The sequence below is a fragment of the Natator depressus genome, chromosome 27 (assembly GCF_965152275.1).
Source record: "Natator depressus isolate rNatDep1 chromosome 27, rNatDep2.hap1, whole genome shotgun sequence".
Classification (NCBI taxonomy): domain Eukaryota; kingdom Metazoa; phylum Chordata; order Testudines; family Cheloniidae; genus Natator; species Natator depressus.
The window spans coordinates 6,346,544-6,471,101 of record NC_134260.1 but is presented as its reverse complement, the minus strand read 5'-3'; the positions used below and the strand labels follow the sequence as shown (position 1 = coordinate 6,471,101).

At 51.2% G+C, this 124,558-nt stretch overlaps 1 protein-coding gene across 1 annotated transcript; it reads right to left on the bottom strand.

Moving 5' to 3' along the window:
• Nucleotides 1–3,564: 3,564 nt before the first annotated feature.
• On the bottom strand, nucleotides 3,565–100,047 carry MRC2 (mannose receptor C-type 2). The gene is made up of 31 exons (XM_074940687.1): nucleotides 99,945–100,047; nucleotides 62,858–63,265; nucleotides 61,198–61,371; nucleotides 60,047–60,211; nucleotides 58,062–58,175; nucleotides 56,364–56,507; nucleotides 50,187–50,375; nucleotides 47,994–48,148; nucleotides 46,918–47,028; nucleotides 34,030–34,145; nucleotides 32,311–32,459; nucleotides 31,282–31,499; nucleotides 29,407–29,549; nucleotides 28,116–28,218; nucleotides 26,576–26,714; nucleotides 22,451–22,486; nucleotides 20,216–20,376; nucleotides 19,503–19,570; nucleotides 17,964–18,064; nucleotides 17,188–17,333; nucleotides 16,433–16,547; nucleotides 16,032–16,195; nucleotides 14,735–14,843; nucleotides 13,117–13,355; nucleotides 12,852–13,020; nucleotides 12,029–12,178; nucleotides 11,240–11,359; nucleotides 10,050–10,229; nucleotides 8,724–8,750; nucleotides 7,752–7,975; nucleotides 3,565–3,575 (listed from the first exon to the last, which is right to left on the bottom strand). The coding sequence occupies exons 1-30, from the start codon at nucleotides 100,045–100,047 to the stop codon at nucleotides 7,755–7,757; spliced, it is 4,437 nt and encodes a 1,478-aa protein (XP_074796788.1). The 3' UTR covers nucleotides 3,565–3,575; nucleotides 7,752–7,754.
• Nucleotides 100,048–124,558: the final 24,511 nt, after the last annotated feature.

Here is a 124,558-nt window from a genome sequence, read left to right as displayed (position 1 = left end):
CCACCATTTCTTATGTTCCTTTTGCTACCACAAGCAGCTTCTGCCTCTGAAAGTTTTAATTTAAAAACACTTCTCATTCTGGACTTTATCGTTTAAAACCAGCATTGTAATTGCTACTGAGATCCCTCCATAACATAAACCATCTACCTGAGATCAGGTCAAGTCACCCTGAAAGCTTTAAAATTCCAGAGTGAGGGTAACTAACATGTCCTTTCCCCACTATGCAATGTAGTGTTTCTCAGAAAGATTTCCATTGCTGTTTGCCATTAAACATCATGGCCCATTGTGACTTTCCTGTCAACCCATCAGCTTCTCTTTCCCCATTCTCGTGAGGAGTGCACTGGGGGAAAAAAGTCAATTCCTGCTACTCTTAGCTTTTCTGCTTTCAATTTCCAGCTCTGTTTTTTTCTTAATCAACAAGCAAAAGCAGAAAGCTTCAGTAGGACACATAGCACCAAATTCTGCTCTGATATGCAGTCTCATTGAGATCGGTTGGATTGTGCTGGGTATAAACCAAGGCAAAATTTGATCCAGGCCATCCAATGTTAATCAAAATTAATGGTCAGTATGATCCACACATGACATTTTGATTAAAAAACTAGAAAGATATAACATTAACATAGCACACATCAAATGGATTAAAAGCTGGCTAATGGATAGATCTCAAAATGTAATTGTAAATAGGGAATCATCACTGAATCGTTGTGTTTCTGGTATGGCCCCACGGTGACTGGTTCTTGGCCTTGTGCAATTTAACATTTTTATGAAGAATCCGGAAGAAAACACAAAATCATCACTGATAAAGTTTGTAGATGACACAAAATGTGGGGGAGTAGTAAATAATGAAAAGGATATGTCACGGATACAGAGCAATTTGTATTGGTTAGTAAGCTGGGCACTAGCAAACAATAGGTTTTAATATGGCTAAATATAATTGCATACATCTAGGAACAAAGAATGGAGGCCATACTTACACAATGGGAGACTCTATCCTGGGAAGCAGCGGCTCTGAAAAAGATTTGGGTGTCATAGTGGATAATCAGCTGAACAGGAGCTCTCAGGGTGATGCTGTGGCCAAAAGGGCTAATGCAATCCTTGGATGTATAAACAGGGGAATCTAGAGTAGGAAGAGAGTTTATTTTACCTCTGTATTTGGCATTGGTGCAATTGCTGCTGGAATACTGTGTCCAGTTCTGGTGTCCACAATTCCAGAAGGATGTTGATAAATTGGAGAAGGTGCAGAGAAAAGAGCCACAAGAATGATTAAAGGATTAGAAAACCTGCCTTATAGAGACATACTTAAGGAGCTCAACCTATTTAACTTAACAAAGAGAAGGTTAATGCGTGACTTGATTACCGTCTGTAAATACCTGCTTGGGGAACAAATATTAAATAATGGGCTCTTCAGTCTAGCAGAGAGTTATAACATGATCCAACGGCTGGAAGTTAAGCTAGACAAATTCATACTGGAAATAAGGCATACATTTTTTTTTTTAACAGTGAGAATAATTAACCATTGGAACAACTTACTAGGGGTCATGGTGGATTCTCTATCACTAACAATTTTAAAATCAAGTTTAGATGTTTTTCTAAAATATTTGTTCTAGGAATTATTTTGGGGCAGTTCTATGGTCTCTGTTATTCAGGTCAGACTAGATGACCACAATGGTTCCTTCTGGCCTTGGAATCTATGAAGCTCATTTTTACATATAAGCAATATTTAAGCTTGGTCCTGAAAACGGCTGCTTTCCTGAATCAGGGCCAGAAAACCAAGTTATAAAATTGATAAATAAATATTCTTGGCTCAGCTGACCAAATTCAACCATCCCAAATTCCAGCCCCCAAATCTTCCAACTCTTATTGAGGAAACCCCAGAACGCTGGCTCCAAGTCTGACATACCTCATAAACTGGTGGAACTGGCTGTCAAAATATAAATACCCCCTTTGAAAAATGTGCACTGCTCATTGACTGAGATTTAAAGAGAAAAACAAACAAACAGCCGCCTCACTCTAGGGGCAGCAAAAATCAACCTGTAAGGTCCCTTGACTATCTGCAGAGCAGCCATTAACAAACACTCACAACTCCATCAACTGGGTGATAGCAGAGACGGGACACACACAAGCAGAGAGGAAGGCTAAATCTGAGTCCAGCTCCTCAGGACCATTAGGGACCCAAGGTAAAAAAAACCTTGCATTTGCCAAAGGAAAAAAAAAGAAAAACATTGATGGGGAAAGGATTTTTATTTCCAAGTTTCTAGAAGGATCTTACAAAACATGGAGAGTTAAAAAAAAAAACACACATATAATTGATAGGGTCAGGGTCCTTTTAAGCATTTCTTCACATTATTTTAACGGTGATAGGAAATACCATTTAACTGTGTATGAATTTTTTCGGTAATCCCAATCACTGTCAACTGATTACATGAATCTTTCCACGCAGAATTTCCCCTAGATTGTGCAGTTCTGAGTTTGTTATTTCGCCTTGAAAGAAAAAGAATTGATCAGAAACCTAAAAAAACCCTTAAAAAAAAAAGTGCTGTAATCCCCTGCTATTTCAGTACAGGGACCCCCCTGAGCTCTGCAGCCCCAACCAGCAGCACCACCTTCCTTTTCCAGCCCGGGGCCCCCCCACAGCTATGCCAGCAGACCTCTATTCAGACTAAGCAACCCTCCTGCTATTTGAGTTCGGAAGATCCCTAGGGAAGAGGCTGCCAATGCTAACAGTGTTGTTTTGTGTGTGTGATGTACCTAAATGCCCACTGGGGATTAGGATGAGATCAGCACATTCATCTTCATCCTCATCAGGTTTTTCCATACAGATCTTCAAAGCTGAAAGGCTAGTGCATTCGTCCGCTGAGCCACACAGCCACCCCCCCCCCCCGCGTCTGCGTACAAACAAACAGCTCTGAATTGGACAAATCCTCAGGAAATAAGCACAGAGAAAGCCACAACAAAGAAATGGAAGTGGGGCAGTTCCATTATCTGTAAATTGCCCCTCACTGTGGACTATTGTGGCAGATTTTAGACACCACCCAAAATAAACAAAAACCAACCAAAAAGACAAAAACTAAAAAAAACCCCAAGAAAACAGTTTTACAAACACTTAATTTCCAGCTTAAGTGAAATCAACAAATTTTAAACTTCATACAGGTGCCATAATAATTAGAGTAATGAAAATTAGCTATTTCCCATTGTCTTTAGAACAACAAAAATTCAAGCCTCGGAGGCAGAGGGCTAAAATCAAATGTCTCTTACAGGGGCATGCTGTCTCGCTTCAGAGATGTTGACGGCCTCCTTTATGTCCCATTCCTATCAGAGATCACCCCTCAAGGGCTGAATGTCTCTCGCTGTCTCCAGTCATCTGGTATCCCAACTCTGGCAAAGCGTTTGTCGCTGAAGCCAGATGGTGGAGTGGAAAAGCTGAGCTCCATTCCTGGCTTCTTCCCCAGGAAACCCAGGCTTCTCTTATTGCACAGCTCAAAAGCATGAAAGAAGGGTATTGGCCATGCATTGCCTTCCTCCTTCCTAGCTACACTTAACACATGAAACAGGCAACCACAAACTCCCCGGCCATCTGTGTGAAGAAAGGCATGTATTCAGCACGCATTCAATACAGTATGGCAAGACGTTGTCATTTCCCTTTAAAAGACCCAAACATCCAAAATCAAGCCCACCCCACTTTTATCCCAGTCCAAATGAGACAACCAATTCCAAACACAACAGAAAACAAACTAAAAGCTCTGGGTTGTTTCTCCCAAAAAACATGATTGGTCTGAAAGTCAGCAGAGATTAACAGCAGAATGGCTGGTATGGAATGGTCCATGCTGGGGATGGAGGGGAACAGAGAGAGAGAGAGAGAGACTGAGGCTATCAGTTTGGCAGCTCTGCGGCTGGGTACTGGAAGAGGGAGAGCAGTGAGTGTACGGGAATGCTAAACTGTATTATACAGGTTTCAGAGTAGCAGCCGTGTTAGTCTGTATCCGCAAAAAGAAAAGGAGTACTTGTGGCACCTTAGAGACTAACAAATTTATTTGAGCATAAGCTTTTGTGAGCTACAGCTCACGTCATCGGATGCATTCCAGCCACTAGGTGGCGCTATGTGTAAAATACCTTATTTAAATGAACCTCAGTCATATCTGGCAGAGCATTAAAGGATCTTCTGATGAACACATCTGGTATGTATAAGCACACTCTGGTACAGAAGAACATGACCTGGTGACAGGAGTAAAATAAGAACAGAAACAGAAAGAAAACAGCAACAAAGGTTTCAAATAGAAGGAACAAAGCAACAAAGGTTGCAGGATCTCAATGCCCCAGAGAACTTCAGCTTTGACCAACCTTCACAATGGACAGACTAAAAACAATATTTTGCAAGTTTCACATTGCTACCAAGCTCTGCAAGGAAACTGATGATATACAGGTATCTTCTTTAATTTATGCTATGGGGAAACAAGCAGAACATATCTTTAAATCCTTTGACTTTATTGAAGACAAAGATGACCATGAAAGGGTTCTGGCTATGTTTGATGCATACTTTATACCTCAGAGAAATGTGGCTTACAAAAGAGCATTGTTTTCACCAGAGAATTCAAGAACCAGGGGGAAATGTTGAATGCTTTATAAGAGCTCTGCATACAATGGCTGAAAACTGTGATTTTGGAAATGCAAAATATGAAAATATCAGAGACAGGCTAGCTACTGGGTTAACAGATTAAAAACCTTTCACTGCAGCTACAATTGAAGAGAGATTTAACCCTAGCCACAGCTATATAGAGAGCAAAGCATTCTGAGCTGGTGAGACAGCAAAACCCAGAACAAGTTGACAAACTTGAAAAACCTACTGGCTTAGAAACTGTAAAAAGACACTTGAGTGCTAAAAGTCATCATCACAAAACCCCCGAGGCAGGGAGAAAGAACTTCCAGGCTAAGAGGGACAAATTCCAGCCTACATGCACACGGTGTGGACAAAGTCATATCCCAAGAGATGATGCACATCCAACCAGAGGCACACAGTGTAATAAATGTAGGAAATATGGACATTTTCCAGCTATTTGCTGCATCAAAGCAATCAGGGAGGTGACTCATATTACAGACAATCAAGAGCCATGGTTTCTGGGATCTACCACTTGTGATGACACAGAACCTGCTTGGAGAGTGAAACTGAATATTTATAGTAAGACTATTGACTTTAAAATTGATGCAGGAGCTGATGTCACAGTCATCGCACAAGAGACATACAATCACCTTCCACACCTCCCAGAGCTCAGGTCACCTGACACAGCTATGACTAGCCCTGGCAGTATTCTGAACTGCATGAACCAGTTCACCACAGAAACAACATGGCAGCCATGATAGGCCTAGTGAGAAAGGTAAAAGAACTCAATGGAGGATTTGACGATATTGGACTTTTGAGAGGCGATCCAGTATAAATCAACTTAAGAAACAATGCCGAACCATACAGTGTACAAACATCTCGACCAGACAGACCTGGCAAGAGACTAGCTGCAGATTTATGTGAATTCAGAGGACAACATTACCTGGTCATTGTGGACTATTTTTCCAGATATAAAGAAATAATGTACTTGAAAAACAGAACATGTAGCAGGGTTATCGAGGAACTGAAGTGCACTTTTGCTCACTTCAGTATTTCAGGACAACTAGTGATGGACAATGGACCACAATCCACTGCAGCAGAATTTACGTCATTCCAAACAAAATATGATTTTGATCATATTACTAGCATCCCACTTTACCCACAAGTGAATGGAGAGATGAGAGAGCTTTACAGGCAGACAGGAAAGTCCTACAGCAGGAAGATCTATTCACTGCTTTTCTGAGTTACAAATCAGCAACAGCAGCTACTGGACACAGTCCAGCACAATTGCTGATGGGAAGACAACTCACAACTTCTGTTCCAACTTTGGAAAAGAACATATTCCCGAAGTGGCCACACATGAAGAGAGTAGCCAAAGTGGATAAAAAGGCTAAAAGAGCTTATGAACACTTTTACAACAAAGGTCACCCAGAGAGCTGCCAGGTCGAGAACCTGGCAACTGTTCACATCAAATTGGATGGAGAAAAAGGGTGGGCAAGTCCGGCTGCCGTAAAAAAAAAAAAAGAGTTCAGCGCCCAGATCATGTGTGACCGAGACCGACAGTGGAGAGTTCAACAGAAATCGTTGACATCTACGGTTTGTTCCTCAGAAAGAACAATCAACAGAGCAAACTCTGCACATGGCAGATGCAGGAGGACTCCTCAAAGACTCCAAACCTACCATTGCCAGTTGCTGCAACTAACAGCCAGCCAGCTGACCAAGTGTTACGTGTTTGGGTTGTATAATTAGAAGAACAGTATGATTCGGAGGCACTTAGACTGATTTGTACTGAACTTCAAAGACAAAGGGATAGTTTAAATATTGTAAATGTAGGAATGTAGAACTTAATGGGGGTGAAGTCATGGGAATGATCAACTGTTACACTGCTCAGCCACCACACGGCAGTGTGTGTAAAATACCTGATTTAAACGCATGTCAACCATCACTGGCAGAGCATTAAAGGAACGTATAATGAACACATCTGCTGTGTGTAAGGAAGCTCTGTAGCCAGTCCATATCTGGCACAGGAACATTTTTATAGAGTCAGGGGCCTTTCATTCCTTACTCTGAGCTTCCTGTCAGAAATCTGCAATCAGACCAACACTGACCGGGCTGCTTGGTGGCTCAAGTTTCATTGTAGCCTAGCAGCTTTGGGCATAAGCCACTTATTGGCACATGAGACAAAGCGGGTGAGCTCATCTTCCAGTTCTCTAAATCATTCAGGCAAGGTAGAAGTGGCTTTGTTTGAGTCCATGGGAGAGGAGAGATGGGGATGGGGATGGGCAAAGGATTCCGTCTCTGACACCCTAATGGAATAAATATAATTGCACCGTGACATGATGAGAAGTCGCAGGAAAAACGGCAGGCTGGGAATGAAGGCTAAGTGGAAAACCATTCCCTTGCAGCCTCCCCCCCACGCCCCAATCAGACACAGTGCTAGAAGAGAAGGGAGTGCTCACACCTTTGTATCTGGTGGGGGGGATGGGAAAGGAGGGCCTCTGATCTGATCCCAGGGGAGTTAGTGGGATGCCCATGCTGCCGTTGCTGGAGGGAACGTGGGCCGTGGCCATGCTCTGCTAACTGAGAGGGATGCAGTAACCCAGGGAGGTGTGATGGAGATAGCTCAGACCCAGACGCTTGGGGAGGGGTGGGGAACCCTCCCACCTGGATAAGTGGAGGGGGAAGAGTTGGGTTTAGAGACTGCTCACCTGGGAGGAAGTTCTCTCTGGCCACCATCCTGTCTCCTATGTGGCCTCAGGGGAGCCAGTCCAGAGAGCCACATAATGGCCCTAAATGCTCATGGCTATTAGTACCTCAGGGTCGCAGGTGCCTTGGCTCCTGTGTAGGTCTCTGAAACGCTCTAACTGGGTGATGCTCTGCCCTCCCGCTGCAGCCTAGAGACCGCCTTCCCCTGAACTCCCATGGGTGCTGCAAACCCTGCTGACCTCCCAGGGGATGTGAGAGGGAGATGCGGCTGGCCCCCCTGTGTTTGATTTCCTGGTGACAAAAGCCCTCGTTCCACCCCAAACCCTTTTTGGCTCTTCTTCCCTGTCCCAGCCGCAGTGATTCTGCTGTTGTCCTTTGCTGACCTTGTGTATTTGGCGTGGAGATAGTGTGCCTGGTGCTCTCAGCCCCTCCCCCTTCCCCCCAACTCCCCCCATTAGTCTTGCTGTTCGTTCATCTCCATGTCAGACACCAGAATGTTCTTCTCGGCAGATTCACTGGGGCTGGAGGTGGTGCGGCTGTATCGGGCGCTCTCAAAGGCCCCCCGCTCGGAGCTCCGCCGGCGCTTGTACAGGTAGACGGCGAGGGCGATCAAAGCGCACAGCGCTAGTGCGGAGAGGACAACCACAGCAATGGCGGTCGTGTTGTCTGGGAGAGCTGAGGGAGAGGGGAAAAGCACATGAAACCCACACCACTAGGCCCAATCCTGGTCACCGTCTCCACTGAACTGAGGGGAAGCTAAGCACAGCATGGGGAGCGGGCTTGCCCAAGGTCACCACAGCCAGGTCAGTGGCAGAGCAGGGCACAGGACCCAGGTGTCCTGTCTCCGAGTCCTGTGCATCAGCTCCTGCAAACTTTCCCAGACATGTGGGTTAGGCTTCTCTAGCTCATAAGAGGGGTAGGCCAGGGCACTGCAACAGAGACAGCTCCCACGGCTCAGAGGTTGGGAGGTAGGCCCCCAAGGCAGAGGTGGTTCCTGGGAGGGCTGCAGGGGCGTCCTTTTCCATGGTTGTAGTGCCTGGTTCCACTCAACGTGCCGTACCCCTCTCTGCCAACCCGCAGCGCCTGGACGCCCTGGATCCCAACCGCGGATGGAAGCCTTTCCTCTCTGTCTAGGAGAGGCATGACAGGTGCAAGGGAGCAGTGTGCACACACAGTCTCCAGCCACAGAAATCAAGTGTGGCCACTTCACAGGGAAAGCTCTTAACCCAAAGGCGACCCTGGCTAGCCTGCCAAGATATGGGCGCAGCGGCAGATGGCAAACACGGTCACTCCTGCTGGTATTAATAGGAACCAGGCTGCCGGGCCCTGGTACTCCCTTTGTCCCATACAACTCCAGGAGCTGGGGCTGGACAGAACAAGACCTTATGCCCATGTTGATCTGTGACCCTGCTGTGCCACTCACCTGATCGGGAGAAGCTGCTCTCCTCAACTGCAAGGGGAATGAAGAGAGAGACAGATCAGTAACCTGCCAGAGTGTCCTTCCTTCCAGACCCATTACTGCCAGCGGGGAAGGGTGTGTTCCTCCCCTGCCGCCCAACCCTGCCTGCTACAGCTGGGGCAAATGGCTGCTGCAATACAGAATACGTGCCCAATCTACGCATTGCCTCATCTCTCTTCCTGGACTGGCACTCAACCTGGATCCCCCGAGCCCACCCCACACCCACAGAGTCCCTGGCGCCCCCCGAGCCTGCCCCGCACTCGCCGAGACCCTGGCACCCCATGTGCCTGCTCTTCACCCGCCGAGTCCCTGGCTCCCCCTGTGCCTGGGGTGACAGTCCTGTAGGGAGGTAGGTGCTTTCACCTGAAACCCACAATGTGAAGACTCCTTGGCCCAGTGCCAGCGCTGGGTGTAAGCAGACTCCCCAAGCAGCTCAAAGGGGCCCCCATTTGAGTTTTTAGTATGTATTATGGGGTGCCCAAAGTATTCCTATTAGGGATCCCAATGGGCTAGCATTGCCTCTGCCTGGGCCTGATGTTATTTATGTTGCTTCTGAGCCCAGGAAGATCTGCCAGGCCTTTTGGATGCACCAGAGCCCGGCGCAAACGGCCATTTTCACAGGCTAAGAAGCCCGCTGGACCCTGGGGACTCGAAAACTCCAGAATGAGCTGGCTGTCAGAAGGGTACAGACAGGACAAGAGTATGTATCCTAACCCTGAGCTCCGTGCATTGCTCTGCCGATACCAGTCAATCCTCCTCCACGGCCCCGGCTATTCCAACACTGAGTCCTCACCCAGCTCTGCCAATGCCCCTCAATCCTCCTCCACGGCCCCGGCTATTCCAACCCTGGGTCCCCGCCCAGCTCCACCAACGCCCCTCAATCCTTCTCCATGGCCCTGGCTATTCTGACCCTGGGCTCCCACCCAGCTCTGCTGATGCACCTCAGTCCCTATCTGCTATTCCCCACCCACGGCTCTACTATTACAATTCAATCTGACCTGCCGCAGCTCTTACCATGTTAATCCTGCACTTCTCCAGCGCAAAGGCTGGCAATTGCACTGAGCTGCACTCTGGGTGCGGAGGACAAGGTGCTATGAAGTACTATGCCCCCGCCCAAACTCCTCTAACCAGGCTCTGAGGCCAGGTCCCCAGAGACAGAAAATCAATCGGCACCTGAGCCCCAGAGCGATTTACTCTGCCCCGGCAGGCGGTTCTCTTGATCTCAAACTCTTTCTCTGTTTGAAGTGAAAGCCACCAAGCCAAGTCAGCCGGCTCCCTGGGGCCTCTTACCTCGGGGGATCTTACAAATGACCCCCATGGTGACATTAGAGCAGGAGCCCAGGTGCCACACCCCGTTACTGCTCTGGATCCAGTAGCAGCTGTTCTGGCTGAGCATGCTGGGTCCAGTGTCATGCTGGCCCCAGTTGGAATAGTTCATGGCTGTGTTGTCGTGCCAAACCAAGGTGCCTCCTAGGAGAAGGGAAGAAACCATTACAAAGGGCTACAAGGGCAGCCAGAACCTGGCCCAGCTGAGAGCCGCGGGGCTAGTGCCTTGTCAGGACACCTATCTAGTGTCACACGGGAGCAGGCCGCTGCTGCCTTCGTTTTCGATATGACGGAGCAGACTGTTGATTCTACAGTTCCCAGCATCCAATGCTCTATTCTAATGTGAGCAGCAGCTGGCAGAGTCTATAGGTTCCAGCAGGATGAGCTGAGTGGCCTGGCCATGTTGAACATGGGGACTGGTCATCTCCAAAGAGCTATAAGCTGCATTGCAGAGCAATATGGGCTGCCCTTGGCCCATGAGCTGCCCTTTGACAGTGTTGAATCCCAGCACCATATCCAGTGTGGCCTGGAGGTCCTCTTAGATCAGCCCTGAAGGTGATCCAGGCAGGTCAGAGACACTGTCCCAGGCCAAGCTCTCCCTTGGGAGACTGGACTGGGGTTGCAAATGTCCAGCCACTCCTTTGTCTCACTTCCCCTGGGACTGACACAGCAAACCCCTCTACCCCAAAGTGCCTAGAGCTACGCAGGCTACTGCATGCAAAAGACACATCTTCCCCCAGAGAAATGGGTAACAGGATTGGGGCAGGCCTACAAGAGTGCCTGGCTTCCACATGCATGGGCTCTTTGATACGTGCAATTCCCTAGGCACTCATTCGCTGCAGTGCATCGTTGATGACAGTAACACTGAGCCCAGATCTAGCAATTCCCCTCTGTAGATCTCCAAGCACTTCAGCCCAGGAGGGACAGTGCCATTATCCCCATTCGTGCAGACAGAAAAATGGAGGCAAATAATGGAAGAGCTGGGAACAGTGCCGAGATGTCCTGACTCCCAGTCCAGTGCTCCACCCATGGGGCCATGCCGCCTCCTGACACCAGTGATCTGCCGTGAAGTCAGAAGCGCTGCTCCAACCTCTCCAGTTTCTAAAAACGCTGGAGCCAGACAAATCATTCCCCTTGTAACCTGTTTCTTTTACCTTTCGGGTTAAACGTCATCCCCAACCAGGCGCCCTTGGATTGGCTCTCGTAGGCTTGGAGATGCTCCCAAACGAACACGTTCTCTGTCTCATCCTGGATGGACAGCACCGTGCCACCAGCTGCGAAGGAAAAGGCACATCAGAGGAACATTATGGGGCCAGCTGCTCAGAGGAAGGGAAGCGTAGCCTGCGGGTGCTGGATCTTGCTCCAGTGGCACACCTGCTCGCTTTGCTGAGACCTAACAGGAAGGGGCCTTTGTTTAAGTAGATCCAATGCCCAGCAATGGTTCCACAGACAATCAGCAGGGGCGTGCAGAGCCTCAGCTGGTGCAAAATGCCTGGAACGTTCCACGGAGGTCAGAGCTCTGACAATTTACATCTGCTGAGGATCTGCCCCATAGCCCTGTGAGAAGAAGTGATTATTGAAAGGATTGGTTGATCACACACTGAACATATGGAGATTCGGCCTGAGAGTGACTGAAGTGGGGAAGCACCCAGGAGAGAGATACACAAGGGCATTGGGCCAGGAGAAAGGGGGGTGAAGGTTAATTTATACTGACCATGAGGGGCCGCAAGCGCTGGAGTCCGTGGAACTGGCTCTGCATGGGAAGGGGTGGAAGCTGCACTGCTTGAGGTATTTGAAATGAACTGGACAATTCACTGGCAGGCACGTTACAGGGAACAAGTCTGCCTGGGCAGTGGGTGGAGCCCATGATCTAATGGGTCTTAACCATCTTGTATTCCTAGGCTCGCATGGTCGGGCTCGCTGCACTCGAACCTCATTCGTACCTTTCTGGCATCTCTTTATGGCGTCCTTCTGTCCCAGAGTGACCTCCATGTGGAAAGTGTAGCAGTGATTCCTAAAGGGGATCCAGGAGGAATCCTCCACTGACTTGGGACAGCTCCCACTGTAACTCCACTTGTGTGACCGGGGGGACCCTGCAAAGGAGCCGAAGCATAGGTAAGGAGTTTTTCTTTTCCCTGGAGGTCCCCTCTGTGCCCCACCACCACTCCGCGTCTTCCCACCTCTGCTCCCCCACCTCCCTGAGGCCGCTGCCTGCTCGGTGCTCTCTGCCCTCCACCCAATCAGCTAATCGGGGGTGCCACCAAACAGCTGATCAGTGGCACCGCCAAACAGCTGTGGCTGGATCAGAGAGAGCACCCCAAGGGGGAGGGAGGAGGAAGAGACAAAACACCTGTGTCCAGGCAAACATTGCAAGCAGGAGCATTGCTGATGACCCACCAACGCTAGAGTTTAGGTCTTGTCTGTGCCCTGCCTTGCATGGATGGGCAAGGCGGGGGGGCAGGGGGAACGAGCAAGAGAAGACACAGGCCATGTCTGGAACACCTTCCTGCCAGGCCAGCTCCTCTAGGTCCCACAGGGCATCCCATCCCCGTGCAGAGCGGCTGCCACACCATGCGCTCCCTGGATGGATTCCTGCTGCTCAGCCTGCAACCCGCCCAGCCAGGAGCTCAGAAGCCACAGCTTGGCCTGCAAGCAGCATCCCACGGTCTGCAGCTGCCCAGCGGAGCGGCACCCGGGGTGCCCGATGTGTTTCTTCCCCCTGCTCCCCCTGCGTCTCCTCTGTTCCCAGGTGGTCGGCGCACACACCTGTGTTGACCTTGCAGATAGCCCCTTGCAATTTGGTGTCACAACCAGCTGTCCGCCACGTCCCATCCATGTCCATGTAGGAGCAGCCCATGACCTGCTGAGGCTCCCCGTCCTGCCAGTTGACATAGGACAGGCTCTCTTCTGTGAACCACGAATAGCTCCGGCCTCCCTGAAAACCACCAAAAAGGGGGAAGGCTCAGGGGCAGCTCAGAGCACAACCCCTCCCCTCCGCCAGCCCTCGAGGGGACAAGCCCCCCTCTCCTACCTCCTCATTGGCCAGACCGATCCAAAGAGGGGCCCGCAAGCTGCTGATGGCCTGGGTGAGGTAGGCCTGGGTGTAGGGATCTAGTACGCTGGCCAGCGTGGCGTTGCGGGTCTCGCACAGCAGCAGGGCCTCCTGCCACTTCAGGGGTTTCTGCAGGATGCGGTAGGTGCTGTTGAGGTAGGAGAGTGGGGAGCTGGGGGAGGGGGGATAGCTGGTCCGGGATGAGCTCAGAGTTGGGTCTGGGGAAGGAAAGAGACACGGTCAGATCTCTGTCCAGAGTCCCTCTTTGCACTAGTGCGATGCCCCTCGGCACTGCCACAGGGCATCCCATCCCAGTACGGAAGTGGGCCCTGGGGAGCGGTCAGGAACGAGACCATGTGAAAATGCCCCCGTGGGTAACTGTCGCACCAGCTCAGGGCAAAACACGCTGCTGAACGGACAGCAAAATGTCCCACCCCCGGCAGGTGACATCCAGGTCCAGGAGAGAAGGCAGCCACCAGCTGCAGGTTTTTGTTCAAAGCAGGAGCCAGGCTGAGGAGTGTGCATGTGAGCATGGCTTGGGGAATCCCAGCCCGGGGGCACATGCAGAGTCTCACAGTTGTGACTGTTTGGCACATGAGGATCCGGGCCCCAGGGTTGCTGCCCACACGCAGAGCGAGATGTGGGGCAGCTCATGGACTCCGGTGGAGCTGAGTGAGTTGCAAACGCAGCCCAAGTGGGACAGAATGTATTTTGCATCGTGTTAAGGAGACAGGCAGGCACGTGGGAGCTAAGAGGCAGGTTGCTGAGACATGTGGGGAGGGCTGTGGGGCGTTTTGATGCTGAGCGGTCCAGCACCGTGTCAGAGATGGATTTAGCTGGACCTGGCACAGTATTAGAGCTGGGCCCAAAGCCACGGGCTTGGGTCAGGATCTGAAAGCAAGCCTGTCCTACGTTCCAGGGGGTGCATGTTTGGTGCCTGTATTTGGGCTCCAACTAGGGTGACCAGACAGCAAATGTGAAAAATCGGGGCAGGGGTTGGGGGGTAATAGGAGCCTATATAAGAAAAAGACCCAAAAATTGGGACTGTCCCTATAAAATCGGGACATCTGGTCACCCTAGCTCCAACCCAGCCCTGCACAGAGCAACTCAGTGCTCTGGTGTGGCACGCTGAGATACCCCGGGGAGGGGTGTTCTCGAAACGGTGGCTGAGTTTCTTTGCAGCGTATTGTGGGACACGCTCAGCCTGACAGACGTGCCAGCACACGGACAGCCTGGCGCCTGGGTGGCACAGAGGCATCTGCACCGATCCTTTCCCCAGCATCTTGGCTCGCATTACAAGAGAATTGGGACCGTCAGCCCCACAAGTGTGGCTGGCACCAGAGAACCCAGGCAAAGCGCACGCTGCCCAGAGAAGCTGGATGCCGACAGCCGGGCGCAGAGCTGATCTGGCAGCAGGGAAGCCCAGCTGCAGCCAGTGACCCAATAGAGGCAGCACGTAGGGGGCCGTGATGCCAGGTCACCAGGGGCTACGGTTACACAGCTTGTTTCTGACCTGAACCCGCCCCGCCTTCTCTGCAGTAGGTGCCATGGGCAGGGCACCTGCACATGCCCGGTGCTGTCGGCCCCTCTCCCCTACCTATGCTACGCTGGCAGATGTAGCCATGCTTCTCCTCCAGGCAGTTCCTGTCGTCCCAGCGGCCAGTGAAGTGGGGAGGGGAGCCGTGCCAAACCATCGCGCAGTTAGTCTACAAACAGAAGCCAGAGAGGTCAGCGCTGCCTCTGCAAGCCCTGCTCTGCTCGGAGGAGCGGGGGCGGCTGGCCGAGTGGCAAAGGCAGCTGGGCTGTGTGTCCAGGGGTGGGTTTGTTATCATTACGAGTAGTGGTATCCCGAGCCCAGCCCCTGAAACCGTCCCTGGGAGCGGAAAGGATCCTGGCGCCACATTCTGGCTGCTGGCACTGTTACGGCAGCCAAAGCAGGTGGAGAGAGCTGGCTGGCTGGGGAGGGCAGCTCCATGGTGCCCCTCCCAGCATGGCCAGAACATCGCAAAGTCTCTGCTCCCTTCCTGGTGCAGCAGCCACCCGAAGATGCACTAAGCGGTGCCGGGAGCCAAACCAGGCTGCTGCCAGCCTCTGGACTGGGGTGGGGAGAGGAGACGGGAGATAAACCCCAACCCCGCCCCTAGGGCACTAAATGCAGCCAGGGATCCAGCTTGTAGAGTGCTCTTGGGCACACCACTCCTACCTCCAGGACCTTCAGACCCCATTTAACTGCCCTGGCGGCAGCACGGTGAGAGAGACAGGGTAGCTAGAGAGGGACACTGCCCCACCCCACCACCAATGCAGGCTGATCCCTAAGGCGTATTCTCCCCCACTCTGTCCAGTCCCCTTTTTAACCTCCCAAGACGCAGGGCTCCCTCCCCAGACCTGTGGGAGATGGTTCCACAGCCCGACAGCCTCCGCCATCAGGACCCATTTCCCAGGGTCCCATCCATGTTTCCCTTTGCTCATTGTTCATCCCAGATGCCTAGGTACCCACCCTTGCCAGGCTGCTGTCAATGCTCCTCTCCCGGCCTGGGGGTTCGCATCCTTCACAGACTTGCCGATGCTCACCTCTCCATTTTTAGCCATTGTATAGCCAAGTAGAGCTGCCAGGACTGAGTCATCCTATTGGCCAGTGCCCGGAAGATAAAACTTCAGGGCTTCTGCAAACCTCTAACTATTAGGGATCAGGAGGAGACCTCCCTGAGATTATCTATGGGGTTCTTGCTCCTCCCTCTGAAGCTGGCCAGTGTTGGGGATGGGTTACGGGGCTAGCTGGCCCCATGCTGGGCTCCGATCTGGGAATTCCTACGTTCCACCCACACCCCGGCAGCCAGGCTGAAAGCAACAGGCTGGGATAGTCCAGAGAGAAAGGGGCCCAGGGAGTCGCTCACCGGTTTGTCGTTCACTGTGGAGGTGCCGTACCCGGAGGGCTCCCCTGGGGCCCAGTTGACGTATCGGAGAGGTTCCGATTCCACCCACTGGAACTCCTGCTTGGCATCGTGGAGGCCGAGCCAAAGGTTAAAGGTCACATTGGGAAGGATGGATGTTATAAAAGCTGAAAGATGAAAATACAGGGGAAGGAGGGAACCAGCTGATCAGCGGCGGAGTCACGGGGCACTGCCGAAAGCACATGCTCCTGACCCCTCTGTCTTTAGGTTCTGCACCTGGCTGGTCTCAGGGCCACAGGCCGGCTGTTAGACCAAGCTCCTCACAGGCAGCCCTTGGGGTCCTGTGATGCCCTGAAACTGCCCAGCCCTGGCAGAAGAAGAGAGGCCCCAGGGGGAGACCCTACCTTGCTCTAGGTGGTTGGAGATGGTGGCCAGCACAGAGCCCTGGCTCTCACATGCTCGCTTCGCTTCCTGCCACTTCACCTGCTCGGCCTTGTCGTGGCCCTTGATGCTGAAACACTGGGCAAGGCCCGAGGGCAGACAAGAGAGACGTTCAGGAGGCGTTTCCCAGCCCAGCAAGCAATGCACCCACCCGCCTCCCCTTCGCCGCTACACTCACTCCCCTTCCTTGTGCTCCTGGGAACCCATCTGAATTACTAGTTGTCCAGGAGCCCAGTTACAGATCAGAACCCCGATGTGCTGGGTGCTGTACAAACAGAACAAAAATGACCTCCGCCAGTATACCCCCTTACAAACCCGCACACAGAGGCACCTATTCCCCACCTTAACCCCCACCCACATACTGCCCTTCCCCAACTGGCCACAGACATACCTTGTATCCTCCCCACTTACCTACACACACACACACACACACACACACACACACTCACTCCTCTCTCCTACACACACACGCGCGCGCACACACGCACACAAAACTCCCTCTCCTGTCCACGTACCCAATGTAGTATTTCACTTTCCTCAGTCCCACAGCCAGGTCGTGGAAAGCCCCAGCAATGCTGCCCCTAGAGGGTCCTAAACCATCCCTGGGAGATCCTGGGCCCTTTGCACAAGCGCAGGAATATGCAGAAATGTAAGCAGACGCACATGGGGGGGACAGACAAGACAGACGGACATTGCACCTGCAGGCCTCCTGGAATACCTTGTTGATGAACGGGATCCAACCCCATGCGCAGCCACCAGGAACGGGAGTAGGCAGTGGTGGCAGAGAGGGCTTCACAGCAGTGATGTTACTCCGTTTGCAGATATACGGCAGAGCAGTTAGACACTTCTGGTCCCCCCAGTCCTCTTCAGAGAAAAGGAGAGAGCATGCGACTTTCCTCTACGTGGTCCAGGCAGCCAATGGAATGTAACTCCCTTGACTGGAAGGGGCTTTGCTATTGCAATGGCCTTGGTGCCTCCAGCATACCAGCTACCTCGAATATAAACCTCAATTTGGTACATCTGTACCGGATGTGTGCAGAGGGGACGGGTGTGTAGGGGGTGTCTGTCATGTAGGACTCACATGTACAGTCTATGGTGGTTACATGGGACTTGGAGTCAGGACTTGATTTCCAGCTCTGCCAATGACTTACTGGGCAAGACCCAGTCTCCCTGCCCCCAGGGCTGACTCTCAGAGGCACCTAGCACCCGCAGCTCCCATTGACTTCACTGGTGGGTGCTTAGCACCTCTGAGAATCAGGCCCAAGGTATCTCCAGGCTGGGCTCCCAAACAATAGGAGGCCACTTATGAAAATGTTGGTTCCCCCCACCCCCCCATCTCTGTGCCTTAGCTCCCCCATCAGTGAATCGGGGATCATGGTACTGAGCCACCTGGCCGGAGGGGCTGCCAGAGGGGTCACTGACGAGTGCCCGCGGTGCTTTGAGATAGCTGCGCTGATAGTGCGGCCATTCGCCTAACACGTACAAACCTCTCACCTCTGCTGGCTGTCATGTACACGCACTTCTTCTCCTTGCTGATCGGCCGCGGCTTGCCCGGCGCCCAGAAGATGAAGTTCAGGAGGGAGCCGTCGGACCACCTGGGGAAGGCAAGGGCGGGAAGGGTCAGCAGCTGCATGTGGAAGAGGGTGGAAGGCAAAGCGAGTGGGAGACGAGGCTACCAAGCAGGCAGGCTCTCACGCACTCAGAGGAGGGGTCTGAGAAGCAGAATGCCCAGAGCCAGGGGACGGCAGGATTCCTGCAGCGCAGGCTCCTTGCTGGGCAGCTCCCCCTGTGCCCCCTGCTGCTGCCCATTCAGCTGGGTGCACGCACCTGGCGTGTGCCGCTTATAATCAAGAGGGTGGGCTTCAAAGCAGCCAGTGCTGTGGAACAGCTGAGGAATAATTCTGCTCCCATCCAAGCCCAGGGGAGCCTGGTCACTGACTGCCATGGAGATGGGACCAGGAGCGAGGGTTGTGCAGGTACCGCTACTGCCCCCTGCTGGTGGCACAGGCAGACCTGCTCAAGCATGTGGCTGGAGCATCCATTCCACTCCCAGGTCAGGCACCACCCAGTGCAGACCCCCTGCCCAGGGGAGCTCCCAGACTAATGTTAGACAAGACGTGTCCAGTGAGAGCAGAGCGGGGAAGGGGAGTAGGGGTGGAGACTCTGTGTTTACACCGTGAAGGCTCATGCATAGCACCACAGACCACCTGGGCGAATTCTGACTCCTGGGGCAGAAGGTTTAATACCCCATCAACTGAGTGCAGCCCACACCTGCTCAGCATGGCACACGGGCCCTCTTCTAACAGTGGTTTAATTTCCTGCAGAGCTCGATGAGCCTGCCATAGGCTTAGCCAACGGAGGCTGGCTGTTTAGCTCAGCAGCAGAGGCTCCTGCTTCAAGACACAGGTGTGATGCCCAGGGCCGATGGCCCACCCGGGGCGCGGCACTGCTCTTGCTGTAAAGAAACTCGCAGCAGCAGCTGCTCGAAGGCGTGTTGCAGCCTGCCTGGGGGTGCTGATGGGAGCACAGCAACGGCGCTCTGACCAAGCAGGGTTGGTGTGGACGAAGGCGGGGGGCGAGAAAGATCTGAATACAAGCAGAGGAGGAGGTAGCCAGGCTTGCTTTCCTCATGACTGGAGCTGGCTTTTCAGCGTTGGCCACTTTGCTCTCTGGGCTGGAGAGGCTCCGCGCTCAGTCTCCAGGGGGGAGGCAGCTTTTCTAGACTACTCTTCAGGGAGTGAGCCAGGAGCCGCCTTTCTGCTCTCCCAGACTCACATGCAATTCTCGCTGAAGTCAGCAGGGGGGGCAGGTGTCTACCTGAGGGCAGAATGTTGACACACCCGCCCCCCTCCTCCTCCAGCTAAGGCATTTCCAGCTGGGATGAGCTGAGGAGTCCCAAGCCCTGCCCCAGTGTCCTCACCACAGCTGGAATTTAACGTGGGCTTGCTGGTTGGATTTGCACTGAAACACAATCCTTTTTACAGGAGAGAAGGAGAGCAGGATGCATGGGGAAAGAGGGGGGGAGAGACTCACTTGAATCGCCCGTCGTTTTCGTAGGTGTGCAGCCCGATCCACCAGTGCTGCTCCTGGCCCCTGGAGAACTGGGGAATCCAAACATGGGGCACGTCAGCATCACAGACAGAGCCGAGAGAAGAGCAAATCCAGCAGGGCCCCATTCACTTATTGCCTTCTCCGCTGGGGCCTACAGGAGCTGCCTGAGCCCAGCCCGCAGTGTGGGCTGCGGCCAACAGTTTCCCCAGGCTTAGAACCTAGCACAGGTGCCCCATGGCTATTGCAGGCTAGCTGGGTGATGAGCTGTGTCCGGCCTCCCCTTCCCTCCCAGACCCTGCAGTGCCTTCCTCAAAAGGGGAAGATGCTCAGTACCCACCCACCCTCCTCCTCCTTCTTCCTTCTCTTCATACAGCAGCTTGGGAGGACCAATAAGATGCTTTTGCTGGGGCCAGTCAGTGGCTTCATGCACTAGCCCGTGCAATGCACCACAGCCCTAAGACCAAGCCAGAATCAAACTCTGCTCTCAGTTACACAGGTAAATCCAGTAACTCTGCTGGCGTCAGCTGATGCCCTGTGAAATTACACCATTGAAACCCTGCTCTGGCTTTAATGATGGGAAGGGAACATTTTCCACAACTGTGCAGACCTGCTTCCCGCTGAACAACAGGGCTCAGTGGCACGCAGTTGTCCGACAATGACCCAAGGATGCCCCATGCTTGGCTACATTCTCCTACCTTCTTCAGGCTCTGGCCCAAAAAATCCAGCTCGGCTTGGTTATGAACAGACACCAGTTCAGCTTGAAACCAGGTGCAGATCCGCTGAGCCTGCACCCAGGTCGAGTGATGCTCAAAGAATTTGTATTCTGCGTCCTGATATTTCACCCACTCTTTGCTGCCTGTGGACACAGAAGCACAGACAAGATGAGGCTGTGCATAGTGATGCTGGCTCAGCTGGCGGGCAGGCAGCCGGGCAAAACAGTGACAGAGAGAGGAGAGAATCTGCTCTTACAGTAACAGGCCTATCAGCAGCCCTCTGTGCAGCTTCCTTTGCATCTGTCACCCTTGCCACAGGTTCTGGAATGCAACCAGCAAGGGGGTCTCCCTTTGGCAAGCTGGAGACATTTTAGTGCTGGGAGAACCTGACCGCAGCAATGAACAGTGGAGCATATGCTGTGCGAGCTCCCCCGATGCAGCTCTACCAGTGCCCCTCACACCTGATCTGCCGTCCCTCCTGCTGTTCCAGCTCTGGGATCTTCCACAGCACTGTTCAGGCCCCTCAATCCTGATCTCCAGCATCCTGCGTTAGTCCACTCCTGGCCCTTCTCCCCCAGCTCGGCTGTTGGCCCTCCAGCCGGAGCTACTGTCCTATTGCAGTCTTGCCTTCACCACTCCCTTCTCAGTTCTGCCAATTTCCCTTATTTCTGACCGGCAGTGGTCTCTGCTGCTCTAGACTCAGGCCCCCCAGCAGCATGGCTCTGCCGATGCACTTCAGTCCCGCCCCGCGGCGTGCCCTGCTATTCCAGCCCTCCCCCTTGCCGCCCTGCTCCGCTGATTCTGCGCTGCTCTTCCGCCCCCTCTGCACCGCTGGGGTTCTGGGGCAGAGCGCTCTAAGCAAGTCTTGCTGCATGGTGATCGGGTCATGCTGACAAAGGCATGTTCGGGGCGAGGGGGAGGGCAAATGCCTCACACTTTGGCTCCTCCCTTGCACTTCAATCTGGGGCTCACAGGGTGGGTGGTTAGCCCACGGCTCCCATGTTCCTGGGCACAGAACAAGCCCGAGGGTGCCCTGGGTTGCTCTCCAATGGGATCAATGCATGTTTGTGGCTGAGGGCATTTATCCACCAGCACCATCCCTGGTTCTGGCACTGCGCGGCTGCTGGCCCTTACTGAACGGCAGTGACATCCAGGCCAAGGCTGAGCAAACCCTTAGGGGCGGGTCAAAATCTGCGGGGGGGGAGCAGCGCACTCCTCTGACAGACAAAGCTCTCCGTGCATTCCACGGGAGTTCGCCTGCAGAAGGAAGGCCGGGCTCTGTGTTGTCCTTGTTACACCATCAGCACAGCTGTGCCCATGTGGTGCCTGGCCAGTTTGGGAAGGACGACAACACCCCTTGCTCTGGGCACCTCAGGATTGTACAATGGCCCCTCCAGAGACACACCCAAATATTTAGCCTCTTTCCAAATTCTGCATTCTAGCTTTCCAGCCCAGTAACCCTTGGGGACAACTGTACCCCGTGCCTTGAGAAGAGCTGCCTGCTTGGCTTAGTAATTCTGTCACTTTGGGTTATGGCCAAGAGCCCTCCCTCTCTGCCACTGATGAGACTGTGGTGCCCAGCAGACCAAATTCACTCCTGGTACAAGTGGGAGAATTCTAGTGACTTCCCTAGGGTTGCGCCTGCTTACACGATGGGTGAATTTTGTCCATCGGACATCCAGCTCTCTTTGCTGAGACATCCGTCCATTTCACCCACAACCTGCTTGTTTCATTAATGGCATTTGCAAAACTTTACATACAGTTTGGAGAAAGACTAGTCTTGTGGCTGGAATGCAGGTCTGGGAGCCAGGACTCCTAGGTCCTTGTGTGATGCTGAGCACGTCACACTGCTGCTGTGTGCCTCGGTTTCCCCCTCTGTAAAACGGGGCCAGCAATACTGACTGAGCTCCGATGGGGTTTCTGAGGCTTTGCTCATTAATGTTGTTGGGTGGGAGGCACCATGGAAGGACAGACACGTCCACACAGTGGAGACAGATGCTTCACTGGACAGGCACTCAGTCATACAAGGTGGATGCAAACAGGGGAGATGCGCACAAGAGGCAGACTCTCCCCAGACACACGCACACGCCACAAGATGCACACACACAACACATGCTCTCAGGATGCGGGTATGCTCATCGGGGGAGGCAGACAGCAGCGGATGTGCAGGGACTCCAGTGCATAGGAAAACCTCCAGGAGATGATTCAATAACACACCTTGGGTGGGGATCTCTGGCTCCTTCACATCAGCACCTGTTCAAACACAGAGAAGAAGGGGGATGAGGGAGGGATGAGCAATGCTCCTGAATTCAGCTCAGCTCCTGCCTGTGGGCCTCAGACGCTTTCTCCCTTTATGTTCAGGGCTGCGCCACGTCTGAAGAATCCACTCAGACTGATTTCAATTAAATAAAAGTGACTTCCCAAGCCAAGTGGTTTTGGCTGGCAGCAGCTTCCTCTGGCTTTCATACCAGTTCTGAATTATGGATCACCTGCTTCTGGAGCCTGCTGACATTCTCGCGCTCTGCTGTCCAGGACCAGAGGGGGGGATGCATATGGATAATGACTTCTAATCCCGGGGATATCAGAGCACTGCAGCAGCTGTTGGCACACGCAGGGAGTCTGCGGTGATGGGAGGGAGAAGGGGAATCTTTATTTCATGAAGTTGGAGCTGGTGAAAGGTGCGGGAGGGACGCCCCCCTGTGAATCCACAGGGCAAGCATTGCATGGACAACAGCAGCAGCAGCTTCACACAGCCACTGCCTGCAACCCTGACTGGGAGTCACGCCGGCCAGAATTCAAAAGCAATCAGCACTCCCAGCTGTGGCTAGTTTTTCCCAATTGCTCGGCACCCAGCATGCTGAGACCTTATGAAAAATCTGGCCATAAACCACACCATGGGCGGGGGGCTGAAGGGCGGTGCTGGGGGTTGAGGACTTGGGGGGAAATCTACCCCTCATTTGGGTGCCTAAAAGTGAACTGAGCTCTTTGGAAAATTTGTCCCTTGGTGTCTATTGGAGATTTGAGCAATTTAGCAAGTAGACAGAGGCTCACGACACTTTTTGAAGACAGGCCACTGAGGAGCTCTCAGATTGCTGGTAATGACTTTGGGCCAGTGCCAACCTGCCCTGGAGTGCAAGCCAGACTCCAAACACGAAAGACTCCAAGTGCCAGACTCAGTCCCCTCAGCCAGCCAGCTCCCTGCGAATCGACCAAGGGTTTCAGTTTTTGCTCTGGCAACAGTGTCCTCAGAAGCCCCCAGATTTGCTATTCTGTCTGAAGGGGCATGAAGCACTGGGAAGATGGAAGTGATAGAAGTGCATCAAGCAAGACCGTCCCCTCTGCTCTCTAAGGGTTTTGCGGATGTGTATAAATAAACCACTCAAGCACCGCTCTAGTGGTTTACAACAGCATCAGGAACCTTCAGGAACAATTCAGCCTTAAAGGCAGAGGGCAGAGAAGTTGTGTGCCTGTGCACATGTGTATTTAGAACATCGATCTACACATGCACGCCCCCCGACACACACAATGCATCTGCTATAAACAGCACTAAAAAATAATAATAATTAAGCTTAGAAATGTTTTGTAATCGCTTAAATCTCATTTATCTGTAAGCTTCCGTCCGCCCCAAACGCCCCAACAAGCTCAGACATTAGCCCTTCAGGGCAACTAAGCTCACAGTAAATTTCAAGCTTCAGTTACCTTTGCTAGAGGGGTCTCAAAAAATAGGGCTCAGATTCTTCCATTAGCAATGGGAGAAATGGATTATTTTCCATCTTGCTGCAGCTCCAACAGTGGAAGGGATTTGGCTCAAAAAAGAAAAATCATCTTTATGCCGAAGCCAAATCTGACCCATGCCAGCCCCAGAGGTGAACATTTCAGAGCGATACAAGCATGTGAGCACTGAGAGGAGGGGGTAGGTGGGGGGGTTTACAATGGAAATAGTTTTACAGCCTTACTGTAATGACGCTGACCACATCCCAACTCCTGTAATTATATGCATGCCTGCTGCAACTGGCCTCAATATCTCTGTGCCCCTCAGGACCCCATCAGGAAAATGGGGATAGCACCACCTTTCCTCCCAGGGGCGTTGTGACATTTGTGAATCACTCAGACATGGTGCTGCTGCGTGTCACAGAAAAGCCCAGGAGGAAATTAACAATTCTGTATTCAGAGCAGAGTTTGGATGGTGTGCAACAAATGATGGGAGGCGGTGTAGCCTAGTGGATGGGACTGGGACTCAGGAGACTGGGTTCAATTCCTGGCTCTGCCACTACTTTGCTGGGTGACCTTGGGCAAGTTACCACCCTGCCCTGTGCCTCAGTTTCCCCATCTGAAAAATGGGGATAACAATTCTGACCTCCTTTGTAAAGCGCTCTGCGATCAGTGGGTGAAAAGCACTAGATAAGAGATACAGTGTTTATTACTGTTATTAAATAAGGCTTGAGGCCACACACTGAACGATCAGGTTAAAAATTAATACTGAAGAGCTGCTCATGCAGTGAGCACTATCCTGTACACTGAATGCAGCAGGGCCCCGTGGAAAACGAAGCACACGACCACGTAATTAAAGACTGTTTCATAATGCATATACATAATGGGGCTGAATTAAGATTATACAGGAAACCTTAACTCTAGAATTTCCTAACTTGGGAACGCTTTTTTTTTTTTTGCAGTGCAATGTATATTTCAGAAAACTTAACCTCTCCTCACTGGTTGTGTGCTGCGAGTTTCAGGAGGCTACACTATATTCTTCATACAAACCACCAGACTGAATCCCTGCTTTAAGCAAGAAACTCAATGGAACCTTAAACGACTGAGTCATAACCAATTCCTCCGTATTTCAAAGCCTACCCAATGATTTGGTCCAAAACTCCTTCACAGCTTTGAAAATTTCAGCCATCGTATACAAATGGACAAAGGATCTGTCTTCACTTCCTGTCCCAAACTGTCATGTGGGCTCACTATGATTAAAAACGGTTACAGCGATGGACAGCCAACATTTTAACAAAGGACTCCCACAAAATGACGCCGCGCCTGTCAGCAACCCTGCCTCTGAGCATGGTCATGCGCACATCAGAGGAATGAATTCATTGGTTTTCCCATTTAAACAAAATTACCTTCTCATAAAAAATAACCCGAACCACTTGGCAAACAAACTTAAGTGTATTTGCTGAAAATATTTAGATTCCGCTCCTTAAGCCCGTCAGTGTGTTGATAGTACTGTGGGGGGGAGGGGGGCGGGTCAGCGTGTGTAATTTGAAGAGTGTGCACATCTGTGTGTGTAGAGCTTTCAGGGGAGCCTTGGTGGGTGGAGATTTCCTCCCCCAGGAATTTTTCAAAAACATCTGCAGTTTGGTGCTATTCCATTCTACCCAGGTTCCTGTCCCACCCCTTCACCGTAGTTTCTGAGTGACTCCTGGTCAGGCTTCGAGCGACGTGACTGACATCTGTCACGTGTGTTCCATCTTCTCGCTCATCCTCTCTCTCACTGTGTGGGGCAGTGCAGTGTTTTGGGCGGGTTGTTTGGGGGGTTTCCCTTCTCTCCTCAACCTGGTGCATTGCGAAGGCAGAACATTTCCTCCTCAAATGTAGCTACTCAGTGATTCTCTAACTCTTGTACTGGTGACCCCTTTCCCACAGCAAGCCTCTGAATGCGACCCCCCCTTATCAATTAAAAACACTTTTTTTTATAGATTTAACACCATTTTAAATGCTGGAGGCAAAGTAGGGTTTGGGGTGGAGGCTGACGGCTTGCGACCCCCCTCCATAATAACCTCACGACCCCCTAGGGGTCCCAACTCCAGTGTGAGAACCCTGGTATAGATGCTCCCCAGCAAGACGTCAGCTCTGGCCAGGAAGACTTAGGGTATGTCTACACTGCAAAAAAAAAAAAAAAAAAAAAAAAAGGCGGGGGGTTGACTCTGGTTAACTGACTCCGGTTAAACCCGCAGTGAAGACACAGCAAGGTGGGTTAGCTGGGTGAGTTCGGCCCCAGGCTCCTGTCCAGGCTTTAAGTTGAGCTGCTAAGTCACCCTTTCTTCACTGCTACTTTAATGCAAGAACACCCTTATTTTTGCAGTGCTGACAAAGCCTTGGTTACATCCAGAAAGAGGCGGCTCCATCTCAGGCAGGGAAAACTCCCTGCACTGCCTTGGTGGCAGACTCCAAACGATCAGCCCGAGAGCCCCCAGCAGTGATCCCTTCAGATCCCTTCCCTATCACACCGGAGCACTGGGAGGCTGAATTAGCCCACGTCTGTGCAGTGCTCCGAGAGCAGTGGACGGAATGCATTGCACTCTCCCTGTTTGCACTGCCTCCGCCCTGTGCCCTTCTCCCAGTTACCTTTGGGCAGTTTGCAGATCCAGTCCAGCTGTGAGTCACACTGCATGGGCATCCACTGCAAGGACGCCAGGTCCAGCACTGCACAGTTACGGATGTCGTCATCATCATGGTTGCTGCGGTCAAAGTTGTGGTAGAAAAACTGGGAGCCAGGAAAGATGGGCAGAGTTAGAGCCTGCAAACCTGTGGAACTGGAGTCACCACACTGGGCTGGACAATTAGCCCTTGTCATCCGGTCTCCTGGTGCAACGGATCTGAGTGTTGATCCATCTACAGCACTATGGCATTCTGACTCAGAGTACAGCCCGATGCTTCAGATGTAAGCAAACCCCTCCCATAATGCACCCAGCCAGCTGTGCAGTGCTGTACCCCCACAGTGCCCAGCTAATCCCAGCAGCAGCACAAGAACTGTTTGCCCCATTTCAGCCTCATTCCCTCTGCCCTACACCTTGGGAAGTCATTTGCATCTGTGCAAAAGTGGGTGTGAAAAGTTCCCGGTCAGGACAGTTGTGCTTTCCATCCATTTTGCACACACGGTGCAGGGCACAGAGGAATGGGATCTCAAGCACTAATATGGGTCAAAAAATTATCCAGCCCTTTTTCTAAGATGTGGCCACAGTAGCTGTCCTATGGTGGAATCAGTCAGCTGGGAGCAGGGACTCCTGTGTGTTTATCTCTTTCAAAGCCCAGTGCTCCAGTCACTGCGCTGTAGACATGAAGGATTAGGCCAGTGGTTTTTAACCTGGGATCCACAGATTATGCCAAAGATTTCCAAAAGGGTCCGCACCTCCGTTCAACATTTTTTAGGGGTCCACAAAAGGTTGAAAACCACTGGATTAGGTAAAAAGAAAGTCAAACCACTATGGTCTCTCCATGATGCCTTTCAGACATTGCACCAGTCTGCCTCTGATGGCTATCCAGCCAGCCAGTCAGTCAGGAGGAAGGGAAGAGTCCCAGGGACTTTGCCAAAGAGACAACGGGACAACCCTGAAGCCTTACCAGTATTATCCTCTCTCAATAAAACAGCTTTCAGTGCCCAGGGGGATGTCTGAGCGATCATCCCAGGGAGACATGGACGAGGTGCTGGCCACTTGTGGTTAGTAAAAAGCTCACAGCTCATTTTGCAAGTCGGAGGATCAGATCCTCAGCAGGTGCAAATCGGCAAACCTCATTAACGTCAATAGAGTAACACCTGCTTGCACCAGTTCTGGATCTGTTATGTGGTGCCCTGACCAAATTCCAAATGGGTAATTGTCACCTTCTGCCTCCCTAAAATTCCCCCTGCAGACACCGCTTCCTGTCCTGAACTACTGCACAGCACTGCTGAACAGTACTGTTGTCCACCCCAAAGGTGGCTGCATTTCAGCAACAGGTCAGGTGGCTCCTCTCTATCTATGTCAATAGTTTGCAGCCAGTGTGCACAGCACTTTGAGGTCTCTGGATGCCAGTTTGCCACCCCCGCAGAGCACGTGGCAGCCCTGCTTGCCTCTCAGCTCATGGCATTGCTGGCACCTGTTCCTGTGCAAAGCACATCTGCACTCACCCCGAGGCCATCACTCCACCTCCAGCTCCTCTCTGCTCCAGGATCCCGCCGGTTCAAGCCGATCCAGAACCAGTGCTGCTCATGGATCTCCGGTTCCGATTCGCTGGAAGAAACCACATGGAGCTGGTGAACTGGGGGAAGGGGAAACACACGTGCTATCTCCTTCCTTTAGCATGGAGCTGGACGGGGGAGCTATTAGGAAGAACACCCAGGGCCAGTTCTAATGCCCCCTGGATGCACAGCAGCGAGAATGGGCAAAACGCAGGGGGTACATCCCACAATGCATCTGCAAACATGATTTTATCCCCTTCTCCAGGAATACCAATGAGAAAATCACATGCACTTCAGGCACTCATGTGTGCATGCTTTGCCTACAGCGTACACCCTGCCTATGCACCAGCACCGGCAAAACATACATGTATGCACACATGCACGGCTACACAGACACAGGACATAAAAAATGCCACACAGGACCAGACCAGTGGCCCAGCTAGTCCAAGTACCCTGTCCGAGATGCTTCAGCGGAAGGCACAGAAACCTCCTAGTAGAGAATTATGGAATAACCTGCTCGTGGGGAGCGGGGGAGGTCCTCGGGTAGTTATTTAGAGATGCAGTTTCTGATTGGCTTACGCCCTGTAGCAGAAAGCTTTACACTCCTTGGTTTCAATCTTTACTGTGTACCTCTGGGTGTTCTCATTATCCATATAAATGCCTGGAGTCCTGCTAAGGTCTTGGCCTCAGAGAGGTATTGTGGCAATGAGTTCCACAAGCCAATCATTCCTTATGTAAAAAAAAGTGTTTCCTCATTTTACAGCTTGCTCCCTATAATTTCACTGAGCAGCTCCTTGTTCTGACAAGGAAGGGTAAATAGCTACACGTTTCTCACCTATCTACTTGCCAATTTCTATTATTACAGGGATATCCATCACCATGGGCTCTGGGCACCTTCTCGAGCCTATTCAGTATTTCATACATCTGTGTCATGTCCTTGTTGCCTCCCCAAAGTAAACCGTTCCTGTCTTTTCCGTCTCTTGTACTATGTACATACATTTACACACACTGTATGTACCTGCTCACGCTCAGGTAAGCGTACACGCTTTGCCTACAAAACCGCATGTATACACGGACAATCATGCATGTGAGCACACAGACACATACACATGCATCTATGCATACAAATACATGCATACTCTTGTACACACAGCCACATGGCTGCAAGAGCGTACGTGCACTTGCATAGGCACCTACATCCATGTACACGCACATGCTCCCTTTACAACTGACTCCTCACCCAAAGATCTTGTTCAGGGTGTTGGCCACGAAATGCTCCTCCTCGTAGCTGCCCAGGCTGAGCAGCTGCGCCCCCAGCTCACGGCAGAACAGCTGGGCCAGAATCCAGGTCTTCTTGTCCTGCAGCTTGTCGTAGTTAAACACCTGGGGCGGGGAAGAGGGGCAGACTCACTGCTCTGCTCCATGCCCAGAGCACACCCACAATTCCCTTCTGCAACTTCCAAGCTGCCGCCCCTCTCGCCAGGGACATTTTAAGCATGAGGAGATGCTGAGTCCACTCCAGCCCGACCTCTGGTTCACCTGGCTGGGCGGCCGAGGCCTGTCCAGTCACAGTGGATTCTCAGCAGCACAGACCACCCTCTGCAGACCAGGCACCTGCCACTGCATCTCACCCCATGGCCAAGTTTCCCAAAGTTGGGAAAGATCCATGGGCAGTTGGGGCCAGCTCCCCCAGGGGGGTCTCCACACTGTGTTTTAAAGAGCCTCAAATGCCCGCAGGTGCCATTCACAGCCCGGTGACACACAGGGCCTGTCCCACAGCACCAGCTGGCCTGTGCAACATGTACCAAGAGCAGCAGAATTTAGCAATGAGTGCAGTGAGCAAGGGACAGGGGTGGAGGCTCTCCAGAGCTCGCAGGACCTCATCTGCCATCCCAAAAACTTATAGTTAGGAAAGCCTCTCGGCCAGCAGCTCTGCCTCCCAGCCTGCCACATCCAGTCCTGGGGATAACGAACTGGCTTGGACAGGCAGCCTGCTTTCCATCCTCCACAATGACAGCAGCAGAGAGAGAGAGAGACCCAGAGTGGTGTAATTACCCCCTGCCTCCGGCCCCTCACTGCTATGCAGCTTCCCACACACTGAGGCCAAGGCCCAAGGAGCCTTCTCCACCACTCCCTGCCCAGGAGCCAGCTACACTGCTGGTTCTTGGGCTCTGGACGCCCATGGACTGGGGGAGTCCAGCACCTCCGGCAGCACTGGCTCCCTGAGGTGTTTGGGGAGAGCAGCCCATAACTCTGTCCCACCCTCTCGCCAGCCAGAAGGGCTGGATGGGCGCCGGGGGGGGTGGAGGAAGGCTCACCTTGGAACTGGGCCAAACAGCAGGAGATACATTGTCTGCCTCATCCATGCAAACCTCCAGGAGCTTCTGCCAGGCCTCCACACCCCACCTCCAGGGCAGGGCTGTGGCTTAACGGCATCCTGCCTGGGGAGGGCATGTGTGTGACAGACTCAGTCTGGCCTGTCTTGCTTCCCTGGGTGCACACTCACTCCCTTCCCTCGCTCTTTACACCCACTGCTGTCTCACCTGCCTCGCAAGGGCACCGGTGAGGGCTCTGCAGGTCGCCTGGTTACCCTGCAGTGGCCTCTGTGTCCATGGCTGGCACAGGGTTGCCAGGTGTCCAGTTTTTGACGGAAAGTCCAGTCGCAAGGGGGACCTGACAATGTCTGGTCAGATGTACTGACCGGACACCAAAAGTCCCGTTACCACGGGCGTGGGGGAGGATGAGGGAAGGTGGAGAGGATCTAGCTACGAGGAAGGGGGAGGGGAGAGAGGAGCAAACAGGGGGCAGGGCCTTGGGGGAAGAGGGAGAACAGGGGCAGGGACTCGGAGGGGGAAGAGACAGACCTGGGGGCAGGGAGGGTGTTCTGGTTGGACCCGGGGTCTCACAGCTGTGCTATCGTGTCCGCACCGCACTACACAGAGTTTCTGACTCAGATCTGCAGCCTGAGCTGCATCCACACTGCAAAATGATGGGGCTTGGATCTGAGCCTCAGAGGGGCTTGGACTCAAACCCGAACCAGGACCTGGATTTAGCGTGCAGGATGGACAAACCCAGAGAACCCTGCTGTCTTCCTTGGGACATGCTTGCTTCTTACCTTGTAGCAGTGTCGGAGCTTGGGGTCCGAGCTCCATCCCTGGGGGCATGAGCCAGTGAGGCTGGGCGTCGGGTATGGGGCTGGTAACTCGGGGTTCACTGGGGTGCCCAGGTTCTGCCTGCAGATGTATTTGGCCTTGAACGTGCTGCAGTTCTTCACTTCCCATAGCCCCATGGAGCTCCCCGTGGCCAGGGCGACGCAGCCACCCTTGTTGTAACCTGGAACGTTCATGGAAAGGGGGCAGAGAGGGGGACAAGGTTTGAGCCTAGATAGCTGACAGTGGAACCCGGCCACCTACCCCGGTGTAACAGGCCCCTGCCTAGGGATATCATTGCTGACCCATCCCCCTACCACCAGGTGGGCACCAAGCAGACAGCATGAGTACAGACCCCACTGCTGCCCTGGGGCATCCAGAAGACCAGGAGCAGGGGAGGCAGGGCTGGCGGTGCCACCCTCCGGGGGGGGTGTAGAATGGGTGGGGAATGGAGAAGTTATGCTACGGGGATGGGGGGCGGTGGGGCTAAAACAGCACAGAGACAAGTGGGACCGATCCCCTCCCTATCAGGGCCCCAGGGCCCATAGGAAGGAGAAATGGATGAGAGCCACCAGGTGCACCCCCTACAGGATGCGCCCCAGTGTCCCCTGCTGACTGGTTCCCGTGCTGGGGCTGCTGTGGGAGATCGCCCCACAGCCCAAGAGATTGGACGGTGGTGGCGTTTTCCTTTGTCCGGTTCCCTCCCACGGATCTTCGTTATCCCCCCTTGTGCTTCTCCAGATGGTTCCCCTCCCTGCTTGGGGTCTACTCCTTCACACCCAGGAAGATAGGGAGGTAGAGAGAGCTGCTGTCATTAGCTGGCTACTGCTCCTTCTGCCATCGGCATCTGGCCCTGAGCTCTTTGCCACAGCTCTGTTTTCCTGGAGAATGCTCAGGGAACAGAAGCTACCATGCGTCTCGCTGTGGAGGAGAACGATGGGAAATTGGGGGAGGGAGCGAACACCCCCCCTCCCAGCTGGCTTCTGTGCCATTACCGGGCTGGTCGCGGTTCCAGTGGGTGTACATGACTTCATCGCCGCTCAGCCAGCGGAAAGCACCCGTCTCGTTGATGTCCTGCAGCGCCGTCCAGAAATACTCACTGTCCCAGCCATAGATGAGGCTGCTGACGTACGCCTGCTCAAACCTGACACGGGAGAGCAGTGGGATGCCCTGCGGTTAATCTTCCTCCTCTGTGGCTCTGGCCCTGAGACATGGGTCTGTTCCTGCCCCCAGCCCTAGTGCTTTGACTCAAGCTGTAGAGACTCAGGCTTTTAGCTCTGGAGATCCCCAGTTCAATCCCCAGTGGCTGTCACACAAGGAGTACAGTCTCAGACACTTCCTGCTGTTTGCCCCGCTAATTAACTCTGCCTCCTGTTACTCCTTGGGGGAATTCTGCACCTAAAAATTCTGCGCTCAATATTTTAAAATTCTGCAAAATTCTGCATATTTTATTTGTCAAAATAATACCCTATAATCACATCAGTTTCAATTATTTTTGGTCATTTCTTTCAAAATACCTGTCAGCAAGTATGTCTGTAACAATACAGACAACAAAAAAGATTCAGGAAATATTTTTTGACAAATAGATTCCTTACTAGGCATATTAATACAGAACTCGGAGTAATAATTCATTTAAACTACAATACAGAACAGTATGTCCCAGACTCAGAAGCAGTGCAAAGGCTTGGGGGAGTCAGGGTAATGGAGGAGCTGAGGGAGAGGGAAGTAAATTGCTGGGAAGGAGGCTGGGTGTGAACTTGGAAGGTTGTTGGGTATGGGTGGGAAAAGTATAGAACAGGTTTTCTTGGGGGGTGGGAAGGGATTGTTAGGGTGCTTCCCCCATGCAGACCCTGGCTGACCCTTAGCCTCTCCCATTCAGTCAGGCACATCTGCCCCTGTCCCCATGTGTCTCTGTGCCCTCACCCAGCCATTCCCCTGTCCCTATGTCTCCCTGTCCCCCTTCCCCATCCCCATGTGTCTCTGTGCCTCCACTCAGCCACTCCCATGTGTCTCTGTACCTCCTGTGCCCTGTGCTGCCATTCCCATTTAGCCCCTGCCCCAGTCTGTCCTCCCCCACTAGCCCTTATGAGCCCGTCTGACCCCCCCACTCCTGCAGCATGCCATGCTGTCTGTCTCCCCATAGCCCCTGTCTCCTGACCTGGCCTGACAAGGTCTGAGAAGAAGGCAGCTCTCCCTCTTCCCTTGCTGGCTGCAAGCTGCAGCTTTGGTCTATCGCCACAGCGCTCTCTGCTGGCCAAAAGGCAGAACTGCAGAAGTTATTTTCTGCTGTGAGCTGCTGCGCTCGTGCCACAGCGCCCTCTCGTGGGCAAAAGGTGGAACTGCATCAACATGTCTGCAGAAGCTTTTTTTGTGCAAAAAATTAATTATGCACACAAGCAGTAGCACAGAATTCCCCCAGGAGTATCCTGTGGGAAGTACCATTATCCCCATTACATAGATGGGGGAAAATGGGACATGACTTGCTTCAAGGCTGCACAGCCAGCCACTCAGTGGCAGAGCTGGAAATAGAAACCAGGGGTCCTCCCTCCCCTTCCCTTCTTCAGACCACAGGCCACCTCTGTTAATGGAGTATTCAGCACCGAGCCGGGGGGGGATGGGACTCCAGTGACTTCAGCTAGGGTTATGGGCATGTCCCGGAGGGAATGGAAGCCGAACACCCATGACAGCAGAGCTAATCCCCAGAGCACACCCACCTGTTGGTGATGGTGACAAGGGTGGCCCCATAGTCAATGCACATCTTCCGTGCATCACTGTAGGTCACACGGTCTTCTCCTAGCCAATAGCAGGAGGGGCTGTGCCATTTCCAGCCCTGGGGCAAGAGAAGACAATGATGGTAAGACATCTTGCAGACTTCAGTACCATCTGAGCAGATGTGCTTTCCAAGTGCCCTTTACCCACAATGCATAACTGTCCAGTGGAACTCGCTGCTACAAGATGTTACTGAGGGCAGGAGCCTAGCAGGATTCAGAAAAGGGATCAAACATGTGCATGAATAAGAAGAACCTCTGCAGTTCCACTAGTTAGGATAAAACAACCTGCTGGGGATATAAACCCTCCTGCTTCAGGCCATAAGAAACCACTGATGGCCTGGGGTCAGAAAGAGCTTCTGCCACAGACATGTTATTGAACAAGAGTCCACTAGGGGGTTCCTTGCATCCTCCTCTGAAAGCAGCTGATGCTGGCCACAGTTAGAGACAGGAGACTGGCCTAAGATAGACCTTGGGTTTCAGCCAGTCTGGCAATCGCTATGCAAACTAGAATTATTTAGGACAACAGTGTTGTGCCTCATCCAAAACACAGCGGCAAAGAGCCCCCCTGCAACTCCTGGGGTACTGGGCTCAGCACGGCTTCAGAGGGAAAAGCGCCATGACCTGACTCACCACCACCACTTCCTGGAACACCCTGGTTTTTCTTGGGAGGTCTCCCATCCACAGGCTAACCCGGCTTGACCCTGTTTATCTGGTGAGGTCTAACAAGATTGCAGCCCGAGAGGACAGGGCTGCAGAAAAAAACATTGAGGCAGCTTCAAAGTAACAGAAAAATTTGTGTTGCTAACATCCCAGCCCCGATGGGAGGTTCGGGGAGGGGAATACAATCCCCTCCTTATGTGGGAAAGCCAAGCAAATAGCAAGTCCCACCGCAGTCCGCTTTAATAGCCCTGGTTTGCTGATGCTGGAGCCTCTCTGGAGTTGGGGACACAATAGGGTCTATTCTCTGCCAGGCAGGAGGGACTGTGCAGAGAGCTCCAGAAATGCTTGGCAAAGGCAGCAGCAGCCCCGGCTGCATGGGGTGGGAGGAAGGGGGCTTGATCACTGCAGAGAAGAGTGAAAGGAAACACTCAGAACAAAGGAAAGAGCCGGGAGGGGATTTTCCTTGCCCAGCCTGAGGCCAGGGCGGGGGAGAAGGAAGGAGGGGCTCAGCTGGAGAAATTGGCCTTGCTCAGGCCTGGGCCGCATTGCCACTTTCCCGCACCCTAGGGAAGCTGACAAATCACCTGTGGTGTGAGCAAAACAGGCTGAGCAGCTTATCCACGCCGTGGGGCCCACATCCCCCTCCCTATCACCCCCCTAAGTCCCAGCACTCCCAGCCAGTGAGCAAAAGACCATCGTCTCCGCCTTTGCGAGCTGCGCACACTGCCACAACCCACCTCCCACCAACTCCAGCACCAGCAGCTGGCCCCACCGCTACAGCTAAAGTAGCAGGTCCCGTACGGGGGAGCAAAGAGCCTTCTCTATAGCCACAGGGCCCGGCCACGGCGGGGTACAGAGTCACACACTAGCTTTGTGTATTACAAAAGTGCTAGGCAAACCCAGCTAATCAATCCTCACAGCCAGAAGCACAGCGACGTCCGATATGCCAAGGAGGGATGTCAACAGGCTGGAGAGCATGTCCCCTTATCCCTACCTATCCCCACAACCCCCATGCAAGGTAGGGAAGAATTATCATCCACATTTTGCAAATGGGGAAACTGAGGCAACAACCAAGAGGGATGGCCCTTCCTAAGGCTCGCCGAGCGCATTAGCGTCAGGTCCAGGATGTGAACTCCCAAGTTCCTGGCTCCGACTGCTTTACTCAGAGCGCTCGCCTGAAAGTGCTTGGAAACCTTTGCGTCGAGTACCACCTGTTCTGAGCATTCTCCCGCTGGAACGCAGCGTGTGACGGGGCAATGGCCTCATGCTAACCCCACCTCTCTTTTCTTGGTGGACTTTTAGCCACAGCCTGAGGCAGAGGCAAAACCTGGGGCAAAAAGTCCCCCCCCAGCAACCCGATAGTTATCCAGCCACATATGCAGAGGATTCTATTTCCACAGTGCCAGTGGCGTGCCAGATGCCTCACCACAAGGTATGCAGAGGGCACAGGCACCAAACTTTATTTTTCCAGGTGGGTGCTCCACCCTGCTCCTCCCCAAGGCCCCACCCCCACTTCAACCCTTCCCCGAGGCCTTGCCTCTTCTCCGCCCCCCACCAACCCCCCCACCGCTCGCTGCTCTCTGCCCTGCCCTGAGCACCGCCCGCCAGCCAGCTGATTGGCATCCCCACTGAACAGCTGTGGCTGGTGGGTGCTGAGCACCCCCTATTTTTTTTTCCTGTGGGTGCCTGAGCCCCGGAGCACCCATGGAGTCGGCACCTATGGCAGAGCAGATCCTGCCCCAGACAGCCAAGAGACCGAAGAGACAACATGCAAAGGAGGACCGGAGGTGAGGGACAGCCTCAGAAGGCAAAAAGAAAAAAGAAAAGGAGACTTGTGGCACCTTAGAGATGCATAGCATCCGATGAAGTGAGCTGTAGCTCACGAAAGCTCATGCTCAAATAAACTGGTTAGTCTCTAAGGTGCCACAAGTACTCCTTTTCTTTTTTCTTTTTACGAATACAGACTAACACGGCTGTTACTCTGAAACCTCAGAAGGCAGCAGCACAAGCTGCAGAATGAAGCCCTGATTGCCAAGAAACATCATGATTATTTCTCGAGGACCCTAGAGCATGCTAGGGGTCCCTGGCTGGCAAACAGGAAGAGTGTGATCCCTGCCCGACAGCCCACAATTGAGAGAGAAGACAGAAAGAGGGAAGAGCAGCAATGGGGGAGGGAAGAGGGGGCTGGGAGCGCCGGAGTTACACAGAGAGGGGGGTTGGTGCCTCCTCGTGCATGGCTTCTGATCAGACAACACCGGTGTTGATTATTATTGGTTTAATCCAGTTCAGTTGATTTTGTTTGTAAGGAGCAGAGCTGCAGTGAAGATAGTTCCTTTCAGCCAAGGACCTCCTGGCAAAGGTGGGTCGGGATCATCAGCCTCAGCTCACCAGTGGGGTAACTGAAGCACAGGGGAGGCAGGAGTACAAACAGAACCCAGGAATCCTGGCTCCCAATCCCCACCAAGGAGCACTGCTCGCTGGGGCTCCTGCACCCGCCTCTCACTTCCAGCGTGCAGAGCGTGAGACTGAGCCCTATTGTCCCCTCACTTCAATTTGATACCAATGTATCTCCATTAACGGTCATGGAGCGACCACTGATTTACCCTGGTGTAAGCAATAGGAGACTCCGGCTCTGAGACCAGGAATTGAACTCACATTTCCCCAGTGGGTTCCAACCCCAGGCTGGCCTACAGTTCTGGGTTACAAACTATTACAGCCTTACAGATCCACCTACATGGAAATCAGCAAGACAGAAGTGGGAGATGGGGGCAGTCCCCTGCCCCTCCCCAACGTCAAGAGAAATAGCATTTAAACGAAGGCTGGAGGAAGGGAGAATGGTACGCTCTGGAGTGGCAGACACCCTCAGGCGTCCCACAACATGGGTCACCCTCAGAACCTTCCCCCTAGCCCTGGGGACATTCCAGGGGAATTGCAAGCTGCGTTCCTCCAACACTGGCTCTCAAAGGGCTCTGGGACACAGCGGGTTAATACACCAGCCTCTCTCACCCATGAAGACCTGGGTTCAATTATTGCTGAGAAGAAGCTTGGCTGCCCCAGTCCAATCCCTCGTCCACATCTGTGTGCATTACAAAACCACCGCACAGTTTGGCATGGAGAGCAGGCTCTTCTCAGAAGAGGCCCCAGCCGGGAACAATGAAAATTCTTCACAGCAGCATTCAGAGGAGACCTAGGACCGGGGGCTAAGCCAGGGGTGCTGCAGCTCAGGAGCGATGGGTGCTGGAGGAGCCCAGCACTGGCATGGCAGGGTGGGCTGCAGGTGAGGGAAAAGGTGTGTTTAGTCACCAGGAGCTGGCAACACCACCTGCCTGCAGCCCAGATGCTCTGAGCTCCCCCATGATGATCCTGCCCTGCACTACTGTGCACCCTTCTCGGCTGGGACGATCAACTGTGATCCTTCGGCCCCCACACCCTGTCCCACTCCTCTTGGTCACCCCCTCCAGCACCACTCTCCATCCACTAGTGCTTCCGGTCCCCCTCTTTCCATGTGCTTGCATTCTCCCTCCCAGAACCCACGTCCCAAGTCCCCTTCTCACCTGCTCCATCCCCCTTCTAACCCAGCCCCAAATACCTCTCTCTGCTGCCCACCTCCCAGCTCACATGGTACCCAAGTGCCTGACTTGCTTGTGGATTTTACACCAATCAATTAGCTGATGGTGGTAGGGGTGGGGGTGAGTATGGATGATGGGGAGGGGGAAGGGAAAAAGAAAAGCAGCTCATTGGCCAACCTGGCAGCGCAGCCCGGAAGAAACATGTCCAAAAGCTTGAGCAGATGGTGTTTCCACTTGCCAAAAACACCACCATGTTTTCTTTATAGGACAAAGCAGCGCGGCTGCTGACTCCTCTGCAGAAGTCAATGGGCTGGGTACAGGATCCTACAGACCAACCCCAAGGAGCTAGGGTGGGACAGGCTGGGTCTGGTTTAGAAGGAATTTGGGAGAAGGAAGGAGGATTCTGGGGTGGGCATATTGAGCTGAGGGGCAGACGCCTGGGTTCCACCATCAGCTCTGTCACCCAATGAGCAAGCCAGTGCTTTCTGCCTCTGTGACGCGGGGACAGAGATACGGGTCCTGCTCACAATGCATGACTGCCAGGGAAGTGCACTCCTGGGGCAAGCCATGCAGAAGGGTATTGGGTGGGGGGGCTGGGAGGGGGAGCCGTCAGGGCAGAAGCATGGGAGATACTGGGGGGCGAAGGGGGGGACTGTAAGGACAGCACTGGGGGGGGGGCTGCGAGGACAGATGCATGGGGGGTACTAGGGAACCCTGAGTGAGTGGATGAAGTCTGCAGTGTCCTCAATGCCACTGAGGCAAATCCCCCCAACAACACACTGATGGCAAGACAGCCTCTCAGACACCTCGATGGAAATCCCAGAGCCCTTGTTCTCTCTCCCCCCTTCCTTGCACGTCCCTGCTCCCTGCCACCATAGGTGTCGTTTGACTTCTGTATTTGGGAGGGCGGCTCCAGTCAGGCCAATGCGTGGGTGGGGGTGGACAAATTCCGTGCCTGCCCACAGGGGCGCCATTTCAGATGGAAGGTGCGGGGGGGTGCAATCTTAATCATGGTTCCAGGGGCTACGTGGCAACTGAAAAATCTAGTGGTTTTGCAGGTAATAATTTAGAAATATCCAACAGGAGCATTGTATCTAATTCCTATTTTAAGAAAAAATTAAATAAATATTAGACCCCATTCAGCTCTAATACTAACACGGTCTGACATCTTGTGGCAAGTCATGTATGGGACACTGGTTAGGTTTAAAATTGTAATGTATATTCTTATGGAGATACTCTTACCAAAGCCAGAAGGGACCATTGTGATCACCTAGTCTGACCTCCTGCACACAGCAGGCCATCGAATCTTACCCACCCCCTCCATTAACAGACCCCTAACCTCTGGCTGAGTTACTGAAGTCCTCAAATCAGGGCTTAAAGACTTCAAGTTACAGAGAATTCTCCATTTACACTAATTTAAACTTGTCAGTGACCCGTGCTCCATGCTGCAGGTGGTGAAAAACCCACATGGTCACTGCCAACCTGACCCAGGGAAGAATTCTTTCCTGACCCCAAATATGATGATCAGATAGACCTGAGCATGTGGGCAAGATCCACCAGGCAGATACCTGGGAAAGAATTCTTGGTAGGAACTCAGAGCCCTCCCCATCTAGTGTCCTGTCTCCAGCTGTTGGGGATTTTTGCTACAGGCAGACGCCGATGGGCCACATGCCATTGTAGGCAGTCCTGTCATACCCTCCCCTCCATAAACTTATCAAGCTCAGTATTGAAGCCAGTTAGGTTTTTTGACCCCACTGCTCCCCTTGGCAGGCTGCTCCAGAACTTCACTCCTCTGATGGTTAGAAACCTTTCCCTAATTTCAAGCCTAAACTTGTTGATGGCCAGTTTATATGTATTTGTTCTGGGGTCCACATTGATGCTTAACTTAAATAACTCCTCTCCCTCCCTGGTATTTATCCCTCTGACGTATTTATACAGAGTAATCAGATCTCCCCTCGGCCTTCTAATGGTTAGAGTAAACAAGCCAAGCTCTGTGCGTCTCTTCTCATAAGGTAGGTTTTCCATTCCTCAGATCATCCTAGTAACCCTTTTCTGCATCTGTTCCAGTTTTATCTTTCTTAAACACGGGAGTCCAGAATTGCACATAATACTCCAGAGGAGGTCTCACCAGTGCCTTGTATACTAACACTTCCCTGTCTCTACTGGAAATACCTCACCTGATACATCCTAGGACTGCATTAGTCTTTTCACAGCCGCATCACATTGGTGGCTCAGTCATCCTGTGATCAACCAATACCCCCAATTCTTTCTCCTCCACTGTCACTTACAACTGATAAGTCCCCAGCTTATAGTAAAAACTCTTGTTGTTAGTCCCCAAATGCATGACCTTGCACTTTGCACTATTAAATATCATCCCATTTCTATTACTCCAGTTTACAAGGTCATCCACATCTTCTTGTACGGTATTCTGGTCTTCCTTGGTATTGGCAATACCTCCCAACTTTGTGTCATCTGCAAATTTTATGAGCACACTCCCATGTTTTGTGCCAAGATCAGTAATAAAAATGTTAAATAAGGTTGGTACCAAGACAGATCCCTGAGAAACTCCACTAGTAACTTCCCTCTAGCCTGACAGTTCACCTTTCAGTATGACCTGTTGTAGTCTTCCCTTTAACCAGGTCCTTTTCCACCATTCAGTTCTCATATTAATCCCCATCTTCTCCAATTTAGGTAGTAATTTCTCATGTGGAACTGTATCAAATGCCTGACATCCAGGTAGATCAGATCTACTGCACTTCCGTTGTCTAAAAAATCAGTTCTCTTCTCAAAGAAAGGTATTAGTAACAAGGAGTAATGGTCTCAAGTTGCAGTGGGGGAGATTTAGGTTGGATATTAGGAAAAACTTTTCCACTAGGAGGGTGGTGAAACACTGGAATGCATTACCTAGGGAGGTGGTAGAATCTCCTTCCTTAGAAGTTTTTAAGGTCAGGCTTGACAAAGCCCTGGCTGGGATGATTTAATTGGGGATCGGTCCTGCTTTGACCTCCTGAGATCACTTCCAACCCTGATATTCTATTCTATGATTCCTTACGGCCTCTTGAATCCAACAATTGAAACAACTGTAGAAAAATCTACAATTACTTTCTATCATTTAGGCTACTTACTTTTTGCAGTTCACCAAGCTTGGAACAGATCATTGAACTTTAGGAAACATCCTACCAGCCCTTTCTTATCTTAATCCCCTGTTAATCACTCTATTTATAAACAAAATTCTGACTCCCTGCCTCAGGGGCACAGACTGGGAGCAGGCTCCTGTCTCCTCTGGGAGAACTCCTCACGTTGCACACACAGGTTGCCTGTCTGAGGCTTGAAGTTCGGGGGCAACGCCATCCCATGCCCCCTCCTCCCCAATTCCGCCTATGCCCGCCACATCCGGAGAAGGCCACCCGTGGCCCTCAGCTCTGCCAGAGCGTGGGATGCTTCATGAGGTGAATCAACAGACTGATGGAGGGAACGAGTGGAATTCGTAGGCTGGATCCCCAGAGACCTGCCAGCTGGGCATGAATTCAGCTGGCCTCCGAGTTACTCACACGCAGCCTTCGCTCACGGTGAGCTCCCGTTTGGTATTTCTCTGGTAACCAGCTGTGCTTTTGTCCTCTGAGTCAGGCTGTAGCAGCGCTGGCTTTAAGTACCCAGACAGCAACCAAACACGGAAAGGCGCTCTTGCTTCCCTCGCTGTGGGCAGTGAGTGTGCACGGCGGAGTGTGTGTGTGTGTGAAACAGACTTCATAGCTCAGGCTGGAAGGAGGTTACAGAGAAGTACAAGGTAGCAGGCCAATTATCAGCAGGACACTGATTTCCTTATAGCAGATGACAAAGAACTGGGGGGGCGGGAGGAAGGGAATGGATTTTTCTTCATTACAATCTGCAGTCTCAGGATCTCATTTAATTTCCTGGCAGCTTTATCCCTTAGCAATCTAGGGACAGCGTGATGGTTTGCAAACAGAGGCGTGCTGTACCTCTGCTGATCTCATAGCGAGGCATGCGTAGGCTGGCTGGGCTGTGACGGGAAAGCTCCACGGTATTACAAGGACTGGTGTGGGGACGCACTACGCGGCGTTCGCTGAGTCAGGGCTGAACCCAATGCTTCAGTTTGGCACTAAGGGACCCTGCCCTCAGGGACACCTTTTTTCAGATCAGCTGTAAAACGGAGGTCCTGAGCACGGCTGGTCACTGAAGATCAAATGGCACTTTTCCCCCATAAGGAAGGGATATTAACACTGGTGTTCTCCCCAACCTAGATAATGACATTCTCCTTTGCCAGTTTACCTGGAGGCTGGATTCTTCGCCACTTCCTCTCCTAAGCGGCTGTGTATCATTACTGTGAGATGTTAAAACGGTTGATGAGACCCACCTTAGAGGTGGCTGCAGTTGGGGGTGGGAGAAGAGATCCCCAGAGAAATGTGGTTTGGGTTCCTTTAGGATGAAGGATACTACAGTAATTTCAGATCACCAGTGCCTTACTGGTAATTTGCATAAGGCTTATCTTCTGGGGATTTTCAAGACTTGGGTGAAACTCACGAACCACCACCTCCTGTGACCCACCCTAGCCTCTTCCACCCAAGCATGGCGAAGAACCTTACAAACAGTAATGGAAGGAGCTTCACAGCCTTCGTGGGTATCAGGTGAGTACTGTCCTCATTTTACAGATGGAGAAACTGAGGCAGAGAGTAACTTGGCCATGGCTACACAGTGCGACCGCGGCAGAGCCAGGAACAGAGCCCAGGGAGACCTTGTGTCTTAAACACAAGCACTGACAAAGAGGGCAGGCAGGAGGAAGCTTCTCTGTGGTGCAGGGCAGCATCGGGGTCCCCTGCGGGGACAATGGGTTCTTAGATGGAAAGTCACTCAGGGTAGGCCCTTGTGCAAAGAGCCCAGAACACAAAACCAAGAGAGATCAGGTTGGAGTCCCTGCATCAGGCAACAGACAGCAGCACCCCAGTAACAGGGTGAGGAAGCATAGACAAAACAAGGGGTCTGGAAAAAGAAACGTTCAACCTCAGCACGACCCCTTCAGTGCAGGCAGCTCACCTCCGGCCCCTACCCTGGGCTGCCCTGCTCGGTCTGTGGGCAACGAGGGCTCCCTGCAGCACCACCGGCCAGAGAGCCACCCCTGCAGCACGAGGGACCTGCCGGCCACAGGCAAAATGACCCCCACGGCTGAGATGCTTCCGTTTCCGATTCCAGCTGGGTGGAAAGCGGCAGCACTGCAATGCAATTCCCCCCCCTCCTCCCAACACACACACGCACCACACCCCTTCTGTCTGCTTGCAAGCCAGCAGCCTGACTTGCCAAAGCCTCAACTCCAGGGAGGGATGCTCCTCATCTGCTGCCTCCCTAATCCCTCCAGGATCTCAGTGCATCAAGAGGCCAGCTCCTTCCCAAAGGGCAGGCAGCCCAGCTGAGCCCTGCTGGAGGGATTAGAGTGTCACTCCTGATGTCTGGCAGACTCTGGGAGTTCCTGCACTGCCTGCCAAGGCGAGTGGGATGGAGGGGAAAGTGGCGGGAAGAGAGGAGAGCAACCGGAAAGACAGAGGGGAGGCAGCTGCTGTGGCAGCGTAAAGAAGGCCCGAGGCGGCTAATTGCTCTAGAACAAACGCTGCCCTGGCAACTGCTTTTAATCCTCTATGCAGGGTTTTTTTAACTGCTTTTAATCCTCCGTGTCGGTTTCATCAGCCCATTTGCACCCTCCTCCCCCTAGATGCAGCAGCCTCGGCGCACACGGATCAAACACGATTATGGGCAAGCAGGATGGAGCCAAAACCTGCAGATGTCATTACCAGATTATGGCTTGTCAAGCCATCCTGAGCCAGGGAACCGCGTACTGCAGCCTCGATTGCCCCCAGCAGCTGCAGGGCTCAGAGCTCGGGCAACGCCACATCTGGAGGGGCTGCTCTGAAGCCAGCTTCAACCAGCGCTGTAGCATCTTTCCGTGCCGGCCAACCAGCTGATCAGGAAGCATGGAACTCAGAGCCCTCACAGGCCACATCTGGTCCATCCCCCTGGCCAGCGCAGGATTGTTCCCTGCATCTATCTCAAGAGCTCTGTACAATTCAGTGTTAAACATCTCCAGTAGCTTCCACTACTTCAACAGAGGGCTCAGGACAGCTCGTTAGTCCACCAGGCAGGAGATGCTGGGTGTGATGTTGTCAAGTCCCATACTCTAGCAGGAGCAAATGTCTGCATTGCACGACCCCTTCAAAGCCATACACCAGGACTGGAACGGGAGAGCTCTCATGGGCCAGCGTGAGTCAAGCCCTGTGTGACCAGCTTCTGTCCTTCCTGCAAACACTGAACAAATGAGGATTTACACCCATTTACAAACCCTTAAAGGGCCTAGAACTGGATGAGCGGAAGCTAGTGGAAATGCTAAGGGATCTGGTGGATGGCCACAGCCAGCTGGTACAGAGACCCAAGTCAATGAGGTCGGGTCGCAGAACAGCCTGAGTGCTGAAAGAGAGAGGAGGGGTGCGATATAATTATACCTCGCTCTTATAGAGCACTTTTCACCTGTAGATCTCAAAGCCCTTTATAAAGGAGGTCAATAACATTATCCTTATATTACAGGTGGGGAAACTGAGGCATGCCCAAAGTCACCCAGCAGGCCAGTGGCAGAGCCACGAATAGACCCCTAGTCTCCCAAAGCCCAGACCGATGAGCTATCCACTAGGCAAAACTGCCACCCCATAGGGGCAACGGTGGAGGGGAAAGAAGTACAATGCCCTGGGACAAATGGAGGCACCTTCCAGTCGCCCTGAGTAGCTGCTTTTTCCTTGCTTGAAACCCAGAACTCCTGGCTTTCAGATCCTCTTGGGGCTGCCAAGCTGGGCAAGATGCCTCAACAGACTTTCTGTGAATGGAGCAGACCAATTTCAGGACGAGGGCGGGGATGCATGTCTTACTGCAACTGGTTTGCCGGTCCCTTTCTTTGACAGGGCTAATCAAAGCCTTTCTATGGCCCACACACCCTAAAATACCAGGGGGGCGCAGTCTTACGTTAACCACACTAACAGGGAACAGATGGAAGATGGGATTTATCCAGCTGGACTCAAACCTGCTTCCCCCCCCTGCTCACGTTAGCTGCTCTCGTGGATGGGAGCAGAGGGTGCTCAGCCTTTCGCAGGAGGCACGGGGCTCCTCCCTATCCAGGATATATTCATGTCACCTTGTACCACCTGGTATTTCACAGCTCCACCTCCCCCCTGGTAAGACTGCCAGCAAACAGCCCCACTACCCCCTCTGTGGAAGACATCAACAGTACTGCTGTGTCCCATCAGACCCGGGCCAGCATGCAGCTGGACTGGAGACGCATCTCGGCATTGCACAGCTGGCCTGATGCAAGGGCGGATGCACGTCTGGACACTACGACAGCGAGTACAGCTGGACAGCGAGGGACAGCACACAGCTGTCATGAGACATCTCCCCACAGGCCTTCAGCACGCTATCCCCGGATCTAGGAGCTTGGAGGAGGGAAGGGTGGGGTTTTCTTTAATTCTTCACTCCTCCTTCTTCAGCTTTAATCTTCTCCTTCAAAGCCCCCTTTTGCAATTCCCATACTTGGCCCCACCCGCCAGCCAGGTGACAGTCCCTGGGGCTGGATCTATCAGAGACAAGTCAGGGTTACAGCTCTCCCACACCCCTCCCCTGCCGTCAGACAGGAAGTCAAGCTGTCTGCAGCAAAGCTCCGTGCAAAGCTGAGCCCCACACCAGCGGCTGGGCTAAAAGAGCTCAGGAGGTAGCTTGCAGCTGCACACACCTCACTAGCGAAGTCTGCCTCCAAGTTGCATCTTCAGGCGCTGAGGAAAGCTGCTGGCTCTGGAGGGCTCATGGGCAATGAGCCGAGATGCCATGGCCCCACTGCTGTGCCTACAGATCCTGCAGTGCAGCAGTGGGACGCCTAGGAAGGAAGCTTTGTCTCACCTTGATGACCAAGGGGTTTAGATTTTGTGTCCCAAAGTCACGGGGGTCGAAGGGAGAGGCCCAGTGTTTCACTGACCTTCACCGCCCCATTTGGGTTTCCTAAGTCCCTCCCTGGTCATAAGAAATGGAGACACCATCCCTCCAAAGCATGTACACATCACCATTGGCAAAGGACTGCTCAAATACGCCCCCACAGCCTGGGCCCAAGGGTCCTTTGGGATGACATGGGCAAGCAGGGTGCCTGCTCCATTCTAAGACTACCTGACCTGAAGCAAGCAACAGCTCCTTGGCTTGGTACTTCAAGTACTAAATGGGATTCCTTCCTCTGGCAGCACCGCCCCCTCGCCCCCCAGCCAGGGCCAGCATTAGCGGGGCAGCAAACAGGCCAGCTGCCTGGGGCTCCACACCAAAGGGCCCCCATGAAGCGAACTTACATCCTATCTACAGAGTCACTGTGGGTAAATGTCATGCAACTGTTACAGTAATTCAGTCTCTAAAAGTGGAAATAAGCAACACTGTGGGGCTTGGGGGGAAGGAGGCGATGCTAGGGGACTCAGGCTTCAGCCCTGGTCAGTGGGGCTTGGGCTGGTAGAGGCCTACTCCTTAGTTTGTGCCTGGACCTCAGCGAGGCTAACGGCGGCCCGGCCCCCAGCCCCCTCACCTTCCTGCAGCCGTGGTCCTCCTCCTCCTCTCCCCGCTGGCTCACCCGGCCGGGCTTCTTACAGATGGAGGGCAGCGTCTGGTTACACGGGCTGTCATTCCACCTCCCTTCCTGGAGAGGATGGCACAGAGCAGGTCAGGCAAAGGGTCGATCACAGCAAATGCAGCTCTCAAAGGAGCAAAGATGGGATATTTTCAGTGGCAAGCTTGGGTAAGTCCCACCGACCCTGTGCTTCCTTCCTACGCTGCTCTACATTACACCTTCATTGTGGATCCCCTCTTCCTTTTATCTGCCCCTGTTACAGGGTCTAATCTTGCAGAGAACCTCTGGTTGGTTCAAATCCAGTTTAGGAGGGCAGTGTGATAGGAGTTTGGTGGCACTTGGTCCAGTTCTCAGTGGATCACTGACCACGCATTACAACCACCACCGGAAACAGCCCCCTTGTCAGCAGCCTCTGCAGGAGAAGGCAAGGAATGGGTCGGTCACAGAGACCACCCTTGTGGTCAGGTTTAGGGGACACTGGAGACACACTGCTGTCTGAGCCACACCCTTACGATGGACACAAAGCGCGCCAGTCTCTGGGACTGTTGGCACAGTGCTCACACCCAGGGATGCCATCAATCTAGGCTTGGCAGGATTAGATTTTGATCGGTAAACGTCAGTAAATGCTGATTTCACCGCACACAAACCAACCAAAAACTATTTCCATCCATAATAACTGAAATTTACAGATAGGCAAAGTAAGAAAAAAGCTGCTTGGAAACTTACTAGGGTTTGATGTAAGGCTATTTACAATGTATATTTTGACATGCGAGGTTGAAAATTTGTGTTTTGATGGTTACAAAGCTTAACTTTTTGAATTTCAACATCTACGGTCATTAAATAATTATTGTCTGACCCCCAAGTAATTTCCCACAGCTGTAAAAATACTTAAAAATAAACATCTAGCTCTGTTGAGATTTAAAATATGTATATATTGAATTCTGCCAAGCTCAAATTACTCCATTTCAGCCCTGCGAATTGGGTAGGAAAGGTCCCACATCCCATCCCGCTCCTCCTTCGCCATCAGTCCTCACCGGTCCCCAGATGGTCACACAGTCCTCCAGGCTGTCTCGGAAGTTGTTGGGCTCAAAGGGGTGCCAGTACGTGAACCTCACTGGCGTCCCGTCTGACCACTCAAAATTCATCTGCAGCTTGAGGTCGTTCAGGCCAATCCAGAGCTCCTCAACATCTGCCAAGCAGAAAGGGGAAGAGCAGGTCAGAGTCCAGCTCGGGTGTCTGGGGTGAGCCTCACCCTATGTAAGCACAGTAGCACTTTGGTACTAAGAGAAAACTATGCCCTCTCTGAGCATTCATGGGGCGAAATGAGCTTCTCGCACATTACAAGCCATGTTGGCTGTGAGCTGCCTGGGACAGGGACTAGTTTCCTTGTTAGCTGTTTGTACAGCGTCTAGTGCCATGGGGCCCTGATCCTCAACTGAGGTTCTTAGGGGTTACAGATAAATAATAATGGTCAGAATTTCTGAGACATCCAAGGGAGTTAAGTGCCCAGTTTCCAGATCCCAAGTTCTTTTAGGCTCCTTTGAAAATCCAAGCCAATGATGATAATATTACATACAAGACAAATTCATTAAAAGAACATTAGGGTAGCGAAGTCAAACACTCAAAAGTTAGGCCATGCCAGAATTAAGGTTGTCCATACAACCTTAATTTTGGCCCCTTTGTGCGTACTCCCAAGTCTCCTCTACTATTGTAACCCATGCCAGCTAGATTAAAGCTAACACCAGTATGCCTGCCTGCGCAGCAATCACACCCCTATTTGCGGGGTAGACATACCCTGCGTTACTTGGCTGCAACAGGACATTCTGACATGCCAAAGGTGATTCAAAACTCTGGATTAAACTCATCTTTAGAGTAGATCCATTGACCTGGGCTTGGAACATAGGACCCAGTTTGTACTCAACAAGAAGCGTACTTTCAAAAGCCCTGCCTTGGCTAATAGTGAATAAGTACTCTGCATGTCTATTCTTGTGGGGAAGGGTCTGAAAGTGCTTTACAAATGCGTCTCTGAGGTAGGTTATAGTATCACTGCACTCCATGAAAAGCAGCCACCTCTTGATGGAACGTGGCGGCCATTTAACAGTGCACAGGAACATTATTACACAGCAAATTTAAGGCAAGATTTGTACACTAAAACTATATATATGTTGGGGGAATCTTTCTCTACGCAGGTACCCAATTTGGAATCAGCCAGGGCCATCCTGATTCTTAAAAGAGTGCCAGGAGATCTTTAATAACCACTAGTGGTCCAGAGCCTCAGTTTTACATCTCGTGGAAACAATGCCATCACCAGAAGCACAGTGCTCGCCACCTTCCTCCTGGGGCGTTGGGTCAGCATTGACTCAAACAGAATGGGGCCACTCCTTTTTATTCCTTACTGAGATGAATGTATCAAATGCCAGCCATTGCCCTAGCAGATAAATGATACACTTCATACATGTTAAGTGCTTCTTGTGCGGTCTCTGATAGATTCACAAGACATCAGGGGATGATAGCACCTTCCATCTACGGATCTCAACCCCATTCACAGATTTGAATTAACTATCTTCACTATCCCAGAGTCAGAGAAGTATCCATAACCCCATTTCACAGATAGGAAAACTGAAGTGGTGGGAGGGATTTATCCATGGCCTCACAACGAGCCAGCACTGGAGCCGGGAATAGAGCCTAGTATGGACCAGATCAGGATACCTCTACTCATTCCAAGTAGTACCTTCCTCCACTAGTAGCCTCACTGGGACCACTCATGGTGCAAGGTATATTACAGAGAGGAAAGACTGTCCAGTAGTTAGGGCACTCAGCAAATGCAGGTTTAAATCCCTGCTCTGGCCATGGCCTCCCTGTGTGACCTTGGAGAAGTCATTTAGCCTCTCTGGGCCTCAGTTCTCCATCTGTGCAATGGGGTGAATAGCCCTCCCCTGCCTCACTGGGGTGTTGGGAGGATGAATGCATTAGAGTGTGAGGGGCTCAGCTGCTAGTCATGGGGGCTCTATAAGTACCTTTGGTAGATATCCCCCCTGAATACATACATGTAAAGGTCAATATGAACATATATGTGCAGCACCGAACCATGTGCCTGTAGGTACCATGCCAGTGAAGATATGGGCTCCCCCAGCCACGCACATTCCAAACAAGCCGATCCGCAGCTCTGACCCGGGTCCCTAGCATGTCCCCAGGTGGCAAGTGCGCAAACCTGCTTTAACCCTTACCTTGCTTGATCTGCTTGGTGACAAACTCCAGCTCGGAGAGCGTGTGGATGCTCACCAGGTCCCCGCCGCCACGCAAGCAGACCTTCTTCGCGTCTTGCCAGCTCTTCTTCTCGCCAACCAGCCGGTAGCAGCTGGACTGGAAGGGCTGCCAGGTAGGTTCACAATCAACCTTCACCTCTGACCAGGAGTCTGCAGGGACCCAGAGCAGACTGCTAAAGAGCCTTTCGCTAACTCCCCACACTGCCCCTTCTAAGCCCGTTCCCCTCCATGGTGCTGGTGGCATCCAGCCACGTGAGTGCAGGGCCTGTGTTAGGAGCAGCAGAGCCCCCAAGCAGCAGGAGGGTCTGGAAATACACCAGAGCTGAGTTACTGAGTGGTGTTCTCATCCATCCTCCCCGTGGAAGAAAAAGGCCGGGGTAGAGACCATCGAATCATGGAAGTCAACGATTGGCTACGCAGGTAGTGTCGGAGAGAAGGCTCTGGATTCTTTGACCATGGGATGGTGTTCCAAGAAGGAGGAGTGCTAGGCAGAGGCGGGCTCCACCTAACGAACAGAGGGAAGAGCATCTTTGCAAGCAGGCTGGCTAACCTAGTGAGGAGGGCTTTAAACTAGGTTCACCGGGGGAAGGAGAACAAAGCCCTGAGGTAAGTGGGGAAGTGGGATACCGGGAGGAAGCACGAGCAGGAGCGTGCGAGTGGGGAGGGCTCTTGCCTTATACTGAGAAAGAGGGACAATTAGTGAGTTATCTCAAGTGCCTGTACACAAATGCAAGAAACCTGGGAAACAAGCAAGGAGAACTGGAAGTCCTAGCACAGTCAAGGAATTATGATGTGACTGGAATAACAGAGACTTGGTGGGATAACTCACAGGACTGGAGTACTGTCATGGATGGATATAAACTGTTCAGGAAGGACAGGCAGGGCAGAAAAGGTGGGGGAGTTGCACTGTATGTAAGGGAGCAGTATGACTGCTCAGAGCTCCGATATGAAACTGCAGAAAAACCTGAGAGACTCTGGATTAAGTTTAGAAGTGTGAGCAACAAGGGTGATGTCATGGTGTGAGTCTGCTATAGACCACCAGAGCAGGGGGATGAGGTGGACAAGGCTTTCTTCTGGCAACTCACGGAAGTTACTAGATCACAGGCCCTGGTTCTCATGGGAGACTTCAATCACCCTGATATCTGCTGGGAGAGCAATACAGCGGTGCACAGACAATCCAGGAAATTTTTGGAAAGCGTAGGGGACAATCTTGACCTGCTGCTCACAAACCGGGAAGAATTAGTAGGGGAAGCAAAAGTGGATGGGAACCTGGGAGGCAGTGACCATGATATGGTCAAGTTCAGGATCCTGACACAGGGAAGAAAGGAGAGCAGCAGAATACGGACCCTGGACTTCAGAAAAGCAGACTTTGACTCCCTCAGGGAACTGATGGGCAGGATCCTCTGGGAGAATAACATGAGGGGGAAAGGAGTCCAGGAGAGCTGGCTGTATTTTAAAGAATCCTTATTGAGGTTACAGGGACAAACCATCCCGATGTGTAGAAAGAATAGTAAATATGGCAGGCGACCAGCTTGGCTTAACAGTGAAATCCTTGCTGATCTTGAACACAAAAAAGAAGCTTACAAGAAGTGGAAGATTGGACAAATGACCAGGGAAGAGTATAAAAATGTTGCTCGGGCATGCAGGAGTGAAATCAGGAAGGCCAAATCACACCTGGAGGTGCAGCTAGCAAGAGATGTTAAGAGTAACAAGAAGGGTTTCTTCAGGTATGTTAGCAACAAGAAGAAAGTCAAGGAAAATGTGGGCCCCTTCCTGAATGAGGGAGGCAACCTAGTGACAGAGGATGTGGAAAAAGCTAATGTACTCAATGCTTTTTTTGCCTCTGTCTTCACGAACAAGGCCAGCTCCCAGACTACTGCACTGGGCAGCACAGCATGGGGAGGAGGTGACCAGCCCTCTGTGGAGAAAGAAGTGGTTCGGGACTATTTAGAAAAGCTGGAAGAGCACAAGTCCATGGGGCCGGATGCGCTGCATCCGAGAGTGCTAAAGGAGTTGGTGGATGGGATTGCAGAGCCATTGGCCATTATCTTTGAAAACTCATGGCAATTGGGGGAGGTCCCGGACAACTGGAAAAAGGCTAATGTAGTGCCCATCTTTAAAAAAGGGAAGGAGGAGGATCCTGGGAACTACAGGCCAGTCAGCCTCACCTCAGTCCCTGGAAAAATCATGGAGCAGGTCCTCAAGGAATCAATTCTGAAGCACTTCGAGGAGAGGAAAGTGATCAGGAACAGTCAGCATGGATTCACCAAGGGCAAGTCATGCCTGACTAATCTAATTGTCTTCTATGACGAGATAACTGGCTCTGTGAATGAGGGGAAAGCAGTGGACGTGTTGTTCCTTGACTTTAGCAAAGCTTTTGACACGGTCTCCCACAGTATTCTTGCCAGCAAGTTAAAGAAGTATGGGCTGGATGAATGGACTATAAGGTGGATAGAAAGTTGGCTAGATTGTCGGGCTCAACGGGTAGTGATCAATGGCTCCATGTCTAGTTGGCAGCCGGTATCAAGTGGAGTGCCCCAAGGGTCGGTCCTCGGGCCGGTTTTGTTCAATAACTTCATTAATGATCTGGAGGATGGCGTGGATTGCACCCTAAGCAAGTTGCAGATGACACTAAACTGGGAGGAGAAGTAGATACGCTGGAGGGTAGGGATAGGATACAGAGGGACCTAGACAAATTAGAGGATTGGGCCAAAAGAAATCTGATGAGGTTCAACAAGGACAAGTGCAGAGTCCTGCACTTAGGACGGAAGAATCCCATGCACCGCTACAGACTAGGGACCGAATGGCTAGGCAACAGTTCTGCAGAAAAGGACCTAAGGGTTACAGTGGACGAGAAGCTGGATATGAGTCAACAGTGTGCCCTTGTTGCCAAGAAGGCCAATTTGGCATTTTGGGATGCGTAAGTAGGGGCATTGCCAGCAGATCGAGGGACGTGATCGTTCTCCTCTATTTGACATTGGTGAGGCCTCATCTGGAGTACTGTGTCCAGTTTTGGGCCCCACACTACAAGGATGTGGAAAAACTGGAAAACGTCCAGCGGAGGGCAACAAAAATGATTAGAGGACTGGAACACATGAGTTATGAGGAGAGGCTGAGGGAACTGGGATTGTTTAGTCTACAGAAGAGAAGAATGAGGGGGGATTTGATAGCTGCTTTCAACTACCTGAAAAGGGGTTCCAAAGAGGATGGATCTAGACTGTTCTCAGTGGTAGCAGATGACAGAACGAGAAGTAATGGTCTCAAGTTGGAGTGGGGGAGGTTTAGGTTGGATATTAGGAAAAACTTTTTCACTAGGAGGGTGGTGAAACACTGGAATGTGTTACCTAGGGAGGTGGTAGAATCTCCTTCCTTAGAAGTTTTTAAGGTCAGGCTTGACAAAGCCCTGGCTGGGATGATTTAGCTGGGGATTGGTCCTGCTCTGAGCAGGGGGTTGGACTAGATGACCTCCTGAGGTCCCTTCCAACCCTGATATTCTATGATTCTATGAGCCCTGTGGTTCCGCTGTTGAGGGATGGGAAGGGGAATCACACGGATCACTGTTCCCCCAGCGACGGCCAGATTCCATCTCCAACTAGCACGCTCTCAGCAATTCCCTCTTCCCCACTCTGCGGGCCCCACTGCCATCCTCCCCATCGGAGTGCTCCATGAATTCCCCTGGGGCTGCCCCACCCCCATCTGGCATCTTTACACCAGCTCCTGGATCAACTGACTTCACAACATTTTCATGGGGTCTTCCTGTAGTTTGAGAAGAGCGCTGAGGTTCTACCTTCTTAGACCCCGTTTTCCTACCCCCACCACGGGTGTGCAAATCAGTCAGTCCAGCTCACAGCCTGCATGACAGTAGCGACTGAAAGCTACAGCCACGTGGCAGCTTTTTGCTGGACTATACGTAGGGCCCTATCAAATTCACAGTCCATTTTGGTAAATGTCGTGGTCATAGCATTTACAGAAAAATCTGGAATTTTATGGTTTGAGATATTTAAATCTTTAATTTCACAGTGTTCTAAACATGGGGGTCCCGACGCAAAAAAAGGGTCGGGGGTGGGGGAGAGTCGCAAGGCTATTGTAGGGAGCATCGTGGTGTTGCCACCCTTACTTCTGCGCTGCCCTCAGGGCTGGGCGGCCGGACTGGGGCAGCTGCTGGGCAGGAACCCAGCTCTGAAGGCAGTGCTGTTGCCAGCAGCAGTGCAGACGGAAGGGTGGCAATACCGTGGCCCCCCTACAATAGCCAGATTTCAAGGGGGAGACCAGATTTCACGGTCCATGATGCATTTTTCACGGCCATGAATTTGGTAGGGCTCTACGTATATGCAATGCGCACGGTGGGCCGCAATCAAGTTCTCAGTGGATGGATGTCCACATGGTGGTGGTGGCAGTTCATGCAATCAGCCTTGTCACATAACTTCGGTTGCTCTGTGTTTGTACAGCACCTAGCGCACTGAGGTCCTTGTCCAGGACTGGGACTCCTGGGGCTATCACAATTCAAACAGAATTATTAAAATAGTAATAAAACAGCAGCAACATGTTGACAGCCCCATCAGAAACAGGCAGAGAAAGGCCACGCTAGTAAGAAAAAAAAAAATCGCTTGTGAAAACAGAGATTTACTGAAGGGGAAAAAAAACAACCACCCACCAGATGAATAAAACATAGAAAATTGAGCGTGAAGAGAAGAGCCAGACACAGCATGGTGCATTGTCTGGTTTATTATTTCTGACACAGCACTACCAGCTAGAAGGTTGTCAGTCAGACACTGGCATTAGATGTGCAATATATTTCATGTTTGTTACAAAGCAGCCTTAGTGCGAGCTGTAGGAAAGCAGTGACAGATCAAGCAGCTAGCTTGGCACACATCTCGGCATGCCTGCTCAGGGGGCAGGTCAGCAGCCTGGAGAATGCTTTGTACTCATCGTAAGGTGGAGAAGTGCTGAGCAGCTGGGAGACCTGACCCACATGGAGCTGAGAACTGAGTCACTCAAGATAACCATCAGCTACAAAGCAGAGGAATTTGTTCAATGATTTAGAGTGCCAGACACCAAAGAAGCCTTCTGATTGGACAGCAGTAATGTCACACCCAGAGCGATAATGCCCCCTCCTCCCCCTGGAACATGATTAAAGCTCCCATTTTGCCTCTTCTAATTTCCATTTCATAATTGCACCGAGTGTCTCTAGGCTGTACCGCTCTGGGGGGAGTCAGTTCTCTTCTTGTGTGGCTGAAAGGTAGGAGGCCAAACACACCTGGGATGTGTAATCACCACCTTGCAGACATAAGGCTGCGGAGATGAAAGGGGCCTGGAGGAAGGAGAGGAAATGAGTAGCGTTTCTATGGCGCGCATTTGCATTCTGGCAGCTTTCCCCACGTACTGTACCCACAGTGAAACAAGCTGAACCTGTAAGGTGATCAGCACCCTCAAACTCCAGTCATTTAAATGGGAGCTGTGGGGTTCAGCCCTTCTTAGTGTCAGGCCCTAAGGTCTTATGAAGGGATGGGGCGGATGCACCACCGCTTTGCACCATGGGTCGTCACTGGACACCTGCACAGAGCGATTCCAAATGGGGGCAAAACCATGCGATATTTTAATATATCCCAACTGGAAGGGCAGAGGCTGCGGGAGAGGTGGGAAATAATCAAAAGAAACCAGTTTGGCAACTTAAGAGAGCTGTCTGGTTTGTGTGATGGGCAAAGGTTCCCACTGGCTACTGGGGCAGTTCTTGTTCCCTCTGCAGGAGGGGATTGCTCATCCCTCATCACAGGAAGAAAAACACAAGCCGCAGTGATAGACGCAATTCTGTACTTAGGGTTCTCAGTAAGCGACCCTGGGAAGGGAAGTGTGGGCGAGAGACTGGACCCAACCAGAGGTACAAGGCGGTGCAGAATCAGGCCCCATCCAGGCCTAGGATCTTAGGGTCTCGTACCCAGAGGTGCTGAGCACCCTCACATTCTTTTTTCCTTTTTTAAAAAACAAACCAACCAGTACGGACACCTGTGCAGAGTGCGCCCAGGGTGGTTGTTTTGTTATTAAAGAAACAGAAAAGCAGGGGGCGGGGGGAAGAGGAGAGATCTCTGCATACAAGTGTTGCCTTGGAGCACTGCAGTGCTGGCAGCCTCTCCAGCTCACCTGTCGTGAACGGATCGGAGGTGGCATTGGGTTTCTTCTTGCACACATAAGGCAGTGCGATGCTGCAGTCCCTGTTCTGCCAGCCCCCCGAGGACTCTGTCCGGATCACCCCACAGTTTTCTTCGCTGGGATTGTCAGGCTGGTCTACAAGCAGGAATTTGGGGGTGGGGGGCGAGAAGGGAGGAAGAACGGTAGGGAAAATACAAGCATTAGAGCCCATCCCCTGGATGAATACAGAGGAGTTCAAACAGAAACCATAGCAGAGAAGCATGGTCCATTCAGTGGACACTGCCAGATGCTTTTTAAAAAAAAAAAAAAAAAAAAAGGAGTAAAACCCTATCATACTGCTTTTGGAGCAATGCTATACAGCAGGGGAAATTTCTTTCTGACCCCTAAACTGGTAATCAGCTTATGCCTTGAAGCATAAGAGCCTGGGGCCTTTAAAACCTCAGCTAGTGTCCCGGCAGGTGCTATTCTTATTCAGGTAAATATGTAACCCTAAAACTTACTAGGGTCTGATTTTCTGAAGTCAGTATTGAAAATCCAGCCCCCTACACTACCTCCCCCAATAACATCCTTCCACAGGTTAAATACAGGCAGAGAAAAGGAAGGAGTGACTTTAAGATGTTGCCTTTAAAATTAATTGCATGTCCCCGAGGGCTTGTCTCATGGAATGCGGTAAACAGGAGCAGACAGCTGGCCTCTATTATACAGGACCATTCATTATTTTATATTCCACGGCAAGAAGTTACATCACGATGGAGTTTCGGCTGAGAGTCTGTATCAGTAATTTAGGGGTAAAGATCATTACAGGGATGCTGGAATTATCCTCAAACCAAGCCTTGTGAGCCCAGGAAATTCAGAGTTAAAGTTATGTTTCAGAGAAATCCAAACACGGTGAGATATGGAAATACACTTAGGGCACCCACGCTGCCTTTACTCTGCCCTGCCATGCAATAACCATAGCATTACAATTAAAGCATTTTGGTATTTGTGGTCCCAGATTAGATTAAATTAATTTTTAAGATATTAATTTTCTAGAATCTTTTCCCCCCCTTTATGGCACTCGGGGGAAATCCTGAGCCCACTGCACTCGATGGTAAAACTCCCACTGAAGTCAATGGAGCCAGGATTTCACCCCAGGAATATTGCAGTGTGAATGTTCACCTTCAGCATCAGGTTTCATGTGGCGTGGAGTTCCATGGAATCAGGGAGTCTCACCACAGCACATGGCCCACACTTCTCTGGTGTCAAGTGGCACCCAAATCCATGGCAGCTCCTGGCCCAGGCACGCAGCTCCCTGGCACCCAGCAGCCCTGAGACCTGGTCCCCTGCACGGCACCGATGTCTCCCGTTTCCTCTCAGTCCCCACGCATCACGTAGAGCAGAGAGAAGTGAGGTAATTCCACATACGGCAAAGTGCTGCTGGCACATATGTGCCAGCGAATGAGCCTGCCTATTAAATCCTGCGGCCGCCTGGCCCATCTCTCCTTCGCCTTCTGGGGCAGGATGCTGGGATTTGCACAATAACACAACAGAGGGTCTCTACACCCCTCCCTCCTCTGCCATGCTGCCCATGGACAGCATCTACACCTGCCTTTGTCTCCCTCCTGCTTTGAGTTCGCCAGGACCCCACCCCACTGCAGGATCCTGCTCCCCACCTGCATCACCCTTTAAATACCCCTCAGCCATACGTACCACTCTCCCAGTTGAGGTACTTCAGGGGCGAGTTGTCTGACCACTGCCAGCCCCCGTTCATATCCAGATCATTGAGCCCAATCCAGAGGGTGGAGCTGTAGCCCGTCAGCAGCCCTGGGACAGAGAGAGGATGATGGTGTCAGACACCTCCTGTTCTGGGAAGGCCTCACAAGTAAAGCAGCTCTAGACTAGCGGGCCCCCAGCATCAACTTCGACAAACATGGCTCCTTCCAGGCCCGGGTCCCTGGCACACAAGCTGCCACTGCACCCGGGGCCGCTTGCCCCTCTCGTCGGTGGGTAGAAGAGACGACAAAGACCACAGGCGCCAAAGAGACCGAGCTCCCCCGTCAGCCTGACGACCGTGTGGGTGAAACCTGTCCTCCTGCTACTACCCAGGCTGCCGATCCAGAACCTGTCCCTAAAAACATCACTCGCGCTTCTTCCCTGCTCAGAGCGCTGACGACGCCAACGGCCTCTTCCACGTAGCCACCCACACGCGTAGGCGATACAACAGCAACGGCCCACGCATTAACTGCACGGCTGCAGCCTGCCACGGCTGTGTGCGCATCGCCTCCCCCACACGGACTGCAGCAGGAGGGACACATGCACAGCTGCGGGCAGAAGCTGCTCAAAGGGTGTCAGTCACTCCGATAGGATAAAGGGGCATATCCCTAAATCCGGGCAGCAAGCTGCCATCTTGCTGGGTCACACAGACCCTCCAGGGAACCTGCCCGGCCTCACCTTGATGTGGTTGGCTAAACACCCATGCACCTCTCGAGGCCGCCACACACCTCGTTAAGCGAACAGGCGTACCCACCTTGGCAGGTTCTCCAGCTGCACAAACTGCTCTCTGTCAAGTTCCAGGCTACAGACGCGTCCTGCCACACCCACAGGTCTCTAAAGGGTCCCCCTTGTAAGGACCCACCCACTCACTCTCGGAAGGGGGTTAATATTGAGGTTAGTGAGCATGGGCGACAGGTAGCATAGGCAGGGGAAGGCCACATTCTGCCCCCAGATCCCCTCCTGCCTGCTTCCAGTTCCCTTTCTGCTCTTCTGTGGCCAAGAGGCTGGGGCAGGCAGGCAGGGGCTGGTGCACACAAGGCCCAGGACTGGGGGGGCTGGGGCCGGGGCCATGCCCTGCCTCCCAAATGTCTGGTGCTGGGACCGTGCTGTCCACCCGGCACGCTTGGTGTGCATGGGGGGGCAGTGGCCACGGGGTGTGTGCGCGCGCGCTCCGGGCTCTGGTGGGGGAGGGAGAGCGGAAGGGGCAGGGCAGGACCTCAGGCAGAGGGGCAAGGGCTAGCCTCCCCCAACAGTGCGTTTACCCGCTGCCCATGTTAGTGCGCTATGGAAGACTTCCGAGAAGAGCCCAGGGCAGCGCTAGCCAACAGCTCAATGGCAGGTTTATACAGCACCTTCCATTCATGTTTCCCAAAGCATCCGAGTCCAGCGCACCACTCCCACCCCGTTCTTAGAGCAACCATCGTGCTACGGCACATCCGCACGGCCAGCCCCTGCTCGGCCTGGGGGCACCACCCCACTCAGAGCAGTGAGAACCCAGAAAAACCTAGTCCAGCCCTGCAGACGAGCTGATTTGCCTTACAGCGTTTTGCAGCAAGCTGGAGGCTAACGAGCACAGTGACGCTATGGTGAGCGCACGAGGACGTGTTCCAGGAGAGGGTGCTGAAGCAGCTGTAGTGTCAAGAGGCCAGGGACATCACTGCTGAACGGCCCGGCAGCCAGCACAGAGGAGATCCCTACAGCTGCCCCTGTCCAGACAACCCTGGCAGTTGCTGGGGATGCCCTCGCTGCGGCGGAAGCAGCCTCTCCCTGCCGTGAAGCTCGCCTCAAAGGAGCGCTGGAGGCCAAGTGCTGGCACTAACTGATGCCTCCACATCCCCTGCCGAGGAGCCTGAACCAGGGCCCCCCCTTCCATTCACCCCTTCCTTCCCCGGGCCAGCCCCAGCACGGCAGTGCAGACTCACCGTTGATGTAGGTCTGCTCGTGGATCTCCGTGATGCTCAGCAGATTGGCTCCCTGCTGCTCGCAGCTGCTCCACGCCTCCCGCCAGGACAGGGTGGACTGGAAGTTGAACTGGTAGCAGCTGTTGGTCAGGTGATCCTTGTCCCAGAAGGTCTCGCAGTCGTTGCCTGTGGGGATTGATGGGAAGCGAGGCAGGGAGAGCCAGGGGTTAACTCTGATGTGTGCGCAGAGCTCTCTGGAGAGCTAGCAGCAGGCAGGCACATGCCTCTAACGACCTGAAGTGCAGCTCCCATTAGGCTTCCTTCTCATTACAGAGGCTGCAATTTTCTTTCAGGGACACCACAATGGCAGGCCATGCCCACTGCAGACCCAAAGGACTGGGGTGGCCTCTGGCTCTGGCCAGGTGCGAGACCATGGCAAATGCATGCAGCATAGCAGGCAGACAACTGGCCATTACTCCCTCCTCCGACCCAGGTTACACAACATGATTAACTGTGTCCCGCACTGGGCACCTTCCTCTGCCAAGTGTCCCTCTGACTGCCCTGGGACCAGTTGGGCTGAGGAAGGGTCGCAGAATCCAGCTGGGAATGAGCTAAACCAGGTGGTGCCTCACCAATCCGCACCCTGCCCAGCACAGCGTCTGGATCTCTCCACTCGTGCTGCTCTTGGAGGAGATGCCGAGAACTGTCGACAAAGGCCGAAGGGGCCAGGGGCTAACAGTGGGAGGGCTGAAGCTGTGAAAGTTCAGGAGAAAGGGCTGGGAATACACCAGAGTCTCAGAGCCCAATGGCAAAGCACCCTCCCGCCCTGAATTAAACGCCAGGCCACACTGCCGGAGGATAAGGGGTGCGGTGGTGTTGTTCCCTTCACCTCGGCTGTGGTAGAACCTCCTCTCCAGTAAGCACAGTCGAGCTCCTTCCCTTCATCGCCAGCACGGAGCCCCCACCTGATGCCAGGCTTGTATCCCCCACAGAGCTGCATCCCTCACCCCCTTACCAGTGCCAGGCTGGTATCCCTGACGCAACCCTCCGCTCTGCAATGCCAGGCTGGCATCACCCAAAGAGCAACCTGCACTTGGTGCCAGGCCAGTTATTGACGATCATAGCCTCACCCCCTTGTTGCTAAGCTTCTGGACAGGCCAATCGCCACTCACTCTTAATGGGACAGAAGCCCCATCGTTCATCTTTGCCATAATCCTGCGTGGTGGCGCACCACAGATGCCCATCCTCCCGGCCTGTGCTGGTGCAATCATGGAACCACTGGTTGTCGTACTTGAAGGGGATGGTGCAGGGCTTCCCATGGGAATTGCCTTGGATGGTGTAAATTTCTGCAGAGAGAAAGAGTGAGAAAATCCTCCCCGTAACTCGGCCTCCCTTCCTGGGGGATAGAGGGTTGCCAAGGAAAAATGCAATGCAGGGTACAGCACTGTACTCCGGCTCAGCCCCTTCTACCCATGGAAGTTCTACAGTATGGACTCTACCAGCCCTAGATTTATTATGCTCCAGCCCCCCCGCCACCACCCCAGCCCCAGAACTTCATTTGTTTGAGCTTTCGGAACCCTTGCGGCCCAACTCTCCACTGCTCTGCGCCTGGTGGAGTCACCACAGCAGTGCAAAGCTACTGCTGATTCACACCCACTCCACACTGGCATAAAGAATGACCCAAGATGAAGGGCAGTGGAGAATCGGGCCCTTAGACTGTGTCGACACTAGCATTTTTGTCGGTAAAACTTGTCAGTCAGGGGTGTGAAAAAACACACCCCTGACCAACATAAAGTACACCGGGAGACCTTCCAGTGGTGCAGCTGTGCCGCTGTAAGGTCGTTAGTGTAGATATAGCCTTAGAAGCTGGGGTTTAATTAGGTTTTCACTGCAGGCTTTGATTTGTTTCCAAGGGTCTCAGCAGGACGGTGCTTTAAACAACATCGTCATCATCCTGTTTGCTGTTGCTTTGAGATCCTAGGAAGAAAAGATGGAAAGTTCTACGGACCATTCAGCTGCTTGTATTTCAACTCCCCTGCAGCCTTGGTACAGACTGTTCATTCGTATAGTGCACAGCTCCCTGGGAGACAATCATGCCTGTAAGTATAGATGTTTACTATATTTATGGGAGGAAAGAAAAATGATTTTAAAAACCCTTATACAGTCTTCCCCCTGGGGATTTCCCAGGCAGCCAGGCTCCTAGGCCCCTATCCTGTAATGGGACAGACCCTTGTGGAGTTGATTCAAGCCGACAGAATTGCGCAAGGGGTGTGCGCTAAGGGCCCAATCCAATTCCCATTTATGCTGGCTACAAGACAGACTCGATGCAGGATATACAGCACCTAGCACAATGGGGTCCTACTCCACGACTGGGGCTCCTAGGGGCTACCACAATACAAATACATAATCCCCATAATAAATCATAATCCTCCCTTTTGGCCCTAAAAATCTAGGAAGTCAATGAGAGTCTCTCCACTGACTTCAATGTGAAGTGGATCAGGCCCTAGCAGATATGGATGCAGGATCGGGGCCTTGTGCTCTAAGCTGTTTGGGGCAAGGGCTGTTTTCCTTAACTTCGATTAACAAATAAATGATGATGATGATGATGATGGATGATGATGATGATAAGGCTGAAGACCTAATTTCAAAGAGTAATAATGGGCACATGGCTGAATTCTTGCTGACTCTTCCATGCGCTTGTACAGCGCCGAGCACAACAGAACCCTGATCTCAGTAGGAGCCTCTGGGCTCTACTATGATCATAGAACAATAAGGAAACAACCAGAGATCATGGGGACAATGTAGAACCACAGACCCCTCCCCAGGCTTTACCAGAATAGGGGCTGGAGCACAAATCTTCATGGGTGGTATAGACACTCCACTGCCCACCGCGTGCCTGATCTCCTCTCTCGGCAGGTGCCAGGGAGAGGTTCCCTGCCTTGGCGTTCAGATACTGAGAGAGATGCTCCCCTAAGCTCCGGCAGCTCCACCTCATGTTGACGGACTCGCGGTCGCACTCGTAGGTGGCCAGTGACTGCACCGCCGCGGTGGAGTTGATGCCCTGCCAAGAGACCCCGAGGCACTGCATGGTCCCGAGGTTGAAGAGTCGGTTCCGGGAGACCCATTTCCACCGCTGGGCTGGGGCGCTGACGTTGCAGGCTTTGGAGACCTTCACCAGGGTGTCCTTGGTCTCCAAGCAGCCCTGCAGCCTGCTGTTGTAGATCAGAAACACCTTGGAATCTGGAAGACAAAGAGAATAAAGCCAGTGAGAAAGGATTAGGCCCTGATGTGAATATGAGCAGCCTCTGCTGTGACACCAGCCTGGACAACAATCACCAGGGCCGATCAATTCCCCTGCTGCGTTGTACAGCACCTAACACAGTAGGGCCCTGCTCTCAGCACGACCTCTGGGAGATACTGTAACACACACCATAACAACAGCTGGACTGTGGGTCTGCTCTGGTACGGAAGTTCCTGGAGTCATAACAGATCACACTGCTTTTCAGGACGCTCTCGGCTTGTGGTGACGGTTGTTTATTCCTTAGCCTCTGCCTCCTAACAGGATAACGAGGAGGAGTATTTTTCCACTGATTGGCATGGAAGGGTCTCCAAGTGCTTGAAAAACAATAATTAAGCTTCACAGGATGTCAGCAGGTGAGTTTTAGGTATTAGTAAAGATACAAAGATCCTGGCAAAAAGGAATTTCTTCAACAGAGAAACTAAAGTGCCATTAAAACCTGAGCTTGCACTGATTGTTCTCAGTTCACTAACTGGCCCCAACAATTCAACTGGCCTGTTAAAAGAATGCTAGGTTGCCTTCTAACAATGGATTTTAAACTTGCTCTTCACCACTGGAAGTACAGCCCAGGTCTATGGCTCAGCCAGAGGATGTCTTCTTTAGCCAGTACGTTCAAAGCTGAAAAAATATAGCTATGCAGGGAAACACAATGGTGTTCATCACTTTTATGCACATCTGGGGCCTTGTTTAAAAAAAATATTGGAACACACACACAGTACTTTGGGGAAGGTCTCACACCACGTGACTCGCGAGTTCGACCTTCCTGATGGAAAACACTTTCAGAAAGCAGAGCAAACAACTCATGCTATGCGGTGTTAGTTTTTCTTCTCTTTTCCTCATTGTTTAGGTCACGTTTGAGCTTTGATCTCTTTATGCCTTGTTTGTGTGTCTACGTTGTACATTTTTCACTACGCTTCAGTGATTTTCAAGGGGGCCGAAGGACGTAGGGACTCGATTCAATGGGAATGGAGTGCCTAATCCCAACCTAAATGGTTTTGATCATTTGACCATTGGGGAAATACAGAGAAGTAAAGTGAGTTGCTCAAGACCACACACGCTACAAGTAAATCTATACGGCACCTACAGGATGCGATCGCAGCTTGTGTAGACGTACACCAGAGCTAGCCTGGGTATCGCAGCAGTATGGGCTTGAGCGCAGACTACTGCCTGAGTAATTATCCAGGGCTCCTGGCAGATACGTACAGCCTAACAACCTGTAACAAAACTTCAAATACAGCCGCAATCACACCCCATATCAGACATCCCTAAAGCCAGCGGCTGAGCTAGGAAGAGAACCAAGGAATACCGACCCTGCAGAAGCATCACTCTCTTAACATAAGTGACACTTTCAGATAGTTGTGGCTTGAAACATGACCGGCCTTAGAACTCTCAGATCTAACTGAAACAAAAACTTTGTTTAGTCATCGCTAAGGCTACATTAGAATACAGCCTACCCACCCAAAACCTTGAAAGCAAGGAAATTAACTCCGGGACAAGCCTTCTGCATTCCCTGCCACTTTCCTATTGGCTACAACACCGTCAACAACACGACAACCCTCCACAAGGCTTTCACTTCCACCTCCAACAGATACTAGACAGCGCTATTTACTGCGTCTGCACTGAACTGTCACTCTACTGGCAACTTCAGACTCCTGTATATCCACAGGCCAGAGTGCCCTGGAAGGTAATCTGCCTAAAAAAAATCTGCTTGTGTTAGACTTCAGCTTTCCAGAACTGTGTGAGAATCAGTGAAAACATGTGTTTCTCACCAGCTGATGTGTTATGGCACCACTGCTCATGCAGGTGCTCCCCCCCACCCCAGTTATAAAGGGGAAAGCGCCATGCTGATATTGTATTAATCTGCATGTGAGGAGCAACATGCGGTATCGAGTGCAGAGTGGGGCATTTCAAATGTCTTGCAAAAGGGGCCAAAAAAACCCAAGACTTGCCAGTAAAAATTTCAAAGAGGGGTGATTTTGAAACTCTTTGTTCTGTTTTTATCAACTTATTTTTCATCATGAAAAAATAAATCCTACTTAAAGTTTACACTCTATGGTTAGGGTTTTCGGGAGAGGGTTTATCATCATTTTTATAAGATTTTTACAATAATAATAAAATGTCTTTAAACGTCTATTAAACTGAAATTTCCACTCCAAATTAACTATGCTGTTGCAACCAGTGCTCCAGCATAATGAAGTTGCAAACAGCTCACAGAATTTAAATAACTTTGTTTTAAACTGACTTGCTATTGCAAAAATTTTTTAAAATTGCTTCTGTTTTTGTAGGACTTAGATATAAATAATACTTTATGTTCCTCAAGCCGGCTCTGAAACAAACGTTATCTAACAGTCCAACTCCCAAGTAGAGGTAACACCATGAATGATATTAAAGTAAGGTCATGTCTACTGTGACAGGGCAAGGCCAGATGGCTATAGAAAAGTAGTGGGAGATAGGTTTCAGACTAACAGCCGTGTTAGTCTGTATTTGCAAAAAGAAAAGGAGTACTTGTGGCACCTTAGAGACTAACCAATTTATTTGAGCATGAGCTTTCGTGAGCTACAGCTCACGCTCAAATAAATTGGTTAGTCTCTAAGGTGCCACAAGTACTCCTTTTCTTTTAGTGGGAGATAGATATAGCTCCAGGCTAAACAAATCCCTGGTACCAGGTTAAGTGAAATGGAAGCTGCTCCAGCTCAATTAAGACACCTGGGGCCAATTAAGAACTTTCCAGAAGGCAGGGAGAATGCTAGGTTGATTGGGACACCTGAAGCCAATCAGGGGCTGGCTGAAACTAGTTAAAAGCCTCCCAGTCAGTCAGGTGGGTGTGCATGTCAGGAGCTGTGGGAGGAAGTTGCGTTGTTGGAGAGGCTGAGTAGTACGCACCATATCTGGCACAAGGAAGGAGGCCCTGAAGTAAGGGTAAAGTGGAGCTTGAGGAAGTGACGGCTGCTGTGGGGGAAGTAGCCCAGGGAATTGTACAGGTCATGTTTCTAAAAGGTCCGCTACCATAGTTGATACTATTAGGGTCCCTGGGCTGGAGCCCGGAGTAGAGGGTGGGCCCGGGCTCCCCCCCAACCTTTGCCCCCTGATTAATCACTGAGACTGGGAGACAACAAAGACTGTGCAAGGAAGGATAACTTCTCCTCACCTCCCTTGCTGGCTTATGATGAAAATGGCTCAGTAGACTGTGACCCTTGTCTCTAGAGAAAGAAGGGTTACGTGGAGGGTCACAGTGAGCCTCTGAGGCTAGCGAAATCCGCCAGGAAACGTGGGACCCACGGAGGCAAGGACAGAGCTTTGTCACACTACACTGAGCTGTCGTGTGGATTAGAAGGGTGTGAATGGCAGAGCACACCAAAGAGCTGCACCATAACTGCAATGTGCGGACACTGCTGGTGCAAACTAAAAGCATCATTCACACAGTGCAGGTCAGAATGAAACTCTTTGATGGGTGCTGCAAACCAGACCCCCGTAATCTACACTGCAGCACAGTCTAGATAAGCCCAAAGAAACAAAACCAAATAAAGTGTTAATTTCAAGCTCCCATTGTGGGGGTGAATAAAAGAAAAATCAATGTTTGCTAAGTTGAAAGGGATACAAATTTGAAGAGAAAGAAGGATGGGCTTCTTTCTCTCAGAGAAGTTTCAAATATGATGGAGACTGAAAAAATAATCAATAACTAAGGCTAAGATTTAATCATGGGTATTTTTAGCAAAAGTCATGGACAGGTCACAGGGAAAAAAAACACAAAATCACGGCCAGTGACCCATCCATGACTTATACCATAAATACCCATGACAATCTTGGGGGGCAGGGGTGGAGCTCTGTGGGGGGAGGGAGCCAGCAGCACCAGAGGTGTGGGGGGGAACCCCGAGGGGCCTGCTGCTGCTCCTCCAGCCATGGTGGTGGGGGGGAAGCCCCAGGGGACCTGCTGTCACTCCCCCGGGGGGTGGAGGGAGGGAAGCCCCAGGCGACCAGCTGCTGCAGAAGTCACAGAGGTCAAAGGAAGTCATGGAATCTGTGACTTCTGCAACAAACATGGAGCCTTATCAATAACCCATAATTTTCAAAGTCGATTGCTTAAAGTCAGGCACCCAGTGCCAGATTCAGGCATCAAATAAGCATTCTGATTTTTAAGATGCTCGCTATGACGCTGGCAGACCAGGTGCCTGCTCATGCCAAGGTCTCTGGGGCCTCGCGGAATATTGACAAATGCATAGCTGGAAACCAGTCTAGCTCACCTGCGTGTTAGTACTGTTAAAACAGATGTTCGTGTTTAGACTTGATGAAACGCTTGTAGGCTGCTGAATGTATTGATCTCGCTTATGACACCTGTAGCCCGTGGTATAAAATTATACTGAGGGTTTGCAGTGTGAACCTCTGTAACTATGTAACACACCAAACAGGAAAGAAGCACTAATTAATGTAGAGTGCGGGGCCTGCCCACAAGAAAGCCCACTGAAACTAAATGAGCCATTGTGAAAATCAAAAGACAAAGACTTTGTTGATTGTGTTTCCCCCATATGAAGAGGAGACCAGTGCAAACATTTGTCCCTTCAGCTTGGACTCAGGGGGAAGGAAATAAAAATCCCTGACCAGAAGGACCTGTAACACTACACTGCTTGGAATTTGGAGAGGGCAATATTTCTAAGCATAAGCAAGGGATCCCCAAGCTCCTTAGCTTGGGCTAGCTATAGAGGACATAGAAAACTTGCATATCGCAGCAGTTTCTATTACCTTTTGGGACCTAAGGCTGTATCTCATTTGTGTGCATATGTTCATCTGCTTTAACCCTGTAAATAACTCATTTCTTTTTCTTAGTTAATAATTCTTTAGTTGGTTTATTATCTGATTGGCTACAAGTGTCTTAAGTGTCAGGTCTAAGGTGCAACTGATCTGGGGTAAGGACTGGTCATTTGGGACTGGGAGTAACCTGAGTATTGCTGTGGTTTTTGGTGTAAGAGACCATCTATCACAAAGGCAAGTTTGCCCGGGTACAGGGCGGATTTGATTTACATCAAATTGACTTGAATCACAATTTAAATCATGATTTAAACCACTAGTCAGGAAGACTCGATTTAATCACTGTTTTCTACATAAAAGTGCATTCTTGTTGGTTGTTATAACCTTAAGACATATTCTTCACAACTCAGAGATAGATGTAGGTTTCATTTTTAGAAGGTACACACTATACATTTTTAAACAGTGATTTATTCTGAAAACTTCTCAGATTAGTTTTACAGAAAATGAATGAGTGTTTGGTTATTCCTCTTACCAAAGGTAATTGAAGCAGATATTTATGAAGTCATTGAGAGGTGAACTATCTCCAGTTCAATAGGTTAACCATTAATATTTGGAGGATTTTCTTGCCATGCTGTATTAGGAGGAGAACATCACCAGACAGACATTTAAATTGTTTTATTTAACTAAAACAACAACAATGTTAAGTATTCTGGATTTTTTTCTTCAACAGCAAACATATAATATTTTAACAAAACAAGCATATGTCCTTGCTTCTCACATTTATCTCCAGACCTCTTCTCCTTGTCCAGATCTATTCCACCCCCAACAATCTTCTATTCTCTGAACTTTTTGAAACTTTGCACTTTTACAGAGAGATAAGGGATTGACTCTGTGTACACAAATTTGCAGAGGGACAATAGGGTTGAGGTCTGTTATTTCTCACCTCTATATATTATTTATTTATTTTAAAACATTTTTGCTGTTAACAAGCATGTTACCTCTGGAGACACAAATCCACAGTTTGAGAATTGCAAAACTAAGCATCTCTGATGGTATCTTCTAGACTGAGCACTGAGTCCCATTGGGTAGATAGAAAGATTAAGCTAAATAATCTATACAGAAGCCTGTGGAACCCCATAAAATTGGGTCCCTAATCCATGAACTATTGGAACTCATTTACAAAACTTTTCTTAAACATTATATGAATATATTGTCTCATACTACAGAATTAGAATTTATAATCCTTATTCCATGATGAGATATCTTTGAGCTATAATGTATCTTAATTAAAACTACTTTTAGATAAGTTTTTTCTTGAAAAAAAAGCATTTTATAAAAAAAATCCAAATTAAAAAAATCTAATTTTTTTGATTTTTTTAAAAAAAATCATTGATTTTTATCCACCCTGCCTGGGTGGCAGGATAGACTGGAGTACCCAAGGGGACTGTCTGCGACTGTATGGTTAGGCTGCGATAGGGCTTGAGTTCACACTTGTTATTTGGTTGGTGAAATCTAAGGACAGAACTTGCAACCAATTTGAGGTTTGTGACCTGCTTCTTGACAGAGTGCCCTGAGGTTGGCCGTCACGCTCATGAGCTACCCCAGACACTCCGCATCCACAACCCTGCTGACAATCAGTGGGAGTCATAGAAGCCCCAGTGGAGATCAGGTTATTTTTAATCTAGGGGGCCTAAAAAAAGACAGATCTAGGTGCTGCATTTTAGGCAGCCAAGTTGGAAAACGTTGGCCCCGAGCTATAGAAACATACTCGCTGGTGTCACTTTAAGCTGCTGCCGTTCTACATTTTTCAGGCAAGTCTGCAAACAAGACCCGGGGTCTATTTGTCCAACATAAAGGCAAACTGTCCCTGCTCTGAATTGCATGAGGCCTGTTGGTGATGCCAAGCTCCTCCCAAAGACACCCACAACACCCCCTATGCAATTCTGTAGTCACAAGCCCTGCCGTCTCAGCACCTCCACACCCAGACATGAATGCCTGAGTCCCTGGAGCCCTCAAACAGAAGAGGAAAAATATCCAAACACTGCTGATAAAGACGCCCTGAAGCTCTCACCTACAAAACTAAATCCATGAAGAGTTGAACAGGGCCTGAAACAGACAGTGACCTGAGCATGAACTTCGTGGAAATGCTCTCTGCAGGAAGTCCAGCGGGTCGACATACCAGATTCACTGGAGCACAAATTCATACCAGCGCTGCTCCTCGGCAGGGAACTCAGAGGGGACAGAGGCAGCATCACTAAACCTCTCCCGGCAGAGAACATGCCCTTTTTCCAGGGATGACGAAGGAGCAGGAAAGGTGGGTGTCAGGTGACTGCGGCGAATGAGCAACATATTGCAACACTGCAAAACATTTCCACCAGATCCCTCTTTACGAGGCCTGTTACCGTACATCGGTGTTGGACACTGGGGTTTTGTTGTTACAGGGGCTCTTCTGGGGATGGGTCAGACGTTTCTGAGCGCCAACAGAATACATAAAAAAAGTCTTTAAGCAGAACCGTGCAGCCTTTGCGCACAAAGCAGTAACCTCAAGCAGTCCTGCAGTCGGAACGTCTGACATCAGAGTGCATTCAGTACCAGTAGTTCTATAGGAGCACGGCAGCACCAGTTCCATGATGGTGCTGCAGGACCTAAACCCAAATTAGCAGCACCATATACACGACTTCTGCAGGATGAGGACTCTGTTGGCAATAGGCAATTACAGCATCTTTATGCGAAGCGCACTATACTGGACCGTAGTATGGAAATCCCAGCATCTTTGTATGGAACCGCACTGTCATGCTGCCAACAGATTTGCTGTTGTTGCTAGCACCTTACTGGCAGTCAATGGCAGGGCATGGTATCAGGACCTGATTGGCTGCTTGTGGTAAGATACCCTTGAAAACTGTCCCAAAAACTTAATAGTCAAGGGTGAAAATATACTAGTCAGCACTGAGAAATGTGGATTATTAATCACATTTATTACGATAGCATCTAAGGACCAACCAAGAACAGGGCCCCGTTGTTCTAGGCGCTGTACACACACCCTAGGGTACAGGTCCTCCCCTGAAAGGTATTTATACAAATGCTTGTGGCAGCTGTGCCTTGCTGACCTTGCCTGTTGTGGACCAAGCACTCTGCTGGCTGCGAATGGCCGGGAGGGAGTGAGGGGAACATGGGAAGGAAGCAGAATCTCAGTGGCTGGGGGAGGCCGGAGAGGTGAGGAGGAAAGATGCTGTTGCTGGGGAAGGCTGTGTGGTAGAAAGAGAACAAGGGCTTCTAGGTCAGATTTACAAAGCTTTAAGAGAGGTGATGTGATCCCACGGGCAGAGCGCCAGACTGGGACTCTGGAGACGTGGGTTTTATTCCTGGCACTGACCTGATGTGCGACCTTGGATGAGTCCCTGCCCCCCTCAGTGCCTCTGTTTCCTCTCCGAACCTCGTCTCTCTGGCCTATTAGACTGTAAGCACTTTGGGGCAGGGACCGTCTCTTATGTTATGTATGTCCAGCACTAAGCACAATTGGGCCTCTGTATCAGTTGGGAGGGGGAGTGTCTCTAGGCATTACTATATTAACAACAAATGGGCAGATTTAGACCAACATATTAGTGGGGCTGGTGCTTTGCAGCCATATTAGTACCACCTCCCATTCTAGGAGGGAAGCTAAAACTGCCTGACTGCCTTGTCCGAAAGCTTCTCTCTCCCCTCAACTGAAGCAGGTCCAGTGAAAGACACGGCATCATCCCCGCTTGTCTCTCTAAAGCCTTCTCCGACCACTGCAGAAAGAGAAACCTCTTTTGGAAAATGACTGAACTGAACTTCACACAGCTTAAGCATCACAGCCCTGTTACAACACTGCAAAGCTGCGTCAGCACAGCCCCTCCAGGGCACTGTGTGGAATTACAGGACAAAGGCAGCTTTAGCCCACGAGTCTGACACGCCTTAATCTGGAAGTGCACTGTGGGGAGCATCCTCCAATTGCTGTGACAGATCACATTCAGTTGCATCTATGAGAACATCCAGTCATCCAGATGTTTGCACCTGCGGTTAACTGAAATGAGCATACAGTCGTCCATATGAAGGCACCTGTCTGGACTTTTGTACAAACAGCTGGTTCTTTAAATAGCTGGTTGATCGACGCGTTCCACCTCCACTAAATGCAGGGGCGAAGATCTGGCGGATGACACCTCCACGGCTTGGCATGTCTCACACACGTTTTGTCCATGGTAATATTTAGCACTTATACGGCACTCTTTGAATCCTAGAATCTCAGGGTCGGAAGGGACCTCAAGAGATCATCTAGTCCAACCCCCTGCTCAAAGCAGGACCAATCCACAACTTTGTTCTCAAAGCACTTTACAAACTTTAATTAACATCGCCTAGGGATAGGTGAGCATTATTATCCCTTCAAACAGATAGGGAAATTGAGGCTGAGAGGTTACGTGACTTGCGTTTCCATCTTTGGGCCCAGTCAGCAACGCACTCTAAACCCTGGACTAGATCTCAGGACACCCAGGTTCTATTCCTGGCTCTGCCAATGGCTGACCTTGGGCAAGTCACGGCACGGCTCTGTGCCTCGGTTTCCCCCTCTGCAAAATAACGATATTGTTTTCAAACCCAACACTTACACTCGGGTCCTGTCAGATCCACGTTGGGTTGCAAGGTTCTGTCAGGGGTGCCTCACTGGTACAATATACCAGTACAGATACCCTGGCAAAGCACTACTCGTATGGTCACAGCCTAGGGCTAAAATTTTCAAGAGTACCTAAGGCCCAGATTTTTAAGGCTATTGCTCTGCTCAGTAAGGCATTTTAAGGCATTGCTCTGCTCAGTATTGCAAGGCCTATGTGACTCAGGCCATGTCTACACACGTAACGCTTTGCTGGCGTAGCTGAACTAGTACACCCTACTGACAAAGCACTCCTAACGTGGACCAGGTTACACTTGCAAAGCTGGGCGTCTGGTGGTACGGTAAAACCATCGCCCTTGAGTTATACCGGTAGAAGCACAACTGTGCTAGTCTAGCTGTGTCTACGCTAGCGGCTTCTGACGGCACAGTCTGTCGGCCACGGATTCCCCCTGAAAGAGCTGTGCCGGCAGAAGTCTCTTGAGTACACGCTGCCTTAGCTGGCTAAGTTCCATTTCCAGAAGTGAATTAAGCCCGTAGAAGCCCAAGTTCCACCAACTTACAGTGACACTCAGGCTCCTAAAGCACTTTCAAAAATGGGACTTAAGTTGTAAATCATGTAAGTCCATTTTACCAGAGGTGACCTTTTCCTCAGGCGATGATTTAATTAGATTCTCTTTTGGGCTTGGGGCACTCAAAGAAATGTGATTAACATTTCCTTGCCAGGTCTTTTAAGGTACCTGCCACTGTAGTCTCTAGACACTAAGTAATTAAAAGACCCAAATCGTGTCCCAAAGGGGCACACACTTTATCCTCCATTCATTAATTACAACCTTATTACTTATGAATAGCCGGTAACATTCACTTATCAGGAGCCATATTTCGCAAGAGGAATAGCTATTCACACTACCATTTTAAGCTCCTCTCGATGCCTCCCTTCTCATACCAACAAGGCACAAGGTGGAGTTTTGGATCCAAGAGCTCCTCTAGACACAGCTGGGCTGCCTGCAAGGGCAGCAGCTTTCCCCACTGATGGAGGCAAACCAAATCTGTCTGCAATGGGGAGCAGCACACCATCTCTTCCAGCAGTAGATAACTCTGCCTCATACTACTGATGTCCACAATGAGATCACTACAGCCCAATCTAGCACCATCTTGTCCAAGACAGGACTGATGGGATGACATTTTGGACAGCAATGCCTGTGACTGGGCCTCCTGGGTCCTACCACCCCACAAAGAAATAAGAATAAGACTAGACGCTGCTGATAGTTGGAGTTGGCCAGAACCACAAGGATCTCGGACTGCATCCACCAAGCTAACAAGTAACTCATGGATTTATTACAACGGAGTTCTAGGCTGCACAGATACAACAAAGCAATCTTATAGGGCAGGGTTTCACCACGACCCCCTTCCAACAACAAAAATTAATCACACGATCCCAAGAGGGGGGACCGAAGCCTGAGCCCAGCTGCCCTGGGTGGCTGGGCCAAAACCCGAGCCCCACCGTTCTGGCGGGGAAAGAGGGGGAAAAGCCAAAAGTCTTCAGCCCCAGGCAGGGGGCCTGTAACCTGAGCCCTGCCACCAAGGGCTTAAGCCCTTGGGCTTTGGCTTCAGCCCTGGGTGGTGAAGCTCGGGCTTCAGCTTTGGTCCCAGGTAGTGGGGCTCAGGCTTTGGCCCTGGGCGCCAGCAAGTATGAGCCAGCCCTGGTGACTCCATTAAAATAGGGTCCCGACCCACTTTGGGGTCCCAACCCATGTTTGAGAACCACTGTTATGGGGGGATAGTCAGTGGACCATAGTCATTCCTAAGACAGCTGCACTGATATCTATGCAGGTTCACCAAGGACAAATTTGGGGCATTGTTTCTACCCGTTTTACCCAGGGAATAACCTATTAAACCCCATGTGTTCGGCTAATGGAATAACCAATTAAACTCCATGTGTTCGGCTGATGGAATCACACTTTTAAACTTTCTGAATGAGTTTTACTGCTCATGAAAGAGGGGCCCATAATGCATGTAGGTGAGTGCTGGGCAAGCTTCCCCCATGCAGCACTGCTCATGCAGCTCAGTCCCGACCTGCAGCCCGCACTGCTATTCCGGTCCCAGGTTCCCTGCACATACACTGCTCTGCCCATACTCCTCAATCCCAGCCTGCAGCCCCCACTGCTATTCCAGTCCTGAGGTCCCCACACCCAGCTCTGCCAATGCACGTCAGTCCTGCCCCGCAGCCCCCACGCCGCTATTCTAGTCCTAGCTGCATAGATTCCAAGGCCACAAGGGACCATTGCGACCACCTCTATAACACAGGCCACAGAACTTCCTCACAACAATTCCTAGAGCAGATCTAGAGCACACACCGCTCTGCCGTCGCACCCACGGCAGGATTTTCCATGCAAGGCAATGGAGTTACACTGATATAAAACAGTTGTGAATGAGAGAAGAAAAAGACCCCTTGTCCCTTTTCTAAGACTTCACTAAGGCTCAGCTGCTAAATGCTGGCTGCTGTTATATTTCTAATCCCTGGTCTGTCCAGGTGAAATTCCTTTCCTTGTCCTGTCTTTCCAAAGAGTACCAGGGCTGAACGGGCCAGTGACGCTGTATTAAGAGTAAGTGTCGCCAAGGCACCACGTGAACCTTTAACTTTAAGCCCAGGTGACCCGGGGAGGACGGGAGATGAAGCAGGGTTTCCCCAAAGTGTTACTGTTAATGGAATGTGCTTCCTCACTCTATTCAGGTCATTACACCATGCCCATCACCGTGGTACCCGAGTAACTCTCAGTGGTGCATTAAGTGATATGACTAGCGCCTGTTGGTCATCCTCCCGGGGCAAACTGGGCATGGATTTCTTAATGGTTTATAGTTCTTAATTCAGAATAATGAAGGCTCTGAGGAGAATGATCCAGACATCATTCCACAGGCAGCAACTGACTGCTGGCTCCCTCGCAGCCACTCCTGGGCTTGGGGTTCGGAAACCAGCAGGTATGTGACACTCTGGATGCTGGCCATTGGGGGCCCCGATCCTGAGAGGTGTTAAGTGCCCTCAGCTCCCACTGACTCCAACATGGGGCAGGGATGGGCCCCATCTCCATTCTCCCCACCAAGGTCTGTTCTGAAGAGCTGCTTTGCTTTTCTATAGTCTCTCATGGCTGAGGTTTACAAAGCTGCCTAAAGGGATCTGAATATCCAGTTCCTGTTAAAACCAACGGGTGTCCAAATCCACCAGATGCCTTTTAGGAAGCTCAGCCTTAAGTTGTGAGCCCCAGCCATATGTCACCTAAAGGTCAAAGGAAGCTGTCCAGACCAGAGGGGGATGGCTGGGACCAGAAAGGCAGAAAATAACATCTTACTCTAAAAAGAGACAGGCTGGAGGTAGAAAATTATAGCCTGGAGCGTGGGACCTGCCAGCTACAGAGACTCTCCCTGAACAGAAACAATGGAAAGTTACCTTCAGGCAGCCAATTCCCTTCCACGCTCCGCTGCTCTGGCTTCTGCAACCTCGTGAAGGCACCAGAGAGACGCCGCCTACGCAGCCAGGGGGCTGGCCGGACATAACAAGCAATTTTAGCCCTGGGGATTGACAGCCCCAGAGATGGAAGGCCCAAGCGAGTGCTGGCACAGCAAGCTTCCCCTTTGCTGTCCCAGCAGCACTCCCAGCCTCCGTCCTGCCCTGGAGACACCACTTTGAGGGGTGAGAGGAGAGTCCAGCTTCCGGGGGCCAGTCAGGCCTTGGTGCCTCACCCGGGGCAGAGTCCATGAGCACCCACTGGGGTGGCAGTTTTTGCAATGTCAATACACCTTCACTGAGAACGGGGCTCAGCCCCACAATTGCCTTCGCCTGACTGGGCACTGGCTGACACAAGAGCCCCGTAAGAAGCAAGCGGAGCATCAGTCACCTGTGGGGTTGGAGGAAGGGAAACGGAAAAATTCAGAAGTGACAAGAGGCAAAGTACCAGGAGGTGGACACTGTACCTAGGGCTGGGCTCGAGAGGTTCTAACTCGGCTGCTGGCAACGCATCCTTCCCAGCAAATACCCCAGTGCGAGCGGCTTCGGAGTGACGGGCCCAGCCGGAAGTGGGGGCTTTAACTTTTATTAAAAGGGCACCAAGACCAAAATTTTCAGCCCTGAGTGCCTGAAGACAGACACCTGAATCAGACCACTTGCTCAAGGACATCAGTGGATATTGTATTTTATCATATAGTATAAGGGTCCCTGCAAAGGCCAACATGAGAGAACAGACCAAGGCGGAATCCTCCTCACCCTGCCCCCATCTACACTCCCCAAAATTTTGGGGGTAACATTTTTCTCTCCACCCCACCCGCAACCCCTTTGCCAGTGGTAAAATGAAGAAAAGGGGGAGGGACTTCCCCCCATCAAATAAAAAACATTCGATTTTTTAAAAAATCATTTTTCAGCCCAAAAATTCAAGGAAAAATGTCATGGGGGGCGGGGGGGGAGCCAATTTTTCATCCAAAAATTTTTTTTTGTACAAAAATAAATAATTAAAATTTCATCCATGCTAATTAATAATCTTAGACTAAGGAATCCTTCGACTTCAGTCTTCCTGGTAGGTGTGCACACACTGCTCCCACAAGTCACAACGGAGCTGCCTCTCACCCAATGCTGGGCCCGTCCTGCTGCTGGGGCCTCATATAGCTGTCCCCGCTATCCCAGAATGCCCTGCTGCCATGGCAGGACTCAGCCTTCTTGCTACCTAGTACTTGGGTGCAGCAGTGCTCATAGGTGCCGACTCCGTGGGTGCTCACCACCCACCGGCAGCCCCCTATCAGCAACTCTTCCTCCCCCAGCGCCTCCCCCTCCCTCCCGGCACCTTCCGCCTGCCACAATCAGCTGTTCTGCCCCACGCAGGAGGCGCTGGGAGGGAGGGGAGAGGAGCAAGGGCAGGGGGTGCTCAGGGGAGGGAAGAAGCGGGGCAGGGGTGGGGCCGAGCTGAGGAGAGCAACCCCCTGGCACATTAGAAAGTTGGTGCCTATGCGCCTAGGCAGCGTTTGTGAAAAAGAAAAGGAGAGAGTGGGCTATGGTGCCCAGCACGGGGATTGGTCCTTGTATCGTTCATCCCATATTCACCAAATAGAGAAACCTGTAATACTACCCTGGGGGCAGTCCTTCCCGGAACAACGCTCCCTCCCAGTGCCCCTTCTTAACACAGGCCTTTTCCAGGCACACAGCTCTGGTGACTCACATTTTGCCCACGCTCTCTGCCTGTACAGCTTTGTCAAACCTCAACAATTCAAAGTCCTTCCTCTATCTCCAGGACCGAGCAGGGTACAGCCAAGAGCTCAAAGACAGCAGTGGCTTTTCCTAGGAAGCCTGTGAGGTGCAGGTGATGGAATGTTATGCTTGGCCCTGCCAGCCCCACGGCCTAGGAACAGAGGAATCGTCTTTTCTCGCCCCCCACAAGAATGTGGACCGCATGACTTACTTCCCTAAGCTCAGACTGTGGTACGCAAAAATCACAAATCGTGGGAAGAGGGGAAAACAGCAAGAGAAGGAGAGAGGCTGGGGGAGCTCGCTGCTTTCCCAAACTCTGCCTACCCTGAAAGGCACAGACACCCAACGGACACAACTCCTGCCCCACGGCAACTCCTACAGCTTTGGTCCCCCTGCCTTCCCTCCCCCCAGCTCTGCTGAGGTACCTCAAGCCTACTCCGCAGCACTCCCAGCTATTCAAGTCCTGGGCCCACAGCGAGTCTGCTGATGTATCTCAATCCTGACCTGCAGCCCCCCTGCTATTCCAGGCCAGAGCTCTTTCACAGCTCTGCTCAGGCACCTGCAAAAGGCCTTGCAACAAACCTTGATCCCTCTTTTCTCTCTGGGAGGTTGAGAAGACTGGGCACTCGCACAGAAGTCAGGAGCCAGGGATTCAGCACAGGCCAGTGTGTGACGGGGGGCCCTTCCTCTCCACATGCTTCTTTCCCCTATATGTCTTGCCTGGCTCTCTGAGGGCAGGAACTGTCTCTTATTAGCAGTACGTAAACCATTGGCTCTCAACCTTTCTACAGGACCCCTTTAAGGAGTCTGATTTGTCTAGTGTACACCAAGTTTCACCTCACTTAAAAAAGACTTGCTTACAAAATCAGACATAAAAATGCAAAGAAGTGTTCCAGCTCACTATGACTGACAAATTGCTGACATTCTCATTTGTACCATAGAATTATAAAATAAATCAATTGGAATATAACTATTGTACTTACATTTCAGTGCATAGTATATAGAGCCGTATGAACAAGTCATTGTATGAAATTTTAGTTTGTACTGGCTTCGCTGGTGCTTCTTATGGAGCCTGTTTTAAAACTAGGCAAATATCTAGGTGATCTGATGTATCCCTGGAAGACCCCTGCGTACTACCAGGGTATGTGTAGCCCCAGCTGAGAACCACTGCTGTAAAGCATCCAGCATGATAGGCCTTCTTCCTAAGGACAGCGGTTTCCATCCAGTCATCCTCACCAGTCCTCTGAACCCTGAACTGTCACGCAGCATCTCTGAGAAGGTCTGAGTCACAACTGTGCAAAAGTCTCTACTATCGACCAACAGGGATAAATCAACAAGGCCCCAAAAGATGGGTTTACAAAAATACCCCCAAAATGTCTGAAAGTGGAAGAGCATCTTAAAATTAACTCTCACAGCCACCTGGGAAGGCAAAGGTCGCAGTGGGACAGACACTAACCAGAACCTAGGAGAACAGCTGCTTTTCAACCTGCATGCTCTGAATCCACTGCCAAGCTGTGGGAATGGCTCTGGACCAGCTCTGCCAAAACGTGTAGGGACAGAGCAATGTACACACGCACGTCATACAGGGAACGGCCAACTCACCTGGCGCTACAGCATTGCCACCTGCAGTCTTATAACATTGACCGCTCCCCCAGAGCTACAGCACGGCACCTGCAGAGAGCCTGCCTTAGTAAGAACACCCGTCTCAGGCAGGTGGAGACCCACTTGTAACCCATTCATAGTCTTAGAGATGGGGAAGACTTATTAAGTCTCACATTGTCCAGTGCCCCTTTGGATAATGCAAGATTATGCCCTATATTCCCCAGTATTTTGCTTTACCTGTTCCCCTTGGGAGATTATTCCACAGCCTAATAGTTCTCACTGCCATGAACTTCTCTACTATTCCCTTTCTTCAGTTGTATCCCATTACTCTTAGATACACCCCCTTGACCTACTGCAAATGTTCCCTCTCCTTCCTGAGCATTCCCACCCTTCAGATGTATCTGTCATCATATCTCCTCTTGGTCACAATGATTTGGGTTGTCTAAACTTCCCTTTCGTCTCCTCCCACAATCATTGGTGTTGCTCTTCTCTCAACTCCCTCCGTTCAGAATATGATCTTCCCAACCGTAACTACCCTGTAGTCTGTACCAATGCTGTACACACTCAGGGTGGATATTCAACAGCCTCTTCTGTTCCCAAGGAAGTCAACAATCAGGGCTTTTGTAAAACACTCCAGCTCAGCTGGTGAGGAGCACAGGTTCCTTCTTCCAACGGTCTCTGCCGGTGAGCTTCGCTGGGCCACAAAGCCGCTGCCAAAGCTGTTGAGAGTTACACATAGGAAGCCATTTGCAGTGCGCAACAAGTAGTCTTACTGGTCCTACAAAACTCAGAAACTATGCTGCATGATCTTGAGTGTCCTCTACTGGCACTCACGCTCCTAATGCACTGTTTCCGTCTATACAGACATCTCTCTTTCACAGAGCACTCCTGTAACAAAGACATTGTACACTGGCATATTTCTCTTTTTAAAAAGCCCTTCTCTGTATCGCCTCCTGATGGGGCCTGGCAGTGCGAGTGTGGGAGATTTTAAGAAAAAAATGCCAGTGTAGAGAAGAGCGAGGAGTGAAAGAGATTACTAGAGACTTTCCTCAGTTAGCATGGCTCATGACAGGCTTGGATGGAACAAAACCTAGTTAAGGCCCGGAGTCTGCAAAGCACGTAAGCAGGTGTTTCACTCCATCCCTATTCAGCAAAGTGCCTCAGCGTACGCTGAACTTTGAGCACATGCTGAAGTCCCATGGACTTTATGGGACTTCAGCACTTGCTTCGGTGCTTTGCGGAAGAGGAATGGCCTTAAGCACGTACTTTGAGTTCGGCACATGCCTAAGTGCTTTGCTGCACGGGGGGCAAAGTTGACAAAAAAAAAGGCATCTTTCCGATTCCTAGATGTTGAGGCTCAGAGGGACCACTACGATCCTCTAATCTGACCACGTGCATAACACCAGGCCACGGAACCCACCCAGAGATTCCTGCATCCAGCCCATAACTTCTAGCTGAGCGAGAGGGTCTCTTTTAGAAAGACACGCAGTCTCAATGTAAAGACATCAAGTGACGGAGAACCCACCACATCCCTGCTCCAATAGTTAGTTCTCCTCCTAGTGCACCTTATTTCCAGTGTGAATGTATCTAGCTTCAGCTTCCAGCAACTAAGTCTCACTATGCCTTCGTCAGCTAGACCAAAGACCCCAGTAATAAGACATTTTCTCCCCATGTAGGTATTTCCCTAGTTGAGGTCATATTGTCTTCACATCCAACCCTCCAACCACTCACACTTATCAAGAACATTTCCCAGATTTTCCTAACATCTCATCCCAGTTTCAATCAAATGTGCATAGGAGTTTGCCCCAAAACAAGATCTCCTCTAACTGTGACCTCCCCTTGCCAGACTATATAGTCCAAGGGTGTCCAAAGTTACTGACCCACCAAGCCACATACAACAATCTTCAGACGCTCGTGAGCCGGGATATGCCTGCCAGGGCTCGGGGCTTTAGCCCTGGGGGAAGGGAAGTCTTAGGACTTACTTGCCTCCTCCACCCCACCCATAAAAAAATTCTAGGGAAAACACTCTTTTTGGTTGTTTACACCAGCATTTTTCAAGTTTCCATTTTTATTTTATTTTATTTTCCTTTTCCATTGTCATTGAAAAGCTGCATTCTATCCAAAAAGCGTCCTGATGGAAATTTTTCATCCCGCTTTTGTCCCTCCAGGTCAAGGCTCAGGCAAAAGAATGAGCTGGTAGAAGAGCGGCAAGCCCGGGAGCTGGGACTTTCGGGACTTCCAGGCTGTTAGCTCCTTCTTGTCAGCACACCAGGAGGGCTGCTGAGGAGGCAGACAAGTGAGCTGGCAGGAAACCAGGCAGGTTTCTGAGGGGGATCCCCTTCGACAGGCAGGGGCTCTGACGGGGATCCCGTCCAAGAGGCAGGGTTCAGGGGGAGTTCCCGTCCGAGAGGCGGGGGCTTTGAGGGAAACCTCCTGGGCTCTGTCATAATTGCACTGAAATCATCTTATCTCTGAAGAATGTTTCAGTTCTGATGAACTGGCAAATTCTGACCAAAAAATGTTTCATCTGAAATTTCCGATAGGCTCTGATGGGGACTTTGCCATTCGAGTGTTGGGAGCTGGAACAACCAGCCCTTGCTTTTCCAATCAGCACACCGCTAAACACGCAAAGTAGGAAGAGCAAGGAAAGCTCAGGGCACTCAAGCAGCCCCCCTTCCCCTCCATGGGGATTTCACTTCTTAGCAAGGGCTGCTGGAGAGGTTTGACTTCAAAAGCTCTGCAGCCATAAAGCCGTTTGATGTGTCTTTGGCTAGAGGAGCTTTTATCTGGCTGGTGACACTACAGAGACTAAAGAGCACTAAATTGGTGGCTTCACTGTCCCGCCCTCACCTTCTTTTCTTTGAATTATGCCTTTAAAACGAATTCAGGGCTGGATCTGACACCCTGGAGCCTGATGCCCTCTATCCACAAACACATAAGCACAGGCAGTGCTATTATAAACGTCTCCTGCATTGCCCTGCTAAGATGCCTGACTTGGGCAGACCCTTGCTAGCAGTGAAGGAGGCTGTCTCCATGGCCTATTTGATCCTTGGCCTCTCCACTGGGACTGCCACAAGGGTGGGCGTTGCTGCTTAGCATGGTGAGCGCTTCTGTGATGGAGACTCCTCTCTGCTCGGAAAGAGCCTGAGACTAGTGAGTTTTTTGGCAGTATGGCCTAGTGGACAATGCACTGGGCTGGGACTCAGGAGTCATGGGTTCTATTCCCAGTTCTGCCGCTGGCCTGCTGGATGACCTTGGGCAAGGCACTTCCCAGCTCTGTGCCCAGCTGTAAAATGGGGTAATGACACTGACCTCCTTTGTGAAGTGCTTTGAGAGCGACAGATGAAAACAGCTAGATATTATTATTTGACACAGGTTACCAAATCACCATAAGCTGGTGGCAACTTTGGACAGGGCTTGAAAACGCCTCTCCTCCCAGGGTGAGAGGGAATCTTTCCCAGGTGAGTGCCACCAGCTTCTGCAAAATCTAAGCTTTCATTAACCAAAAAACCAAACACAAATGTTTCACGCTAAAGCCCTTCCAGGCCGTGGACTGAACGTAAAGCAATGCAGAGGCACCTGGCTGAGCCAGCAGACAGACAGCTCCAGTGTCGCTGCTGCTGCTCTGGGTTTCCCAGGCTGCAGCAGAGAGGAAATTCACCAGTGACCATGATTTTTCATTGCTCCCATAGGGCTCTGCATAACCAGGATGAGTAGTCAGCACAACATTGTGCTCGGTTCATGACAGCCATTCATGTGAATGGAGTCATTCCGTGACTCCCTGCCTTCTCCACCACACTGAACTCTATTCCTCTCACAAACCAGTCACTAATAAGGCACAGAACACTCTGCGTGAAATCTTGGCCCCACTGAAGTCAGTGGCAAAGCTCCCTTTGACTTCAGTGGAGCCGGGATGTCATCCAGTGTTTCTGTAACAAACAGTATACTTGTCTTTCACATAAAGTTCCTAAACTGCCTTCTATCATGGAGAACATAGTCCTTTCCCGCAATACCTACCTACCTTTAGGGTGACCAAACAGCAAATGTGAAAAATCGGGACGGGGGTGAGGGGTAATAGGAGCCTATATAAGAAAAAGACCCACAAATTGAGACTGTCCCTATAAAATCAGGACATCTGGTCACCCTACCTACCTTTACTATTATTTATTATTTGTATTATGCGCCCCAGCCATGGATCAGGCCCCCATCATGGTAGGTACTGTACAAACAGAATAAAAAAGGTCCCTGCCCCAAGGAGCTTAAAATCTACAAATAATAATACCGACCTGTTATTTAGTGCATTTCATCTGTAGATCTCCAAGTGCCTTACAAAGCAGATAGATTTAATTGTCCCCATTTTGGGTAAAACACATCAGTTCCCCGTGCCTCCGTTTCTCCAGCAACCCAGTGGCAGAACTGGAAATTGAATTTGGGTCTCCTGAGTCCCAGTTCAGTGCACTGTCCACTCAGCCATGCTCCTATCTATGCCTACAGCACTCTGTAGTCCCAGGCAGTCTCTCCCCTAAGTGTTGGACATATTCAGAGTGTTATAGCCATAAACATAACAATAATTCATGTTGGGACCGTTGTTTCCTAATGCTCTTTAAGGCACCTAGAAGCTTCAATGACTGATGCTTGAAAAAGGCAGATGAGAGAGATAATTAACCAACCCTGTGAGGTAGGTAAATCGCATCATCATTCTACAGATGGAGAAACTGAGGCACGGGTAACATGGGAATCTGTGAGAGAGCAAAATATAGAATCCAGTGGGTCCAGCTCCCGGTCCCCTCTTGATGCTCCCACCACTCAGTGCACACCCTCCCTTAAGGCCATTCCGGCAGTAGGTTCCTCGCTCTCTTTCCATGCAGGCACAACAGACCCACGTGAATTCAAGACTACCACACAAGGTATCCTAGCAATAACAGCACCCTGGCATCTCAACAGTACAGCACACACTGCACTGCTCGCCCAAAGAGCTACCTCACAACTGGAGACCGACCGCACGGGGGTTTCGGCTCAGTTGGGGTGCTGGAGTGGTAGCCCCACCGCCCATGCAGAGGATGCAGAGTGCATGCAGCCCAGTGCAAGGGTGTATAATCCTGTGTTTGCCCCTCCTCCTGCCAGGCAGCTAACACCTGCAGGGACCGTACCCCACAACAGGATTTTGGCTGGCTTTTGTGCAGTAGCTGCATGGGGACATCCTTGTGCTCCATGCCATCCTTGTGTCTATGAACAGGGGCTGGCCAGAATCTGATTCTCCATCCATCCACAAAAAGGTGACAGGCACCTTAAACAGATGATTAGTTAGACAGAACCAAGAACACTTCCTTATTTACTTTCTCCACACCAGTCGTGATTTTATAGACCTCAATCATAACTCCCTTAGCCGTCTCTTTTCCAAGCTGAAAAGTCCCAGTCTTATTAATCTGTCCTCATACGGAAGCTGTTCCATACCTCTAATCACTTTCGTTGGCCTTTTCTGAACCTTTTCCAATTCCACTGTAATGCAGCCACCTCTGCAATTCCATTAGAAAGGATTAAACGTGTTTAAGGGATTTATTTAGACTGTCAGCTCTTTGGGGCAGGGCAGGGGCTGTCCGTGTCTCCTCATTCTGTGTTTCTATGGTGCCTGGCACAATAGGATCCTGGTCCACAACAGGAACTCCTAGGCCCTACTGCAATAGAAATAATAAAATAAAACATTAATCTTACAAACCATCTTGTTTCAGGGCATGAGCCAACCACTGACCAGCGGTCAGGAAAAAACTTCCCCGATGGCAGGTAATTCCACCATTGTCAAAGAAATACATTCTCACACCTCCCTCGGAAGCACCTCATGCTGCACCTTGGTGTAGTAGCGGACAGAGCAGTGGACCGGGACTTGGCAGACAGCTGCACACAGAATCCTGGCAGAGGACACCAGTGCAAGCCGCTTCCTTGTAATGGAAAGGGCCCCCCTGGGATCTTTGATGTCTACACAGTAGCCCATGAAAGCTTGTGCTCAAATAAATTTGTTAGTCTCTAAGGTGCCACAAGTCCTCCTGTTCTTTTAGTTTGTACATTCTCACCCCACCCCCCCGGAAAAGCCCTCGCCCATGGAGCCGTGTGGAACTCGCTCCCACTGCGGCACAGGAGGGAGGGCTGCCCCCACACTGCAGGTTCTGAAGCTGAAGGTCCAGAGAGTCCAGCTATTCTTCTCCCTGATGCCGGGACCCTATAAGTGCTAGACCCATATAAGGGCTAGACACATTGCAGACCCCCTGCTTGGGGAGCCCAGGGGTTAGTGTTCCTAAGGGCACCACCTTCCTTATGCATCAGCCAGCTGCAAAGGAACAGAGTGGTCAGCAGGTTATCCCTGCACAACCATGGTGTCCAGTAAGCAGCCTACCTGCAGGGCGGGGCAGCTCTGCCCTGTCCCTCCAACGTGACACTGCAACTACAAGCCAAAAACTCAGCCCTCAGCTCTGATGCTACTCAATTCTCACACACAGAACCTATGCCAGCCAGCCAGACAACTGGACGCCCGACTCCTAATCACTGTTAAGGGTTTGACAAACATTGCACTCTGCAAGGACTAAACTCTCCTCTCACCCCAGAGGGGCTCCCTCTTTGGCAGCTCTTCTGAAATTCCACGTTTTTCTTCCAGCCCCAGCTCCTGGAGTCATGTAATCATGTGAGAATCTCAGCGTTCAATGAAAAAAAAAAAAGCACATTTTTAGCCCTTGCGGTGCAGGAAAAAGCTTGAAAACCTTCACCCACAAAGGCTGAAAGGCAAACCATGTTTGGAAAAAAAAATCTAGCTGTTTTTAAGCCAGCCTCATGATTTTTGGGGACCTGACTTTGATCGCAGGAGGCTGGGGCACACTGGGGATGCAGCGTAGGGAAACCGCCACTGTGCCCACTCCGTGGATTGACAGAAGTCCCATCTCCAGGGCTGATGCCTTTCAGGCTCCACATTCTGTAAAAACCTGGAAAATCATCCTAATGTTCTGGGCTTTTATGATGAAACTGCTTTGTAATGGGCTACATCACGCAGCAGCCTGATCTCAGAGCCGGTCATGACGCAGCGAGGAACACAGCAAGCAGCTGTTACTGTACTGCATCACCATTCCATGTGCAGCAGCCATTTAGCATACTAGAAACAAAGCCACTCTCTAGATCAGTGTCACGGGGATCATTTCATTTACTAGGCAGGTTCTGTCCCCAGCCCTGGACCCACAGCCAGGGGCATGGCTAAGGGCGGAAGCAAGGGGGGGGGGGGAGTCTTGGTAGCACAGATTCTGGTAGATTCTGGGCTGTTCTGAACCATGGCGAAGTCCACTGACAGCCCTCAGGAGGCTGGGGCCATTTAGCGGCCTAAACTCCCCAAGGTACAAAACGGGCTTCTCTCCCCAGCTTTCAGCCACCGTCTGCAAGAGCTGGAGAGCTTTATGTCAAGACAACGGCCCGCTCCTTTGGCATCTGTCACTTAAACATCTGAGACCATAAGCACAAAGCATTACTTTACAAAGCAAACCCAGGGAAAGGGATACCGGCTGGATTCTGCTCTCAGTCACAGCAGTCTAAAACTAGAGTAACTCCCTGGACTCCCGCCGAGTTAATCCAGATTTACAGCACAAGAACAGACCAAAATCTGGCCTGTGTGTGTTTCAGCATGATGCACAGTCTCTGGCAATATCGAAAACACCCTCTCCTCCTTGGCATTTTGCCCACCACGACACGCAGTTTTCAAAGGGTGGTGTGGAAGTCACAGTATGGCTCTCACTTTGCAACTGAGAGCTCTTTATGGCAATGCTCAGAGACACAGTAAAACACCTTGTACCTTCTGCAAGGATTAGACGAGCACATAAATATCTATCCTGAGGTCACCCATTAATTTAATTAGGGAAGAACAAAAAGGGATACAACAGCACATGTTTTGGCCCATACCCTGTAAGGCCAACAGGAAAACATTCTCTGAGGCATGTCTGTGCTAGGAACATACGCCGGCTTCTTACGAAGCCGCACCCACAGTTGTCAAGCAAACCCCTGAAGTCAGCTGTGGCTGCTGCCCAGAACCTGTATCCCTGTCTGTATTATGTGCAATTACTTTCTAAAAGCTCATTGAGGCTCTGGTACAGAGGAAGTGCAAGTCAAACTTAACAGCCAACCCACGCCCCCAAGCTGGTAGACAAGACGTCTGCAATCTTCAAAGCATTTTTACACTTAGGAAAATTCTCCTTGAGCCTCAGAGCCTGATTCTCCTTCCATTTACACCTGTATAAATTAGGAGTAACTCCACTTAACAATGGAGTTACACTGGCATGGACTCACAGTCAGACCCCAAAGAGAATTCATCTTATAACTAAGGTGCTCTTCTACCAGGCATTCTAACTAGCAATTATTTTTACTTGCATTCCACTAGTGCCCAGAGGACCCAACTGCTATGTTCACGGCATACAGACAGAGAAGGTAGAGAAAAACCACCAAATACTCTTTTTGGAAGGTTGCAACATAACACTATAGTTCTTTGATCCAGAACCCTGACACACAAGAACTCAAAACAGAGAGAGACAAAGCAGACTGCTCTCTAAGTCAGAGAGCCACAACTCACTCCGCCTTGCTCTAAGCTGAGTCTTTGCAGACTGTCTGCTGAAGACTCAGATCACACGCTTCCCTACAGAGCCCCCTAGCCTGCAAGCAGGACCAAGAAACTCTTTACGCTTAAAGTGGCAGCTTCTCATTATAACAGTTTTCAATTCATCACACCAAATAAGACCAGAGCCCCTCTGTGCTAGGTGCTGTCATACATGTGGTAAGAGGGACAATCCCTGCCTCAAAGACCTTACAATCTAAGTAGACACAGGGTGACAGGGAAACGGAGGTGGCGAAGCTACTTGCCTCAAGGGGCATGGCTAGCAATAGTGACCTAGTCCAGTTCCCTATACATGGGACACAGTGCCTCTAGAGATGAGTTCAGGCTGCAAAACCCAAGTCTGGGTCTTGATTTTTGTCCAAATGTCTCCCAAGATCTAGGGGGAAGTTTTAAAGTCAGGTATTTCAGTTCAGACCCTGCTTACCATGAGGGGTGCCCGCTGTGAGAAGTCGCCCATGCTCTACTTCCCCCTCTTTAAAAAACATTTTTTTCTAAAGGAGGAGAAATAAAAAACTATTCTGGGCAAAGCTCAGGTCTGATTTTCCCATCAGCACTCCGCCTCCATTCCAGCATCCTTCCCAAGCACAAGCTGTCCCGTCAGAGAAGAAAGTTGGCTCAGGCTGGGGCCTGACTCAGCAGGAAGTGGATCTACACACTCAAGCCAAGAAGTAAAATAAAAGAGGTTTTTCACTAAACCTCAAGGAAAAACAAACAGATCTCTTGCTACAGGGAAAGAAAGGGAATCTCGCGATGGGTGGGATTTCTATATGAAATGCCACGAAGCCTCACTCAAAGAGCCAACAAACTCATTTCAGCCAGCACAGTGCACGTAGCAAAGCAGCTTGCGTGGTGGGGGAGTTACTCGAATCCCTACTTCTTTGCTGTAGCTGATCTTACTTCTTGGGAGACTAGTACACTTGGTTCTTATAGGACCTGATTCACAGTTCATTGAAGTCAAGGGGAATCTTTCTACTGGTGTCAACGGGCTTTGGATCAGGCCCATAGGCCACATTTTATCTGATCATCTCAGAGCATTCTACAAAGATTCGTTCATTCTCCCAACCCTGCCGGGGATGGAGGTAAATATTATTTATAGCCATGTGACAGAGGTGAAACGGTGCATGGGCAAGTTAAACGATTTGCCCAAGGTCACATGGTGAGTCAGAGGCAGAGTCAGAATCCAGGAGCCCTGGCTCCCAATACCCCAATCCAATCATTAGACCTCATTTGCACCCACATACAGGCCTGGATCAGCCCCTCGTGCCTTCCCTCAGCCTGAGCCTCATTTTACTTCGGACAGATCCAATCGCAGGATCAAGGCCTTCAATTCTACCTTCCAGATTCCAACACCTAATTTCCATTCACAAGCACCACCAAATAATCTTCAAGAGCCTAATTCTGCCCGTGGACGTGCATGACTTCCACTCCATCCAAGCAGAGAACTGCGCATGCATCGAAGGGCAGAAATAGGCCGAGAGAGTCATAAGCTACTCCCTACTGGCTGCATGGGCTTTTTCATTGCTGGTTACCAAAATACAGGTGTTAACAACAAAAAAGACTTATTTTATTTTCTATCAGTTTTCCCATTGCCCACCCTGTCTGATCAATGCAACCGTGACACTGCCCTTGTTTCAGGTGGTCTGAAGTGCGACAAGGAAGATGATGGGTGGTAATTATTATTATTGTAGTGCCTAGGAGCCCCAGGCACAGACCAGGGCCCATTGTGTTAGGTGCTGTACAAACACAGACCAGAAAGATGGTGCCTGCCCCAAAGACTATGTGCAGATATTTTGATCATTGATAACAAAGGGTAAAATGTTTTAACATATGTGTGATAACTTAATGGAGCTTTAATAAAGTACGTGGGCCTGTTGTAAAATATTTATAGCTGTACATCCCCACATATGTACAAAGATCATATCTGCAAAATTTGCTGCCGGTCTTTGAATGCCTCGGTTTTCGGGCACCTCACTTGGCCTCAGTTTTCAGAGGTGCTGAGCTCACGCAGCCCCCATTAGTAGTCTTTCTTCTTAGCTGAGCTCTGTCTTAGGCCTTGTCTCCACACAAAAATCGTAAGACTTTAATTATGCTGGTAGCACTAAAGCAGTAAACCCCCATAGCTTGAATGCAAGCTCACTCCCTTGCAGGAATGGAAATAAGCTATACTAGTATAAAGCATTTTTTACGTGGGTATAAGTGAGCGTACACCAAGAGGATGAAGTTGGTTCCTTATTCGCAGTACCAGTTACTTATTCGTGGCTCCCAGTTTCTTATTCAAAGGCAAGATGGGACAAATAATCTACCAATGAGAGGTCTTGACACGTGTCCCATCTTGCTTTGGGCTAGGGTCAGCGCTTGATAGGCTCCCCAAGGTGCGGCTGCTTTGCGACAGCCGCGCCCTGTGACACTGGGTCTCAAGGACAGGGCCCCCACTCCTTTTCACACAGCCCCAGGCTCGCTCACGCAGCAGAGCCAGATGCACTAGTGCACTTCGACGGCTTTGTGCTGCTCTTGTATCTGTGGTGCTGCCCTCAAACATTAACTTCACGATTAACGCTACAGATCTTCCAAGCCACAGAAATACCGCACGGCAGCATTCCCTGGGAGCTTCTTGCTTAGTCTTCACACGGGAAATTTTTAATTAAAAAAAAAATACCAAGGAAACGGCAAGATTAAACAAAATATGTTGAAGTGTAGTTAAGGTTGAAAGCATGCATCGGAAACTGAAAGGTTACGGAACCATTACAGGGATGTTTTAATTATCCTAAGACCAAGCATTACAAACCCAGGAAATTCAGAGTTAAGGTTATGCTGAGAAGAAATTCAGACACGTCTAAGACACAAAAATGCACCATAAGGCATCCAAACAGCCTTAACTCTGCCTTGTAACGATCCTATGAGGAGAAAAAAAAACATACAACCAACCCCATCCCATCCTGTGTCTTTAAAAATCAGTTGTGTCTAAACTGGGACCGCAAACCCTAAAATGCTTTTATCGTACTCGTACAGCTACTGCATGGCATCACTACAGGTGTGGAATTAAGGCTGTTTGGGTGCATTATGGTTCATTTCTATGAGTTAACACGTCTGGATTTCTTTTAAGTATAACCTTAGCTCTGAATTTCCTGGCTTTGCAATGCTTGGTTCTGGAATAATTACAACATCTGTGGAATGATTTGCACCCCTAAGTTATGCAGATGTAGTCTCAGCCTTCACTCCGTCTTAATGGAGCTTTTTTGTCTTGTAATTCACATTAGGTTTTTTAAAACCCTTTCAAAGCGAAGCTACAACTAAGGCCCGCCCTCCAGAATGGTCTGTTTCCCCTTTAGCCCTTCCCAGACATCCCGTTCCTTTTTTACTAGGTGCTACGGTAACACCAATCATAAATAATAATAAAGGGGCCAGGTTGGCCACAAATAAATAACGTCCTGTATTTAATCACAGAGCAGACACAGCGCTGCAAGGCGCAGCAGGAGCTTCCCACACCCTGACAACGTGCCCCACCCTGGGAGGGCCCACTTTGGGGAAAAGGGGTGGTCGGTCTCCATGGCCCATTCAAGTCTTGGCAGCTTTTCTTGTTATCTCCTCACTCTACTTTTCCTAGAGTGTCTCATGTTTTACACGGCTTCTGTTTCTTCAGGTTTTCTCTAGCACGCCCCAATCTCCTTCCTGCAATGTCTTCTTTTGGATTTAACCTTCCACCCAGTGTGCGTCTATGGCCTCTCTGCTGAGGGGTCAACTGTGGTGGTGGATTTTGTGCTGCGCACACCTGTCCACATGGATCTGGACTGAGACCCACCAAAGCTGTAACAGAATCATAGAATCTCAGGGTTGGAAGGGACCTCAGGAGGTCATCTAGTCCAACCCCCTGCTCAAAGCAGGACCAACCCCCAACTAAATCATCCCAGCCAGGGCTTTGTCAAGCCTGACCTTAAAAACTTCTAAGGAAGGAGATGCCACCACCTCCCTAGGTAATCCATTCCAGTGCTTCACCACCCTCCTAGTGAAATAGTGTTTCCTAATATCCAACCTAGACCTCCCCCACTGCAACTTGAGACCACTGCTCCTTGTTCTGTCATCTGCCAACACTGAGAACAGCTGAGCTCCATCCTCTTTGGAACCCCCCTTCAGGTAGTTGAAGGCTGCTATCAAATCCCCCCTCACTCTTCTCTTCTGCAGACTAAATAAGCCCAGTTCCCTCAGCCTCTCCTCGTAAATCATGTGCCCCAACTCCTGGTCATTTTTGTTGCCCTCCGCTGGACATTTTCCAATTTTTCCACATCCTTCTTGTAGTGTGGGGCCCAAAACTGGACATAGTACTCCAGATGAGGCCTCCTGAAGCACTTAGAGGAGAGGAAAGTGATCAGGAACAGTCAGCATGGATTCACCAAGGGCAAGTCATGCCTGACTAATCTAATTGCCATGAGATAACTGGCTCTGTGGATGAGAGGAAAGCAGTGGATGTGTTGTTCCTTGACTTTAGCAAAGCTTTTGTCACGGTCTCCCACAGTATTCTTGCCAGCAAGTTAAAGAAGTATGGGCTGGATGAATGGACTATAAGGTGGATAGAAAGTTGGCTAGATTGTCGGGCTCAGTGGGTAGTGATCAATGGCTCCATGTCTAGTTGGCAGCCAGTATCAAGTGGAGTGCCCCAAGGGTTGGTCCTCGGGCCAGTTTTGTTCAATATCTTCATAAATGATCTGGAGGATGGGGATAGGATACAGAGGACCCTCGACAAATTAGAGGATTGGGCCAAAAGAAATCTGATGAGGTTCAACAAGGACAAGTGCAGAGTCCTGCACTTAGGACGGAAGCATCCCATGCACCGCTACAGACTAGGGACTGAATGGCTTGGCAGCAGTTCTGCAGAAAAGGACCTAGGGGTTACAGTGGACGAAAAGCTGGATATGAGTCAACAGTGTGCCCTTGTTGCCAAGAAGACCAATGGCATTTTGGGATGCATAAGTAGGGGCATTGCAAGCAGATTGAGGGACGTGATCGTTCCCCTCTATTCGACACTGGTGAGGCCTCATCTGGAGTACTGTGTCCAGTTTTGGGCCCCACACTAAAAAAAGGATGTGGAAAAATTGGAAAATGTCCAGCAGAGGGCAACAAAAATTATTAGGGGACTAGAACACATGACTTATGAGGAGAGGCTGAGGGAACTGGGATTAGTCAGTCTGCGGAAGAGAAGAATTAGGGGGGATTCCAAAGAGGATGGCTCTAGACTGTTCTCAGTGGTAGCAGATGACAGAACAAGGAGCAGTGGTCTCAAGTTGCAGTGGGGGAGGTTTACGTTGGATATTAGGAAAAACTTTTTCACTAGGAGGGTGGTGAAACACTGGAATGCATTACCTAGGGAGGTGGTGGAATCTCCTTCCTTAGAAGTTTTTAAGGTCTGGCTTGACAAAGCCCTGGCTGGGATGATTTAGTTGGGGGTTGGTCCTGCTTTGAGGAGGGGGTTGGACTAGATGACCTCCTGAGGTCCCTTCCAACCCTGAGATTCTATGATTCATCAATGCTGAATAGAGGGAAATGATCATGTCCCTCAATCTGCTGGCAATGCTCCTACTTATACAGCCCAAAATGCCATTATCCTTCTTGACAACAAGGGCACACCGTTGACTCCCAGTTCCCTCATAATTTTCCCCACCCCCAGCCCCCTAATAATTTTCGTTACCCTCCGCTGGGCTCTCTCCAATTTGTCTACATCCTTTCTGTAGTGGAGGGCCCAAAACTGGACGCAATACTCCAGATGTGGCCTCACCAGTGCCGAACAGAGGGGAATAATCACTTCCCACGATCTGTCCACGCAGGCCAGCAAACAGCTGTCCGGTAATAATATCTTTCAGATGCTAGCAAGCTGGGCTGTATTAGAACCGGTGACCTAGAGGTGAAAATATCCACATCTGATCCCTAGCCACCCAGTCTCCAATCCATCCACCCCTCTTCCTTCCACACTGTGGACTGGGACCCAGGGAGCGACATTCAGGAATCAGAGTAGGCCTGTCATTTTACCTGACGGGTGGCAGGGGAGCCGATAGAAAAAGTGGACGGGAATATCTAAGAACACGGGAAATTTCTCCTTACCGTTTCACTATTCTTGGGGCTGACTGATTTGTGCAGCCAGGATTAGACAAACTGGGAATATAAATAAAACAAAAAAATCTAGTTTACTGTGAATGACTTATGGGGTTTGTTCACTTCCTGAATTCTTTGGGCAGACAACTTCCCCCCTCCAGGCCTCTCTGCCCTCCCACCATTTGTCTACCTTGTCCATTTAGATTGTAAGTTCTTCAGACCAGGGCCTGTCTCTCACTGCATGTGTGTACACAACACCTAGCACGCTGGGGCCTTGATCTCAGGGAAGGCCTGTAGGCACTTCTATAATACAAACAAATAACAGACGCTTGCCCTCCGCCTCCCATGTGCTACCTTAGCCCAGTGCCGCAATGTCTGAGTTGCAAAGACTGCAGGGGAAAGTTTACAGCTAACCAAGCCGTTTTAATTGAAATGGAGGGACAATTACACAAGAAGTGTTCTGTTCACCTTCTGCTTTGGAAAAATCTTTTCTAGGCCCCTTTTGCTTCCTCCCTTCCCCCCCACGCACAAATATCTACATTTTGGACCTAAGTCCCACAAGCAGCCGGATATGCAGGGGCAAACCCCAGATCCCACAGGAGTTCCATGCAATTTTTGCCTGGATGGGAAACGGACATCATTTCAGAGTCAGGTTTGTCACACACACCAGGCTGCTAATCTAAAGCGGTAGGTGAGGAGGTTTTAAATCTGCGTGGCTGGGTCCCAAGCTCCCTTCCACATATTCAGTCCTTCCTGAGTCAGACCTCTAATGGGAGCTCTGCCTAGAAGGCATGAGTAAAATCTGGTAGTTACCGATCTATCAGTTCAACCTCAACTGTAGCTGAGATTTGATCATTGTGTCATTCCGTCCTCCGTGCGTTTCGGGACATTATATTCATTTAGCCAATGATATGTTTGTTTAGGTTATATTTGCTTGTACATTTCTTTAATAAAATCCATAAGAATTATACCACAGTGGTTTCTCCCTTAAGACAGCAACAAGGCTAAACAATCCCCAGGTGAGCCCCTGGACTCTTCCCTGGATTAATAGCTCATTATCCTTACGAATTCCAGGCTCAGTGCATGGAAAGGCCTGACTTAAACCAACAGGGAGAGGGGCATTGCCCCCATTGCATCCCTGCATGTCTATGATCTGGACGATGGGATGGATTGCACCCTCAGCAAGTTCACTGATGACACTAAACTGGGGGGAGAGGTAGATACGCTGGAGGGTAGGGATAGGGTCCAGAATGACCTAGACAAATTGGAGGATTGGGCCAAAAGAAATCTGATGAGGTTCAACAAGGACAAGTGCAGAGTCCTGCACTTAGGATGGAAGAATCCCATGCACTGCTACAGGCTGGGGACCGACTGGGTAAGTGGCAGTTCTGCAGAAAGGGACCTGGGGATTACAGTGGCTGAGAAGCTGGATATGAGTCAGCAGTGTGCCCTTGTTGCCAAGAAGGCTAACGGCATATTGGGCTGTATTAGTACGAGCATTGCCAGGAGATCGAGGGAAGTGATTATTCCCCGCTATTCGGCACTGGTGAGGCCACACCTGGAGTATTGCGTCCAGTTTTGGTCCCCCCACTAGAGAAGGGATGTGGACAAATTGGAGAGAGTCCAGCGGAGGGCAACGAAAATGATTAGGGGGCTGGGGCACATGACTTATGAGGAGAGGCTGAGGGAACTGGGCTTATTTAGTCTGCAGAAGGGAAGAGTTAGGGGGGGATCTGATAGCAGCCTTCAACTACCTGAAGGGGGGTTCCAAAGAGGATGGAGCTCAGCTGTTCTCAGTGGTGGCAGATGACAGACCAAGGAGCGATAGTTGCAGTGGGGGAGGTCTAGGTTGAATATTAGGAAACACTATTTCACTAGGAGGGTGGTGAAGAACTGGAATGGGTTACCTAGGGAGGTTGTGGAATCTCCACCCTTAGGGGTTTTTAAGGCCTGGCTTGACAAAGCCCTGGCTGGGCTGATTTAGTTGGTGTTGGCTTTGAGCAGGGGGTTGGACTAGATGACCTCCTGAGGTCTCTTCCAATCCTGCTATTCTATGATTCTATGTCCCGCCTAGCTCTGGCGGGTGCACAGCAAGGCAATGGCCACACTCTGAAGCACTATCTCCTGTTAAACCCGCGGATGCACAAGCAGCGTTAACTCCCTCTGGCCTCTGTCCATGAATGCAGCTGAGCTGCTGTGTGGAGCGCCCAGGAAATAGAGGCACGACTTCTACTGGAAAGGGCCCACACCCTTAGAGAGCAGCAATCATCTGGATCGCGACTCTGCAGACCCAAGGGAAGCTTTGGTCCCCCATTAACTGTCCCCTGGAAGGGGAGACTTGGCAGGAACCAAATGCGCCTCTGGCCCCTGACCAGGGGTTTCTCAATAAAAGGGCCACTCTGTGCCCCAGCGTCAGTTCTTCAGGACCCCAGGGTTTTTAATCGGGGCCTTGTCCCTTTAAAGCGTGATCAGCAACATGACTGTGAAATGAACAACCCACCCAGATCCCAAACCAAAGCGAGAATCGCTTCCTGCCTGCTAGCTTGTCCCCTTGTGCAAGGGCCAGCTGGGACCCCTCCCCTGCCTAACGCAGGCCCAGCAAGATACATTCTGGGATCAGAACCCAGAGGGCATCATTGCAGCCCACGATGCACGAGGCAGAACGCAGCCCAGCCTGCATGGTGTCAATAAACTAAACAGGCCTGACTCGTGAGCAGCAGAGACAAGAAACCGGATATTTGCCAGCGCACCTCAGACCATCGGTGGCATCACCTGCAGCGGTATCCAATGCCACGCTGCCCACCTGACTCCAAACCCCACCACAGAGCTGCAGTGAAATGTTACCAGCTGGTCTGAGGAGAGAGCGGCCAAGAGAAGGAAATGGATGGGGGAGAAGAACCGACATGAAAATGGAGCAGAAAAGGAGACAGTGGAAAATAAACAGAGAAGGCCTGTGAGAAAAACATCAGTGAAGCGGAGGAGAAGAGCTAACATGGTCCATATGCCGTGAGTAGCTTGGCTGCTTATGCCTAGGGAGCAAGGGGGAAGAGGTGCTTTGAGCCCTAATTCTGAGCACAAGCCTCCCCTTTGCCTTGAAAAGCTGGTGGGGGAAAAGAGGAAGGTTGTCTTTCAATTTAATTTCCCTTGGAATTTCACTAGAGTTGCAGCGAGCCGGGGGGAGGGGGGGGAGCGGGGAGCACATGAAAGGATTGTGAACTCAAAGTAGTTTTGCAAACACCATGAAGAGTCAGAGAAATTCATGCAATCGGGCTCACGCTCTCACCCCCGGCCAAAACCCTCCCCATAAACCCTGCCACTCATACAACACCGCGCATGATGATTTCTTCCCACGGCCCTTCCTTGCGCCCTGTTAGCCACAGCCGCAAGGGACGGCAAGAGATCTGGCCACCCCAATTTCAGCCAGCCTTAAGACAAATGTGAACAGCAGCACATGGTGCCCAGCTTTACACAGGGCTGCCTTCTGGACCCTTGAACCTACTTAGGAGTAAGGTTGGTCTTTTGGTTACTGCATCAGAGTGGGATCTGCAAGGCCTGGGCTCTGCTCCTGGCTCGTCCGTAGGCAAGTCGCCTAGGGTACGGCTACACTGGAGCTGTAATTTCCTGCTCAGGTAGACATACCTGCGCCAGCCGTGATTGAGTTAGTGCGCTAAAAATAGCAATGCTGCTGTGATGGTGGGAGGGGCTAGTCGCCCCAGGTGTGATCCCATCTGAAACCCTAGACGTACTCAGGTCTGCTAGCTCACCCCACCACTCCTGCAGGTACGTCTGTCCGAGTTGGAAGTTACAGCTCCTGTAGAGAGACAGTCTGAGACTGACTCACATGTACAGTTCTCTCCACCTCACTTCCCCATCTGTAAAATGGGGATAACAATAGAGCCTTTCTCCTACCCTTAGCCTGCTTTGCCTATGTAGCTAGTCTTTAGGACAGGGAAAGGGACGGTCTCTCACTATGTGTCTGCACAGAACCTAGCACAAGCATCTCTGTTGTGATGTCTAGGTACTGCTGCAATGCTCCCAATAATCACAGATTCCTCCCAGTTTTCGATATTTCCAAGGAGTCAGCCAGTTCAGCCATCTGCCGCCAGGAACCGTGAAGGGCAAGGACAGGACGAGAATTTAGTTCTCATTGTTACTTATGTAGAGAGGAAAATGTCACCCTCGCAAATAGCCATTTACGAATCTGGTACGGATTTACGGAGAGCACTCAAATTAAACCTAGGGTTTAAGTTTGTTTTTGTTTAGGCCAATAGACCCTATTTTTTTTTTTAATACAGCCAAATTAATTAAAGGAAGCAACTAAATGGACGTCAGTCATTCACTCATGTAAATAGACACATCCTGAGTTACAAAACAGTTCAAATGGCTATTCTATTGGAGGTCGTGAAAGCTGCAGGCCATCTGGCATGTCACATATTTACCAAGGTAAAAAAAATAAGGATTTGATCATGAGAAATTAAAACAAAAATCATAGCCTACCAGTACCTATTAAGGCCCCGGTTCAACAGAGCAATTAAGCATATGCTTAACAGCCAATGAGTCTTGAGCCCATGCTTATGTGCGTGGCTGAACTGGAGCAATTGGATGAATTGGGGCCTAAAAGTATAAACTCCTTAAAAAAAAAATCAAACAAAACACCTCCCACTCAGGAGACAAAAGGGTTCCAGATTGCATCCACAGCTTCCAGTGCTGGCAATCAAATTCCTGAGCTGCTTTGATTCACATCCAATCTGACCTAATAATCTCTTTTCCCCCTAAACCACCCCCGCCGCTCCCCCGGTGCTGCTGCATTCTTCTCCTCTGGTGATCGAGCATCCGATTCTTCTGGGAATTCCTAATGCTAGGCTGACTTTTCTTTTGCATTTAACAGCGTGTGTCTTAAACGTATACACTGGAAAAGACCCTTTAATTTATTTATTGAGTCTTTCTGTCCAGTACAAACCATGAGTTGTCCAGACTCTTGGGTGGATTTTAGCCAACTTGGCCAAAAGAGGAAGAATGACTACAATAAATAAATAAACCACAACCGACCCCCACAGACACGCTGAGTCTGCTTTGGCATGATGGCATCAATAAATCTAGCTAGCTACTGATGCCTAACAAATGGCCAGCAACCCCGTTACAACACACTCGAGTGACACATGCCAAATCGCTGTCACCCAGAGAGAACCAGGGACCCAATGCATACCAGAGAGGGCAGATTTTTCAGTTCACTGGGGGGGAGGGAAGTATTGCTGGAAAACTTTGTATCGACCAAAGTTTTTGTTGGCCTGGAGCACTGTGGAGTATTTGTCAGGGGTGGAATCACTGGTTAAGCCCCAGCAGCAGAGATGCGCTGCTCTTCAAGGAGAAAAGCACTTTTTTTGGTGGGGGGGTTACTGTGTTTTTAATGAGCTGTGTAGTTTCATTCCTGCTCCCTTCTCCATCCCACCCCCACTTCGAGCAGTGCCAGGGAGCCCTCCACATCTGGTTTCACTCAGCTCTTTGCTCTAGCTGCCCTCCCTTCCCTGCAGAGCCCCTGCACACCCCCACCCACTGCCTCCTTTCCCTCTTTTCTTTCCCAAAAAAAAGGGAAGAAAAAGGAATCGGTCCAGAGCAGCCGATGCACAAAGAAACGGAGCACCTCCCCCCCCCCCAACTCTCTCACTCACAGACACACTTAGGAGTTGGAAAAACATTTGCAAACTCTACCTGAGCGAGCAGCGCCGAGTCCCAGATCAAGGCTCAAGAGGCAGAAGAATGTGCATTGCAGCATCCGTGGCCATGCAGAGCAGGCGAGATTAGTGAGTTTCATGCCCAGGGAGAGGTTTTTCTGAAGGGTTGGGTTTTCTTTTTGGATGGAGGCTGGATTTTCCCCCACACACACTGTCTCTCGGCTTCTCTCCTTGCAGAGCTCCTGAGTTGGGTAATTGCTTTCTCCCTTCTGTCCTCCTCTTGCTCAGGAGGGGAGGACGCTGGAGGGGCTGGGGTGAAGGGGAGGGGGGTGGAAAGAGAGAGAAGGAGGAGAGGAATACCAAAAAAAAGTGTCTCTGCGTGTCTGCTAATGATTCAAAGGAAGCCTCAGAGTAGACACTGCGTCACCGGAGAGCCAGTCACTTGTGGGCTGATCCCAAAAAAGCAGGGAAGGGGAAAGACAGAAGGGGGAAAAAACGTTTCTGGCTTAGCAAACTGGAAGCAAACTTCTGAGGCGCTTTTGCAACACTTAGCAGTGGGGAGCTGGGGTTTGCAGCCTTTCCTTGGTATATTGCAAAGCAGTTGCGGGGGTGGGGGGGGGAGAGAATGGGATTAAATGCATGGAAGCCAGCCGGGAGGTGAAATAGTCACACCTACTAGCTACCACCCCAAACGCTACAGTTCCCCTCTGCGGTGGGAGCTCTGGGGAGGTTTGCTGTCTTTGTTAATTGCAAGCAACTGTGCTGGAGAGGGAGCTGTGGATGCTCCCTCCCCCCGGAGGTTAGCGCTGCAAAATTCCCACTTCGCAGGCAGCGAAATTCCTTCTAGATTTTACAAATAAAGTAAAATCAAATATACTGCCCCTAAAAAAAACGTATTGCACATTCAAAACAAATCAGGCACTGTGTTGCAAAATTCTGTCGTCTGTCCCCTCCCCATTTCCTATTCGCTGGCTGCCCGGTGGGAATAACTGCCCCTGAACTCGTTCTCCCAGGGGAACAGGGCACCATGCTTTTAAGGCAGCACAAAGTGATCTGCATGGGTGGACAAATACACACCAGGAATGAGAGCAACTACACTGCCCAGAGCCTTGGGAGGACTGCACTGAGCAATTGTGCTAGCCGCTGACACATTGTGCTAACTCACTCCAGCTGCAGCCTGGTCCCCCTGGTGGGCCAGCCAACTCCAGTGAAAACCACCACGCCAGGCCACGCCACGCCACGCCAGCGTGTGTGTGTGTGGATGGGACCTGAGTCAGGGCCAACGCTTGACTTAATCCTGCAGTGAAGACAAACCCTACGGGGGTGGTGCCCCCATGTAACTATGGAGCATCCTCTGATACTACTCAACTTGTGGAAGAGCCCAGGGTCTTTTCCTGCCCCCGGAGGGATCGTTCTGGAGCCCACCCTAGTGGATGGAAACAAGGGAAAACCACATGGAATACGAGGGACAAGGGGCAGTTTAGGGAAACACCATTGCACTAAGCCCATCACAGATTTGTTTCTCAAGTGTACAATGCAATGATCATTAGCTTCAAGTTAATGTTTAAAAGAGTCCTTATTCCCAGTTTTAACACGTCAGTATATCGTACAGTAAGGGGGGGGGGGTCACCCTAAGGGACAGATCAGTGAAAGAAGGGATATTCTGCCTGAGGTCAGACAACATCATCTAATGATCCCTTCTGGCCTCAAAGCCTAGGAAACATGGAGCCCCCAGGATGCTTTCCTCTAGCCCACATCTCACCTGGCCTCCTCCCAGCAGGCTGGCCCATCATTGCTGGGCCTCCAAGAGGGTGTGCAGGGTTGGCTGGAGGATGAGATGAGGAGGGAGACTAGTCTGCTTAGGCATGGACCACCTGTGCCTCTCCTGTCACTGCTCCCAAGCAGCAGCCCTTTGCCCAGCACTGCCCCAACGAGCCGGTCATCACCTGAGGCACAAAAGTTCGTAGCCTAGCCCCGTCCCCATGGGGCACATCCACACCGTCTTCTGCAAACGTATTACCTGCAGCCTCCCCTGGACTGGCAGTCAATTCACTGGAGGCAGAAGAGTCAGGGCTAGACCAACCCAAAGGGCAGGCTGCTTTCCCGCATCCGCCACTCACCTGGACGTGCTGCACCAGGCCAGCAGTTCCTCCTCCACTTCCCTCTCCCCTCTTCCAGTTCTGATTTCACCCAGCACCGGGGGAAGAGGACAGCTGGTAGTGACCCCTGTATTTAGGCTGCCCAACACTTCCCATCCTAAAGGCTTCTTGCCACCTTTGATCTGAGACACTCTCCCACCTTCATGGTTTGCAGCGGGTCTTTGAGCAGCTCCTCCATGAACAAGCTTCCTGCAAGGACGCCATGGGGATCCCCCTCCCTAAGGAGTCAGCAGTCCTGCATTGGGGATCCATCCCCAAACACACCATGTGCTGGCACTCGCGGTATGGGGCTCGATCATCCCCTTCCCCAGTTGAGCTCTGCTCCCCCCATCCCAAGGGACCCCTTCTGGGTGTCAATCGAAAGGGTATTTTAGGGTGCAGGAAGAGCTGCACCAGGCTAGGGGGCATGCAATACATGGGTGGAACAACAGGGTGGATAAAATACAGGACGACTATTGTTTTGAAGCACTTGGAGGAGAGGAAGGTGATCAGGAACAGTCAACATGGATTCACGAAGGGCAAGTCATGCCTGACCAACCTGATTGCCTTCTATGATGAGATAACTGGCTCTGTGGATATGGGGAAAGCGGTGCATGTGATATATCTTGACTTTAGCAAGTATTCCCACAGTATTCTTGCCAGCAAATTAAAGTAGTATGGGTTGGATGAATGAACTATAAGGTGGATAGAAAGCTGGCTAAATTGTCGGGCTCAACGGGTAGTGATCAGCAGCTTGATGTCTAGTTGGCAGCTGGTATCAAGCGGAGTGCCCCAGGGGTCGGTCCTGGGGCCAGTTTTGTTCAACATCTTCATTTATGATCTGGATGATGGCATGGATTGCACCCTCAGCAAGTTCACAGATGACGCTAAGCTGGGGGAAGAGGTAGATACGCTGGAGGGTAGGGATAGGGTCCAGAGTGACCTAGACAAATTGGAGGATTGGGCCAAAAGAAATCTGATGAGGTTCAACAAGGACAAGTGCAGAGTCCTGCACTTCGGATGGAAGAATCCCATGCACTGCTACAGGCTGGAGACCAAGCGGCTAAGCAGCAGTTCTGCAGAACAGGACCTGGGGATTACAGTGGCTGAGAAGCTGGATATGAGTCAACAGTGTGCCCTTGTTGCCAAAAAGGCCAACGGCATATTGGGCTGCATTAGTAGGAGCGTTGCCAGCAGATCAAGGGAAGTGATTATTCCCCTCTATTCGGCACTGGTGAGGCCACACCTGGAGTATTGCATCCAGTTTTGCCCCCCCAGAAAGGTTGTGGACAAATTGGAGAGAGTCCAGCGGAGGGCAATGAAAATGATTAAGGGGCTGGAACACATGACTTATGAGGAGAGGCTGAGGGAACTGGGCTTGTTTAGTCTGCAGAAGAGAAGAGTGAGGGGGGATTTGATAGCAGCCTTCAACTACCTGAAGGGGGGTTCCAAAGAGGATGGAGCTCGGCTGTTCTCAGTAGATTCCCGTGGTGGCAGATGACAGAACAAGGAGCAGTGGTCTCAAGTTGCAGTGGGGGAGGTCTAGGTTGGATATTAGGAAACACTATTTCACGAGGAGGGTGGTGAAGCACTGGAATGGGTTACCTAGGGAGGTGGTGGAATCTCCTTCCTTTGAGGTTTTTAAGGCCCGGCTTGACAAAGCTTTGGCTGAGATGATTTATCATAGAATATCAGGGTTGGAAGGGACCTCAGGAGGTCATCTAGTCCAACCCCCTGCTCAAAGCAGGACCAAACCCCAATTTTTGCCCCAGATCCCTAAATGGCCCCCTCATTCTATCCTATCATAGTTTTCATGTGGAGGTCACACACACTCTCCCCCTCCCTCCCCTCAGACCCCCCGGTATTACTGTCCCTGTTCTACTGATGGGTAAAATGAGGCAGAGAGTGCAGGAGGGTCTTGGCCAAGGGTCGTGGCAGAGCTGGGAAAGAAATCCAGAACATTCCCATCCCTATCTTTAACCATTAGACCATGCTCTCTGCTTCCTCTAGGAGTGGTTAGTACAGAGCCCTTCAAATCCAGGGCTGGACAGGCAGAGAGTGTGAGCCCTCATTGACTTCAGTGTCCAGCAGCCCTCGGAGTCAGCCTGCTCTCCTAGACTGTTATTCAGGACATGGCAATGCCTGGTAATATCTGATGTCCATCCCACAGAGGACATGCGGTTCCGCCCCTCCCTCCAGGCATAGAAGCGCACTCAAGCACCGCCCTGGGCCTGAGCGAGGTGATCTCCAGCTGCCTGTAAGACAGCCTCACTTGATTTCCCCTTTCCTTTTGAAACGGTGATCTCAGTGTAGCCATTGCCTGCCGGGTGGGTGTTGATCTTGGCTTGCTCTGCTCCAGTTGAGGGCCAGAAATGAAGTCAGGTTGGTGCAAACAGAGCGCTGAGCCTGACGGGTGCTCCTGTTTTCTAGTAGCGCACTTTGCAGCCGGTGACTCAGCATGAGCCTTCGTTCTGCTGGGGTTAGCGCTACGTCTTGAGGCCCAAAGAAGGGCCCGGGCCTGCGCCAGGAGCTGCATCACAGGAGTTCCTTCTTGCAAAGCTGGTGCTGGCGCTCTGGGCAGGGCTCAGAAGCATCTCAGCTGGCATGGCGCTTTGGAAGGAATATGCCAGCAGCACTGCCTAGTTGCCCTCTTCTCTGTCAGCAGGGGTGTAAATAGGGAAGGATTTCTGGGCGCTTATGGTGTCATCCATCGCACAGACCCTGCACTGGGAATTCACGTTCGTGACAGAGCAAACGCCAACTTCGGGTGTAGCATCGAAGGAGAAGCCTGGACAGAACTTTGCAGCTTCATGGGGGGAAAACCCTTTCTGCCTCCTCATATCATCCCTGCCCTGACTGTATCAAAGCCCTGCACTTCATTGGCTTCTGTGCGATTCCAAATATTATCCTCCTGTTACAGCTGGGGGACTGAGGCTCAGCGAGAATAAGTGACTTGCCCAAGGTCACATAAGTTTGTGGCAGAGGCAGGACCTGAACCTGTGGCTCTGGAGCGCTAGGATAGTGCTTTACCCCTCCCTTCCCCTCATGGCTCAGCTAATAAGCACATCAACTGTGCACAGTGAAGGGCGGGACAGGAAAGGCTCAGACGGGGTAGTTGTGTCTGATGATACTTCTGTATTCCATGCCTGAAGGAGATTCTCAAGGTAAATTATTCACCTCCCAAGCTTGAGCCAGTGCAGTATTGGAGTGGGATGAACTTTCCAATCTGCCCCCACCCTGAGTCTTATTTTTATTGGCCTCAATTCATGAGATCACACACAAGCCAAGGACCAAATCATGTAAGCACAGTACACTGCTGATAGGATAGAGAAGAGAGAGGGTAACAGCCAAGTTTTGTGTATGTGAAAAAAGCCAAGGAACAAATAGCACAGCAGAATTGTAATCGACAGCCCTTCCACAAGGACATGGAGCCAGTGGTAACACTTACTTACATTGGAAGCTCTTTGCTCTGTGTCTGTCCAGCACCTCACACAACAGGGTCCTGGCCTAGGAGCAGGGGTGCTCAGTGCTACGGCAATACCAAATCAAACTGCTAAATGACAGCTCGCAAATCGACATTGAGGAAAGTGTTCCTAGATGCTAAAGCCAGAAGGGACCACTGTGATCCTCTAGTCTAGCCTGTGCCAGGCAAGAGATCAGAGAACGCCCCCCCCCCGAAATCATTCCAGTTTTAACTAGAAAATAGCTTTTCGGAAAACATCCCATCTTGATTTAAAGATGACCTGCTAGCTTAGAAAGTGTAAAGCTGTGCATGAGTGCCAAAGACCGTCTCCATCCCAGAGGTGGAATTTCACCACCCAACATCAGTGCCAAAGAGTCAGCGGATCTTTAATGACCACCAATGGTCAGGACCCTCTGTTCTTAAACTTCACTCCAAAGGACAGTTCCCTGATAGCGTGGAGCCTGGAGCGTTTGTTCCCAACTGTCTCGCTGTGCAGTCATCACCCACACCTCCTGCAGCACCAGGGGTTGTTCAGGGGTTGGCTCGGCTGTGTTTAATACATGAGAGCAACAAGACCACTGCCTATGCTATTACACTCCCAGGGAATAGAACAAAGCTACCGGGGTAGTTTTCTTGCTCGGACTTCTGTTAGCAACTTCAGCGGCATGGCAATGCTGGACAATGGTAATGGTGCAAAGGGGCTGAATGGAAAATTTCATCAGCTCTGATCTCCTATCAGCCAAGGCACCGTCGCTTCTGGAAACACACGCATGACTTTAGCTATTGCTATGGCAAAGAGAGAAGAACTCCATCTCACGGAAGCTGAATAATCCGTGGCCAAAAAAATAGGTGAATGATGACACATGACTTATCGAGCACATTAAGAAATTCATCAGCAGTTACTCTATTGCCAACTTTCCCTTGTGCGCCTCTGCTTGGCCGGAACCGTCCAAATGGCTCGGACGGCAGGAAACTGGAGTTTGCAAACTCAGTCACTAACCAGGCAATCTAGGCTGGGCCCTGATTCTGCATTCCTTTGCACTCCGAACGTTTCCGCTGCCAATGAAGAGAGCGTTGGCTGGCCAAGGCGTGATGAATCAGCTCCTGTGCGGTAACGTCCAGAGGGAAAAAGATCCAGCCATGTATGATCAGAGAATCCGTATGTGGAGGCTGCAGGTTTTCTACATTTAAGGCTGCAAGCCGCTTCTCTTTTTAAGCCCTTTGTTAGAGCCCATGATTTTGGCTTGGTCTGAAAACTGCCTGATTTATGAAGAAGGCAAAAGTTGTTTGTTTTTTTCCAAAGTGAAAACAAAATTTGTCTAACTGTTTTTAAGGCTCTCTCTGCATGCAGACTTGGGTTCACAGGTGCATAGGTTGCCACTGTCTTCTGCTACAAGCAGCTGATGTGGGGGGCCAACTACTGAACTGGTGCCAAGCTGCCATAACCCACCCCCATCATTTGGCAAAGCCTAAATGAAAGGTATTGACAGGGCCCCAAAGAGAGCTGAGAATCGAGTGAGCAACAACCGGCTTTGGCCATCGGTTTCCTGCCGGGGCTGGGTGGGGCTCCTCCAGCATCGCTGCTTAGTGCCGGAAAGAATCCGACCGTACGTACAGCGCTTGGCTCGAGGAAGCCCCCTTGTCCCCAGCAAGCACCCCAGTCATCAGCATCTCCCACGGGCTAGCTTAGGTGCTTCCCACCTAGCACGCAGGCTTTGTGGATCACAGTCTCAGGTGCCTCTTCCCCCCATTCATTGTATAGGGAGCCTTGGGCCCTAGCTCAGGCTTTGTCGATGGCAGCGTTGTTCTTGTGATTTTTCTAGGCACCTAAAAGTTGTTTGGCGCTGTGATGCTCATCATTGCAACATGTAATTTCCTTCGGGGGCCCTCACCCTCAGATACAGTCATGGGGGCCACATACGCAGCTTAGATATTCAACCCTTCTGCCAGTGCTGGCAGCAGCAGCAAGGGCTGGGCTCAAACAGCAGGGGTGTTCCTCACAAACACCAGGCGCTTAAGCTGCCACTACTCAATGCTTTCCCTGGGCTCCCTTCCTTCCCCGTGCGCATGCACTGAATCCAGGGACGAACCAAGGGAAGCTTTACGAGGGGTAAGGGCAGCATGTGGGGGGAGCTCGCTCGCCCTGTAGCTAAGCAGATTTTATTTACCAGGATGGTTGATCCAAGGCCTTTCACCAGCACCACATCAGCATGCACCCTTTTCTAAGCAAATTACACACCCGCTTACATTGCAAATGAGTCACAGACATGGACCTTGCCTTGTTTAATAATTTGTACAAACTCTCATGCAGTAGTGACTAAACTTCCGTAAGCTGCTTTTTCCCCAAAGAGGCGGCAGCCCTACATGCAAGGATGTCATGCCAGATTCACTCCAGTGTAAGTGAGGCCTTGTTTGCATTCGAGTTCCCACCACTAGTACAGCTGCATCGGAGCAGAACCCCAATGAAGCCATGCCAGGCTAAAAAAAAGGGACTTGCACAGGTGGAAGCTGCCCGGCGCTAGTAGTTTTAGGCAGAGCATGTGGGTAATAAGATGAAAGGACACCATGCTCACAAAACGAAACTGGCTCTTTATTAAGACAACGATTTACAGAGGTGCTGCAACTTCAGTTGGCATTCCAGCCCTGTGCACACAGACTGACTGACTTCTGGCACCTCCTCCAAACTCTTCCCTTCTGCAGCCTGTGCACCTCCCTCCACATCCCGTGCAGCTTGCTGCACCAGTCATGATTTTGGAAAGAGCTAAGATCAGGGTCTGGTCCTAATAGCCTAGTGGCTGAAAGAACCAGCCAACAAGAGATTTCCGATGTCCCAGTTTAACATTATGTGAGAGCTGCCAAAATGGGGAAACCTGGGGACGGGGCAGTGAGTTGATTAGCAGCATCCCTCCCTTGTGGAAAGATGGAAACTCAAAAGGAGACAGTCAAAGCATTGCTGAGTCAGTTGATGCTACTGCAAACAGTCAGTGCACACAACTGGGCTGATCCAGCAGAGAAGTTTGAATGGAGATGGGCTCTATCCCAGTGGTTCTCCCAGCTAAGCCTACCAAGAAACGTGAATTAAAAACTGGGGCTGAGAAGAGAATAAAAGTAGCCAGAACCAGGCTGGACCCTCACCAAACCAGACCAGAGATGTTAACCAAACGTCATAGAATCATAGAATATCAGGGTTGGAAGGGACCGCAGAGTGGGGAGGAGGGAATTGCCGAAAGCGTGCTAGTTGGAGATGGAATCTGGCCGTCGCTGGGGGAACAGTGATCCGTGCGATTCCCCTTCCCGTCCCTCAACAGCGGAACCACAGGGCTCATACAATCATAGAATATCAGGGTTGGAAGGGACCTCAGGAGGTCATCTAGTCCAACCCCCTGCTCAGAGCAGGACCAATCCCCAACTAAATCATCCTAGCCAGGGCTTTGTCAAGCCTGACCTTAAAAACTTCTAAGGAAGGAGATTCCACCACCTCCCTAGGTAACGCATTCCAGTGTTTCACCACCCTCCTAGTGAAAAAGTTTTTCCTAATATCCAACCTAAACCTCCCCCACTGCAACTTGAGACCACTGCTCCTTGTTCTGTCATCTGCTACCACTGAGAACAGTCTAGAGCCATCCTCTTTGGAACCCCTTTTCAGGTAGTTGAAAGCAGCTATGAAATCCCCCCTCATTCTTCTCTTCCGCAGACTAAACAATCCCAGTTCCCTCAGCCTCCTCATAAGTCATGTGTTCCAGTCCTCTAATCATTTTTATTGCCCTCCGCTGGACGTTTTCCAATTTTTCCACATCCTTCTTGTAGTGTGGGGTCCAAAAACTGGACACAGTACTCCAGATGAGGCCTCACCAATATCGAATAGAGGGGAACGATCACGTCCCTCGATCTGCTGGCAATGCCCCTACTTATGCATCCCAAAATGCCATTGGCCTTCTTGGCAACAATGGCACACTTTTGATTCATATCCAGCTTCTCGTCCACTGTAACCCCTAGGTCCTTTTCTGCAGAACTGCTGCCTAGCCATTTGGTCCCTAGTCTGCATGGGATTCTTCTGTCCTAAGTGCAGGACTCTGCACTTATCCTTGTTCAACCTCATCAGATTTCTTTTGGCCCAATCCTCTAATCTGTCTAGGTCCCTCTGTATCCTATCCCTACCCTCCAGCGTATCTACCTCTCCTCCCAGTTTAGTGTCATCTGCAAACTTGCTGAGGGTGCAATCCACACCATCCTACAGATCATTAATGAAGATATTGAACAAAACCGGTGCCAGGACCGACCTTTGGGGCACTCCGCTTGATACCGGCTGCCAACTAGACATGGAGCCATTGATCACTACCTGTTGAGCCCGACAATCTAGCCAGCTTTCTAGCCACCTTGTAGTCCGTTCCTCCAGCCCATCCAGCACTTGCAACAGGTAATTGTCCCCTACCCTTTCCAAAAACTTCCTGGATTGTCTGTGCATTGCTGTATTGCTCTCCCAGCAGATATCAGGGTGATTGAAGTCTCCCACAAGAACCAGGACCTGTGATCTAGTAACTTCCGTTAGTTGCCGGAAGACAGTCTGGTCCACCTCATCCCTCTGGTCCGGTGGTCTATAGCAGACTCCCACCACGACATCACCCTTGTTGCTCACGCTTCTAAACTTAATCCAGACACACTCAGGTTTTTCTGCAGAGCTCTGAGCAGTCATACTGCTCTCTTACATACAGTGCAACTCCCCCACCTTTTCTGCCCTGCCTGTCCTTCCGGAACAGTTTATATCCATCCATGACAGTACTCCAGTCATGTGAGTTATCCCACCAAGTCTCTGTTATTCCAATCATATCATAATTCCTTGACTGTGCCAGGACTTCCAGTTCTCCCTGCTTATTTCCCAGGCTTCTTGCATTTGTGTATAGTGTGACAAAGTTCCTGCTCTACCTTGGTGGGTCTTGCGCTTATTGGCGGATTTGCTGGCCTTAGAGCCTCACTGCAGCCCTCAGCTTGGCCATTTTTCTGAACCCACAGTCCAGGTCGACTCCTCCTGTGTCTGACCAGGAGTTGGGAGGATTTGGGGGGAACCCGGGCCCGCCCTCTACTCCGGGTTCCAGCCCAAGGCCCTGTGGAATGCAGCTGTCTAGAGTGCCTCCTGGAACAGGTGTGTGACAGCTACAACTCCCTGGGCTACTTCCCCATGACCTCCTCCCAACACCTTCTTTATCCTCACCACAGGACCTTCCTCCTGGTGTCTGATAATGCTTGTACACCTCAGTCCTCCAACAGTCCGCGTTCTCACTCTCAGCTCCTAGTGCCTCTTGCTCCCAGCTCCTCACACGCACACCACAAACTGAAGTGAGCTCCTTTTTAAAACCCAGGTGCCCTGATTTAGCCTGCCTTAATTGATTCTAGCAGCTTCTTGATTGGCTGCAGGTGTTCTAATCAGCCTGTCTTAATGGTCTCCAGAAGGTTCCTGATTGTTCTGGAACCCTCCCTGTTACCATACCCAGGGAAAAAGGGACCTACTTAGCCTGGGGCTAATATATCTGCCTTCTATTACTCTCCTATAGCTATCTGGCCCGACCCTGTCACATATTTCCCCCCCCCCCCCGCTCAACACTACGGGGTTGGGCAACTTGGGACATCAGGCAGTGTATTTGTGACAAGCCATCTGCATTGCCATGGTGGCTTCCAACCCAGTGTTTGGTGAATTGGAAAGGTTGTAGGGACAGGAACCATCTGGTCACCCTTGCGTTCTTCTCTTTATTTCGCTGCATCCTCTGGAGGGGTGCATGGTCAGTCACAAGGATAAATCGTTGTCCCAGAAGGTAATAACGTAGTGTTTCCATGGCCCATTTCACAGCTAGGCACTCTCTTTCAACCACGGCATACTTCTGCTCTCTTGGGAGGAGTTTCCTGCTGAGGTAGAGAATTGTGTGTTCTTCATCTCTGATCATCTGCGATAGGACAGCTCCCAATCCTACTTCAGATGCATCTGTTTGTAAAATGAATTCTTTGTTGAAGTCTGGGGCTATAAGCACGGGGTTACTGCAGAGGGCTGTCTGTAGATCCATGAATGCTTTCTCTGCGGCATCTGTCCACTTCACCATGTCTGGACCCTGGGCTTTTATCAGGTCTGTCATGGGACTCGCTCTGGTAGCAAAATGGGGAATAAATCATTGGTAGTATCCCACCACACCCAGGAATGCCCAGACTTGCTTTTTCCGATTCGGCCAGGGCCAGTTTTGGATAGCCTCTAGTTTGTTTAGTTGGGGCTTGACCATGCCCCTTCCTACAGTGTAGCCAAGGTATTTAGCCTCGGCTAGCCCTACAGCACACTTGGCTGGGTTGGCTATGAGGCCAGCCTGTCTTAGCGTGTCCAGAACCGCTTCCACCTTTCCTAAGTGGGTTTCCCAGTCAGGGGTGTGAATAATCACATCATCCAGGTATGCCGCTGCATAACTGGTATGGGGCCATAGGAGCTTGTCCATAAGATGCTGGAAGGTGGCAGGTGCCCCATGCAGTCCAAAAGGAAGAACAGTATATTGAAACAGACCCTCTGGTGTAGAGAATGCCGTCTTTTCTTTCGCATCTTTGGCGAGGGGAATCTGCCAGTATCCCTTTGTTAAATCAAGGGTGGTCAAAAAATCGGGCATTGCCCAGGCGGTCAACTATCTCATCGATATGGGGTATGGGGTGTGCATCGAATTTGGATCTCTCATTCAGCTGGCAAAAGTCATTACAAAACCTAGTGGTGCCATTGGGTTTGGGCACCAACACACTCGGGCTTGACCACTGACTCTGGGACTCTTCAATGACTCCCAGCTCCAACATCCTTTTTGCCTTGATCTCCTCCCTTTTTGCTGCTGGGACCCGATAGGGACTTAAAGTTACCTTTGCCCCAGAGTCTGTGATAATGTGGTGATATGCTTCGATAGTCCGGCCCGGTTTGGTTGAAAACACGTCCTGGTATCGGTTGATCATCTCAGTTACCTCCTTCTTCTGGTTTGGTGTCAGATCAGTGGATATCCTGATCTGCTCCTGCATATTATTTCCCTGGATTGAGGTCTCTTGGGCCACTACACACGCCTCTCGTTGGTGCCAAGGCTTTAAGAGGTTAATGTGATAAATTTGTTCTTGTTTCTGGCGTCCTGGCTGCCACACCTTGTAGGTTACTTCCCCCATGGGTTCAACCACCTTATAGGGCCCCTGCCATTGGGCCAAAAGCTTGCTTTCTGCCGTGGGTACCAACACCATCACCCGATCCCCCCGATTGGAACTGTCGGACTTTTGCCTGATGATTGTAATGGGTTTGCTCGGCCTCCTGCACCTTTTCCAAATGTTCCCGTACAATAGGGGTGGCCTGGGCTATCCGTTCTCACATCTGCAACACGTGGTCAATTATATTTCTCCCCTCATTAGGTTCCTCTTCCCAGATTTCTTTTGCAATATCTAGTATGCCACGGGGGTGGCGTCCGTATAATAATTCAAAGGGGGAAAACCCAGTTGAGGCCTGAGGTACCTCCCGGATTGCAAACATAATGTAGGGTAGTAGGGTGTTCCAATCCTTCCCGTCTCGACTTACCACTTCCCTTATCATTGCCTTGAGGGTTCGGTTAAACCTTTCTACCAGCCCATCGGCCTGCGGATGATAGACTGAAGTTCTCAGGGTATGTATATGGAGCAGCGTACAGAGGTCCTTCATTAGCTTCGACATAAATGGGGTACCTTGGTCTGTTAATATCTCCTTTGGTAGCCCCACTTGGGCAAAGATCCCCACCAACTCTTTAGCTATCGTTTTAGAGGCCGTGTTCCGCAGGGGGACGGTTTCTGGGTAGCGAGTAGCATAATCCAGAACGACAAGTATATATTGGTGGCCCCGGGCTGTCTTCTCCAGGGGTCCCACTAGATCCATGGCTATTTGCTCGAAGGGGACCTCTATGATGGGAAGGGGTACTAAAGGTGCCCTCAAGTGGGGACGAGGACTGTGCAGCCGGCACTCTGGGCAGTACGCACAGTACCTCCGCACTTCTTTATGTACTCTGGGCCAGAAGAATCGTCACAGGACCCGTGCCAGGGTCTTCTCTACCCCCAGATGCCCCCCAGAAAGATGACTATGGGCCAGACTTAATACAGCATTCTGGTGTTTTTGAGGTACTAGGATCTGCTGTACCTTCTGCCCCTGTACTGGTGCAACCCGGTATAAGAGATTCTTCTTCATTATGAAGTAGGGCCCTGGTCCCTGGGTTTTCCCTTCCATGGGGACCCCATCTGTTTCGGTCACCTCCTTCCTAATGTTGTCGTACCTTGGGTCTTCAGCCTGGTCCTGTCCAAAATGTCCTCTCCCGGGGCTAATCTGCCCGAGATCTAGGGGGCCAGTCTCTGTTGCCTCTACTGGTTCAGAGGCGTTAGGATGTGGGTCAGACTCAGGTGCTTCTCCCTCCTGGGTGGCCTCCTTTTCAGCTGCTTGGGCCCGCCTACCTATGAGAGCGACCCTCTGGCTTTGGGCCAGTATTCAGGTTCCCAAGGCCTTAGCTGCCCTTCTTTCCCTTTTTGTCTTTCTACGCTGTCTGGGAGTGGAGAACAAATCTCGGGATATTTCAGAGAAGGTTGGGGGTTGACAGTCTACTGTGGATGCCTCACTACTTTCAGGGCTTCCCCCTTTCTCCAATTTCCCTACCGGGAGTAAGTCTCCAAACCCTGGGAAGTCCCTCCCTATAAGCACTGGGTGTGGGAGTTTAGGGACTACCCCTGCTGCTACCTCAGTTGTGTTCCCCTGAATCTCGATTTTTACTGGGATGGTGGGGTAATAACCAACTGTCCCATGGACACATGTTATCTCCGTACACTTAGCCCACGGCAGCTGACTACGCTTCACGAGCTTCCCCAAGACAAGCGTGATAGCACTCCCCAAATCAACCAGTGCTGTGGTCTCTACCCCATTTAGCTTCACTGGTCTAGTGTACATATGTGGGGTTAGTGAGACCCCCACAAAGTGGATTAGGGAGCATGGGTCTGCCCAGTTCCCCAGGTTACACTGCATAGGCTCCTCGGCATTGGGACACTGTGCAGCTGTGTGTCCCCACTCCCTGCCCGCATAACATCTGCATGGAGCCCTAGGCGTTCCCCGGTCTCTTGGTTTGGGTAGTCTAACATCACGATCCTCTTCCCCCTCAGTGCTCCGACTCTTTGTGGCTTCTGGTGGCCTTCAGCCCCTCTCTTTTTCCACCTGGGTTCTCCTGGTGGCCCAGTCACCGGAGCTCTAGGGCTTGGTGCTGCGAGTGTAACCCGGGGTGCTTCTTCCTTAACGGGTCGGGTCAGCTCCCTCGCCGTCCTTCGCCTCTCTACCAGCGCGACAACCTCGTCGTAGGGGGAGGGTTCGTTCTGGCTTGCCCAGGGCGAAGGTCTGGCGGTAGTCCTCTCATGTACCGGTTGATGACCAGAACCTCTAGTATCTCCTCCGGACTCCGGGACTCAGTTCGTAACCACTTTCATGCAAGATGGAGGTGGTCATATAATTGGGATGCGGGGTTTTGTTTTCCTGGTACCTCCACTCATGATATCGCTGGGCCCGCACTGCGGTCGTTACCCCAGATCTGGCCAGGATCTCTGCTTTCAGCTGGGGGTAGTCTGCCGCAGCCTCTTCAGGCAAATCATAGTAGGCCTTCTGGGCCTTCCCACACAGGAATGGAGCGAGGATGCCAGACCACTGTTCTCGGGGCCAAGCCTCCCGCGGGGCTGTCCTCTCAAAGACCAGGAGGTATGCCTCTACATCATCCTCCTGCGTCATTTTCAGCAGCCAACTGCTGGCCTGAATGATCTGCGTCCCATCATGGCCGCAGTTCAGCTCTGTAAGGGCCTTTACCTGGTTTACCAGTTCCCGCTGCATAGCCCGGTTTGAGCAGCCTGGTCCATCAGCAGGCGATTAGTTTCTTGCTGCAGCCGCACTGCCTCCTGTTGGGCAGCTGCCTGGACACGAGTAGCCTCCTGCTGGGCAGCCGTGGCTTGTGTCAGTGCCCGCACTACCTCCTCCATTGTGGTGAAAAAAAATAAAAATAGACCCTTCCCCCCTTTTTTTTTTCTTCCTTCCAAACACCCTCCGTCTTCCGCCACGCTGTGGACACCAGATCCCACTGCTCACACCAGTTGTGACAAAGTTTCTGCTCTATCTTGGTGGGTCTTGCGCTTATTGGCAGATTTGCTCACCTTGGAGCTTCACGGCAGCCCTCAGTTTGGCTGTTTTTCTGAACCCACAGTCCAGGTCGACTCCTCCTGTGTCTGACCAGGAATTGGGAGGATTTGGGGGGAACCCGGCCTGCCCTCTACTCCGGGTTCCAGCCCAGGGCCCTGTGGAATGCAGCTGTCTAGAGTGCCTCCTGGCACAGCTGTGCGACAGCTACAACTCCCTGGGCTACTTCCCCATGGCCTCCTCCCAACCCCTTCTTTATCCTCACCATAGGACCTTCCTCCTGGTGTCTGATAATGCTTGTACACCTCAGTCCTCCAACAGTCCGCGTTCTCACTCTCAGCTCCTAGTGCCTCTTGCTCCCAGCTCCTCACACACACCACAAACTGAAATGAGCTCCTTTTTAAAACCCAGGTGCCCTGATTAGCCTGCCTTAATTGATTCTAGGAGCTTCTTGATTAGAACACCTGCAACCAATCAGCCTGTCTTAATGGTCTCCAGAAGGTTCCTGATAGTTCTGGAACCTTCCCTATTACCTTACTCAGGGAAAGGGACCTACTTAGCCTGGGACTAATATATCTGCCTTCTATTACTCTCCTATAGCCCGAGAGGTCTTCCGCAAGACCTCTCTGGGCTGCCAGTCTTCTACCAGGACCTCCTCTGGACCTGGAAACTGCTTTCAACGACCAGGTCTGTGGTGGCCACCGAGGGGGCATATCTCGCGGAGCCCCTGCTACACAACCCCCAGCTTCGCGTGCAGGTGGCAGAGTCCCCCTCGGTGCGCCAGAGGTTGGTCCTGGCAGAAGTCACAAGAGTCTGAGACCTCCTGGACTACGACCGGGGAGACTGGCTGGATCCCCTGACGCTTGCTCAGCGCATGCGGATCTCCAGACCTCGTACTCCCTGGTGCGTACTTCAGGAGGTGAAGGCTGCTTTGCCGCCCGGGTTTACCTCGACCGGGTCCTGCACGAGGGCGCGCCCTGCCCACCCTCCACCCCAGGCCCACCGGACCTTTTTATTGGGCCCCTGCCCCGTGGGCCGAACCAACCCCCCCACCCCTTCACCGTGAGCCAGCTGCACGAGCTGCAGCCGTTCTGCTTCCAGACCGCGCCAAGGAAACATCTATACATGCTCTTGCTCCACACCTTTCATGCCCTCTCCCTCGTGTCCCACCCCAATACAGAATGGTAGGACCTCCTGCCACCTTTGGAGGGTGAGGAGCCCCGGTGGGCCAGCCTATATTCCACCTTGGTCCCGAGGCCCGCCAGGGATATCAGTTGGCGGCTCCTTCATGGAGCCGTGAGCACAGGCGTGTACTTGGCGCAGTTCACCCCTATCCCGGATACCTGCCCCTTTTGCGGCGTGAGGGAAACCCTGGCACACATATTTGGAGTGTGCCAGGCTGCAGCCCCTATTCCGGCTCCTCACCAATATTTTATTACGTTTTTGGTTGCACTTTTCCCCTCACCTTCTTATTTATGCACTCCCTATCCGCAACCCCACAAACTCATGGGATCTCCTGGTCAGCCTCCTCCTGGCCCTAGCTAAACTGGCCATCTATAAAACCAGAGTGAGGAGGTTGGCCGACTTCCACGATTCGACGGTCTCTACCTTTTCCTTCCATGGGGAGGATGGACGAGAACACCACTTGCGCCTCAAACTCCTTTATCCTTCTTCCCAAAGCTACGTAGTCTGCAGTGATCCACTTGTCACAGAGTCCCTGGGCGATGCTCTGGAACTGCTCCCCATGAAGCCAGTCAGGACTCTGGGGAAGTCTCCTTTCTGTGAGCAGCCTGTCTTCAGGACACACAGCTCACACAGCTTCCACCTTCCTGGGTCTGACCTCGGAGCATTCAGCATCCTCTGCCCCTCCGTGTGCTTCCCACAGCGAGTCTGCCCAGGCGGGCTCCTGGGGAAGCCAGAGGGTCCTGCCCCCAAACTCCGCAGTCAGACGTGACTCTCAGCCAGCCAGTAAAACAGAAGGTTTATTAGGTGACAGGAACATGGTCTAAAACAGCTTGTAGGTACAGAGAACAGGACCCCTCAGCCGGGTCCATTGTGGGGGGGCAGTGAACCAGACAACCACGTCTGCACTTCACTCCATGTCCCCAGCCAGCCCCAAACTGACTCACCCTTCAGCCCCTCCTCCTCTGGGTTTTGTCCCTTTCCCGGGCCAGGAGGGCACCTGATTCCTTTGTTCTCCAACCCTTTAGCTCTCACCTTGCAGGGGGGGAAGGGCCAGGCCATCAGTTGCCAGGAAACAGGGTGTTGACCATTCTCTGTGTCCAGACCCCTGCACACACCTGCCCTCTAGGGCTCTGCAACGATCATACACCCTTATCCCACCCCCTAGATACTTAAGAACTGCATAGGGGAAACTGAGGCATCCCCACAATATTCAGAGGAAACATTAAGAACAGTCCCACTTCGTCACACCGCTCAAGGTCATTCCTGGCAGTATCATTGGTGCCCACGTGGAGAAGCAGGAGGGGGTAGCGATCCGAGGGCTTGATGAGTCTCGGCAGTCTCTCTGTCACATCATGAATCCTAGCTCTTGGCAAGCAGCAGACTTCTCGGTTTTCCCGGTTGGGGCAGCAGATAGATGACTCAGACCCCCTGAGGAGAGAGTTCCCGACCACCACCACCCACCTCCTCCTCTTGGGAGTGGTGGTCGTGGAACCGCCAACCCTAGGACAGGGCATTTCATGCGTTCCAATCAGCAGAGTCTCCCTCTGTTCCCTTCCCTCAGATGTATCATCTAGTCCACTCTCCGCATTAGTACCTGTGGGGAGAACATGAAAATGGTTGCTTACCTGTATCTGTGTTGCTGGTACATGGACGCTCCCCTTTCTTCTTCTGGAGGTCACATGCTGCCAAATTTCTTCACTGTCTTCCTGTTCCCGCAGCGCAGCCTGCTCTGAATCTTCAGAACATTGTGTCCGTAGAAGCATAGCCTGATGTCTGCCCAGGAAATCTTACGTTTCTCTTATGCAACGCAGGGTCGATACTTGTTTCTCCAGACCTTGAACCTTCTCTTCCAATATGGAGACCCTCTTGCACTTTGTACAGACAAAGTCGCTTCTCTCCTGTGGAAGACAGACAAACATGGCACATCCAGTGCAGGTCACAACAGCTGAATGCTCCCCATCCATATTACCTTCCTTCTACGAGCTTCCTCAGGAGTCGTAGTAACTACTCGGAGAAGCCGGCAAGATGTAAGCCTCAGTGGGCTCTCCCCAGGCAAACTCCCTCTGTTAGCCTCTCTGCTGTTCGCAGCTGACTGGCTTTTTATAACAGTCAGGCCCACTCAAGGCTCACCTGGAACAAAGCACTCCCAGTTCACACTTTTCAAACCACCAGTCAAGCACAGGGTCAAACTGTCCCCACAACAGACACTCAGATACTCACTAACACAGCCTCCCTAATGCAGCCCTTAGCGTACCTCCTCTCAGACAGATCCCAGGCAAACTCCCTCTGTTAGCCCCGTCATCCAAAACCAATTCTTCTCTCTCTCTCACTTGGCAAGAAAAGAGCAAAAGGCAAGTGAAAAACCAAAGAGACTTTGGCAAGGGCTGGAAGCCGCCTTGGAAGTGGAAGTGCTTTTGGATGCACGTGCAATGCCAGCAAATGAGCTCCCCCCAGGAGAGTGGAGAAGTGAGACCTGTAATCTTGGCAAGCCACCAGCTTTTCGCTTATTTGGTTCCTTTTAATCCAACAGGTTTGCTGCTCCCAGAAGAAAAGGGAGGAAGAATCAGGGGAGCTGGGTGCTCCCTGAACCCTACAGCAGCCCTAGCCTACAGCATTCCAGGCTGAGCTGCTCCCCAGTCTGGAGGAATGTTGATAACGACACGGTCATTGCAAGATCTCAGAGCGTTTGAGACACAGTGAGTCTGTGAGGGTGGTAACAGTGGGTGAAACCTGGCTGGAAGGCCTCCATGGCTGCATAGCGACAGCCATTGGGGCTGTCAGATGTTCGGCACGGTACGCGCACACAGTACACAGGCTGGTCGGCGGAAGTAGAACTCAGCATGTTGTTGTTCTTCTAAAGCACAGGCCCTAGCTGCCGAGCTGTAAGCAGCTCTACATCTAAGCAAGCTCTCTCCGATTCAGCCCATCTCTCACATCCAAGAGCAATTGATTAATGCTCCCACTGCTATCCAGAAACTTCATGTGCTTTCAGTGACCAGTGATTTAGGGCAGCATTATCACACCCATTTTACAGATGGATAAACTGAGGCAGAGTGCTGAAGTAACTTGCCCGTGGTAACAGTGGGTGGCAGAGACATTAACAAAACCCAGGTGTCCTGACTCCCATGACCACCCTCTTATTTCTAAACACTTCTCAGGGACAAGTTCTTATGTAGAGAGCTTTTCTGGCAGAGATCTCAAAGCAGCTTGAAAAGGAGGGAAGTATCTGCATTACTGCATTTTACAAGGAGGGAAACTGAGGCACAAAGTGGGCAAGTGACTTGCTCAAGATCACCCAGCAAGTCAGTGGCAGGGCCATGACTGTCCTGACTCCAGTGCTCTATGCAACAGACCATGCTGCTTCCCAAGTTGCTTTCTCCTAGAGGCATCATTAAGACAGCTGTACGTCTGCCAGGGCTTGAAATGGTGCCACATGCCACAGAACTTACACCATCCCTGGCAGAATCTTCCCACCTGCTGTGCTTCGAATCAGCTGTGTATGTGTCACCAGGACATCTATGGGGAGAGCATGCCCTGGACTTGCCTGAGCTAACGGATACTTTGCTCCTGGGTAGCCTGTGGGGATGAGTGACAGGCCGATCTCCAGCAGCTTGGCTGTGTACGCTATCTTCAGCTGAACGTACACAGGGCTGCAAAACTGACTAGAAATCTTCAGAGAAGAATCTTCGCCCCCTCCAAGATTTCTGGTGCTTCCTGCTTCCATTTGCTCCAGACAAAAATCCACACAAACAGTCTCTTGCAGTCCCTTGGTCTGACTTGCTGCTCCCAGCTCAGGCCAGAATCTGGGAGGACAGAGACATGAGAAGTTGGTTGGGGTTGGGGTTTGTGTTTGGGTTTGTGGCCACAGATGCCCCCACCCAGGAACTGCTACCTGATGGCCCTAAATGGGGCTCTCTGTGTTCTATCTTTGTATTACACACACAAAACTGTGTTTAAACAAATGATATTCAGGTTGCAGTGTAGGAAATGCCAGATTTACTGTTGTCTGTGCAATTCTAATTCTGCCCACTTGTGCATCCCTCCAGTGCAGGGGATGAAGAGGAGGTGTTGGGATTTGTTGAATGTCTGTAAAACTGTTAATTCTGGGTGAGATTCTAAACGTGCTCTGTGTATCTTTACCAAGCTGCAACCCCTTTGCCTTCTCTGTTGGCTGTCTGCTGCCATGCTGGACTGAAAGTCCAAGGGCTGGTGGCAGAAGTATAACAAAAGAGGGTCGTTGACTTGAAGTGCTCTCCCATTGAAATGAAAGCGCTCTAACAATATAGACTGGCTCCCAACCAGGAGAACTGCTTTAGCAGGGGAAAGGTTGCTTGGCAGTGAAGTCATAGGGTGACTTCTCTGGTTTCTGGTCACCTCACAGAGGAGACTGAAAGTTACAAAAAGGAGGAGCTGATCTATTTGGGGGCCCTTTCCCACCCAGCTCAAGACAAGACGAGTGAGAAGCAACCTAGCAGGGAGGATCCTTCCTGAACACAGATGGTCCCCAAGGGAAGGGTGAGTGCTGGATGCTGTGGTTAGGTGGTTTGTCATGTTCTGTACTCCCTTGTGCTTTACGTGGTAAGTAAAAGAGCAAAGATGATCGATCCTGTGCAAAGCATGTGGTATATGCCTGACATGTACCATGGGCCTCCTGGGAGAGCGACTGTAAACCAGCAGCTCCCACTGTGGGGGGGGGGGGGGGGAGGGGCGGGACTGGAAGAGGGGGTGTTTCAGCTACAAGGGAGTCTGAAGGGTCAGCATTGAGCCGATGGAGTAAGCAGCTGGACTGTGTGTTCCAGCTCTCAGGGGGTGGAGGGGTACTAGACAGAGGGTCTGTGCCCCGAAAGTGTGCCTAGGGACCCCAAGTCTGGGGCAGCAGCTGGGCTCCGTTCAGGCTTTGGAGGCTTGAAACACCTGGGGACCCAGAGGCTGGGTTCCCTCCCAGTGGTATGGGGAGCAGTGGCAGAGATAATGGGGGGTTCTGGAGGGGTGACTGCCTCTCCCCGCACCTTCGTGGCCTTTAGGTATATGCGGTGCCTTTTCCAGCATGGTATGCACAGAAGTTGCTGCAGGCACAGGTGCGAGAGGCAGCTGCCTCAGGTGGCAGATTCGTGGCGAGGTGGCTGTGATGTACCCCCTGCCGCGTGCTCTCCACATTCACCCTGCCGTCTGCTAACCCGTCCTTCATGTGCTTTGATCCCAGCTCTCTCTGAAAGGGGACTGGAGTGAAGCGAATTAATGGTGAGTGTCCAGCTCATGCACCCTGCCTGCATGAACACATGCAGAGGCTTCTGCACGGCCCATCGGCTGGGGGGCCTGGCCCAGCTGTTGGCTGCCTCTCCCGGGACAAGTCCCAGAACAAGGGTCCCCCTGGGGTGGGTGGTGACCAGATAAGTGGCACCCCCTGGTTCCCCCATCTGCTCCCTGTCAGAGCCCTCCTGCCCTTCTCCACTGCTGTTCTGCCCCCCCGGCCTAGCCTTCCTGCATCTCATCTCCCATTCTGTGTCCTAGCCCGTCTGCCAACCAGGGTCCTGCCGCCATCTATCTTCCACCTCATCTGCCCACTGGGGGTCTGCCCCTTCCCTATTCTGCTTCCACCCTGTCTACTCCTGGGGTCCTGTCCCACATGCCATCAGCCTCCTTTTCTAGCATCCTGCCCCATATGCCCCTGATTCCTGTCCCCTCATCCCATCTGCCCCGTGATCTGCTCCTGGCTCTTTGTTTTCCTAGCTCCCACTCTCATCTGCCCCTCAGTGTCCTAGTTTCCCAAACTGCATTTGCCCCCTGTGCATCCTGAACCCCACCCCATCCATCCTCTGTGTCCTGGTCTCCCCCAAGGTCCTGGCTCGCATCCTATGTCCAGATGCCAGTCTTATACAATCATAGAAGATTAGGGTTAGAAGAGACCTCAGGTCATCTAGTCCAACCCCCTGCTCAAAGCAGAACCAGTCCCAACTACATCTGAATTTAGAATAAACAGATAGAATACAATATTCAAAATATATTGCATGGCAAATTCTGTAGCATATTCACACAGTGACTTTGGGCCTCATTATCCCATGGAACTCATTGCTGCAAAGAGATCAGGGGAGCGAAGGGCATAGCAGGACTCAAATAAGGATTAGTCTAATTCTCCATGTAAATAGCTATCTAGGAGAGATGATACTTTAAAAAAAAAAACCAGACCACCCAACACTTTGGTAAGGCTAGCACGTGTCTGTTTCATGGCTTAAGCTGCTCTCTAAATATTGGTGGCCGGGTGAAAGTTTCCTTGGGGGCAGGTTCTCTTGTAACGGTCTACAATGGGGTTTCTTCCGCCATTCCCTGAAACAGCTGGCATCAGCTGGTGTGAACAGGATTGCAGGCTAGCTGGAGTACTGGTTTGATCCGCAGGGCAGCTCCCACGGCATCCTTTGTCACCGAGTGGGGAGAACGCCAATGCCATCAGTGCCCCGTGTAAGGACAGAGGCCAGTCTCCTTATTCTAGTCCCAGGAGACAGTCACATGCTTTGCTGCTCTGACATCGCTCCAGCTGGCAGCAGTGAAGTGGAGACCTGTCTGGAACATGTTGGGGGGGGGGGGGGAGGAGGTCTGGACACTATTCACGACTCACAAGGTATTAAGCAATTTGTCAATGAAATCACACAAGACGTGTGAATTAACGGCTGGCAGGCTCTGGTGTGTTGTTTGTTGCAAATCGCGCTGAAAAGGTGCTCAGTACTAACACGCTCCCTTCTCTAGCGCCTTCCAGTCACTCACCAGCCACAGAGCCCTGGCCAGGCTGCCGTCCAGGAAGGTCTGCAACCCTAGGAGGTGAGCAGCTGCTGCCCTCATTCGAGCTTGGCCAAGTTCGCACTACAAAATCCTGTGGCGGAGAAAGGACTCTAAATCAGAGGGCAGCTGAGCCTCAGCTTGTGTAAATGGTCACAGCCCCAATGTGAGCGCATGAGCTGAGCTTTAATCACTCGTTACTATGCCCCCGCTCCTTGTGATGCAACGACCATAACCCTTAAGTGAAGGCTGTCCCAGCCTCCCCCCTGCAAAGTACTCGGAGCTCTCACTATGTTGTCTCTGCTCTCTTCTTCCTGAGCTGTCACGCTTCCTATGCCAGACCAGAGGGGCTCACATTTGGAGGGTTAAAACGATGGCCAAGTCAGTGCCCAGGAAGGAAGCTTCCCCTTGGGGTGCTTGGGCAGGACTTTGGAGGGACTGGAGCCCAGATCCTCTGCTCAGGCCAGGTGGGTGTGTTGCTGTGACAGCAGGGATTTAGCCGGGTATGGCTGGAGCATCAGTACTCCCCATTCTTCTCACCGTGTGACTGGAAAATCTGGATCTGGCTTGCACGAGCCACATGGACGTGGCGTGCATGGTTGCAGCTTCTCATCGGAATGGAAACATTGGACACAGATCGTAGCAAGACAGTCACTGACTCGGAGCCAACGTTCCACTCCATGGACTTGTTTATTCCAACCCTCCTACAGGCTTGGAGGAGAGGATCCCAGCCACAGTGGGTAGGGCTGTTCTGAAATGAGAGCTCAGGGGTCAATGCAAACATCTGGGGTTCCTGGAGGCCAGGAGCTAGTACAGGACCTCCAGGGCATAGGGGAAGCGCATACACAGCAGCAGGGCAGACGTAGTGGATTTAGAGCTGCTGAAAGCTGACGGATTCATGAGGTGAGGTCCTTGCTATCCACAGT

Coding starts and splice junctions, on each gene's coding strand:
- MRC2 (XM_074940687.1), bottom strand. CDS start 100,047: ATGAAACTCACTAATCTCGCCTGCTCTGCATGGCCACGGATGCTGCAA. Junction 56,508..58,061: donor GTACCTCAACTGGGAGAGTG/GTACGTATGGCT, acceptor TCCTGCTTGTAG/ACCAGCCTGACAATCCCAGC. Junction 17,334..17,963: donor GTACATGACAGCCAGCAGAG/GTGAGAGGTTTG, acceptor TTTTCTCTGAAG/AGGACTGGGGGGACCAGAAG.